We start from the raw sequence: 120,292 nt of genomic DNA, 5'->3' as shown, positions 1-120,292 counted from the left end.
CTGCACGCGAGCAAACCTCCTTACACGGACGAAAGAATTCAGCCTAAGTAACGGGCCGCACAGTCATCCTCAAACCGAATAGGCTTGCCTCATACAAGTCGTAGAGAAAAGAACCGTGATATTCAGAGACATAAACGACCCCGAGCGATGTTTTGTAAAAGAAATATTAGATTGAACATTAAACCTGCTTACTCGTGGAAATCCATAAGAGGTTTGGATGGAGTTATTGAACTCTAGAATACTCCATTTTTATTTATACTTTAAAATATATAACTATATTGATATAGAGTATATTATTATATTAAAGTATAATTTAAAGTACTTATTATTAGTTACACTTCTAAATTATATCTGAATCATGTTTCATTAATGTAATATACGATAGATACAATGATACGAACACCTAGTCAGGATCGCAGCCAATTAGCTCGTATTACTTGCCATATAATTAATAATTATACCAGTTATACAGTAAACTGCTTCGCTGTGTAGTGATACAATTAGTAATTATATATCAAATAATACTGATTGCCCAGGTCTCACCACGAGGAGGTGCTGCGAGTGGAGACCCACCCTAACCACGACCCATCCACCCTCCTTTTACGCAAAAAAGTCTAAAATTTATTTATCGTCAAATGAATACTCCTTTTGCTGTGCGTTTGTACAATGTTCGAAACAAACAGCAAAAGGAGCTTCGAGAAGACTGTCCGACGCGAAAACTAACCCGACTAGGATTCGTGAAAACCTTAAATCTAAAAATAAGTTAAATCTCAATCTAATCATAGTTCTATCTACTACCTAATCTACTACCGATTACATACATTTTATCCACTTACTTACACCACAACATTAAAGTAACCTACATAAACATAAATCACACTTACGTAAAAATCTAAACACATACTTAATCTATCTACGTAATAATCTACATGTAATAAAGGGAAAGGGAAGAGAAATTCAATTGAGGAAACAAGTTCAATCGAAGAAACCAATTCAAACGAAGAAACCAATTCAATCGAAGAAACAAATTCAGTCGGAGAAACAAATTCAGTCGAAGAAACAAATTCGGTGGAAGAAATAAATTAGAATTATGAAATATGTATAATTAATTAATCCCTGACTGGTAAGGTTCAAACATTAGTTCATAATATTAGCTTCTTCCTTTTGTTCACTTCCTTTATTTCTCAAATTCTTTTGAGTCTTAAGCATACATATTTAATATATGCTATAAAATATTCCAATATGTAACTGAAATGCATTTTCTATAAATTGTTAAATCCGGAGCAAACTCATTTACTAGATTTGGTATACAAAAGAAACAGGAATCATTAAAACGAGAACATTTTATACATGAAAAATAAACTACTAATAATGGTCAATCACAGATCAAATTACTCTTGATTAAATTTTAGCAAAAATAGAGAATCGTTTGTATCTTTTTAATCGAAACTAGGGTTACGTTGAAAACAAGAATTTTAAGTAATTGAATTTAAACTGAATTAAAACTTGAAAATTTCATTTGAAATAACTAAGATGAGAGAAAACGCGATTATAAGAAAATCACATGCTTCGTCTTTTAACTTTTAACAGTATCCGTTATTTCCTACAACAACATAGTGACTCGCAACATAGTGAACCGAAAGATATGCACATAAATCATTTTGTTAAGAATTTTTGTTACAAACAAACGACGATCGCGAATAAACTTTTGTTTCATGCAAATGAAATTCGAATATTTATAAAATTCTACATTACTTTTAAAAGATTGAAAATATCGCAGTCGAAAAGATTCTAAAAGTTATGGTTCTAAGAACGAACAATCACCAGCATTAATTCTAATAGCAATGAATTAAATTTTAAAAAATATTTCAAGCCTTCGTAGCAACATTTCGTTATAATAGTTTGTTACGCATGAAATCGCTCACAATTTCATACATGTACATATATTACATTCGTAATAAAGTTCTGTATTTTAGCAGTGATGGTAACGTTAACGCTGACAAAGGAATATGTATTGTAGCAGTATTTTCAGAAATAAACGTAGTATTAAGGGGCTTAGTAATAAAGGATGCATTAATAAGGGGCGCTGAAAAAGAAACATAGCAGTAGCCAAAAGGGCTACTAAAATTCAAACGTGTTCCACTCTATATAAATCCGATCAAAAAACCGTGAGTGGAACGGAATATTCTTGTTTCGCAACGCTAATTTACTACTAATATTTATGAAGCAGACAATTCTCAAAATCAAACGCGAAGAGTGCTTTGTTATATCTGCAATATCAATTAATCTAGCATTTAATAATAATAATAAAAAAAAGTAATTCTAAAAATACCCGAAATTTTATACGCAACACTAATAAATATAAATCTACGCACTCGTATTTAAACAATACGCAACACTAATAACGAGATCACAGTGCAACCATTTAAGAGGTTGCTGATGAACGATCACACTCTTGCACAGCTCTTGCAGCTGTACGTGTGATCCAGGAACAGTGTCCGACAAATGCAGTCGGAGGGTTTGGGCATTTTATAAACGCAACTCTACTTAATAAAACGCGATCATTCATTATCGCAACGCTAACAGGAAAAATTAGTAGAACTCGCGATGGAATAATATCGCAACGCTAATTTTTACAGTGAATTCAATGAAAATTACCATTTACTATATAAGAAAGCTACTTCAAATATTCTGATATTGAAACTTTTATAATCTAACTTTAATTGATAGAAAACGGGATAAATTCCGATACGTACAATTTTCTAAAAAGTTCTAAAGCTCATAATAAAAATTGCAAAAGACAATCGCGATATCGAAATTCGCAACTCTAAAACAAACGCGATTATCATTTTATCGCAACTCTAATTCAAACCGTAATCATTTTCTCGCCACACTAATGAAAAGCCGCGATGTTATTTCGTAACTCTAATACAACCCGTAATTAATTTATCGTAACACTAATAAGAAAAATCGCGAGTGGAGGGATGACATATAGCAGTGCAACCATTTAGGAGGTTGCCGATGAACGATCACACTTGCATAGCTCTTGCAGCTGTACGTGTGATCCAGGAACAGTGTCCGACAAATGCAGTCGGAGGGTTTGGGCATTTTGTAAACGCAACTCTACTTAATAAAACGCGATCATTTATTATCGCAACGCTAAAAGGAAAAATTAATAGAAATCGCGATGAAATAATTTCGCAACGCTAATTTTTACAGTAAATTCAATGAAAATTACCATTTACTATGTAAGAAAGCTACTGCAAATATTCTGATACTGAAACTTTTATAATCTAATTTTAATCGATAGAAAACAGGATAAATTCTTATACGTATAGTTCTATAAGAAATTCTAAAAATTCATAATAAAATTTGCAAAGGACAATCGCGATATCGAAATTCGCAACTCTAAAGCAAACGCGATTATCATTTTATCGCAACTCTAATTCAAACCGTAATCATTCTCTCGCGACACTAATAAAAAGCCGCGATGTTATTTCGCTACTCTAATACAACCCGTAATTAATTTGTCGCAACACTAATAAGAAAAATCGCGATTTGCCCAATGGGACGATGGACCGATATATACATCGGCCAAAAAAGCAAGGACTACTACTACTACTAAAAATACTAAAAGCGAGCATAGTGACAAAGTAGTAACAATAATGACTTCCCATGCTCTGGATGACCCAGAGGATGGGCAGCCATTAGTAGTTGCCCTCTTGAGTGGCAGTTTGCCGGGCCTCTTCGGCTTATAGCCTCTTCTTTCTTCGGGCGCAATGCCCGCTGAAACTTAAATCTAAGCTCGAGACTTCTAAATCGCAAACAAAAAAAAAACTTATAAAGGTGAAATAAAAATATAAACCGCGGAAGCTGATTGAAGTGCGCATGGACTGACCAACGATTACAGCGGTGATCGTTGCTCACTTGCACGTGCGTGCTCGAGCGATAAACGTTCGTTTCGAGCCTACTCGCGACCGCGACCGCGAAATTCGAAAAATCGAATGACAAAACCAGAGACGAGAGCATGCTCTACTCGTGTCAGTTTCACCGTCGATTTTTCAAATTAGATTTCCAGAAACAGGTTGGTCACGCGAAAACGCGCCTACCCGACCAGAGACTGTGCCAACCTGCCCGGCCCTACCTACTTATAATTAACAGACACATCAGAAAGTATACTACCTATCCTACCTAGCGCTATATTTAAAAAATGGCAAAACAGGCACACCAACACACTCACTCCACGGTTCTCACACAAACGCCCGGGCGCAAAGGTCCTACACTAGAGAGGACGTCCCGGGACGCCTCCGACACCCGAGCTTAACACAACATGCATACTCTAAGGTACGTACCGTTTTCCTGAAATCGACTGACGAAGGCTAGTGACCATTGCGTAAAACGTGATAAAACACGTCTAAAGAAATTATATCTTTAAAATAAATATAAGCAAACTTGGAATTATAATTGCAATTGGTAACAATATTAAGAGTGTGATTACACGTAATCGTGTAGATGATATTATCATAAATTGTGATTGTATCGAGACGTAAATTGAATCGATATATGTCTCAACATTTTTACTATGTTTTACTAAGTTTTAACGAATGAGAAAAAGCGACGCAATTCCACGGCCTAACAACACACACACATAATGTGGAAAATACGTCGTGCACGATACACTAACGCGTCGTCAGTCGCTGAGAAATTATTACATTACTTAATTCTAGATCATCGTGCCCAATGTCTTTCTCCCATTCAAGTAGCACCTGGGCACGTGAATGAGATCCTGACAATGGGCACGGAAAGGGTTAAACCTGAAAATCCTGATCTAAAAGGATGATTAATTTGTGTAATTTTTATTTAACGGACTAACGTTCTTTGATGTTATATTTTAGTACTTTGTTTCTGATTAACTCTACTTTATTAATTTAATAGTAACTAAGTAACTCTACTTTATTAATTTTATAAATCAGAGCAAAATTTTAATATTGCAAAAAAGGTAGCGTTAATTGAAAAGGATTGAGGCTCGGTCAAATGGAATTATTAACTCTAAATATATTATTAAAAAAGTAATAATCTCAGGCGATCTTTTTATCAAAGCATATATTCGAAAGTGCAGAAGCAGTGTTCAAAATTATTGCTTTGATTCAAAAATCTGCCTGTCGCGAAGTGCCTTCTTGCACGTAAAATATCACACATTCTTGTACGGAAAAAATGAATTTTAACTCGTATTTTAAATTCTAGCCAAAGTGAAATAAATGAACGTGATTTAATATTGTCACGATCGATTCCTTGCTAAAAATCAAGTATATTTATGTCATACAGGTATATTCGTGTAGATATTTGCCATTTGCAAATATTCATACGGAATATTAACATGCATATTTATAAGTAACACGAATATATTCTCGAGTGTATATGTTTAATCTAATTATTAAAAAACTAATTATTATAATCGCGCTGTGCAAGAAGACCTATCCTAAATTAATAAATTTGAAAAAAGAATGTTACTACTCACGGGTATGAAGAATACCCGCGGTCACTATGCTCGCAAAAAATTCTACGTAATACAACCAGTCACTCGTGCCGATTCGGACCTTTCGTCCTACGACATGATTGAGTGACCGGAGGAACAGAAACGCATGCGACTCACCGTTCGAGGCGGAGAAACAGAGGACGTACCATGGATGCTGCGCCATCCCAGCGAATGTCATCAAGGAGACCAACATCAGGCTGGAACCATGAAAGATAATGGAGATAATGAAAAATTAAGTTTATTAACTTTAGTAATTTTAGTAATAATAAAAGATGAAATTGATATATATATATATATAGAATTGAAATATGTATATTGCAACTCTAATATAAAGGTTTGGAACAAAACATTCAGTGATTTTTTTATGCGTATCAGACAGTTTTATTGTACTCTAATATTTGGAATTTAAGACTTTATTTCAATTAAAAAGGAAATTTACAGCTTGCTAAAATATCAATCATTTTTATTTTATAATTAACAATATTTGAAAGAAATTATAATAAATAGACCAAATTGAAATACAATATATAAAACTACTTACATTCTTGAGCTCCTGGAGAGGCTTTATCCTCTTGCGGGTGGCACTGACTCTAACCGAACGCGAATATTCAAAAAAATAAAAATATCGCGACCGCTTAAATTATGATCGGCGAACAAGGACTCTCATATCGCGTACAAATTTGATTGATAAAATTTTATTATCTTCGCGTGTGATTATTCGATCGTTTTTTAATCAAAACTATCGTGACTTTAAAATATTGAAAAGAAACTATCGCTAAGCAAACACTGACTCTAAAACCGCATTGCGCGCGGTCACAAATATTCCCTGAAAATAAAGCTGATTAATGGGGCGGGGGCGGGGGGGGGGGTGTGGAAAAGAAGCGAAACGTTGTTTCGGCAATTTTCTTTTTTTTCCTATCGAACGTTTATTTAGAAAATACTGCTATTTATTTACACTTAAAAATTATTATTAAGAAATTGGAACAAGTTTGAAAAATATTTAACTGAAAATTGTGAGATATTTCTCGATAGCGAACAAATGCTTACGAATACCGTGAATGCAATGCGTTCGTTTGCAAGAATTATACTGTTCGCAATTAGAATATATACTGTGAATTTTCGTTATTAGAATACGAAATATACATTCCACTAATACACTATAGTCGCGTGTTATAAATATTGGAAAATATTTGCTAGAATTCAAAAGTTCGCCACTACATATACTTAAAGAATACTGCAAAAACGCACGCGTAGCCTTGTTTCGATGTATCTGAATCTAACTGTTACTAAGTTGCAAGTTTATGACGTTAATTGTAGTAAATTCACATAATATAGCAAAAAAATTTGATCATACATCGGAAATGGAACAATAATTTATTTAATCGTCTTTACTTTCATCTTATGATTTCAAATAATTAAGAAATGATCTGCTGTAAAATATGAAATATATTTTTGAAATAAATGTAAATTGTATATCAAACGTTACCCATGCTCGAATAAAAAAGACTACAGAATTGTTCAAAAAGCTGTTTTACTTAAAATAAATTCGTCGGATTGATCATTAATCGTCTTTGCGATTATATGTTAATATTCCTATTACTTTTATATTATTTATGCTATCGATAAATAACTTGCATAAAAAATAACGAGAAATTAAAATAAATGTATAAAATAATTAAATGAAATCACAGTCAAATTTAAATTTTGTTATAAAAGTTTACGAAAGAAGCTAATATTAGAAGCTAATAACAATATCTTTTATAAATTGACGACTCAAGAAAAATTAAAACAAGAAGTATCAGAAAACCATTTAATTTCATTATCTTAATATTCAATGAATCGCTAAATAAATGTTTATTAACTAAATGATATTAATATCGAGATATAAACGATAGTAAGAAATATAGCAATGAATATGGCGAAAAATATAGTAAGAATAGTAATGAAGAACCGACGCAATTAACAGATTAGAATACGTTACAAATCAGACGCAACGAGAACCACGCTGTTCGTACGGCACAAGAAGGTACACAGTAAACACTTACACGCAGTTACAGATTAACGATCTACACAAAAAAACGTATACAACTACAAAAACAATCATCTTCTACGCAACGCTTACACAAAGCCTTCCACATATCAAACAACACATGCATACACGCAATTTCTACATCCCACATAATGATTACATAGATACTTATAAAAATTGTACAATAATTCGCAACCCTATCGGCAACATTCCGTATCAGAGATACATTTGTCTAACTTGAAACGAAAGAAAAAAAATGAGGCTACTATGGAAAAGAGCCCCAACAATCAGAGAATGAAAGAAAAACCGCGATTCGCCCGGAACGAACGTAATTCCGATCTCTCGAAAGAACTAACAAACCTACGTGACGTACCCCCGTGCACAGATAACCCTAAACTTCGGAGGAAGTTCAAGCATTGACCTTCGCTCGATTCCTGTCACATCGTTTGGATCTTATCACGGTCGATGGCACTTACCGATGATACCAGTGACCAGCAAATGGGCCTGCGATTTAACACACTCCAACTGAACATGTTGAACTCGGGGAGGGACCGCTGAACAATATTACAAAGGCAAGGCCCCAACAGCACAGTGGGGTCCACCCCCACGGGTTCGATCAGAATTACGGAGGACGTGAAATGCAGGTCCCTGTCCAAGTACCGAAGTACCAATCGGACAGTATTGCGGACCTGTGACTCAATCGTCAACAGATTCACAGGTATCACCAGCGTGATGACAACGCCCGCGATTCGAGGCAAACGACGAGCAGTCGTCGAGACCAAAGGTGTAATTGGGCAAGCTATGAATCCAAAGAGTTGTCCAGTGCACGTTGACCCGCACGTACCCGGGATACGCTCGAGCGAGTACGTCACGCAACAGTTTGAAAGAACTGAGAGATCGGGAATCGATAAATTGCGGGTACAATGTTTCAAGTGTGGTAAGCGAGGGGATCAAGAGAGACGAGATCTATATTTTTCGTTCCAAGATGGATAAGTATCTTTGTACGGAATGAGCTTACAAGGCACATAACATAGGTATCTATCTTACGCTTAATTAAGGCTAAAACGCACGCATCCCACGTTGTCCCATGGTGTCCCACGATGTCCCACGTTGTCCCACGATGTCCCCCGGTGCCCCCGCGGGGGGGCCTTAGTCCAGTCTAGATCACCCAAACTATTTTGGATGATCAAGACCAGACTATATTCAAGTAGTTTTTAGCTTGATATAGTTTTTCAAATAATAATACTAATATTTAAGATAGTAGTTGGTGTATTATTATTTGGAAAACGATACCAATTACCGGGACCCACCACGAGGAGGTAACTACGCTCGGGTCCCATTTACATAAACAGTTTTTAAGCATTGGTAGCAGAGATGTCAAATTATTTTATAACAAAGAAGTAGCGTGTATTGAAATTTATTAAGTAGAATGGTTGTAGTACGTGGATTTGCATAATCATACTTGAATATTGAACTTATCATCGAAGAAACGAAACCATGCAAGATACCAATTGTAGTGCGTATGGATGAATGGTGAGTTGTCGCTGCTTTCGATTAAATTGCACTTGCTTCCTTCATTCCACGAATACGGTGCTGTTTCCTTGATTTTGAGCAGACATGGAAAATTACATTCCATCCGTAGACACTCAATAGGTACACTCAGCGTTACTACTAGTTTTATATAAAATTGTGAAATGAGAAATTAAATACTTTAGAATTTAAAATTAAAAAATAATACTACATAGAAATACAATAGCACTTCAGGGACTTGAAAGATTTCATAAATCTTAAATAAAGTAAAATAAATCATTAATTTACTCACTACGAATTGATGGTATTCATTTAAATCAATAAATGTAGAGTTGCTACCAATTAATGCTACAACTGTTATAAATTAAGAGCATAATTACTTTGAATTAATCGGAGGATATGGTTATAAATTATTGGTATAATTGTTTAGAATTAATGGAGTAATTGTTTTAGATTAATGGCTTAAATTTTATAATTTAATAGCTTAAATGTTATGAATTAATAGCTTAAATGTTAAAAATTAATTGCTTAAATGTTATAATTTAATAGATTAATTGTTGTAAACTATCGGTTTAGACATTGTAAATTACTAATTCAATGTTATTGTTAACATTTTTTGTTTATTTACCTTATATTTAAGTTCTTCTTCGATGTTCACTCTCCGACAGTTCAGGCACTAAAGAACACGCGCGCGACTTCCGGGTTCCTTATATACCTTTACAAAGTATCGAAATGTCAATCAAAGGGTAACGATCTTTTGACAAAGCAAAAGACTGTTTTTCAATTATAACAAAATCAAATTGACCAATTTCTTAATTTTTATCGTAAATTGGCGCCTTCAACGATTTCATACGATATCCATTTTTATCGTTTTAATAGTTTCTACAAGCTAAGACTATATTCATGCTTCTTTGATACTAGTTTTGCGACTATCAATTAGTTTGAACGGAAAGGAAAACAAAGCTTAACGGCAGTCGATGACGTTACTGTGAAATAAGTTAAGGTATTAATTAATAAATGTTCTTGTATTAAATGTTCTTTTTTCTGGACTAACACCTACATCACTGTATGCGATATTTAAAATCCTTCTTTAATACTTAAAAGTCAGGTTCTTTTTTACTCCCTCTCAAGTTAAACGAGTAAATTTACTCGTTATAGTAGTAACACAAAATGGCTCTTTTTTCTTCAATAGCGCCTGCATCGATGTATGTGATACAGATATTAATTGCATAGTGAATTATATTCTTCGTTAGATCTATCAAAGGATTTATTAGGCTATTAGCGAGAGACTTATTGATTGCTTGAAGAATGGTTTGATTGCTATAAATTCATGTTTTAAATGTTGTCAATTAATGTTTCCATTGCTATAAATTAGTAGTTTAATTGTTATTAATTAGTCGCTTAAATGTTGTTAATTATTGTTTGGATTGTTATAAATTAATGATTTATGAGTTGTTAATTAGCGGTTTGATTGTTGTAAAATAATAGCTTAAATGTTATAAATTAATAACTTAAATGTGATAAATTAATAGCTTGTATGTTGTAAATTAATGGCTTACATGTTATAAATTAATAGTTTAAATGTTATAAATTAATGGCTTAAATTTTATAAATTAGTAGCTTAAATGTTCTAAATAAATGGCTCAAATGTTGTAAATTAATAGCTTAAATGTTATAAATTAATAGTTTAAATGTTGTTAATCAATAGTTCTAATATTATAAATTAATAGTTTATATATGTTATTAATTAATGGCTTAAATGTTCTAAATTAATGGCTAAAACGTTACAAATTAATTGCTTAAACGTTAGAAATTAATTGTTTACCTCGTAAAAGTGTTTTCCGATCTTCGCTTTTCGGGAGTTCTAACACAAATGAACTACCGCCCAAGTAGTGCATTCGTTATATGCCTTCTGTTCGATAGGTAAATAGAACTGCAACGGTAAGCAGATATCATGGAAAGTGAGTTTTCCACTGTATCACGATCAAAACTAATAATTTTTTAATTTTAATTGTGAACTGACGGTGTCAACAATTATTGACAATAACTATTTTTATACTTCCAGTACTTTTTACAAGTTAAAGTTAAATTCACACTTCTGTGGTTCTATTTTTCGATATAGAACTGTGCTAACTTATATTGAATGCCAGTTTATTATGAAAATAATGGTACTGTTACAGCCAAACAGTTTAGCCAATTTAAATAAAGAGCACAATTATTTTCAATCAATGAGAGCATATCGTTATAAGTTGCAAGCATAATTGCTAAAAATTAATCGAGTAACTGTTTCAGATTAATAATAAATTGTTTTAAATGGACAGCGTAATTGCTATAAACAATTAATTTAATTCCTATGAATTAATTGTTTAAATGTTATACAGTAATATATTACATGTTGTAAATTAAGAACTGGAATGTTATAAATTAATACCTTAAATGTCACAAAACAGTTGTTTAATTTTATTCTGGATACTTTGGTCGATTTGTAGTTGTCAATAACTAAAAGGCAAAGGCGAAAACGTAATCTTTTTACTCTTGATTCTCGTTTTATCCCTGCTTCAAGGATCAGCCATTAAATTTTCTGACATCTGTTGTCGATCACCCTGCATTTTATTTATGCCCCGTTACCAATTTTTGTATCACATGCGACGTTATCGATTCAATGTAGTATCCCCGATTGATATTGGTCTTCTGGTTATTCTATATCTCATCCTTAATTTTATCAGTGATTTCGATGTCAGTCGCTGCATCGTATTTGTGGTTCTACATTTTTCTCGAAGATGGTACTGCTTGGACTCGCGCTGTATAGACAGACCGTTATTTTATTAACTGTCGGTAAGACAGCATGGACTAGTCTGCATCTATCTAAACTGAAATATACAGATGTCTATTCAGGTTGGAATACTTCGATCAAATGTACAAAACGTCGTTTATCGCTCAAGGTTTCATCGCTTAAGTTTGATTTCAATGATATTCAATTCGCAACTCCCTATTCTTGAACATCTATTAAAATCAAAAGGAACGTTTACTCTCATTATTTTAAATTCGACGTCAGCTAACACTGCATATGTTTATCATGATAAGAAATCTGATCGTCGATATAATTCGTACGAATATAATCCTGACGGTAAAGCTGCGATTATAACACGGAAGCGAAAGGATGACGAGTGAACACTGGCTAAGACGTGACAAGAAGATCAGATAACGAATCGTGTCTCTTTTGCCTTTTCCTTTGTTTGGGAATTAAGATAAGGAAGCGAAGAGTGAAGGTGTAAGGACCGTGGAAGTTTCACTGTTTGAGTCGCAGCAGGAACAAACCAGACGCACCTCCTTTTCCTTCGTTCAACTCAAATATTATCAAATATGTACGCTTTACTTCCAGCACTTGCGACGAACGAACGAAGTTCACGCCCGTTACAGGTGTAACGTTCTTTTGTTTAACATTCCACGTGACTTTAAAATCGACAGATTTCAAATTACGCGGTTCTGCACTATCTATCGACGTTCGACATACGTACGAAGCGTTCGTAGCAGAGCGAGATCGATCCTAGCTGCTTTAAATCGCTCGAATGAAAAACCGATTTCTTTCGCTCAAATCTTCTATTTGCCGTGCACTCACGAACGTCGACGGCCGAGGAACGACACCGGGAACAGCCGTGCGGTTTTTCCGGCCACGTTGCTAGCAAATATTTACCGGAAGGTGGTGGAGGTCCTCTTTAAATTCCACCGGCAATCGGTGCCTCGGTATACCGAAAATAACTTTAACGATCTTTCGGCTTAGTCTCGAATATCCATAAAGCTGGTAATGACTGGAAACGCGATGCACGGCTGAGGGCCGGCTGCAACGAAAGAACGTACGGTCGCACGAAGCGCGATACGCGGTTCAAGCACGGGAATAGAAACGCGGATAAATTTCGGTGGCGACGGAACGGGGGAGGAAAGGATACGGTGAGGTGCAGGCAGAGAGAAAGAGAAAGAGAAAGAGAGAGAGAGAGAGAAAAAGGGAGAGGAGAAGGAGAAAGGGATAGAAGACCAGCAACTGGAAAGCCCGGATTTCGTTCCCAGGACGAGCGCTCGACCGCGCTACGCAGGATTAAGCAATCACACAGGCCGATGGTTTCTCGATAGCGATGCTAATGTCGGGTCGAAAGGGCCAAGCACGCGTTTATGGCCCTTCCGTTTGCTTAGGTAAATCGAAGACATTCGCAGCAAAAGGGCGGTCCTGTGTATCTTCTTTCAGTAATGACCGAGGCTGCAATAGAAACTACGACGGTCGAGTGTAATCTCTTTAACGGTGAAAGCTACTCCACCGAAATACTCGAGCCACGAGTCTGTCACGATGATGCTTTACCTATGTATTCGCTGGATATTGTCAGACATCGATCGTAAATACGCGCAAGTGAAACGCAGCGCCACGACGCGACACGCCGGACCGTACGATAAATATCAAACGTTCTCCTTATACGTTTTCGCGGACGCGTCCGACAGGGGCGAAACACGGCGAGGAAAGACGTTCGTAGGATCGGTAGGCCGAATGATCGATGACGACCGGCGTTTCCACGCGTGTTTGTCCATTATGTCGGTTATGCGCGGTAGGCAACGAACGATCAACGCGTATCGAGGTATTCGAATCGATCTCACGCTCTCGTCACAGGTCGTTGAGTCCGAATCATGTCGGACGATTATGAAACATTGTCACAACAGTCCGCCTCTGCAATCTACTCGAGCGATCACAGAGCGATCGATGATCTTTAATCGATCGGCCGGAGATTTCCAAGGCAAGGCAGCCCGATCGTCGTTGCGATCGAGAGAAGAGAACGAAGGTTCGGCGAATTTGGCCGTTTCCGGGAGAAGCAATTTCCGGCAGGCGATGAGGGAGGAGCGCAAGGTCGCTGGTTAAGGAGCGCGCGGAATTCGTGAGAAAGCTGAGAGGAGTCGGTAGCTATCCCACGAGTGTCAGGAGAGAAACGAAGTCGATAGACGTCGAGGAAGAGGCTGGCAGAAGAGCTTAACGAAGGATAGGGTCAAAGGGGTGGGGTTGGTAGCGATTAACTCTTACTTAAAGGCTGCCTCCGCCCTTGCGAGCCGTCACTTCAAAGATGTCGTGCAACAATGGAGCGCTTTAACGCCGCGAATACTTAAGTCATCCTAACAGCCAATCGTCGGGCACTGCCTCCCCAATTATCTCGGGACAAAACAATTAAACGCGACTCGTTGTTACCTTCTCGGATCGCCTAATGCCTACTAAAGACGAAATCACCCGTAGGAAGCTGTTAAGACTACGAACTTGCCACTCGTCGCTTCTCTCCGGCTTCTCTCTGGCGTTAGGGACAAAGGGATGTGCATCTTCATCCAATTAGGCGATAATGGAACACGAACGCGCGTTTTGCCACGGGCCCGGCACCGGGTCATTTTCGATCCTCGCCGATACCTGTCTCTACTCTTTTTCCTCTCGGTTCTCTTCTTACCAACGTCTCCCTGTCCTCCTTTCCCTCCTTCCCGATTCTTCGAGAAATCAAGGCCGCGATCTCTCGCTGTACCACGAGACTCGCTGCACCGCGTATCGTTCGCGCACGAAATTTCGTAACGCGGCGGAACGACGGCGGGAGGGAAAAAATGTGAACGCGCGGACGGAAAGCAAACGGGAGATTCGTAGGAGCCTGTGCGGAGCGTAACGCAGGTCGGTATACGCCAGGGTCGCGGAGACGAGAGAAGCGAGAGAGCGGGTCCGAGGCAAAGACGCCCGGATCGCGACAGTCCCGATAACTGTTTGCCTGCGTGAAGAGCGTTCGAGCGCGTTACAACTCAAACCTTTTAGCCGTTGTTTGCACGGTGCTTTGTATTCTATTTGTACAACCGCTTAAACAACTTCGGCTGGACGTATAAGCCCGTCTCGAGCCTCCTCGAGGGAGTTGTGCGAACCCTTGATCGACTCGAGGGTGCCACTTTCCGGACCAACCTGTTGACGCTTCGATCCTCGATTTCTCCGCTCGCTCCTCCTTCGTTCTCCAACTCCGCTCTCATCCCGTCACCTCCCGTGGAATCTGTGGATCGTTAACGATTCGTATTAACGTTATTCCGGCGAAGATAAGGCCGGCGAAGCTGGTCCGCGCGCACAGCGGCGGAAAAACGTCGGCGACGTTTCGTCGTCGATGGGCATGCGGCTGCGATCGCCTTCTTTGTTTTCACGTTCCGATTCGTTGGCTTCTAGGCTACGGTTTTTTGGGTCGTCTCGATTTCACAATCTCGAGAATGTCGCGTCGCGTTAAGCAGCGGACGACGACGCGGCTACCATCGCGTTGCCTGGATCGATGATCGGCACACGGACGTAGACGATGCCAGTGTTCTCGACTCGTAGTTTCGGTCGGGATAGAAGGGACGAAGGGAGGTTCGGGGTAAGAAGAAGGAAGAGAAGGAAGCGAGAGAAATAAAAAAGAAAAAAAAAAGAAAATAAAAAAAAGGGTGAGAGAGCGAGGGAGACGAAGACGCGGAGATTTACCTGCACGGAAGGAATGGGTTACTGCGGAGCTCGTAGACAGGTAGGTGGATAGCAAAGCGACGGTACGATCACTAAATTAAGCTGGATTAGCCTAATCTGGCCCCGCGGATCGTTAATTAACGAGGCTATTAGTCAGCGGCGGTGACTATTAATTCGAACGATAGTCGTGTCTCGGCGATACGTTATGGCAATATCGTGTATTTGTCACTATCGTCCGGCTCACAAATTGGTTACAGCGCACCTGGAATGTCGTGCTCCTTCACAGAGGGATCCTACACTCGATGTTCGCCTCTCCATCTTCGCCGTTTCTTTCTTCTACACCTCCCCCCTCGTGCTGCTCCTCCTCTCGCCGTTGTCGCTGCTGCCACTGAAATTACCTTTCCTTTTCTCTATTTTGATCTATCCTCGTCGTGCACGCGCATTCTGCCGGTGCTCGCTTTGTCGTGGTCGGCGGTCGTTTCGCTGGGACTCGTTCGGTGGGAGCGTAGGTCCGATCGCGTCCCACAAGTTAGACGTTTTGCGCGAAATGCCTGCCACCGGGTCGTTCGCATGGCGATGGGACCGAGCGTCGATCGTTATCGTCCCTCATCAACGTCGTTTCGCTATTAATTTATCGTCGTGTCGCGGCACAACCGACGAACGATACCACGATCGGACCACACTCGGGATACCTCGGCCGAACCTGCTCGATAAATTATGACCACCGACGATCGATTAATTTACCGAAATTGGATACTTTATCGTCGAATACTTTGTGAAAGCGAACGATGAGAAATCGATCGATGGTCGTCCCTGGAGATTCCGGTAGCGCGCCTCGATCCTCTATCGTCCTTCCCTCTTCGTCTTTTCCGTTTCTCTTTCTCTTTCTCTTTCTCTTCCTCTTCCTCTTCCTTTTCTCTGGCTAGATTCAAGTACGGCGATGAATGGACCCGTTAAAACTGTCACCGAAACGATACCAACGAGCCAACTAGTTCATCCGGCCATTCATGGTCAGGTAGGTGCCACGGCGGGGTGCCACGCAGCCCCCGTGGGTGTCACTGGTTCTTCGTTTAAGAAGGGCAAATTCCCCTTTGACCGAGTCTTAACTAGCGTGCATCCGGGTTGACCGACGACCAGGGAAAAGACTCTCACCACCTCTCTCACCTGGCTATGACAAATTCAACAAATATTTGTAGGCAAGCCACGGAGGTGGAGCTGCGCGTACGCGCATCCACTTCGAAAAGACGTTTCAATGGAAAATCACCGAGGATAGCTAATTTGGAATTCGTCCCTGGACCACAGAGTAGTCGCGGAGCTTGGTGGCCGCGCGTCGTTGCCTACCAAATCTCTCGAACGTTTCTATTTTCTCGCCGCCTCGCCGACTCGTTGCATCGTTCGTCTTTTCGTCCAGGCCTCGTTCGCACGATTCCGAGATTATTAACGATTTTGCACGGGTTTCGAGGAGCACGCTAGAAAACCGCCCGTGGAGCGTACCTCTTTGCGCGTTTCTTCGCGCCGAAATTACAACAGGACGCCTAATTATCGTTCGAAGGGAGGAAGGGCTGGCCGGAGCTGGGAGGAGCCGGCATTACCGCGCGTCTTTTACCTACCGCAACGGTCGTTGATTCGTCCCGGGTAAGAACGACGCGAATACCGCAACCCGACGATCACCGCTCTTGGTTCGTCGTGCGTAATAACTTTATTCTTCGAATTACTCCGCTGCCTCCCGGTCGCGCCTCTCACGCGAACGGACCGTGCCAAGTAGTCTCGATAGGCGAGAGAAAAATTTCGACCAGCAGGTTGTTCAAAAACCGTACGCGTTGGTTTCCCGCGCACGGGTGGTCGCAGGAGGACGAACGGCCGAGAGGAACTCGGGTCGTCGTACCCGTCCATGCCACGGGAACCATAGTTACACCTATTTGTTCTTTGGATTCCACGTAGCCGAGGCATTTCTGATTTTTCACGCGCCTTAACGTCTCCGTCGGCTCGCGGGTGGCCGATCACCGGATGCCCATCCGTGACCGTTTCGTCCGTTTTCGCATCCGACGCTTTCATCTCTACCTTTCGACGTCGTCGACCCGCTCGCCTAAATACCTTCCCTCGCCTTAGTTTGCCTTACGAACGGTATCGACGCGGATTGCCTCGGGCGAAAAATTCGCGTCGGTCGACGCATCGTTTCGCGATCCTTCCACGCGTCATCCGGTTTTCGTTTCGACGCGATCGAACACGCCACGTTCGTTTATTTCCATTAACGAAGATGACTCGTCAAGGTGATTCTCGCGTAAACGCTCTGGACCGTGCGAGCGGTTTGCGGAAATGACGCGCGGCCCACCGAGCCGGTGATTCACGGTGCTCGCGTCAGCCTCTTCCTCGAACCGGTGCGTCCGATGACAAAGTCGACGGGCGAACGGCGATTGCATTCGTCTCGAACCGCTCTGGATGGAAATAGATGGATGATCGGTGGCACGGCAGAGTCTCTCCGCGGTCGGAGGGCAGCTCGGAAAATGAGCGATCGAGCGATGCTGAATCCTACCGAACGGAGGCTTCGAGGGGGTCTTCGACCCTTTCGGGACTCACTGTGGGAATCGTAGATATCGATGACGGCGAAGGAACGCGTCCCGCGGAGCGCTAATGGATCGATCCTGGGTGGTTCGATCTCGGGGCGCGCTCGTGCGATCACGATCTTCGTGATTCGAGATTCGGTGAAGAGGGCTCTCTGGCGTTAGGTCGCCGAGAGGTCGCCGTGGAGGAGGAAGGAGCGCGCACGCGGGACGGTCGAATGCGCCCCGGGCCAGTTCCAGAGTTCCAGGCCCGCGCCATTCGCCGATTCGCCTCGCGTGTCGCGTGATTAACGCAACGTTATTAAAACGTATATATCCGCGTGTCCGCGGGGCCACGAGGAAACGTACGGCCGGCCATTAGCTCTAGCGAAACCGTGGTGGCTAATTAATCGGAGCAATTAAGAGGAGAAGAGGAGTGTCCCCCGTGCCCTCCGTCCGTTCCTTCTTTCGATCTTCATCCGCCTCCCTTCTTCCCCCCCTCTCACCCTGTACATCGTCCGAAGCCGAACCTCGCATGGATCCCCGCGTGGATCGTGGGCCCGCGACACGATGATCTACGCCCCGTGCGTCCACGCCGATTTATTAATGCGCGCCCACGGCATTCGTTACTTTTTTCCTCTCGGCGGAGACCTCGGGAAACGGACGACGACGGACGCCGTGCCGCTCGCAGCAACGAAGAAACAAAAATTCGATCTGGTCGCGGGTCCGTTTCTACGGGGTGGTCCCGAAACTACCGCACTCGCGAAACACGGAAAACACCGGTCGACGACCAGTTTTCGAACGGAGAGAGTAGCGGCGGCGGATTTCGACGAAAGATGGAACGCGAGAGGCACAGGGGCGCAAAACCTTTGATCGATTCCCTGTAGGACCCTGTAGGACGATTTTTATTCCATCGGTGGTGGCGTTTCCCTCGAATCGGAACGCGGCGTGCCTTTGGAGGCTGCGCGTGGAGGCTGTCGCACCGAGGCGAAACCAAGACGTCTGTTTCTCGGTGACACGAGCGCACACGTTCGTTTCCGTCCCGGAGATGGCCGACAGTGGATCGACGCGTCGTGGCACGCGCGAACAGCCGCGCACAAGAAGCGGCAATCTTTCCGGGCAGATCGGTTCGCGCCAGCCGCGGGATCCGCCTCGTAAATTTTTTTTCCATCGATCCGCGAATCGGCAGGCCCGCTGCGTTCGGCGATACGTCATTTCTTGGCAGATCGGACGATCGACCGATCGATATTAACGCGTCCCGTCACGCGAAGAATGCGTCGACGCGTCTCTATTTCTTTTTCTCCGGCCAGCTACACCCTTCTTTCTACCTTTTCTTCTTCTCTCCCTCCCTTCCGCTCAGCCAGCTTGTCTCCGCTGTTCCGTGCAGGATTCACGAGCGACGAGCTCGATCGACGGGAGCCTCGAGATTTATCGACCGGTTCCCAAGACTCGTTATTGTTCCATATCGTATCGCCCTCCTCTCCGTCTTCGGATGATCTCGCGAGCACGCGCGTCGAATGTCGATTCGAGATCGAACCAACGCCACGCCGTTATACGAATTTGCGCTCGAACCCGGTTTCGACGACGCGATCCGTGGACAGAGATCGACGACGATCGACGATTCCTTGGAATCGACTGTCGCCTGGAATGTCGACGAGTCGAACGTTCGCGCGGCGAGCGGAGAAAACGGCGCGAACGAAATCGATTTCGCGGGGTCGCACGGTCCGCACGGAACCGGGCCGACTCGCCGGCTCCAACGGGATTAATTAATATTAGTAACACTGGGGGAGGCCGTAATTAATTACCGGACCGGGGCAACCATTCGTCTTAATACGTGCGCGCTATGCGCCCCCTGGCATTCGCTCGTTTGTTCGCCCGGGCCAGATAATGATCGCGACCTAATGAAAACATTATGTTCGACGATGGACTCGAGGCGCTTCGAGTCCATTCGAATATTATTCCGAGTTACGAGCCCCTGCGAATCGTAAACGGCTCGTTCGATCTATCCGCTTCGTAACAGCTCCGTGTATTTCGATCGATATCGCGCTTTTCAATCGCGTTTTTCTCTAATCTTCTGCTTGTTTCTATTGTTGTTACCGTTATACCGGGTACATCAGATAAGAAAAAGATTCCGTTCGATAGCGGCATTGCAATTGAAAAAGTCGCGTCACGTTCTTATCCAAAATTGGAAAGAACGTTTGCGATACGAGAATAAGAGAGATCGCTTGTCCTCTTTTTTCATTTGGTCGTTTCTATCGGTATCTGGATGCTGTCTCTTTTTCCCTGCTCCCTGAACGGAGACCCTGCAGCGAAATACCGAAGCAGTAGTAAACGCGTATCGATCACGTCCGTGAGGTTATTATGCCCCAGCCGTTTGTCCAGCAATAAATACATAAATGTTTGCCCATAACAGAAGGGATAATTCGGCGTGCAAGCCCCGTGGGTGGTGGTTGGTGCTCCAGGTACCTACTCGTCGGAATTGGTCGGAGGCCAGGGTCTCAGGTAAAGCCGACTCGGCACGCGTTTTCGTTCTCGTGAAATCGGTTCGTGTGGTTCGAAGCTTGGAGTCGCACGTTCGGCGTGACGTATTTATTAAGTCGATTGTGGCACGGAGAATCGAGGGGAGGAGGATGGACGGAGGTGAGAAAAGCAAGGTCGGAAGAAACGATCGTTCGACGAAGCCGCGGAACGAGCTGCGAGCAGCAACGAGTTCAACGACGAGGGACCTTCCCTCGGGTCAGCCCTATTCTCGCCGCTGGTCAGATCTCCGTTGCGAATCTCTTCATCCGCGAACGTTTGCGAGTTTTCCTAGAACCGATAAACTAGCTTCGTTCCCGTCGTTCTTCCTTCGCTTCTGCCTACGATCTCTCGAGTGCTCGGAAACGACCAGACAGAATCGAACGGCAACGCCTCGCGACTTTCTTGTCGAGTCACGAGGCGCTGTTCCCTTTTTGCGAGGATCGTTCCGGAACATTACGGGGTAATTTCCCGGTCTCGCGACGCGTCGACGACGGAAACGATCGAGTACGGCAGGCGCGTGCTGAATGATCAGCGAGGCGAGGTCGACCTCTTGGCGAGGCTACGCGACGCACGATTCAAGAACCAGGCCGACCTTGCGACGCGGAGAACCAACGGTATGCGAGACCGTGGAGAATCGTTGGTAAGTCGAACGGCGTTCTCTTAATTAAGGGCGTCCGTAGGAATGTCCGGGAAAGCAGGTTCGTCCCGCTATTCGTTTCCAGCAATTAGCTGTAGCGAAGAAAGCTGGCTGTCACGATGGAGCAGGATAAGGCGGGGGAAAGAGGCGAGGAGGGAACACAGAGTGGGAAAAAGGGAGAGAAAGAGAGGGTGAGAATGGCAGCGCCTATCGTGCAGGCGCCACCGCGTTCACGGTTCCGCTTGGTCGGCATCGAGAAACAATAATTACCTATCGCAGGTCCTTTGATGTCCACCGACGCGTTCGCACCCCGCCCAGAAATCCCCTCATAGGTGTCCCGGGTGGTCGTAGACGGTCACGCACACACGGACTATTCGTAGCTACGAACAGGCCGTATACACGAGCCCGCGCGCCTTTCGCCGAATCCGGACCCGCTCGATTCGTGTCCAACGACGCTCGGGTTTTTGCATTCATCCCCGTCGGGGGTTTGGAATCCGAGGCAACGACTGCTCTCCGGATCCGGCGCTCTCCGGCCGCGCGTCCTTCGAATTTTTTTGCCCGCGGACGAGCCACGCTGAAAAGAGGATAGCCTTTGCTCTCGTCGGCTCGTGGCTCCTCGGACCGAATCGCCGTCGGTGTTTCCTATAAACCGATCGCTTTGGAAAGGAAAATCGTTCGCGAGACGGTAATCCAGAAAATAGGATAAAAACCGATTTGCCACTTGACAAGGGAAAACGAACAGAGCCGGGGATCATCCGAAACAAACGAATCCTTACGTTTGTCAGACCCGTCAGCCTTTTGTTACACGTCTATTCTGTTAGCTAATGAGGATGAACGTTAACCTATATTAAGATAATCCATCTTTCGAAAGGCTTTCGTCGTGGTGGATTTTCGACGAACAAGGATCTCGAGTCTTCCTACCGATGACACCTGCCGATAAAAATCGACGTCACGCGCGTACTCGTGGTAGTGCGATGCGTGAAATCGGATTAATCGGCGAAACCTTGGAAAATGCAGCGTGCAGGAAAAACCGTCAGGATCGCGAACATAGTCGACGATCGAGTCAGGGTAATTTTGTTATCGAAGAGTGTACGTATGGTTCTACAGATACCGCGCGTGGAAGCATTTAGTTGCGCGCGGCCCGAACCTCGGGACGAGCACGTACGGGAGACAAAATATGCGGGGTGGTCCGGTCGAGTTTGCGGCGGGCCACAGGCCGCAACTTCATTTACACCTATTCAGCCTCCTTCCTTCTGAACACGGCATTTAGATTTACGAGCTATCTCGCTCTCACCTCGCCTTGCCTCACCTTGCCTTACCCTTCCTCTCCTCGCCGCTCTCCGCTACCCTCGCCCTGCCGAGGTTCGTCTCGTTTCGCCGCGCCTCTTCCACCATCTTCTTCGGTTCGCCGCCCCACCTCTTCGACCCGATCGGCATCGAGTCCCGACGCGTTAGATCGCCACGCTTCCGAACTTCTCGTTCCAACGATATCGCCAAGGTGCTCGTCCGCACCCTCTTCGAATATTACCTCCCTCCGCGATGTGTCGCGCGTCTAAATCGGTACACGAATATGCCGAGAAATCGATAAGGTAATTGATTTATCGATCGGTCGGGTAAAAGGGTATCTGCTCTAAAAGCCGCGCGCCAGATCCACTCGCGCGGATTCGAATAGCTGCGCTTATTTTTACCCTGTTGCTCCGAAGCGGCGTGTGCTGTTCGCGCCGGCCACGCTGCTTATTTTCGTCGAAAAGCAGTTACACGCGCGGAACCAGCGTACAACGTTACCACCGAGTCCAGGAAAAAGGCGGCCTCGTGTAACATTGTACAACTCGTCGACATTAAGTCATTACCGTAAGCGTCGAGCCGAGCGAGCAATCGGCGCGGACAGTCTGTCACGCGAGACCGAGGCCTCGCTCTCGGCGATTCTGCTCGCTAACAGCTTATTCGCCCGTGACTCGGCCGCGATTATTTCAACGCGAGCTCGAGAAGAAACGCATCCAACTTGCCCGCGGCACCCGCCGCTTCGAGTCGCCAACGTTAGCGGCAATTACAGTCGGATCTGGCTTTCGAACGCACCGACTTTTCCTCTCGCTCGAAGATCGTTAGATACGATGAACCGAGAGAAAGAGAAAGGAAGGAATGGCGATCATTTTTTGCCGCAGATCGCGAAACGAAACAACGAGCATACTACTTGCTTGACCGAACGAACGCGGAGTACGCTACGCGCATGTGCAAGTAGATAAGGGCAAACGAGTCTGACACGTTAACGTATTAACGTTTGTTTAACAGCGTTTCCAGTCGATTCCTACACTCGCCAACATGATTTTCCCGATTGTTCTCTTCGCTCTGCTATAAATCGTCTAACGTCTATGTTACGCGATACATCTTGCCGCTGTTTGCTGTTTTCACGCCCCGTATGTTGTCTACGTATTAGGTCGTCCTATAAGTAACGCACTCGTTGCTTTTCACGTCCCGGATGAAGATAAAAAGTTACCTGTCGATGATCGATCAATGACGAAATTTTCCGTACTTTTACCGCGATTCAATAGCTTTTCCTATCAAGCTTTTGGTTCCAATCTTTTTGATACTTCGATGTATTACGAGATGTACTTTTAAACTGAACTCGTAGAAGAACCGCGTTACTCACGGCATCACCGAATACGGTATTCGTCCGTCTCCTTTTGCGTTAATTTTCCCAAATTGTGTTATTCGTTCAAATAGATACATAAATAAAGTATCTAATGGCTTGTAGACGACCGCAGAGATTGCGTTACCGATTTGACAGTCTCCCAACATGTCGTTATAATTCCTTTCAGAATGCCCGCTTGTAGGTCGCGTTTGGTTCGCATTTTCCCGGGTTCCTTATCGCAGCACCATGGATGCAAGAAGGCAAACAAAGAAACCCGGTGGTTTTATCGTGACGCGGACGAACGATCAATTTGGAGACGTCAGCGGTCAACCGCGTGTGGTGCAACGGTGAGCGAAAGAACACGGCGGGGAAGAAAGGTATCGCGAGGTTCGGGAGCGGAGAACATTCCCGCGGTATAATTGTCCGGGATTTTGCCGGCGACAAACTCGGGGTCCGCTCCATTCCCTCCGCCCGAGTTTCCAGCGCGATCCGTACAGAACGTTGAAGTGAGAGAGAGAGAGAGAGAGAGCGACTGGATACGCGTCGACAAAAACGTAATTGCGCTCTCGTCGCCGCGACGATTTACGCCGATCAATCTCCCCGTAACTCTTCGTCGGGATTGCGACCGCTGCGAGCTGACCTCGTTCCCGAATATCCGCCGCTCCGATCTTTTTACGTCGCCCGTAAATTGCTCTTTCTTGCCTCGTCTTCGCCGCGTTCCTCCGCTCCTCTTCCTCCTCCTCCTGCTCGTTCCCCTCATCCACCTTCCGTGCGACTACCGTTCCATGCGCTCCCTTCGAGAACTTTCATTTTCCAACGCGACGCGTAGCTGTTGGCGATTTCCGCTCGCGGTCGCGGGATTCGCGGTCGCGCACGGAAGAAAGGAAGCGAGAGACGCGAGAGCGATGGAAAAAGGTCCGCTACGGGCCGGCTCGCGGATCCATAGGTACGCGCGGCGCGCTTCTCTTCTCGCATTCCGTGCCGCGTTCCCACACACGCATGTGTGCACCTCTACCTTTCGATTCGTACATTCTCGCGACGTCGAACAGAGGGAGACGGAAGCGGGCCGTGAACGGAGACGAACCAGCTGCGTCGGCTAAAGGGGAACGGGGACCGAGAGAGCCTCTCGACGGATGAATGAAAAAAGAGGAGAAAGGAGAGACGCTCCGGAGAACGGAGACGGGGAGGACGAGGAGAGTGAGAGAGCGTCGCGGCGTTCGTACTCGGCTGCAGCCGGGAAGGGAGAGAGAGGCGAACGGGGAATGAGTAGCAGCACGATAGTGGGAGGGGGGAGAGAAGCAAAGAGAGAGAGGGTGATATCTGGGAAGGTTTTCGGAGAGTGGGAGAGCTTCGACAAAAGTTCCTTGCGCGATGACCACGAGGAACGTAGTGGGGAACTCGACAGGCGTGGCCTTGATAAGGACCGCCCGCCATTTCCCCTTGAAAGCCACGTGCTAGACTACGTGGAGCAGAGAGAAGAGACGTCTACCAGAAGCTGCCAACTTCATCTCCTCCACGGGTTTCACTCGCGATCGAACAACCCTCGTGGAAAAACGTTCGCCGATCTCGTTTTATGACCGACGTTCATGTCGTAAACCAACGTTCGAGTTCTTCTTTGCTGTATATTCTATTGAAGATCGACGTCCAGCAAACGATCGCCGAGGAGGAGGACGCTTCGCCCAAGAGTGACTCGAGCGACGAAAATACAAGGGAGAAAGAGACGCAACGCGAAATCGAGGAAACGAGGAAGTGGAGAAGCAGAAACGAAGAAAGAGAGGATCGGAGAATCGGAAGATCGAGCGGAAGAAGAAGGGCCGGGGTCGAACGAAGAAAGGCGGGGCGAGATTCGATCGGCGTTGGGGGGTCCGGCTATCGAGCGGTCGAGGGGAAACGGACGCCGCTGCCGGCGTCGCGCCGAACGACGGAGTAGAGAAGAAAACGGAACGGAAGAGAAGCGAAGAGCGGAGAAGAGAAGACGGACGACGAGAAAAGGGAAGAGAAGGGTAAGGAAGAGACGAGAAGAGAAGAGAAGCGAGTAGAAGAAGAAAGGAAGGAGGAAGAGAAGGAAGCACGGTGCGTGGAGGAAGAGAGAAGGAAGGAGTCGGCTAGGGGGGAGAAGAAACGAGACGCGTAGAGGAGCCTTGGGGTGGAGAGGGGAGAAGGTTCCGTTCTCTCTCTGAAGAGAGATCGGCTCTTCCGCGGAGGAGCGCGTGCAGTCGCTAGCCGAGGCCTATACTTGTCCGTCGAAGGGTATTGGTTCTCCAAGTCGGTACCGTACCCCCCGAGACCGGGCAAAAGAGAAGGAAACGACGAGTCTCCCCTTGGCGCGTTCTCTCGCGGGTCGACGCTCGTTCGCTCGCTGCTCGCTGCTCGCTTGCACGTAACGCGTTTCGTTCGTTGGTCCTTCGGTTGGTTCGGCGATTCGTTGGTTCGATCGGCCGATCGGTCGATCGATCGCGCGCGCACTCGTCACGCGGCAACTCGCCCTCCCGATACGTGATAACACCGAACAAGGACGATCGTCGTTGCTTCGTTTCGCTGCACGACGCGAGACCGGACGACAAGACACGAGACGGAAACGCGACGAGACGCGCAGCAAGACGAAGGAAAAGAAAAGAGGAACGATCGAGTATACGCGACAACGACACCGACGACGACGAAGGATCGAGACGAACGATTTGAGGGTTACCGGCCTGCTTACAGGTTTTAGCCTGTTCCGACGGAAAACGTCGATGAGGGTTGCCAGGTATCTTTCGGCCTTTCCGAGCTTCTCCCACCACCTCTGATTCGGCGAGAACTCGGTAAGGGTGACACCCACCCCTCGAAAAAAAGCCCTTCGGGGGGTGAGTTTCCAGCACTCGACGTCATCTGGCCCGCTCTACCGTCTACAGTTGCCCAACGAACGGTCGCTCGTTGGTGTCACAGTCCTTGCGATCGAGCTGCTGCCATTGACAGCTGACCGCTTGTTGCCTACGCTTCGTGTATTCGATCGGGATACCGGCCGCTGTGGACGACTCTCTCTCCTTTCTTCCGGAACACGGAATTTTCCGAATTATCGTTCTGGACGATGGTTTGAAAGTTCGTCCAACGATCATCGACCACGTGCATCTCCGTCTTCATCGAGTGTGTCCACGACGAACGCTTACTATGTGCGCGACGCCGTTTCCGAATATTATCGTGTGATGTTCGCAATACGGTGAGTGAGCATTGGTGCATGGTGTTTCGCCGTTCGACGAAGCTCGACCAGAATCGCGATAGGATCTGCGCGCCGCGATTGCATTTGATCGCGAAGAAGAAGAAGAAGAAGAAGGAGAAGAAGATGAGGCTTTGGATGATCATCGGCGCTCTGGCGGTGGCGACACACGCCTCCATCGCCGAAATTACCAGGAACAAAAACCGTGGCAGAGGATCGATGTGGTGGTGAGTAAGGAAAAACTTTGGATATTAGCTGCGTAGAAAGCGGAGAAGGACGACGTGTCGCCACGCGCATGACAGGATCGACGCGACGGATCGACATCGACCGCGCCTCTGTCGCGCGATGGTAAAAAGTCAAAAGGGAAAATGGATTTTCGCGTATTGGCCGATGTAACCTTTGGAGGTTAATTAGGCGGGCCGGCAAGAGCCGTGTTAACACCTGTCTCGCGTCTTTTATCGAGCTAACGGTGGCAGCGACACTCGCGCGCCTTCTTATTAATTCATTAATCATAAGTCTCGGCTCGTTCGTTTCAATCCGCCAATGATTTCTCATAGGTTGAAGCGCGCGCACGACGCAGGAACAAGAAAACGCTGGATGGATATTAGATAATGGCTAACTTCATTAGCCGGGTAATAAATAACGTTGGCGGTGCACGACTGAGCGAGCGTGCGTGCGTGCGTGGTTGCTCGCTCGCAACCGAAAGAGATAGCCGCGGAAGTATCCGCATAACGATAAAGTGTCGGCGATAAATCAGCCGAGCTCGATTGCTTTTCCAGTCGCGTTGATTTAGCACACCGCCACGCACGTCCGCCACGACGCGCAAGTAATTATTACCTACGAATTAATTAATCTAATACGACGGTAAATTCGCGTGGACGCGTACGACAACCTGCTTCGAATTTCGCAGTCGAGCGTAATTTATCGCCGGGGACTTGTCGGCGAAAGGCGGATTGACTTTTCGGTCGAATTTACATCTACGAGGTCTCGTCGCCGTTTCTTCCATAGATATCGTTGGCAGATCGGTAATATATTTGCCGGTAACAGGGTATTACTTATCGCGTTAGCGCACGTTCCCGCTAGCTAGACGAAACGCGTGACAACGATTCTGGGTGGTCCCGTTCGGCCGTTCGACCGCGAGCAGTCGACACGGAGATACGCTCGATCACTTGAAAAATCAGACGATTCGCGGGAGTGGAGCAGCCGCGGGCGACGTTAAGTCGGTCGACGGGACGGAGTGAAAAAGACGTCGCATCGTCGAATGAGAGTCATGACGTCTCAACCTGGTTCGCGACATCGTTCCAGATGCGATCGCGATCCCATCGGTCGATATACGTGGTTCGACTCTCGAAAGAAACGAGCGTTTTCGAGTTGAGAATTCTTACAGACGAAGGGAGAATTAATTCAGCGATAATCGCGCGAATTTAATATAGCCTTTTGTCACTGGGAGCGCGTGGCACCGGATCGTTATTAGCCTTCGCCGGTCGATAAATTATTTTCGTGGTGGTGGCGTGTCCGCTGGCAGAAAACACGTGGACAGGCTAGATGGAGAGAAGCGAGGGGGAGAAAGGGCAGAAACCGGGCAGGATCGTTGAGAGTCGTCCCTGAGCTTTCTGCCCGACGTAAATTACAAGCAATAGATATATCCTAACCGGTCCGGAGCGCGGCTTATTTATGGACATCGCTTATCGAATGCATCGTATAAACGTTCCAGTGAGCAAGCGCGCGCTCAAACCGGCGGATTCGTCGCCGCGTTCGTGGCCAACGGATCGAGCACGGTAAGAATTTCGCGCATCGACGAAAGGAGATTACGGTTGCGGGAACGAAAGCAATGGAAAAAGACGCGAATGCCGACCACGATGACGCCACGCGCTCGGTATCCAGTCTCTCGAGTAATTATCGCGCGTGCTTCGTCCGAGATTCCACCGGATTTCGCTCGACTCTCCGCACCCTGGAGCGAACGCGAGCCGCTGCTTGGACAGAAGAGCGAAAAATCGGTCGAGCAGAAGAGCCGGATCGCGTCGAGTGGCCGTCACCACCGGCGTAGCCAGTTCCGGGGTGTTCCGCGTGCTCGCTGCTTTTACGAGCGGTGTATCGCGATACCGTTTATTTACACTCGCTGGCACGCTGTCAACGAGAGATCTCGGTCGTAGCCAGATGGGTTTTCGCGGTATGGTATCGCGCGGTCTAGCTACTCTAGACTGGCTGGTAGGCTGTCTCTGCTAGGCGTCAAGTAACTCGTTGACAACGGACCGTCGACGGAAACTCGAACACAACGATTAGCTGTTTATTGTGCGCGGCGACGACAGATCCGATCCCTACCGGCGCGAGCTATTTTTCGAATCGGCGCGATGCTCGGTCGCGTAAAACGCGCTCCATTCTCAACTAGGAAAAATAACCAAGCGTGGCTGCGTCTCGCGCGTAGCGAAACGGCAGCCTCGTAAACGAGCCTCGTCTCCGCCAGTGAAGATCGTTGCCGGCGATTTCGAAAAGGTCCCGATCCCGCCGCGTGCGCGCACGCCAGACGTTTCTCTAAAGTTTGCACGTTCTTCCCACGAAGGGACGCGGGCAGACCGCTCTCGAGCGTTTTTCTGCGCGACGCTCGATCGATCGAGACGCGAATTCTTTCGCAGCCAGAACTCGCGCGGCAGCTTGATTTATATATACGCGGCTACCGTTGACCGAAACTGTTGAACCAGTTTCGTCTTTCGAACTAATCCTTCTCCGTGCTCCTTCCCCCCTTCCTCCACCCTGTTCTCTTCTTTACGTTGCTTCCCTTTCCGTCTCTCTCCTCCTCTCTCTTCCTCCCGCTCTCCAGCCGCTCTCGATATACCGTTTTTACGCGTAAACCAAATTAGCGTCGAGCGAACGCACGAGAAATATCAATGACGCGCGATCTCGACCGTGAATCGCGGAACGGGCTATTTCGCACGGTTCGCTGTACGCGAGAACCAAAGTATGTCGTGGTAAAACACCGCGTCCCGCGGTTTCACCGTCATCGTCCGCTGTCAAAACTCTTCGTTAACGCGATCTCTGTTTGAAAGGGTGTCTTTCGCGCGGCGCCTGTCGGCTTCCTAGGCCAGGCTCCGTCCCTCGATCTCGCTCGATTCTTCTCCGATCCACTATCCCGAACAGGATTAGGTCGAAAGACTCGAGAGGACAGTCTGACACGTCTCTCTCTCTTTCTCTCTCTCTCTCTCTCTCTTTATCGAACGACAAACTAAACGAAGCGATTCGTTCGCTTTTCTTCCCAGGGGAATCGCCAAGGCAGGAGAGCCCAATAATTTTTTGCCAATGTCCCCGGCCTCTCTTCACATGGATCCCACAGTGTACGCGACCTTGAGGAGAAAGCAGCGCAGACTGGCCAGGGAAAACCCAGGAGTTCTAATGGCCGTGGCTAGGGGTGCGAACCAAGCGATCGCCGAGTGCCAACATCAGTTTCGCAATCGTCGATGGAACTGTTCGACCAAGAATTTTCTTCGTGGGAAAAATCTCTTCGGCAAGATCGTCGACAGAGGTAAGCACATTTCCTTTCTCTTTGCCGCTACTTTTTCTCTCTCGACCAATCACCGGTTTCGTTAATTACCATTCGAAAATTATCAGCGGCGCGAGTCTCGCTAATTGGCATCAAAAGATATACGTACCTTCGCTCTTAACGATATTCGCGACCGATCACGAAATTAGCAAACATTTTTACGAGGCTCGAGTCCTTTCTTCTTTCTCTTTCCCCTCGTCTCTCTCTCTCTCTCTCTCTCTCTCTCTCTCTCTCACTCTTCCTCCCTCCCTCTCTCGAGCCGTGGCTACCACTCGGACTAGATTCGAGAAGAATCGAGATTCGCGATAAAACGGCCGCGTCCATATATACATGTATAACGGACCATAAGGTGGACTCGTTCCACGTTCCAAAAAACAGCCCATTGTCCGTGGTCGTCTCCGACAACCGGTATTCCCGATAGAGATTTACAGAAGACAAGGTTTCGAGGAAAGAGACCGAGAAAAAGACGAGCTAGTGGAGGGAAACGGAGAGAGGTTTCTGAAATCGCGGTCGATGAATCTGTGATTTCGTGGCGTCGATTCGCGATCAGCTTATCGCCGCCGCGAGCGACCGCGCGTCGGTCGAAGTCATCGGATCCGATAATCGCGCCGCATCATCGATAGACGGGACGATCGCCGAATAACCTATACAAAGTGGTCGAGTTTCAACGCGGTAATATCGTTAGTCGATCGATTCGTGAAGCACCGTAAAACGCTAACCCTTCAGCCGTGTAATTAAGGTACAAGCGTAATTAGATTACGGTTCGTTAGTTAGTACGCGATTAATTTCATCGTAGCGTAAATCGGTCACGGATACGAGCGGTCGAGTAGCGCGTTTTTTCTATCTCGAATGGAAACGCACGTGTTTCGTCCGGGCGACGGATCAAAGGGTTTTGCCAATCGGCCTGGCAAAACCGCGGACATCGGCTATTTGAAATTCGGCGACGGGAACAGGGGTGGCCAGGACGGCTGGACCGGAAGATTATTCCAAGACGACAGGGTGTCCGCTCGGAGGGTTGTAGCGGAAACCGGTGTGATGGGATAGGGTGAGGATCAGGATCGCGGAGAGGAACGAGGGGATCGAAAGGGGCGTGCCCTTGGTCCGAAGGCTCCGGGCACGTGCCCTCACCGACCAGATGTATGTTTTGCAACCTGATAATGGACCTTCTCGTACCAGTTCTGGCTCCCCTGCGGCTCTTTTAGATCTCGTCGAGGCGATTGTAAGCCGAGCTTTTTCGCTCGGCCCGCTCCCGCCCTATTACGTTCGGTGTCCCCATATGGCCACTTATCGCGCTGGTAAAACCGAAAAAGAAGCACGGGATACAAAATAGCGGAGAGGAAATGGATCGGAGCACCGTAACCCTTGCGCGACGCCACGCATCGACGCGCTCCAATACGTCCCGTGTCTCTGTCGCCTAATCGGAATACGGTCCAACGGGAATCAAATTTCCCAACGTTTTTGCGACAATCGAGTTATCCATCGATTCCTGGATGCGGCAAAAAACAGAGCCTCAGTCTTTCACCCTTTACTTCGACTCGATCAGGGAGCACCAGTTTCTCTTTCCGATCGCGATCCGGTCTCTGTCCTTTTTACCCGAGATTAGATCTGCTCGGGGCAAAGTTCGCGTTTGCGCCCGCGAGGGGAAACACAGCTTTTTCAAGAGTAGATCGTTATCTTTGATCCGTAATGCTCGTGCGTACTCGTCGTATTTAGAGATCGAAGAGGGGATCTAGCGCAGACTGGTCGCCGCGCGACGACCTAAACCGTCGTTTCCGGATTATGCAGGGGGTCGAACGATTACACACGACGCGTGTGCTTTTCTTCTCGTTTTTCATCCGATCTCTCGTTCCTCTTTCTTCTCTTTTAATTCCTCTCGACCATGAACGAGATCCGTTCGATTCGGTAACGTCCGTTCCTCGAGACTCGAACGGCAGAAATATCCCGCGCGTGTCCAACCCGAAAGAACGCCGCGATACTTTTGGAGGCGTTTGTACTCGATATTATAGCTGGTAGTGAATAGGTTCGCGGCCTGTAATCATTTCGCCGCCAAGAGCCACCTACCGCATCGGTGTCTACCCTCGGTTTCGTCGGTGCTCCTTCTCCGGCCACGGTTCTTCTCTCTCGTTTCCCCTGCGGCGCGCATCGTTCCGAGGTGTCGGCCTCGCGTGGATTCCGAGCCGAGCTCCGTGCTCGTCTAATTGCTCGGTAAACTGCGAATCTCGCGAGGCCTCCGTGCTGGCCTCGCGTTTTCCCTCGATTTCACGGATCTCGCATCGAATTCCGCTCGGGCAGAGAGCAACGCGGAACGAAAACGATCAGAGCGCACGAGCGCGCTCATGAACGACGATGCATCCGGTGCACTTGGCGAACTCGGAGATCGAGATCGAAAGAGACGGAGAGAGAGGATGGTGAGGATCGGGAGGCCATTTACAGGGGAAATTCGCGATCGATATCGGAACGGCGTGGCGCGCGAGCGTCGCGTCTTATACGGAGACCCGTCATCGGGTTTTTACGACGGCGTTACGCCGCCATAAATCGCGGCCTATGATGGGCTACATGTGTCGACGGCACGCCACGATTTCTTGCGAAAACGTGAGCCGCGAGCCAATGGGCCCGTTGCCCCTCATCGGTCCTCCGTGATTTTTACATCTTGTTTGCTTCCACGCTTCTCGGTACGAGTTCCCGCGGCAGTTCGCGGCCTATATGGCGATCGCATTTTCGCACCCCTCTCCACCCCCCTCTGTGTCCCCTTCGTCCCCTATCCTCCAGCACTTTTGCATTCAAGCGATGCGAGCTTGTCGATGCAGTTTTTCGAAGATCGACGTTGCTCGTCTCGACCAATCACGCGTTCTTCGCCTCTCCTTCTCTCTCTCTCTCTCTCTCTCTCTCCATCTACTCATCTATCTACCCATTTATCTATCCATCTATCTATCTATCTATCTATCTATCTATCTATCTATCTATCTATCTATCTATCTATCTATCTATCTATCTATCTATCTCGATCGTCGTCCGACTTCCTGCGGATCTTCACGGCGGTAGCAATAATTTCCGGCGATTTTATCTTTCTGGAATTTCAGCACGGCCGTGGACAACCGTCGTAAAGCCACGTCGCTATGTCACTCGGCTCGATCTCGCGTCGACGCCTTTTTAGTCTCAAGTCGAGAATCTCGGTCCTTCGAATCCTTTCTTGCGCTCGCTTTTTGCAAAACCGCGATCGCGAAACTCGACTCGTCGCCGTGGATTTTCCTCCGGACGGACAGGTACGGAACGACCAGATGCGCAAACGAGCCAAAACTTTCCAGCAATGCGTCCGACTGTTTGCTCTACGGCAAACGAGCCGTTCCTCCACCTTGTTCGTTCTATTTGTACGGGCCGATAAAGCGAACGTCAAACCGTTTATCGCCCGTCGAATGACGAAACCGTGGTCGCACGCTACTCGTCCACGACGACAAACAATGGATCCCTAGGGATTATTCAGAGTCGTGCTTTTCTCTTTTTGCTTCGCCGCGTTTCCCTTCGTCCTTTTCGTTTTTTCTCGAACCGTGTTCTCTTTCGATAACGATTTTTCGCCTGAAAAGCCGTTCTCGCGACTCGTCTCGTAACCTTTTATCTCGACCATCGACTATTTGACGATCATAAAATCGCGAAGAAAAAACGGTTACGATAAACGCTCCGAGTATCCCGATGATTTCATCGTCGACAACGCGGCTCGTTCGTACGCGTTCATAACGGAGCGTTTTCGCGAGAAAAACTCCCACCAGCCGTGTAATCCTTTCGTTATGGCAGTCGGAGATGATGAGGAATAATATCCGTAACCGATGAAATTTCGGGGAGACAGGTCGAAGATCCGGCGCGGTAACGCGGTGGAACGGCGTAAATCTTGCGTTGCCTCGCCGTCGGCTGTTCCCCGTGTGTTACCTCGAGCCTGGAAAGGACCATCGCTCCCGTCGACCACCGTTTTCGCCCCCGGTCTTCGCTTCGGATTCGGGGATTAGGAAAAATCGTTCCTTTCTTTCCACCTCTCTTCCTTACCTCGTTCTATTCTTCCCCTATTTCGGCGTGAAGGCTGCTTTCCTGGTTCGCATGGACCGCGTGAACGCGAACGTTGCCTACTGCCGAGTGACAGCCCGGCGCGGAAAACACTCGTGACGAATTCGGATCTAGCTCTAAAATTTGATGCGCTCGATTATGTTTCCAATACCGGTTTCTTTTCTTCCACTCCGGAACCGTTTAACGTCTTACTTTGTTCGACCACAGATGCTTCGACCTGACCATCCTTGAGCGTATGCACTTTACCTCGTTCACGTATCGATACAGCTCGTTCGAGTATCGCGCGATAACTCGGTGTTATCCGCGCGGCCAAAAAAGTGGCAATTGGCGAAACGACTCCTCGGATCGGAGGCAGCTCGCGGTGCCTCGGTCGGCTGGCCGCAAAGGTGCCGGCAGGCACCTGCGCCGTATGCAGATAAGGTCGAGGTGCCTCTCGGGTCAGCCCACTCAGGGTTAAGGTCGCGTTCCCTTTCTTTTTCTCTCTTCCTCCTCGTCCCGTTCTCGCTCCAGCCGCTCATCTCCGTCCCTGTCTCTCGTTGGAGGAGCGAGTGGCGCGTTCTTTTCCCTCGACCACGTCGTCGTGGGTTCCTTCCACACCTGTGCGGAGTGAATCTCGCGCGCGCAGGTAGTCCACGCGAACGGGCAAGGATTGAGACGTTGCCTGACGTCACCGCTCGCCTCCCACGTTCGCCGTCCGCCGTCGCAAAAGTTTCGTCCGCTTGATCGGCAGCGCGATTTCTCCCTCCAACGGCGCGCTTCCGGCTCGATCGGTGGACGCGCAGCAGAACAGCGGAGAAAACGAATGGGAGGAATCGATTCGACGGACATTAACGGTGTCGCGTCGTTACAGGTTGTCGAGAGACCGCCTTCATCTACGCCATCACGAGCGCGGCCGTGACTCACAGCATCGCGAGAGCGTGCAGCGAGGGCAGCATCCAGTCGTGCTCCTGCGACTATACCCACCAATCGCGGCCACCATCCGGCACGCGGGATTGGGAATGGGGTGGCTGTTCGGACAACATCGGCTACGGGTTCAAGTTCTCCCGCGAATTCGTCGACACGGGGGAGCGTGGCCGAAATCTTCGCGAGAAGATGAATCTGCACAACAACGAGGCCGGCAGAGCGGTAAGTCTTTCTCCCGTTCTCCTCTCGTCCGACCAACCAATTTGCTTCCAGACTAGAGAAAAGAATGTCGTTTCGTTTGTCGCAGCACGTGTCCTCGGAGATGCGGCAGGAGTGCAAGTGCCACGGCATGTCGGGCTCCTGCACCGTCAAGACCTGCTGGATGAGGCTACCGAATTTTCGCGTGGTCGGGGATAATCTGAAGGATCGGTTCGACGGCGCGTCCAGAGTTATGGTGAGCAACTCGGATCGGGTGCGTGGCAACGGGAACGCGATCGTGAGCAATTCGGCGAGTAATTCTGTGCACGGTCATCGGGAGGGTCTGGGTCGTCGACACCGGTACAACTTTCAGCTGAAGCCTTACAACCCGGAGCACAAGCCACCTGGTCCGAAGGATCTCGTTTACCTGGAGCCCTCGCCGCCGTTCTGCGAGAAGAACCCGAAACTTGGCATTCTCGGCACTCACGGTAGACAGTGCAACGACACGAGTATCGGTGTCGACGGCTGCGACCTGATGTGCTGCGGCAGAGGCTACAAGACGCAAGAGGTGACGGTCGTCGAGAGATGCGCCTGCACGTTCCATTGGTGCTGCGAGGTCAAGTGTCAGCTCTGCAGAATCAAGAAGACGATACACACGTGCCTCTAGGCCTTTCTTTCTCTCCTCTATACTCGGTCCCTTTTCTCCCGAAGAGACTACCTCCTTCCTGGCGAAGGACGTTTCCGTAGTCTCACGTGGATCGCTGGATCATCGACGTTGTCGAAGAGGTGGCACGGATGATCCTGCCGCGAACAACTCTGCGTTCAGTTTCACGCGTTCAGGTTGACCGAGCCGCGCGACGGAGCCTGCAGTACGAGCGGGTTGCTGCCCCTTGTCTCCCAGTATTACGCGAAACGATCTAAGCCGTATATTTATTACGACGTTACACGGACGCGTACTAAAGACTGAGACGGCGAAAAGAATTGTTATCGGATCGCGATCGTAATCTTAGCACGTTAGACGTAATAATCGGCGAATTGTCGTTGCATTGTACATACGATAATCCCTCTTGTTCCCCGTTTCGCTTCGAATCGCTTCGCCACGCGGCATCTTCTTAATTTTAGGGAGAACGCGGGACCGCGAGATTCGTTACACTCGTTATTTATTCCGATCCTTCGGATCGCGTACTTGTATATATGCATAGATCATAGGTATATAAATACACAAATTTATATGCAGATGTATAAATATATATATATATTTTTTTTTTGAAGATCGCGTTCGTCCAAGTGTCGCGCGAGAAGTCTGTTGTAAATAGTCGACACCGTTGAGACGAAGCCCACGCTCCGCGAGGTGCGAATAAATTATTTTTATACGTCTCTTCCTGTTAACTCCTTACTTTTGGATTCGCGCGGCGCTGTCACGTAGAATTAGAAAAATCATTAGCCCGGTGTTAGACGACTTGACCTCTATCTCCGAGCAAAGAAACGGTTTTTTACGATACTTGTAACGCACAGTAGACTTTTTTACTTGAATCTTTGTAATTTATAAAAATGGACGTATAAGAAGAGGAAATAAAGACGACTACGAAAGAGTTGAAAGATGTTTCCAGGCGTTATTTTTGTTACGCTGCTGACTTTTCAAGACGCGTCGTCATCGACGTTCCATCCACCGACGGCGGCGTCTCCGCGGAAACGCTCGTCGTTCGATGGCGTTGCACCGCCGTGCGCACCTATCCTCGCGAAATATAGCCAACTGGTTCTCCGGCTGGACGACTTCATAACTCCTCACCGGGCGAATATCGTGGGAGGCCCGTGCCTCCGAGAGGACTGGTTCGACACTCTCCCGCTTCCCTTCCTCACGAACGACCGTTTCCCATCGCGTTCCTTCCTCCTACGTCTCTACCTTGTTTCGTTTCTCCTTGGCCGCGCGCTGCACGCGATGATAACGAACGAAGGAATCCCGCAGGAATCTCCGTACGGGATAAAAGGATTCTGACCGCATACGAACAGGCATCCGCGCTAATGGTTCCGACACTCCCGCCGCCCCTGCCTCCTCCTGGTCCCTTTCTCTCCGCGACCCGTATCCAGCCTCCTTCGTCGTCTTCGCCGCTCCCGTCCCCGTTCTTTCCTAACGATCGGTATTTCCACTTGTAAGCGCATTCCGAGAGAGTCCGCGCGTCGATCGAGCACGATCGAGAGCTTCGGCGAACGTACGTCGGTCCTCGATCGGCCGATCGATTCGCAAGGACCGCGTGACCCGGCCGTTTCCTCTCGCGAACCGAGTCGCGCGCAACGGTCCGCGATCGTGCGGCAGCGCGCACGATGGAATTAGGTGGCACCAGGAAGGGTAGGTTCGCCGCGATACTGAAACAAATTCTTGCCGCGCGAGGGGCTCCCACCATCCCGGCAGACAAGAATCTCGAGCAGCCGGGCCACTTCTCACGGCGGTGCCTTTGATCTCGACCGGCCACCCCCTCGTCTCCATCACGGTCACTCGAGCACCGGCAGCGCGACCGTCTGCCTCGCCAGCCAGCCTTTTTACCCGTTGCTGTGTTGATGCTACTCTCTGTCCCCTGCCCCTCGTTACGCTCCCCGTCCAACCTCGTCGTCGTCGACGAAACGGCTCCAAGAAGCCCGAAAACCACCGAGATATACCGGACGCGATGGTGGATTCATTCGGTTTTACTATTATTACGCATACCGTCACGCGTGCGGCTCGTTCCGGAATCTTCCAGGGATCCTGTTGAACTAAATCTCCCAAGGATCTCTGCGCGACTCTGCCCGCTCGTCGGCAAATGCTCGAGAACCGCGCGTCGATCTCGTTCTCGCGGAACTTTTGGTCGCGTTACGCGTTATCCGGCCGAACTTCGATTTGCTTGGATCGAACGAATCGTCGGAGTGGATCGAAGTCGAAAGGAGGAAGCTACCACGATCGGCGGTATATACCGTTTAACGTTGGGATTCGAGGCTCCGAGAAAAGATGCCGAACGAGCGGATGAACGAGACTTCACGGTGTCTCACGGTTTCGCGGGAAGATTCGTCTTCAGCGGGAGAGGCTCATTATGCCGGACGAATACGAAATTCGGTCCACGAGGTTGACAATCGAGGGCCCTCGAGAGACACGGGCTCGCGTCACACCGTGTACAGGACCCCATCAGGGATGCCACGCGCGTGTGATCGGCGACGACGCGCCGCGTGCCGTTTCGCCCGCCTTCCTGCACCGATTTTATCATTCTGCCCGGCTTCTCGTAACCCTTCGGGTTTCCTTTCTCCCTTCTCACCATTTTTCTCTATCTCTTCGTTCACCGTAATTTTTTCTTTCCAAGTTTATCTGGTGAGACGGCTGGCGATGGGTCGTTCGTTAATAAAATTACAACGAGAAAAGATCGGTAATTTCGAGCGGCGGAAGAGGAGAAACAAACAGAACGATCCGAGTAAAAAGAGGCCGGCTGAGAGGTTTAAAGTAAACGATTACGAGGACGAAGGTGGAGGAAGGAAACGACGAGAGTGGAGGAATAAAAAGAAGACGGTGGAAGGAGAAAGAGGAGAAGACGAAGAAGTCCGGCGTGCTTCCTGTTGCCCTAATCTTCCACTCCGGCGAGATCTCGTCCTCGGGAGGAATTATTTCCGATAAAAAACGGGCGAGTAAATCAACTAATTTATCGTTTTTGCGATTGGGAAGAAGGTGGGTCGTGAACGCGTTTGCCGGAGCGTAGGCTGCCGGAATGGCAGGAATCCCTTTTGGCGGGCCCTGTGGATCTGGTCGTCCTTTCCGAGGGCCATTCGTGGGAAAGAATATCGGCTGACGTTCGGGACCACACGGTCGAATTATCGGTGTTTTGGCGTGTTATAGGACTCGGCCGATACTCTCTCCACCTCTTTTCGTTCCTGTTCCCGTTCGGCCGAATTGGCTCGCGCGAGCGCGCGTCCGCTCGCATACGCCCCTGCCCCCGCGGCCACCGCTGCTCCCTTTGCCGTCTTTGGCCGTCTTCCGCGGAACGAGCAAAGGGAATCTCCTTCGGAATCCACGTCCCTGCCTACTGTGGGAACGAAAGCACGAGATCGCGATTCCCCGTACACCGTGTTCAGACGCGTTCATCGACAACCAGATTCCTATCCTATCTAGCTTTATCTCTCCCTCCGTTCTCCTACCTCTCCCTGTTGCTCGCTACGAGATTCAAGAAGTTGCTCGGTATCGAGCTGGAATTCGCGGGACGCGTACGTTTCGGCCTCCTAGTATCTAGCCTGCTTCGTTCTTTTCCACCGGCATTCCCGTTTCGCACGAAGATCGAGCGACCGTTGTTCGGCGACCGTGCGAGTGCAAAGAATCGCGTAAGAGTACCGTGACGAATTGACGCGAGCGGTACCATTCCCCGTGGTTGGAGAGGCTCGCGTGGATCACGCGCGGTGTATCGCGAGCGGGACGATTAATCGGCGGAGTCGGTCGAGCTACGGCGAGAAAGATCGAGAAGAAAATCGAGCGCCGAGAACGGAAAGCGGGATCGGTAATGAACCTGGATGAAGAAAGAGGTCCTTTCACGGGAGAAGCGACTGGCCGGGATCGAGAGACGTTATTATTAATGTCGAGCAAAAACGCCGAAATACATCATCCGGTCAGCGACGGCCACCTAAGTAGTCGACCGACACCGGAGGCACGAGGGGCGCAGGAGGAGGGTTGGCGGGAGGGGGAGGGGGAAAGAGGAGGAGAAGGAGAGAAGGTTCGGAGGCAGAGCGAACCGATACACCGACACCGGGTCCACTCGGTAATTAATGGTTTTACGATATTGGAAATATCTTGGGAGCAGTCGAGCAGAATCCGTTCAGGCGTCAAAACGAAAGGTCGGTCTCCGCCCCTTCGGTCGCGGTGGCCCCCGATCCGCTCCCGATTCCACGATACACACGTTTTTACGATCGATCCGCCACGACCGAGCGGATATACCCGCGGCTAACGCGAACAGAGAGGGCGGGGGGAGGGAGGACAACGAGCCGGAGATCGGGTTTATTTAGCTAAAGCGATTCGACGTCGAGATCATCGGGAGCGAAGACGAAGCGAGGGAAAAAGTCGAGAGCACTCGGGTGTGTACGCGCAAACAGGGGACCACCTGGTCATCCGAGGACTCGACTCATTCTTCTGTCCAACGTCCGACGAACGAGAAGAAGGGAAGGTAGCAGCAGCAGCAACAGCAGCGGTAACAGAAGAAGGAGAGGTGAACGAAGACAGAGAAGAGGAAGGAGATGAAGAAGAAGAAGAAGAGGAAGAGGGATTCCTGGTAAATTAGTATACACCGCTGAGATCGGTGACTACGGGTTATCGTGCCTCTTTGTCCTCGTTCCAGAAAACGTACAAACGTATTCGCGAGCGGAATCGCTATCCACGAGCGTCGCTTCGCGTGAAATTAACCTACGGGAGAAAGCGGGATCGATCTAAGGGTGGAAAAAGGCGAAAGGACTCGGGAAAAGATCCGAGCTACGAGGGCGAACCGAATCGAGCGAACGAAGGAGAGAGAAGGAACGGGTGAGAGGGAGAAAGGGGAAAGGTGGTCGAAGGACCCCGTTGGACCCACCGCGGCGTTCCGCGAGCCTCGTAATTACACTGTAAGCCTGCCGCGAAGGAGAGGCGTCAAAATCGTCCTCTCCTCTCCTCTTCTCGCGCCTCTCTCGACCGTTCTCTTCCTCTCGATTTCGTTGCTCGCGCGAGAGATCCACCGACCCACCGGCCATTATCGAAATTGATATTTTATCGATGGCCCGCGCCACGTATTCCACCGGCCCCTTATTGAGTTATTTCCCGGTAATTACGAATCGGCGACGATAATTCGAGGTTAATCGACGGAACGTTGCCGTCGGCCCTCGATCTCCGACCTCCGCCGCACCACGATCGACTCGCGCGTCCCACGTCCGCCGCTCGCTTCTCGCCTCTCGCCTCTCGCCTCTCGCACCGTTCGACGCGGAGAGCGGCCTGCGCGGGGCGATAAAATTTTTTCCCAACTGGCGACGATAAAAATTAGGCTACTCGTCGGCGGCCCGGATAATTTAAAGGTAATAGCCGAAATTAAAACGGGCGAACAGATAGCTGCGCGTCGCTCAACCAACGTAGAGAGAAAGAGAAAGCGAGCTGGTCAGTCGAGAGGCAACGAGTTTGGCGTTTCGAAAAGACGCGCGAGGTCGGAACGGAGGCGAGGAAAAAATCCCCTGCGGTCGCAAAACAAAATGTCACGTAATTATCGCGGTAGGTGTTCCATCGGGTAGGAGGGACGAAGAGAGAGCAACCTCTCTGACCGCTCTGTTCGCCCTCATGATCGGTAGGTAAGCTTTCAGGCAGCGCGCAACGGGCAAAAAGTGCAGCGAAAACCACCGTTGGGATCGTAAAACGGACCGTTTATGAGATGGGACCGACGCGTTCGGAGGAGGGACCGTTTTCACTGGTCGTAGCGTAATAAACGTTCTCTAGTCTTCCGAGCTAGACCCATCGAGCCAAGCGCACCTGCGCACTAACCTACCACCGTTCTCCTTTTCTCCGTTATTCCGTGTTTTTCGATAAATCGGAAGCAACGTTCGGTTCTCGCTGGCGCAACGCGATAGAACAACGATGCACGGTTTCGGTGCTCGCGATGATTCAACCGCGTCGCGGCTCGTCCCCTCGACTAACTGCTCGCATCCATATCCTCCCGATCGTGGGTGGACGCGCGACATGAGCCAAAAGCCACGAGGACAAGCACGAGACACGCCGCTCCGTTCTGCTCGCATTTTCATAACCGAACCGGCGACTTCAGACCGAGAAAAATGGTGCGCTATCAACGAGCCGACCACTCTGTTTCTTCTCGTATCTTGCTTTTCCGAATTTGCAACGCGCGGCGATAATTCCGTCGAATCGGAGATCGGTCGATCGCGAGAACGAAAGAGAAACGAGACCGAAATCGTAAGCGCGGCAGGGCATCGGCAACGGTGAAGCAGCGAACGATGGAGGAGGTCCGCGGACGACGGGAGATCGTTGAATTACGTTGGAGTTGGATCGTCGATCGATGGCCGATCGTGCGGATATACGAAGTCGAAACGTCGATCTCAGATCGACCGTTCGCGATAAAGGAACGATTCTCGCTCCCACCCACGGGACAACGGTGGGTCCGTTCACGAAAACGGCTTCATTAGGGGATCAGCCATCCCTCGTATCCCGCTGTCCGAAAACTCCCAGACGTCGCCTCTCGTTACCTCGTCGATCCGCGTCCCCTTCGTCAGCCGGCCGATCGGCGCGTCTCGCGAGTCGCGATTCGATCTTTCGACTGCTACGCTCCGAGGTGAAAACGGGAGGCAATCGTCTCGTCGTCGGCTGATAGTTTTACCGCTTGTCTTCCGACGTTCACTGGTTTACGTAACGGAAGAGAACGGAAGACAACGGAGGAGAAAGCCATCGATCGCGGTATTATCTCCGTTTCAACTGATTCCTCTTCGATCGCGATCTTCTTCTACTCTCGCCAGCGCGAACCTAGACGCGAGATCGGTCTTTTTTTTCCGATGTACCTACGTTCTGGAAAGGCAGACCCAAGCAAATAATCTCCGTTCATTTCCGAGTTTGCTTTTCCTCGGATAAAAGCGATTATCGCGTAAGCAGATAAGCGAAAGAAAAGAAGGAGCGGAGAGAAGGGGGAAATAGGATGGTTGTAAGGCAGGAGGCTACACGATAGCGGGGCGCAAGCCCGCGATGACTCTTTATCTCGTACTCTCATCGTTCCATCGTCGCCCCTTCTTAATTCACAGCCGGCCACGGTCATAATTCGCGTTTTACCTCGCGGTGTTTATGTACTTTTAATAATGCCTGATATCTCGTCGAGGCGCTGCTCGGTTCCTCGGGACCCTCTACCACCCCATCTCGTCCCCTTGTCCCGCGAGCCATGACTCTCGCAGTCCCAAGCTCCCCGCTGTGCGCCCATGCGTGCACCAGCTTGCCAGAGAAACTTTCGACCGTTTCTCGAGCTTCCTCGCTCGCAACGTCTTACTACGCTTATTGCATTTACGGCGCGTTTTCTCTGTTTTTTCCACGGCGACTCGTTGCAGTTTCTCTCGGATCGAGGACTATTCGTCTTGTAGACGAGAGGACAACTCCGGGTGTTTCGTGAAGAATTCTATCCGATTTGATCGTCGGTAACGTTCGAGTTTATTTTCCTGTCTGATAGAATAGAACTGAAACGTTTCGCGCGATATCGACTGGTACGTAAAATGGTAGTCGAATTCGACGAAAGCATGACGAAAGTTCGACCGCCTACGGAGATTGGAGGAAGCGCAATACTTGCCCGGTCATGGGCCGTTCCTTCCTTTTTCGTCGTCCCAACCTCCCGGTCGGTCTCTCTCGGTTTCTGCGGCGCGTTCGCCGTCACCGCAACCCTCCGGCACATGTTAACAGCACTTTAAAGTTTTATTAATAAGGATAAATCAGAGGCGCCCCGCGGATGAAGTTGTCGGTGCCACGGTCCAGCACGTATAATCTGGCATCGGAAACACAGAGCGGAGCTCGGACAGGGAGGAGAGAGCCGAGGGCCGAGAGGGCTCGGCAACACGTCGCTTTACGACCATTGCCCACAATGTCGTGTGTTCGCAACGCGACCTCACAGAGATATTTATCGTCCCGCTGCCGCTCTGTCTCTGCCCCTGCACGGCACAGCTCGTTCCTCGTTCCGCCTCTCCTCTTCGCGACCTGCTTGTGATTTTCACTGGTTTCGCCGAATCTCGGGCGCGAGACTCCGCTTCGCGGCCTCGTTCGTCGTCCTAGAAGAGATTTCCCAAGTCGTCGGAAAGATTTTATGGAAAACCAAACGACGAAATTGGATCGCGAGCGACGCACGCTCGATCGTTGCATGGGTGGTCAGCGAAGAGAAGGGTAAAGTAAAATTATCGAGAGAAGGGGACGAATGACGAAACGATACAGGTGATTTTCTTACGGGTTTGGAACGAGCTTAGGCCTGGTAGCTGTGGCACCCGCGATAACACCGCACCGATAAAGCGAAATTCCTCCTGGTCGGAGAAAAATTCTTTCGAATAAATTCTCGGATATTATGCGACCGATAATTACGACACGGCTCTCGACTCGAGTCAAGGGAAAATTACGCGTTCCTCGCGACCGTAATTTCCTTCCCTCCTCCTATCGCCGAAACGCTGTTCGGCTTAACCGATTTTCCGCGATTCGCTTAAATCTCGAGCGCGGATCGAATCGCAACCGCGCTTCGATCTCGCGCGATAAGGATCGAGGAACGGAGAACGCCCGCGGCCCGTCGCCGCCCGAGAACCGCGATTTTCCGCTTTCGTTTTAACTTCGAAACGGCAGAGAGACGACGTCGAACGAGCGCTATTGCTCTGGTCGAGGCATCGGCAGGGAACACGGCCGAAGTTCGTTCCTCGGAGGAACGCGGAAGACGGCGTACAGCGAACGCTAACCGCTTCTAAATGTTTCTCGAATCGATGCGAATTAGCGCTCGAGCGCAACTCGTGACCGCGCTTCCGAGGTCTGGTGAAAATCGAACAATACGAGCAACGAAATTAAACGAACGTCGTACCGCGAGAACGACGAGAAGAAGGAGGTGAAGAACGATGAAAGCTTATCCGGAGCGCATTCCGAGCGAAAATTGCTAGCTTCTCCCGACCATCTTAGCGCTTGCCCTTTCAGTGGAAAAAAAAGAGAAACGCGTGGCTAATTACGCAAGACCAGTGTGTCAGGGGGAGAGAAAGAGAGAGAGAAAGAGCAAAGGGATGCAGAGAACGAACGGAGAGGGGGTCGAAGAAATTCCAAGAAGCTGGAAGAACCGTAAAGATTTCAACGACCTCTTCCACCTACCTCGTGGCACGGTCCTTCGTCCTTCGAGAGATGGCTGGAGAAGAGAGCGCGCGAGGTAGACGAGAAATATCTTTTGAAAGAATATCTCGAAGGAGGAGGAAGAAGAGAGTCGTCGCGGCCGGTGGCCCGCGTTCGGTAGAAACGGTAAACGGTGCACCGGCTTAAAGCCCGTGGAATTATCCTCCTGTAAACACCTACCTAATTAAGATTGGAACATTTTAACGTCCTGCTCGCGGACCCCAATAAACCGCCTAACGTACAGCCAGTTTGTTAGGCGCTTATGGGATCGTTTAATTAATATTGGCGTCGGACCAGCGCGGCCGGCTCGAACGACCGACCACCTCCGGCGCCTCGATGTCTTGCCCCTGTACACTTGCAACTTGCACCGTCTAACGCGTACGAGGACCTGCTTCCACAATTTCCTCCCTCCACGGCTCTCCCCGTTTCTCTACTGCTTCTTCGTCTTTACCGATTCGTTCGGCCGCTTCTTCCCCCGAGTGCCAACGTTTCTCCAGACTCGGTGGAAAAAGCTCGACGAACACGTGTCGCGAACCATCTTCGACTTGTGACTTTCGACGAACCATCCGATTACGACCAGAGCCTTATCGTCGTAGCTTTCTTCGCCGCGGTTCCAAGGCGACGAGACGAACGGAGAAACGCGCGAACTGGCAGGACCACGACGAGAAGCGGGAAGCGAGAAGCACGACGAAGAGAAGAGAAGAGAAGAGAAGAAAAAGAAGAGGAGAAGGAGCGACGGCGCGTTGCCGGCGCGCGGCACTCGGTTCTCCCTCTCTGGAAGGCGAGCAGGACGATTAATCACGGTCGCGTTTTGCGGTTTTGTCGCGCGTCACGACCCACGTGCGTTCCGCGGACCCCATTGTTCCGCGTCTAATCGTTCCAAGAACGTTGCCGAACGATCGTTCTTCGTGGGAGAGTTCAGCTCGTTCGTTCGTTCGCTCGCGCGCCAGTGTCCATTCAGTCGTTACGTCCCGTCATTTTTCCTTCCGCTTTACGAGCCTTCGTAACGAGCAACCGCCGCATTACCGCTCGTTCACCGACGTCTTCCACGTATCAAAAATCGAGCAACGTTCAACCATCGTTAGAGGCTCGCGCGCGAGGCGACGAGAAAAATAAATAAACGCGTGAACGCGGTAATCGGTAAATCGAGCATCGCGTCCGGCCGTGCGGGTATATCCTCCGCGATGCCGATGTTTTCATTAGGCCGTAATAACCGGGCCGGATCGGCGGATGTCGAGCGAAATTGAATTACCACCGGAAGATCTCTCGGCCGTGAGCAACGGGAGAAACTAAAATGGCGCGTTGCAGAGCGAGCAGCGGGTCTGTGGCACGAGGTGCGCGCGCGGTTACTCCGGGACCAATTTCGAGGGGCCATTTTTCCCTCAAAGGGGAACGTCGACGGCAGCCGAAAATTACCCTGGTTAGACCACCCAGTCGGCTCAAAGCAGACCAATCTCCTGGCCATGGGCTAATCGAGTCGAGTCGGCCCGGTCGTTCGGCCTGGTGGGGCTAATTGCAGCTCACCACCTTCCTACCCTTCGGAGGTCGACCTCTCTATTAAGAGACCTTTACGCGGCCTCTTCTCGCGCGCGCACGCACGTATCTCACTGTTCCTCTCTGCCGCGTCACGTATTAAATTGAAGGGTGTAAGCGCGATCCTAAATTTTTTACTTAACCCCTGCCAACGAGTTTTCTCGGTCTCGAGGACCCTCGATTCTCGTTCACCGGCTCGCCCTTGTTCACCCTTTCCTTGTTTATCCTTCGCCCCCCCCCCCCGTTCAAGTTCATCGACGCTCTTCGCTCTTCCACGCCGACGATCCCGCCAATTTCTTCCTTTTTTCTTCCCACGAAGGAACGATCAAATTCGTACGGACGTGTAAATTTCATAATTTAAAAGTCGTATCCATTGTCGTCGTTGCGGGTCTAGAGGCGCGGATCGAGGGAACGAACCGAGCGTCGCGCTATACAATAGCAAACGCGTTAATCATCGCGTCCGACGAACGAACACAGCCCCATCGACGGACGAGACGGACGGACGAGCGCTTGTCAAGGGAAAAAAGATTTCTATTCACGGAGTTTATGGCTTCCGCTATCGCCGAAACGTGGCGAGCGTGTCGCGATACGGCGCGAGCCTCCTTTCCGACTTTATGGTTATGCGAAATTCCTCTCTCCAGTCGGCTCGTAAAACTATTTTATAGGAGATGTAGACACCGGTTGTTTATTGCTTGCACGACCTCTCCCGTGTACAAGGTCGAATTACAGCTAAAAGCCTATGTTCTACACGACGCGATAATATACGAGGCCTCCTAACGTCTCCGTGTTTCGTCGATTTCCTCTCGGTCTGGGGCCCCCGGCATTCACCACTCTTCACGAGCACGCGTTCCAACCGTTTTACACCGCGGCCCGTTTTCTCTCTCGGTTTTATATGCAATGCGAAATACTCGACTTACCTTGGAGCTTGGAAAAGCTTCGCCCTCTAGTCGCTCGATCTAGTCGATGTCTCGGCGATCTCTACGAGCGGCAGCGATCGATGTGCCGGTCGATCGTCGATCGACGCGATTGCGGTGCCATGTTTCGAAAGTAACGAACGAAAATTCGGCCGGGGATACACGTTTTTATTCGCATTTCACGCTGCACAGTATAAACTTTCGTCCATTCAGTCTTATGTACAGTAAATGCGGAGAACGCAAGCGCAAGGGGGCAAAAAGGGGGAATGGAAGAGGTTGAAAGGCGGCGTGTCGACAAAAGTCGAACGAAAGCGAGAAAAGCGACGATCGTTTCGCGCGCCGCGAGCAAGCAAAGCGCGAAACGCTCGAAACGAACAGCTGGAGATACTTGGAAAGCTTCGAACGATGGGACGCGAACGATCGAGCGCGCGACTTATTTACGACTGATTGTTCGCGACTCGACCCTCGCGTCCAAACTGTTCGACAGCGCGTCGCGTATATTACAAACGTTTATTCTAACGGTGGACAGGCGACTCGTTAGCGACAAGTGTTGACCGTTTTCTTAACCAGGCAGGTGTTGCAAGTGACCTCGCAGCACCAGCGGAACCTGCATTCGCAACTGATCTTCTCCTTGACGACTCTGGTGTCGTAGCCTCTACCGCAGCAGAGCAGCTCGCATCCGTCGACTCCTTGACTGGTGGAGTTGCATCGTCGTCCCTGTGTACCCAGGGAGCCCGTTTTTCTGTTCGGCTTGCAGAAGTCCGGCGAGTCCTCGCTGTATATCAGATCGAATCTGTCCGGCGGCTTGATGGTCGGCCCCTCGGTGATGAAGCTGTGGCCGTCGTTGCTCGGTATCACCTTCGCCGCGCCGTCAAACGACTCTTTCAGCCTGTTGCCAACGTCGCGGAACGCCGGCATTTTCCGCCAACAGGTTCGAACCGTGCATGATCCCGAAAGTCCGTGACACTTGCATTCCGTGCTCATAAAGTCCCTGATGGCCTGCGGCAGAGACGAGACAAAAACAAAGCAGTCGCGATATACCGTGAAAGTTCGGGGAACGGGAGAACGCGCGTTGCCTACCAGACGACCGGCGTTGTTGTTGTGCAGCTTCACCAGCGTTTTGATGTCGCTGCGTTTTCGGTAAGGGGCGTCCATAAAGTCCCGCGACTTCTTAAATCCAAACTTTACGTTGTCGCCGCATCCGCCCCACTCCCAGTCACCCTCGGTCGGCAGGCTCTTCTCCATTTCAGCGGTACGGGTCAATTTACCGAGCCGATTACCTGCGCAATTCGCGATGTTCGCGAGATCCGAGCCTCAGGGTTCCGTAGGAAGAAATCTAAACTCGTTGCTTACCTTTCGCCGTCATCTTGTCGCAGGAACATTCGACGAGGTGTCCCATGGTGCAAGCTCTGGTGACCGCGTAGGTTACTCCGGCCGCGGTGATGGCGTTCACAAAACCCGTCTCTCTGGTATCTGCGAACATCGGCACGAGTTACGAATCGATTAGCGGCCATTTCTTCTTTACGACCCTGAAAAGCTTCGAGATTTCCGAGCCTCGCGTTCCCAGATTAGACAGACTGCCGAACGGAAGAAATCGGATTACGACGAACGAGATAATTTGCAAAGGGAGGATAAGTCCATTAATCGAGTATCCGCTGAATGGACGAAAACGAATTTAACGTTCGGTAGAGGGGAACGACGAGCATAGACTTCGTTTCGCGTCTGAAAACCGTGCGGACGTCGGAATCCTGGAGGAAAGAAAGGGCGCGCCCTCCAAGCGGAAGGATTTCGGCAGCAACGGAGTTGGTTGCGACAGACTCGACGTTTCCAAGTGGACAGACAGACGGTCGTCGAGGGATTGTGGCAGCGGCGCGAGAACAGCGAGCCAAGCAGGAGAGAACGAGTACGTCGGATTTCGGTGGCGTGTGTATTCAGTTTCACCTGTCACGTCTCCACTCCATCATTAGGCGGACAATGCACGCCGGAGGTTCCACCCCTTTTCAAAACGGCAGATTACCACCGCCTCCGTCCAATGGCTCCCTGTCACCCATTGTCTATCACCTGTCCGAGCATCCGGGTTTTGCAAATCCTCTCCAAACCCTTCCTTTATTTCCGCGTGTTCACGAGCCTGCTGCCTCCCTGTGTTCCCACTCCTTCCGTTTCTCTCCCGCCTTTAGATGTTTCCAATCTACGATCCCGCAGGCAATCCGATCGCTGGTTTCCCGCGCGATCAAAGTTTGCGCGAGCGGAACCGCGATAGAATCTCGCGAGTCCGCGTTGGCCCATTAGCGGATTAACTTATAATCGGAAGGCGGAATGCGGGTCCAATTACCGATTCCTTTGGAGGCGCGGGCGCGCGATCGGACTCGCAGCTGTGCGTCGAGTTGTTGCGCGGCCAGCGCAGCGGAATCGGTGCCCTCCGTCAAAGTATCGAGAGCGCGTATCTGTCGGCAATCGGTGGAAGCCGGAGCAGCGATCGAATCGAAGCCGAGCGGCCGTTCGAAGCGTTTCCGCGCCGCGAGGCAATTATCCTTTTCGAACGTTTAAGCGAAAACCAGTCGCGAATACTAATGCCGCGCGGCGCGGCTGCGTGGATCGAGCCTCGAAATCTCGGACGACATCGGGAAGGAAACGCGCGAGAGAGGAAACGGCGCGCCGCAGCGAAGGAAACGGGGCTGCGGGGCTGGCCAGAAGGAGAAGCGGAGAGCCGACCAGGGTAGCGAGGGCAAGAAAAGGGAGAGACGGTGGCGGCGTGGCTCGGCTCTGGTCCGCGCCAGCCTGGGAAGGGGTTATACGCGTTAAGCTCGGTTCTCCGTGGTTCCCATGGATTCCAGCCGGGTATCTTCGGCGCGGATCGACACGCGGACGGACGAACGAACGAACGGACGGACGGACGGACGGACGAACGGAACGAGAAGACGCAGCCGAGAGGCAGCCTGCCACCGCCCGCGTATCTTCCGATGCATCGCCTCACCTTTCAGTGCGTATTTAAACGATACGATAGTTTTATACGAGCGATCTGATATCGAGGTTCGAGAGCGAAAGGCCCTGGCTCGTTCCTGCCTCCGAGCTTGTATTCCCTGACCGTGTTCCGCATCTCCGCTGCTTGCCTTTTGCCTCATACCCGTTGCTCGCGTCGTTCGCTCGATCGCGATCCTTCGATGCTCCCTTCTCTTCGCTACTCCTCCTTCCTTCTCCTTTCTTCTCGCGATCCTTTGACGCGATGGAACCGTCGAATCTTTCTTCCACTTCCGGACGCCCTCGATCGCCAATGATTCGCATAGAACCTACGAGTTATCGATTACCTACGTCGACGCATCGATGTACGTTGGACGATGGAGCGAGCGACGTTCGTGGCGAAGAAAAGGTAAAAGAGCGTGGCACAGAGGGCCGGGAATGTTCGAGGCGGAGAAGAGCGGCAGGTAATATAAATCACTTGGAATCAATTAGACACGAGGGATCGCGAGCCGATGATCTTGCAGTGCTGCCAGGTGCACGGAGCGCCCATCTTCTCGGGTCGCCCCGACGGCTCAGCCAATTATCAGCATTCCGGGGCATTATCCTCGGAGCGAGACTTACGCCGTGTTTAATTGCGACTGGCCTTCTTCTTCTTCTTCTTCTTCTTCTGCTTCTTCTTTGTCGTCGTCTTCGTCTTCTTTCTTCGACTTCATCCCTCTTCTTGTCCGTAGTCGCCTCCTCTTTCAACTCGTCGGCCTTCTCTTACTCTTGCGTCACTTCTGATTTTCGCGTTTACTCGCGAAGCATTTCGCTCCACCGAGAACACCGTCCCATCGAACTTTCGAACGTCGTTAGTCCTCGTTGAACGTCAAAGAAAACGCAGAGAAAAGGAGCGAGGTATTCGTGGAATCTCGTTGCTGCGTTGCTCGGTGTCGTTCGTCATCGTCTCCGATCGGTCGTAATCCGTTTGCTCGTCGATTATATAAGGTGACGAGGATTCATCGCGCGGTATTTATACGCAACCGAGGCTGCCGTCGTTGCCCCTTTTTGCTACACGGCTCGCTTAACGGGACACGCGTAACTCTTGTCTACGGGTCAGCATGAAATGCAACCGACCGACGAATCGACGTGTTCGCCTTAAACGGACGACGCGTCGATCGTACGACGCTCGGTGAAACGTCTTCGCGAATGTTGAACGTGGCCGAAGGACGCTGGTGGAAAGGTGTGCATCGAAGGTACCGATTCTAAGGAAAGATTCGTTCCAGCGATCGAAACGAAAGATCAGGGTGGATGATTTAACGGAACCGGCGGTCGCGACGAAAGTCGAGGCCGTAAGGCGAATCGCGTACTCGGTCATACGTGTCTGTGGCGAGTCGCGCGGCGATTAATCGGTTCGATGGATTATGCAAGTGTGTAATTTGCAACGGTGCGCCGTGTGCGCTGCCATTGTAGGAATTATGTCGCGGACACGGACGATCGACGCGACCAGATACCATCGATCGGACTCGGCGAGTGATTTGTTTCGCTGGGTCGCGATTTATCGCGGTGGATGCGCCGATTCCTGCGCAATAGATCGGTCTGTCGCTCGCGAAATCGCTCGGCTCGGCTATGTAAATCTGCTCTCTGGATCGGCTCCGCTGTTTTCAATCGAATCGCTCTCGAAACCGGATATCGCGTTACCCCCGCGTTTCATCGAGTACGCTCTAATTGCGGATGATCCTGCGATTACGAGTAGCGTGCGCGCGCCGATCGGCCGAAAGGAGAACGAAGACGGAGAGACGAGAGAGAAGATAAATCGCGGGAAGCGCTCGTAAATAAAGAGAAGAATATCGAATGAGAAAAGAGGCACGGCTTACGGCGTTTAGTTAACCCCCGTGTATAGCAGCATCCTACGAGAGAAACCTTTCCAATAAATACAGCGAGAACGGACGCATGAATGCCAGCAAAAATCGCCCAATGACCAATTGCGGCAACGGCCACTCGCCTTTTCCCGAGATTCCGTGGAATTTTTGAGCCGCGCACCGTATCACCGCTGGATTCTCTTCTCTCGCAGGAATTTCTCTCTTCTTCCGTCTCGCTCTTTCCCCGCTCGACACCCGTCGTTCCGCGCACTCGTACTTTGCCAGCCGAAGGAACCTCTCGGCTCGCAGATACCGCGGTAATTACGGCGAATCGTCTATCCGTCCCTTCCGTTTCTTTCCTCTCTTTCTTTCTTCCTTTCGTCCTCTCGGTCGTCCCGAGACGGTCGACACAGGCGCGGATCTAGACCGTGCGACGATTCCAACGTCGCGGAATTCGCGTGGAAAAGCGGCTCGTGTTTCGAGGAGCCGGACAGAATCGCGAAGCAGCTCGAGAAAGTCCCGAATGGCGACGGCCCTGTAGTACACGGTTCGACAGAGAGAACTCAAAGTTCTCGTTTTCTCTGCCGGCTCTTCTTCCTCCGGTGTTCCCTTCGCCAACGTAAAATCGACCAAGCATTCAAATGTCACCGGCGAACGGCCAAAGTCTAACAGAATAACAGATCTGTCCCAGTGTTCCGATCTCCTTTTCCTTCCCGATCTCGCGTCTCCCTCTTTCGCTTCCTTTCACCCTTTCTCCGGCTACCGATCCGAGTTAAAGCCACGGTAGCCGAGATACAATAAACGTACGGGACATTAAACTGTTTGCTATTGTCAAACCTTTGTGGGAGATACCGGCTTCGCGTCTTCTTGTGTCTCCTCCGCTTTTTCGAGTACAGTCCATTGGAAAAGTACATCGATTCGTTATTAATCTCGCGAATCGATCGCATCAGGAGCGAAACTCTCCTACTGCCGTTTCGTTCGATCAACGACTCACCGAATAACGTGCGTATATCTGAATCTGCTATTTCGAACGGAAAGGTACGCGCGGATCGGCACGCGGGTGGCAAACTGGCGAACAACGGAGAAAAGAATGGACGATGACGGAGGGAAAAGAGCACTGTTCCGGTGTGGTCAGTAGACACCCAGAGGCGTCGCTTTAGTTACGGGCAATTTCCTTCCTTGCAATGGGTACTCGGTCGCGCTGCGAGCGAGAAAAATTAAGTTTTCCCTTTTCACTTGGAAGACACGCTTCCCCCATAATTGGCGCTCATGAATCGTGCATTGTCGTTTCCTGTGGCGAGGTTGCCAACTACGCAGCTACCACCTCGCCGTTGCAAAGTCATGGATAAATCGTAAAAATGGCCTCGCTCCGACCCACCGCAGGCCCTCCTTTCTTTCCATCGTGTCAATTACGTTCCGCGCGATTCGCCGAACAATAAGGACCGACGACTAAATTCGACCGTCCGTTGGAATACTTCGCCTACAGGCCGATACGGCAGACGTTGTCGAATAAAAATGTCAGCTTCCTCGAAACGTTCGCGCGAAAGTGTCTACACGAACGAGGCGAAAGAATCGAGAAAAGCTAACGTTAATAAACGAACGACGTGTGTGGCAATGGCTACGCACGGAGAAGTACGCGAACGAAACACGCTGGTAGATTCACGAATGTCCGAAACGGTAAAGGTGAGAGGCGCGAAAGGAGGGATGCGGTCTGCGTCCTCTGCGAACCGCATTAGTTAGCACCGAGTTCGCGAGGCGACAAAACACTTAGCGCCATGGCGCTAAATCGCTTTTAGCTGGCTCATTATCGTCCCGTGCTGTTTCGTTCCGTTCCTTCTTGTCTCGTCGTCGTGTCTTCGCTCTTTTCTCGGAGAAAGGAGCTAGAACCGTGGCCGTGTTGTTCGCGAAACGATTCGACGCGTTCCGGCGTGTTTAGGCCGCAGTCGAACGACGCGAGAAAAGCAACAGCGACACACCTGGGGACCACCTTGGTCGACGAGCCGTCTTATTAAGCGGAAACCACCTTCTTTATTTCGTATCGTTGATACGTACGAGCGTCCGTACGTTGATCGAGATATTCGACGACGGCTTATTTGCGAACAGGTTGTCCGCGTAATCGTTTGCTCGTTATCGTGTCGGTGAATCGACGAGCACGAGTTCACCTTCGCCAACGACGACAAAAATCTCCGTATTCTTGCCGAACTAAAATAGAACACGGTAATTATCGTGGACGAAACGTTGCGAAAAGAAGGACCGAGCGGACGGAATAATCGCGCGACGTGGCTCGAGTTTATTAACGCGCCAAGGTGAGCATCCTCGTTAGAGCCGAGGAACATCGACGAAAAGAATGTTTCCGAGGCAATCGAATATACGGGCGACCGTGTATGTATTATATATCGCGTCGTGCACAGCGGCGGAGCAACAGAACGTTCGCGATACTTTAGCGAAATTTTTCAATAGTCCAACTTTCTGAATATCGACGCGGATCCACGATGCGACCATTTATTCGAATCTGAATGGTTCGCGCGTGCTGGAAAATACCTCGAATTTTCGATTCGAGGGTTCGAATGAGAATCGGTCGTTCGCTCGTTTCGAAGGGGCTTTGAAATCTCGACGGTCGAATAAAATCGTCCCTGCTGCCGGCTCCGCCTCTCGATCGAGGAGAAGAAAGAGCAATTTGTTGATTCGAGGAGGCCGCTTTTAGAGAGCCGTTTCCTTCGTAGCCGAGTAATACGCTACGGAATCCCGGGTGAACGAAGAAAACCACTCTCTTAATTTGGTCGAGACAGGGGCACATGGTATCGAGACGAGGATCCGGGGATCCGTAGCCGCGCTGAATCCTTGCCTTCGGATACCGAACGAACGCGTCGTGGCAGCACAATAAATTCCTTCCTCCTTTCCTTTCCCCTGGTAGCTCTTTCCACGGGTTTTTGACGCCCGTGTTCTTCTTATCGCGACACGCGGCACCCCTCAATTAAGAGGTGCTGCTCGTCCACGAATGTTCTACCAGTCCAACCTCGGATCTCTTCTGGACTCGGACCACACAGCAGGAGCTACCTGCGAGGCTAACCTATCGGCCAGATCGCGCCCATAAAAATTAAACGTCGCCAGATAAATAAACGTCAATCGAGAATTAAGATAGGCGCCGCCAGTAGCGTGCCTTCCTCCTCGCTTTTTCTCTATGCGCTCGCCCGTTAGGAATTTTCCCTCGCTTCGATCCACCTCGTCGCCAGGATCCACGGATAACCGACCATTCGATGCGCTCCCACGAATTTCTCTCTTCTTTTTTCCCTCCGCTATCGACGCCTCCTGTTCACCCAGTCTCCATCTCGACCTCCCATCACGATCCTTCATCGCTCGCGATTACGATTTCCTTCCCCGAATGCGGCGTTGATCGAGCGAAAAAAGCCGAACGACAGACACCGTCGTTTTTCGACTAATCTCGTTCAATTTGGGAGACATATTTTTTTAAGAGAAAAAGGAAAAAAAGAGAAAAAAAGAAAGACACGTACGTCAACGTAACTCGCGAATATTCCGAATTTAATGTGCAATCAAACATTCAAGAATGTCTGCATTCGCGCGAACAGGAACACGGTCGTTTCATCCCCGAACGTTAAAAGCATCATCGTATGGTTGAACGCGTCGAGGGTGGGCTGAAAAGTCGTATATTTCTCACCGCAGACTTCCCAGGGCGAGCTGTCTTCACCCGGGGTCGCAGATAAATGACGACGTCGAGGATTGTCACCCGAAACGACCGGTTAACACATGGCCGCCCCTGTCATCGATCCGCATCGTCCAATAATGCACCCGGCAGCCAGGGTTTATGTACCTGTCGCTCGACCTTTCCCATCCGACACGACGTCCCGTTTCGGTGGCGGTGCGTTAGGAAGTCGGTCGAAAACGTCAAGGGAAAAACGGGAGCGGCTACCGACCGGCTTGTAAACCCGTGTCAAGCAACGGGTGTGCCACCCGTAATTACAATGTTTCGCGAATGAGCACGACGATTACACGAATTTCGCGCAAAAAGTCTGCTGCGATGAAAGCTCGTTAATTGTTTACGGCGTAGCCGGCCACCGCGAGTTTACGGTTCCTCGACATAGCATAATGTAATCGGACTTTGTCGTGTTTACGACGCGGTATCGTTTTTATGGGGTGAGGCAAGCTCGTAAGTGCCAGCTGAACCGCAAATTAGATCCTTTTCGGTGGATCCTTTCGCTGCTTCCCTCGATCGTCGTCGTCGTCGTCGTCGTCGTCGTCGACCACGGTAGTTCTCCGATATTAACGTGACTCGACGCGTCGCCGTGTGCGGTATCGAAACTCGATTTAGCGAATTCCATCTCGTGGCAAGAACATCGCGCGCAGCAAATATCGTCCGGGAGAGTTAATTAACCCGTTGGCCGGTCGGTTTCGCGTCGAGCTAACCGAGAGCAGCAAATCGAGTATAAAACGGTATATCGTATCTGCTGGGAATCTTGGAGGGAGCGAACACCGATTGTCAGGCATCGCCGACAGTGTCGGATATAATTCGATCATCGATCCTCCGGTCTGGAATCTACGCGTCCGATATTCGTACCCGTGGGTTGCTCGATCCGCCGACGAATCGCATCCAGTCCACCACGAGATCGATCGTATCGATCGTGCAATCTTTCGATCGTAGAGAAGCAAAGAGAAAAGTAGAGAAAGAGAAGAAGGACGAGAGATTAAGTAGAGGGAAGAGAGTGAGTGAGAGAGCGAGAGAGAGAAACGGGCAGAGGATCCGAAATGGTCCTCGAGGACGGCCTCGCTGGCAATGAAGCCTTTAATTAAGGAAACATATTGCCACTAATATCCGACGAACAGTGTCAATCTGTCAGGCTACCAAAAGGTACCGATCTGATAGCGCAACCTAGAGAGCAGTTCGGCCTATTGGACACGCTGTCTTCGATTTAGTTGTCGTGCTCGATCACCGGGAATTAATACATCGGACGGGTAACTAAGCGAGCCACGCGGACAGGTTCGCTCTCCTTTCGTCTCTTCTCGAATGCGCACGCTAACTCAACGTGAGAATTTTTCTTCGGACACGAGCCCGTCCCTGCTTCCACGACGTTCAATTTGTTCCATTTACCTCGGCAACCGTTTACGCGCCGTATCTTCATCGTTATCGAAACGCTGTCGGAATTCTAGGACGCTATCCCGAACGAATTCTTTCTCTTGCCAACTACGCAGCTCCATTACCTGCGCGTACGACGTAAGCAGAAGCTTCACGAGGCTAGGCGTTCGGCGTGAAATCCACAGAGACGAGAACGAAAAAGCTCTCGCAAAGCGAAAGCCTCGTACGCGATTCGGAGCGGAAGGGTCGCCGGAGAACGAAGCGTCGACGTCGTCACGAATTTCGAGACGCAACACGAACGTTTACCGTGACACAACTGAGACTAGCGCGCAAATAATTTCTGTGATTAATGGAACCGGCTGTTACGTAATCGTGCCGACAAAAACCGCTTGTCCAGACCGCTTTCCCTCGCTCGTGATAGCCTCATCGAGGTTAATTTGAAAGTAATGGCTCGTGTTCGACGATAACTCGAGTAATACCAGATCGAGCATCGACAGGATTCGTCTCGAATGAAGCGGTTACCGTTGAAGGAGCAACCTTCTCCTTCGAGGGATGTTGTTTAGTCACCGGCGCGGCGTTTAATCGTAACGAATGGAGCCGCGGGCCTGAAAGGAAGCGTGTAATCTGCCTGGAGCGCGTGTATCGTTCTTCTTCCATGCGAATTCGCATACGGAGAACGAGGATCGACGTCAAACGAAGGTTACTTACCGCGCAACAAAATTTTTCTGAGCGACCTCCTCATGGTGGTGCAGTTCCACCTGCGATTTCGAAATTGATATTGGCACTCTTTGGTTCCGACTTGGACGCCTCTCGCAATTTCCTTCAACAGGGAGGGTTCCTTGCGACAGATGTCCGCCATTTTGCCCTTCAGTCTCCTAGTCTTCTTGCAGATGAGCATCGGATCCATCACCACCTGATTTCCAACGGTCCTGCGGAGAAACGAAAGATCGATCGGTAAGCAAAGTTTTCGCTTCTCGACGCCGGAATCGTACGTGTCCGTCTGCGAGGACAAGCGGATCGCATTGTAAGGATACGACGGAACATGGAGCCGGAAAGGTAAACTCACCGAAGTGGTTGCTATAATTAAATCTCCGTACTCATTGCGGCGAGTTACCACCGACGGGACACGGTCTACGGGGACACGAGCGAAGAAGAAACCAGAAACGAAGAGGACGAACGAGCGAAAGCAAGAAGAAGAACGAACCGAGGAGTATCGCAGACAGTGGGAACCGCGACTTCCCTCCTTCGGGACCAGAAAGAAGAGGAGCAAGAACGGGAGACGACGAACGGCGGACTAAGACTAAAGAGTTTGATATAAAAAATTGAGGAAACAAGACGCTGAAGAGAGGGGGGGGGGAGAAAGGGAAAGAAGAACGAGAAACGAAGAGAAACGGACGCGAGAGTGGAGCGAAGGGTAGAAAGGAGAAGAGAGGAGAGGAGAGGAGAGGAGAGGACAGTCCGAGCGACCTTCGTTACGAAACGTTAATTAAGATCATTAGTTCTGCGTCGGTAGGATGCCGGGGCGCGTACACGACGGCCTCTCGGGAATGCAACGACCTTAATGGCAATAATTCCGTTAAGGACGGTTGCTCGCGCCCGTGTACGTTGCTGGTGCGCGGCCATGGATGCTCCTGCTTTTCGTTCCGCACGAACCAGAAGAAAAAGAAGGAGTTCCAAGGTAATATGGGCGGACAGTCGTGCACCGGTGACATCGTCATTTGGGCGAGGATTCCAACCTCGGACGACGACTATAACAGCAAGGACAAGAACGTTGGTTGCGCGGACAAGAATTCTCGAGAAACTCGCGAACTCGGAGAGATCGAAACGCGCTTCGAGAGGGGAGGGATATCGAGAGAGAGCCGGTCGCGATCCGTGATCCGCGTTCCCCGAGAAAAAAAGCTAAACGTTGCTCTCGTTCTCGAGCAAAATATGGCGCATGTTACGTCTCGCGGGACGATCGGACCCGCTGCCAGGGAACAACGCGCAAGAACTTCATTCGCCTCCACGATATTCTTACTCGATGCTCGTTCTCGATACTCCATAACGGAACGCGGCTCCGCCACCTTCCCCTCGCGACATCGGCCCGGTACCGGATATACTCCAGGGAAAACCGACCACCGAGGCGTACCATTCCAACGATCCACCGAGGAATATTCCACCAGCTTGGCCGATTTCCGAATAAATCCCATAACCCTGTTTGCGTCGTGTCCTTATCAAGAAGAACGCGAGTTAACAGCTTTTCCGGGAATCGTTTCGCGCGCGTTAGTTCCCGACAATCGCGAGCCGCGAGCAATGCGACGAATTCTCGCGCGATTCGTTGGTCCGCGCGTCGAATAATAGGCGGCCGGCATAGATATAAACGACCGATTTTCCAAGAAAACGAAAGTTATGACGCGATGACGCGCGTTCGTCAAACGTCTTATCGTTGTGCTGACAAACGAGGAACCAACTCTTACGCGTGCCTCTAAAAATAACCAACGCCTCCACTCGAATTACATATTTCTTGCTTCGAAACGAACGCACAGGCATCGTCGAAGAGCATCGCAAACACTGCTCATCGATGTTCGACAAACGCGCAATTTTCCTCGTAACTCTCGGCGTTTCCACGGAGGAAAAACATATTGGTCCTGGGTTTGAAAATTTTCCGCGACGTGCGATGTCGCGACTCGTCGCGGCCAGGTGGAGGAGAGAGGAGAGAGACGGAACCCCGCTGCGTGACACTGTCCTGACATTTACAGTTCAAAGGATCGCGGCCAAAGAATATTTGCGCTGGTTCGTTAACGACTGCGCAGCTAACCTCCCAAGTTAAATAAACGTCGGGATCGTGGTCTGTCGATACATCTCTTCCCTGTTGCGCGAATAACGTTACGACGTTATTAATGCAAACACATCGCGTCGTTTGACGATCGCGTATCGGTTCGTTTCGAGGTGCCGGCTATTAATATCGCGTATGCTCGCGGTCAGCTTAGAGGAATTGGCGTGGTCAAGAACCGAGCGGCGGGCATTTCCGCGTAACTTATTTTTGCTGACTGGTTGCTCGAACAGAGGACGAGCTGCGAGAGAGCGATATTCGAGGTGACACGGTGAAAAAAAGAGTAGAGAGAGAGAGAGAGAGAGAGAGAGCAAAGATAAGGAAGAATCTGTCGCGAACGGAGGGAATCGAGGTAGAAAGGGTTAGGGATCCGGACTAAAACGAAGAAGGGGTTGTCCTCGTGTACGCGGAGGCAAGAAAAGAACCGGAGGATGGACACGTCGTCGCGAACGAAAAGCGTGGAGAGGCCGGTTAGGGCGGTCGACTTATTTATTGCCTCATTAGACGCACTCACTTTGCTCGAAGGCAGCTCCACGCTGTCTGCTCGGATAGACAGTGACGAGAGAGCAACGTTGCTCTGGCCTCACTCTCGACTCGTCGGTGTTTGTACGCGGCCGAATCGAGAGAGTCGGAAAGGGAGAGAACCACTCTCGATAGAGAGTACCAGAAAAAGAGAACGGACCCGTCCTCCGGCTGCCGAAAGGAGTTCGAGAAGAAGAAGGAACGGAACGACGGAGCAGGAGGAGGAGAACCAGCAGAAGAAGAACGGTCGCTGGGTCCACCGGTGAATTCTTCGAATATCTCTCACCGTCCGAACGAGACCCTCGAGGATAGGAAGAAAACACGACGGAAGTTGGGAACCTCGCCTCCAAGGACATCGAGAGTAGGGTAATCCGATCGACCGCGAGATCCATTGCTTCTTCCTTTTCGTTCGTTTGTTTTCCCATCGCGCAACCACCGGAGGAATCTGTCCGTTCAGGGACACGACAGAGACACGGTGATACACCAAGAGACGAGGCAAGCAGAAGCAGAAGAAAAATAAATAAAAAGCACGCCAAGCGGAAGTAGAAAGTCACAACGCACGGCTCGTGTCGACTAAATACGCGCACTTAATCTAAATCATCCTCTTGTTGCTCGACTACGCTGGGGGAGGCACGGGGCACGACGCGATGTAACTACGGAATACGAAGGGGACAAGATCGAGCAAAGAGACCACGGCCGCTCCGTCCTCCCGGATAGACCGTAAGTGGATGCCGCGCACTGCATCGTTCCGCGCTTCGATTTCCAGTCGATTTTAGTTGCATCGATCGCACGCAACTAAAAATAGAAGTATAGACGCGGGAGAAAGAACGCGGAAGAAAAGGAATATCCGGAGGAAACGAATAGGCATACGTAGAGATACGTCGATTGAACTGATCCGAAGAATGCCCGAACAAATTGGTGGCAAGGGTTAGCGCGCAACCGAGTCTAGGTTGCGTTTCGAGCATCGTTTCTCAAGAACCTCGTGGAATTCGTGGCGCGACTCTCTGTCTCTCGATCGACCAAAGAGGAGAAAGGAAACCGTGGAGATTGCAACGCCTCTATTTCCGCGTCTCTATAATCGTAGACTCGAGCAATGGCGTACTCGCGCTTAACGAATTATTCGAAGCACGCGGCTTAATGAAAACCGATCGAATCGGCAGAAGCTAATAAAATTAGAGTAAGCTTGGATAACGCGGGGGTCTTAAAATTCCATACATAGCGGCTACGTCGTGCACACGCCGTCGAAACAATTTCAAATTCTTCTGCCGGAACGTCTAGCGTCGGGAAACGCTGCTACGCCCCCGTCCTAACATTCCACGAAAATCGATTCCGTGCTTTTGCTTGTACGGGACACGCGTGCCTACACGTTAATTACCTCGACCGGCTTGTCCCTATAACTTTTATCGTCTGCGACGTAACGTCCGAGGAGCAGTGCTTTAAACTAATCGCTCGTTACGTCGTCTGAACGCGCGTTCGCCATTAGCCGAGCTAAACGAAATGCCTTGTGTCGCCACGATCGAATAAATCTTCGACGATTCGAGCGATTTTGCGTCTCAGCGCGCGCTCGAGCGAAAAGGAAGGGACACGTTCGCGCGATTGTAATATGTACGCGTACCGTAATTAATTCCTGGACCGCGGAGGAAAAGGACGCGCGAAGATTGCCGTTGATGCCCGCCAGAGGAAAATGATTCGCGCTTCCTCGGCGAGTTTACGAGAGACGACGTCGTAAACCGTCGGACAGTGGCGTAATTGCGGATCGGCCAAACGTTGGATTCCGTAATTAAGGCTATTGTCAGCTGTGCGGTAACAATTTCCAAACGCGTTCGCGATCGACGGCGGCAGAACGAGACGCAAACTTTGTTCGTATTTATGCAGAGACTGGAATTAATAGCCGAACCAGTCTATTGCCAGACCGGACAAACAGCGCGGCATTCGTTTTGCGCGCAAATTTTGCAGGCCCGCGGAGAATCTCGGTAATGTTGTACGTTAGGAGATAAATTAGGGTCGGACAAAATTATTTCTGTCCTACATGTTGGGGGATCGAGGTGTCGCGGTCGAGGAAGTTGAGAACTAAATTTATCGTTACGCCGACGTACCATAAATCGAAACTGAACAAACGATGCACGGTTGCATCCAAGTATCCAGTGATCTCTCTTCTGAATTGGAACGCTATCGAAACGCGGTCTCGCGGCGAAGATATCGCGTATAATTGTAAACGGAAGAGAGACCAAAGTGCCGCGGCGAAAAGAGAACGAATTTTCCGTGTTTACGTTGGCACCGCGTGCATCCCTTCTCAAACGAAAGGTTGAGCTTTTACGGCCGCAAATAGACAAACCGGCGCAAGAGGGTACTAATCCTCGGCGAAACTCGGAGGAGCGTTCGCGACGAAAATAAGCATTACGAGCGAAGGCTGACCGAAATACGGCCGGTATCGGGAGCAAACATCCACTGCGAACCGCGGTTTACAGCACAGCCGCGTAGTTGCAGCGCACAGCAAAAAGGAAGGAGGCGATGGAATCGGTAACGCAATTCGGCAGGTTGCCGGGGCTTGTGCAAGATCGAGCAGGCGGGAACATTTCTCGCGAATCGCTTGCCCATAGACCGATAAAAGCGGAACGGGTGACCTCGCGTCACACGATCCGCGTGCTCTTATGATTATGATTATACCAGCGCGGGGAAGAAAGAGAGAGGCCAGGTAAGATAGAGTGCATCGGGTGGGAGTATCGGGTTGTCCAACCAGCGAGAAGGTAGCTGCGGACTGCCCACCGCGGCTCATTGGCCAACTTTGCGACCCGACCGAACGCTATCGTATTATCGGCAAGTGCTCGTTACGATACCGGCGTCGATCACCAATTTCCACCGACGACTTCTCCGTCTGTACTCGTCCGCTCGGGAACGCAACTTCCACGTCGAGCAAAGAAAGTAGAGACGCGACACGCACTAATCCCGGAGAAACAATTAAAGCCGATTACGCACCATCACCGAATCGTTTCGTTTGCTTTAGGTTGCGACGATCAATTAACGATCACCGCGTGTATCCCGCCGTGCCGGCTAGAAAATTAACGAGCGAACCGGGTTAGCGGTACGTGGACCAATTAAACGCAACAGTGTTGAACGCTGAGCGCGATACCGGCAATTCGTTTCGAGAACGCTCCGGAAGGAGAACGGAGCGCGAGCACGAGCGCGGACGAGAACGGGACGCGGAAGAATGCGTCCGAATCTACGGCACGCACGGTTCTTCTTCTCGGATGCTCTCGATTTTTCTACTTCGAGAGACGGGTCGCGCGGTCTGGCCAGAGACGAAGAGGGATCGCGCGCAGGACGCGGCAAAGAAGGAGGCGAGAGGGGAGCAGGCGAAACGGGGCTGCTGCCGACTTACAAATTATACGCGCTCACCGAGATTTACGGGTGACGCTTCGAGCGAGACCATTGTCCATCCTCGCTCGTTTCTTTACCTCTTTACTCTTCTACTCGGTCGTCTTTGTCCACCACGGTTGGATCCTGCGGGTCCGGGTCCAACTCCGCCGCGTGTCTCCGCGCTGCCGTGAAACGCATCGAGGAACAGAGAGGGACAGTGCTGGAGAACCACGGGAGAGACCAGGGGAACGAACCGAGGATAGTATTCCTCGCGACAAAATCGGGGAATCTCGATCGAGAACGAGAATCCGGTTCCGATCGAGTAATCGGACCTCGATTCGCAGGAACGGCAGAACGAAACGCGTAGATCGACAAACTTCCTCGCGAGCTTGACTCGTGCAACGCGAAATGCCAACGGCGCGGCGTCGCGACCGAGAAAAAAGAGAACGTTGGAAACCTCTGACTCCGCAAAGACATTCCTCGGACCTACTTAAATACCTGTTAAATACCTGTCGTCGAAACAAACCACGAACCTTCTAATGTATTTATCAAACACTCCGTCGTGCAGACGTCGCGGACAGGTAAGGGAGCAAGGTGCGACGGTACAGTGTCGAGACTGTGCGCAGAAATCCCCTTTAAATCGTTGACAAATATTTACTCGACCTTAGGAGAGACCACCACCTTTCGCCACCTTCACGGGAAACTACGCTTTCGAATTTTAACGCGAACAAGCCTAATCTGTCGAACCGCTTATCGAAGAATTGCCGCTCGGCGAAAAGGATAAATTCGAGAAAGTTCTCAGCTGGTGGAGAGACGGTGTCGCGACCCGGAAAGTCGAGAAACCCGGCAGGTCCGAGTCACGCGTCGCGTCGTACGTAACGCGAGCTTAGGCGAAGACGCGAGAAACGGTTCGCTGGACGACTTGTCTCCGGATGCTGGTACCTCGCGATGGTGCAGCAGCGATAACGCTCTATCATCGTACAAACATTTACATAATAAACTCGAGTAAACATCGTGCACTCGAGCTACCGAATAATTTACCGTTGTTCGCGATACCTCGCGAGTACGTACGTAACGTGGTTACGAAGATCGCGTCACGCGCCACTTACGAATTCGCCAAGTTTCACGACGATCCCTTCCCGCTCGGTCTACGAGGACGCGCAGTGCGTCTCCAGTGGATTTCGAGTTACGAGACGGACAAATCTACGCACGACTGTCAGTCCGCGAGTCGTGCCTCGAGGAAGCCGAGATTTCCCGGTAACGGTAACGAGCAATTTAAGCGAATCGAAATGAAACCGTAAATCTCGGGACAGGTCTTACTTACCAGAGCGCAAGTAACTACCAAAGGTGGATTTATGGCATCATTAATCATTCCGCGAGCGCGTAACGTGCCGCGTAATTGATAACCCAGATGACGTACTTCGGAACTGGAGCACTCGTTAGTTCGTCACGTTTGGAAAGTACTGACGTTAACCGCTCTTGAAGAACAACTATTTTTCACATAATTACCGACATAAAAGTGCAACGCTTTTGATTACAATGACGGCCATCTCTCTCTCTCTCTCTCTCTCTCTCCCCCTCTCTCTCCCTCTCTGTTTTTCTCGTTGCTCCTCGCTAGAGTATGATTGCTCAAGACGCGCGACCATGAATCCGCTCGAGACGAAAAATGACACTTCGAGTATGCGAAGGATATCGCGTTTCCGTTAATCGTTAGATTTCTGCGTTAAGGGGAAAAACGGAGGAAGAATCGGTTAATGAAACGAGTACGTACCAGAAAGAGCCGGCGATGGGGGTAACGAGAAGGAGGCAGATCGCCACGAAAACGAGGCGCATCTCCATCCCCTCCGCCCCTCGTTGTAACTTCGACAATTGCCGATTTCTTCCCTCGTCTGCCGCCCGTAGTCCGCTGGATACCGGAAGACGAACGACGTTCTCGACTCGAGAAAGACGAAGGAAAATCGAAATCGCGCCGGTATGGAAATCGATCGTGTCTATGGCACGGCGTAGCGCCACCAGGTTCCTGACCTACGAAACCGGCGAAAAATTGCTCGACTTTACGCGTGACGTATCGGTAGCTCGTAACGGGTTGGATCACACGTGCTCCTTTGAAAAATACTCGACGATCCTTTTCCTCGATCTCGAAGGAGAAATTCTTTATCGAGCACCCGATCTCCTCGACCGTCCACTCTCGACTACTTTCTCGTATCTGGTCTTCGCTTCTGCCAACACTTCACCGAAGCACGATCGTTTTCTTCTTCTTCTTCTTCGGCGTCGTTACAGCCCTCTTCTTCCTCTTCCTCCTCCGTCCGTTCGTCCGCTTCTTTCTTCTCCAGCTTCGAGTATAACGATCAAAGCGAAAGAGCCTCTTTGAAACACTCGAACGGATACAAATATTGACCACGCGAAATCCTCATGATATCTTTCCGGGCCACTGGGAAACCATGAAAAAACAATCAAATTTTCCCGTTTGCTTTGACTCGCCGAACGTAATCTTTTGGAATCGCAAATGGTCCTTATCACGATGGAGAAATTCCCGGAAGAGCAAATCCTTCGCTTCCGGTCTGTTGAACTAGATATCCCCCACCCCTTCCCGTCACTCTGTTTCTTGCTTTTCTTTCGTTTACTTCCTCTCGATCCCGCCGCTGCTCCTACTCCTCCTCCTCCTCCTCCTCCTCCTTCTCCTATCTTTTCCGATCCTTTTCCTCTCGTTCGCTCCCTTTTGCCCGAGATCCGCTCCTCCTCGAAGCTCTTTTCCCTCTTTCTTCTCGACTCGACGAAAACACCAAAGACGAGACGCGGTCAGAATCTAGGAAGGTGCTATTTCCTTCCGGCGGGGACAAAAACGCGTCGCGTTCCTGCCAGAACTACGTCACCACGAACTTTGAGTGTTGCCTTACCCCCACCAGAAATGTACTAAGGAGTAGAGAAGACAGCCCCACCATTCACCTTCATCTGCTTCTTTCTCTTCGTCTTCTTCTTCTTTTAGTTTTGCTTCTTCTACCGCTTCCTTTTCTCCTCCACCACCGTTTTCTCTTTCAGCTTGCCTCGAGACACCACCATTACCACCTTCACTACACCACCAACGTCGACGTCACCATCGCCGCGGTATCCTCGTCGATAGTTTCGTGATCGCGAATGCGCCACCGAGGGGACATCCCTCTGAAAGAGATCGTGCAAACGAGAAAACCCAACGAATTTTGTATTTTCGAAACAATGCGAGCACCGCGTATGCTCGATAGGAAAAGATTAGATCGCAAGACAGTGGGAAAAGCGGAGGGGGAAGCGAGGGAGTCGGGGAAGAGGGTACCGGAGGGTAGGAAGAAGGTCGAAAAGCTCACGTGGTGTAGCACGATCGTGCGGAGGTGGAAAGTGGTCGATGGTAGGGGAGAGGAGAAGAGAATCGTTCGTCCGTGATCGGAGACGAAGCTCCTGGTCGGAGCGAACCGTACGAGACTGTTGCGGACTAGGCAGGTGAGCGCCGCTCGGCGGCAACGAGACGCAACCGAGCCCCTCTTTTCCTCTTTTAACTCTCCTACGAACCTCTCGGCTCCTCTGTGCTTCGCAACCTGCCGCTTCGGCATCCACGGAGGGAGGACCAACTTCCAAGCACAACGCTGCCTTTTGACCCTTCCATTTCGAACGTTCCCGATACGGTTTCGCGAAGATATAACCAAGAACAAAGACTCCGAGCTTACCCTATGCTCGCGTTCCAGCTTTCTACGTAAAGCTTCCTCCTCGTTGCACGATCCTCGTAACGAGCAGCACGATCCGCACGGCCGAGCAAATCCTCCCGAAATCCATTCTCATCGTTCAACCTGTCTCCTCCTTCGCGGACTGACCTACAACAAAGACAGAGACCCAAAGGAATATCGCTGGATTAGTTGGTTTTCTCAAAGGCGGACATCGATTACAATAGCATCTTCGCGATTTTCGTTTTTCCAAGTTTGGGAAAAAATCCGATCAACGGATCGTTCGAAACAGCCCGGCACCAGCTCGTTCTCGGTCGGTCTCCGCTTAATCGTATACTTCCACTTTCAGCGCCACGTCCTTTTCTTTCCTTTAGAGCTCTGCCAGTGGCTGTCTTCTTTCCTCCTGTTGCACGCTGGTCTCTCCTCTCTCATCGGTCATGTCTCGGTGGTACACAGCGAAGACGCATCGAACAGAGCTATCGAAGGCTTAATCTGTCGCCGTGCGACACCGTTTTATCGTCTCATTTCGAACATTCATCGATGCCGATTCTGTTTCGACGTCTTTAAATCGCGTCCAGATTTTTCAGGCGTTAAGTCAAGAGTAATCGACGTCTAGTGGCAAACTGCTGGCCTGCACCAGAGCTCTGTTACACGGGAACGTTCTACCGACGGAAAACTTCATATTTTCCCGAGTAGCTTGAGCGAATATTTCGAAACTGTCGCTTTCGCGTGGCATCGATAGAACTTCTGTATCTTAGATACTAGCCGTACTTTCGTTCCTCCCCTTGCTCTCTTTCCTTTCTCCATCCACTAGTAGCGAGCGCGGAGAACGGTTGACCCAATTGATGGATCGCTCTCTGCGTATCTCCAGCGACGGGTCAACTACTTCGTTGACCGAGCGAATGCGCGAGCGATCGGTCTCGATGTCACGACCATTCTCCGTTAGTTCGCAGAAGCGATGAGAACCGTTTCGTACTCGGTCGAAGGAAAGCCGTTCTCCATGACATAAACCCAAGTGTCGCTCGCGCATAGGTAACTGTAATTATGGAAACCGTAGAAACGTTCGTCATCCCCGATTTTAACGGCGAAGCGGGCGCGTAAAACGACGGGCCAACGAGGAAGTACGGGCGATAACGGCGACAATAGAAAAACGAAAGGCAGAAAAACGGTAAAAGGAGTAGAGAAAGTAAAAGCATCGTGGTAAGTGTGCCGGTAAGAGGAATCGTTTGGCGTTGTTGTATCATGACCACCGAATTCTACCCGAGGAACGAGTAGTTTTGAACGGCATCGGGAGGAGAGCAGGCAGACGGAGCGGTACGAGTGAAAGAACGAACGATTCGATAGAAGAGGAAAGGAAGAGATTACGACGGAAGAGTAGGAACTGGCGAGGTAGAGCAGGAGAAAGAGAAAGAGCGAGCGCGGGGTCAGCGGGGGTCCGTATTACAGCTCATTTAGCAGCGGGGTCCTGTGCCCCTTCGGCGGCCAGAGAGATCCTCTCGGATCAGGCTCGCGTTCGACCTACGGCAAAGATGAGTCCGTTTCATTCCCATAGACCGTCTGCGAGACCTCCTGGCACCTAGATCCTTCTCTCTATCGACTATTGCTTAACTCTACGCTGTCACGTTCCTGTCGTCACCGTTGTAAGCACGGAATCGTGACGAAATTTCCGCCAAGTTCGTGGATAAATCAACGATCGTCGGCCGTTTATCTCGGAGACGAGGTATCAAATAATATCTGGTTGAAGGAAGAATATAAAGGACAGGAGTAAAGACGGGAGAGAAAGAGAGACGGGAGAAATGGAAAGGCCGGAGAAGAGGAGGGAAGAGGAGAACATTACCGAGTTGTGACCAACACAGACACGGAATAGCTAGTAATTTATGGGTGAGACTAATTACCGGGGAATGCCGCTCCTCCGACTCTTCTTTGCTCCTAAGACCGCGTCTCTACCAGACCAGTTTTCAGAGACGAGTGGAGCTTCTCTTAGCCCACCTTCGTCTTCGTTCATCGTCGTTCGTTCTTTCCTTTTTCGCCTTTTTCTCCTTTTTCGACTTTTTCGCCTCCCTTTTCCATCCTCTGACCCGCGCCTGCGTTTAAACGTTAATTTGCGCCGACGCGTCGTCGTAAGAAGACGTCGATTCGACCGACTTTATCGTAATCGATCTTGCTAGCGATTACTTCGCGGAGAGGGTCCTCGCGCGTTCCTTGTAAATTGTTCTTTCGACGATAACGTCCGAGCGGGACCAACGAAACAAGAAAAGAAAAGACGGAGAAAGAGAAGAGAAGAGTATTTTCGAAAAAGAAGAAAAATATCGGGCGAGGGTGTTCCGCGGGATAATGGAGAAGGAAAGAAACAGGCGTGTTCCCACGAGCCATCAGCAGGGAGAAGGGTGTCGGAACAATACCGAGTCCCGTCCTCGGACGTCGTTTCGACATTAGCCTGACCTAACAATTTGGAGCAAGCTCACTGCCCCTGCTACCACGATTCCTCTTCGTTAAATGCCATTATACGTTTCACTTGGACACCCGGTCGTCGCATGAGTCGTGAATTCCTGAGAACCTGCTCGAACCTGGATGGGCAGCAGCGTGCCGGTGGCGGCCACCGGTGCCGCTCGAAACGATAGAGGCGGGCCATAGCGCGCAGCCACGAACAGATTCTTCTATTATGACGAGAACGAATCGAGAGAAAAAAGGACCGCCGCGGTAACCTACGCGCGTGACGAACTCGCTTTGATAGAGCCGTACACGTTGCTCTCTCGATGCGTTCGATTCTTTTCTCGTCCATCCTCGATACGTTCGTGTCGACGATCGACAGTATAAGCATCGCGATCGCGTGCAAATAGAAAAAAAGAAAAGAAAAAAAAAAATAGAAAAGAAAGACATTCCAACGTCTCGAAATCCAGCGAGTATCCTCGAGTTTGAAATCGATTCTAACGAATCGCAAGAAGAAGAAGAAGAAGGAGAAGAAGAAGAAGAAGAAGAAGAAGAAGAGAAGACGAGATAAAGGGAAGAAGGAGAGAAGGAAGGAAGAGCACGGGAGGACCCGCAAACAGTTTTTGTCGCAAACCTCGCAAGGCCGCGTCGCAGACGGTCAAGCGGGACCTCGTGACCGAGTAGTGGACCCGAAAGCCGCGGTTGGGACCGATGACACGGCATCGGTCCCACGACAAAGAAACACCGAGACGAGCTGGATCCGGCTGTTTTTCTGCCTCCTGACGTTTCGCCAATTTATTGCGCCTCTCCCTGTCATCCACGTTCCGACGTATCCTCGAAGAATTTCGCGTTGGTCGATCGGCGCCGGGACGAACCGTTCTCCTTTCGGTGATTTCGTGCGATGCATCGAGCCGCGGTTCGAATAAATCAACGGGGAAATCCCGTGGAAGGATACGGGACGCGATGGGAAGTGGCGTGATTCCACCGGCTTTACGCGAATCGATTCCCAGTCGGAACGATTAGACGCCGATAATTATGGCGAGGGTACGTGACAAACGGTATCGGGGCTCGAAGTTCGTAATTTCCGATATCGGAGCATTATCGAAAGGTCCGGGGCAACTGTCCGCGCGCGCCTATATAGCTTCGAGGTAGGAGATATCGAAACTAATAATTATTCGATTCGCGTTTCATTCCTAATTACCGAAGGCCACCGTGTCGAACGGTTTCGAAAGAACACGTCGGGGCTGCGTCGTTAATACGAAACAGATATCGATCGGCAGCCAGTTCGTACAGGTAATAAGCGCACCGTTGCCGAGATGGAAACCGATTCGAACGATCTCGAATGGGCGTTTACAGCTCGGCGTTTTGCGATCGAAGTGGGTAAACAGATGCCCGAGCAAACGCGCCGTAGCAATTACACGGCACTTACAGACCCGCGTATAGAACTGGCCTCGAGATACTCGAGTAGTTTCTCTCTTCCCTCCTCTTTCTCTCCTCTCTCTCTCTCTTTTCGTCTCTCTAAGTCCCCCACTTTTTGTCGTCCCTCTCTTCGCGGCCGCGTATACCTTCGCGTCCCCCTGTTCTTCCTCACCCCTCGATCTTCTCTCCTTAATCCTTTCTTTTCCTCTCCCTCTGCCATCTCTCCCATCGCCCCTTTCCCCACCTCTAACCCCCTGGTTCCCCCGAGTTTCCACAATGGTAATTACGAGGCAGTCGGCTCGTAAATTTCACGTAGGCTAAACGTACGCACGGGCAGCCGCGAACGCCGCGTGGCCACTTTCTATTTCCCATAGGATCTCTGTCGTGCACGCGGACCGCAGCCATAGAGGAATCGATACGTTCCGATCGAGAACGGCCGGATTCGGCGACGGAGAAGGGAACTCGATCCGACTGACCCGCGCAGGTTAAACGACTCCGCGAGCCCCGTGTTCTCCACTTGTCCCCTGGTTTACCTCTGCTCGTTTCTCTTTTCCCGCTATCGTCGTCGGTACCTCGATTCCGATCTGCTCGAGCTTTCCTCTCGTTCTCGCAACCAACGTCCGCGATAGTACACGATCGATCGCGATCACGACGTCTATCCGCGCGCAATTTTTCGCACGGCGGATCGTCCACGAGCTCGCGACCGATGTTAACTCTAGGATCGAAAGGATCTGACGGCCGCGCGATACGTTGTCCCGGTGCGGGGCACGCGGACGGATAGGCAAACTGAACGTGTTGCGCCGAGCAAAGGCCAGGGGGCGATTGTATTTCGTGGAATCGGCGTGGAGAACCCACGCGAAGGTCGTCGGTTCGACACGAGACATCGACGAAAGAGGGAAGCGATCGTGCTTGTAAATCGCGAGTTTATAGGCCACGGCCTAACAACGAACGTTCCTTATGAAACGCTCGTGTTCCCTGCGATCCGTTGCGTTGTATCTCTCGAATGCCTGTCCGATTTATTGCGTTAAGAACGAGTCTCGGCCGGCGATGAACAGCACGCGGAAGCACGCATCCACAAGAAAAATAAACGAGGAAAGAGAAAGGAACGGAACTGGAGAACCAGAGAACTAGAAACGGAGTATCGCGTCCTTCTGAGAGCAGCAGCCTCGAGATCCACTAAATGTTCGAAACGTGTCTCGAGCGCATCAAAAGCGGACCTGGCCGCAGGCCGGCGTTATAATTTCAGGCAGTTTCAGGGAGGTCCTGGGCCCGAGGGCCAAGCGAGACCAGTTCAATGAAGTCATCAGCTAGTCGGAGCTGGGGTGCTCTGTTATTATACCGTGGTACCGCGCCACCATCCTCGTTTCTTTCTTCCACCCAACCAGTCCTGCCTGAATATCCTTGCCTTATCCGCGGATTTCTCTCCAAGCTGCTCCTCGTACCGAACGAATACTTTTGCCGGGACGAACCGGAGGATCGAAAGGAGGAATGGAAAGAGAGAGATAAAAAGAAGAACATTCGGGCGGCCGATGAAAAATCGAACGTTTCGAATTTTCGGTGGAAAGGAAACGACGACGATAACGTAAACGATAAAGATCCATCGTCGGGTCCAAACGCCGACCAAGTATGCGGAAGTGGCGATTAGAGGACCGTAAAACGATTGAAACCCAAGGGATACGCGAGTAAATAGAAGCAGGTTTCACGACAGGTTTGGAAGCAACGTTAAAACAGAGATAAGCTTCGAAGGGTATATAGGGAAACGAATACTAATCTGATGGCTGGCAATAAGACTGGCGAGGGTTTCCTTTACAATCGGCCCGAGGGCCAATTAGATCTAAAGTTCTTAATCCGTTTATCGGCCGCGCCACGATGCACGAGTCCCTTTCATCGGAACGGATAAAAGAGCTTTCCAGCTTCGGTCTCGGAAGTTGGAATCCGATCCGTGAGGAATGCGCCTGTGTGTACGTACCCTCGGGAATACATTAAGCGTTAATAGACTCGTCTTCGAAACGGAGACTAAATCGTGACGCAACGAGAGGCGCTCGCGCGCGCCTGCTTACGCTGAACAAGGTGCGTTGCGAGAAACGCGAAAGATGCAACGATTAAATGCCGGGGCGAATACGGCGACACCGTATGGTTAATGAAAAAAAAACGCGAGAAGGGGAAAGAAGGAAAGGAGGAGAATGAGGAGGAGGTGAAGGAAGAGGAGGCAAAAGAAAAGAAGGAAGACAAGGGAGATCTCTTACTCGTGGGTAAAGATGGCTTGGCTGTTGATAGAGGGTATAAAGGGAGAGCAGAGGAGGGAAGTAGAGGGGACCTGTTGGACCACGGAGGCCTCAGGCATGGCATTCGTGTGGATATTAGAGCGATTGTCGTGCCTGATTCGGTACGGTCTTGAAATAAGGCCCCCGCGGGCTGACAGCGGCGAGGGCTCCTCGTACAAAACCGGCTAACGGTGCCCACCCTCCGACTGTTCTGCACGAGAGGCCCCACCGTCGACTTCTCTCCAACGCCTTCGAATACCCTAATCTTCCTTCCTCTCGAGCTTCACCAGCCACTCCCGCTTCTCTCTTTTCTTTCCTCGTTCCATCTTTCCATCTATTTTCGGGTTGCCTTGCGTTCCGTCGCGGGACACGCACACTTCGCTCTCGACTCGCCCTCCTAATTCGCGGGAGCAACCGTGTGCTCGCGTTCTCTCGATTCCTTCCAAGTCGAGTGAGCGGTCTGCGAGGCAGAACGATATTCGTCGCCAAGCTCCAGCGAATCGAAGGGAAGGACAAGGATGGAAGAGGCAGCAGCTCCTTCCGCGATTCAAAGTCCTCCCCCGGAGGTCCGGCGGTTGTTTCGTCCTCGTCTCTCCCTCTGACCGTGGTCCGTATCATCCTCGGGGCCGACGTACCGGTCGGCATCGTGTGAAGTCCGGCCGAGCCATTATATCCCCCTTGGCCGCCTTCGAGGTGTATATACCGTCCAGGCATCTTCGGTCACTGCGAGATGCAAGGAGGGAAAAGGGGTACGAGACTGCGGCAGTACCAGCCGGTGGGAGGGAGGAGACGCGATTCGCCTCTCTTTCACCGTCGTCCGCCTTCCCGGCCTTCCTCGCTTCTTCCTCTTTTCCTTCGACGATGCTGAAACACAGAAAGAAACGGCCGAAAGGGAGAGAAAGGGAAGAAGGAGAGAAAAAGCGACGTGGATCGGGATGGAAAGGGATGCAGGGTGATGGACGGGGGCCGGAGGGGAAAGTGCGTGCTGGATCACGGAGTCGAGAGGTGTCGGAACCCGCATTAAGGGGGCGGAACGCCTCGAAGGGGCCCCGAATTATGACGTCACGGACCGCACACGTCGCGATCAGGTGAACCGAATACAAAAATGAATTGTTCGGTACGGAGCGCCGGAATACTGTCTCCCTGTGTCGTCACTAGCCAAATTTCTAACGTGCACTCGCTTCTGGAATTGCCGCTGGTCCACGCGTCGAACGTCGAACGTCGAGGCATCGGGAATCCGCACGCGGAAGAAAGGACGGTCTCTCGCTCGTTGACGAAAGACCACGTCCGAGAATAAGTAGTCGTCAAATTGGTCGGATTCATTCTCACGGGCACAGACATTAAAAGTGAAACGTGCGCTCAGCAGGTCGTGCCATTCTAGCGGACAGAAGAATCATTCGGTCGATTATAAGATAATGCTGGTTCAGCGGATGGAAAAAAAAAGAGTGATCGAGCAAGCGAGGAAGCGAAACAGAGAGAGAGAGAGAGACAGAGAGAGAGAGGATAGAGGGCGGAGAAAAGAAGAGACGGGGAGAGAAAGCTCCACCTTTAGAAACGATCGTTAGATGTTCCGAGGAAGCCGCAACGCTGGTGAAAGAGAAAATAGGCGATACAAGGAGAGGATCCAGGGGAATAACAGAGAGAAACCGGGAGAAAAATAGAAAGGATCCGTGGGGATCGGCTTCATTCATGAAATCCTTTATCTCGCTGGATTTCGACGAAAATTGGTTCCCACAGGACGGGAGACAATGAGAAACATCTTTTACGACTGCATATCCGTAGGTGGTCAACTCATTGTGAGCTTTAAGGTTGCATTACACGCAGCGTTCGAGCGATCTCGCGCGAGAACAGCTTCGTCATAGGTGCTTGCTTTCGTCTCTTTGTTTTTTCTCTTCGAATCTATGATTCGGCTGTTTTGCGACCTCTAGCCGAGAGAAGATTGAGTTATCGAATTCCTCCGTAATCTTTCAGGGAAGAACGTTCCCCCTGAAGGGACGCCCATTCTGCACCTATTAGTCAGCTTTCCGCAGTCACGACGTCATTACCCGCGATAAGTAGAAACTTGGAAACGTACTTTCTTGCTCATCTAGAAGGTGGTAGCGTGGGAAAGGGTCAAACGTCGTGGCCGCAACGAATCGCAAATTGGTCCGATTCGCGGGCAATCGATTTTCCCGCAACATACCCGATGCATGGCGAAATAGAAAATCTGCACACAGCACCGTTCAATTATCGTGACATCGTGGCGTGCGTCGTACGCGTACGGAACAAACGAACGAAACTCGCTTTGATTTAGGTACTCGGCAGCGCTTAACGCGCGCCGTCTCCGTTCCTTCTTTTCCTTTCGCCGTCTCGGGCACCGACAAACGCCATGCCAGTTTGTAAAACTAATCCGTACGTTCGATATCATTCCGTATAGCAGGTATCGTTCGTCATTCGTCGACTTAGGTACGAGATATCGCGCATTAAATCCTCCTGTCCCGGCAGCTGCTGCGAGAGCCAGCGATAAATATAGTTACGAGCTAAAATCGCTCATTAATTATGTACACAAATTCATATATCCGAATCTGCCACCCGTATAAGCGTAACGAAGTCGACTTGGGCGGTGGTGAAAACGTCGCTGGACAGCGAAAGCCAAAGCAAAGTAGAAGAACAAGAGGAAGAGAGACGGAGCAACGACTACCCGCACAAATGAGTATTTATGAGCCCGCCACGGCTCTATATTATGCCTCATTTTGCCGGAGGATCGATTAGCTCTAATCGAGATGTACAAACAAAACGTTAATAAACGTTGCTCGTTTCTCGTCCCTCTTGACTTCTTTCGCGAAAGCCTGTACCAGGCAACAGACGGCGAAAAGAGAGAGAAGGGGAGCTAGAAAGAAATTAACCGGCTCTCGGATCGAGCGTGTGCTCGCGCGTACGTATAGGTATTCCCCGTGTGTGCTCACTGGCCGTCGCAAGCACGTGACACGTGTTTCTCGCACGTGCTGCACGCACGTGTACGTGTACGTGAGTTCGAGAGCGCCTCACGATTAAGTATCGATTAGTCTGCGCGCGAACGTTCGAACGACGCGACTTCCGACCAACCCTTTCATCTAGAATAAACCGCCGCGTGACGAGAAGGCAACAACGTTTTGCAGAGGCGCGATCGAATCCGCGCCACAATTTTCGATAGCTAATGCGCGTAACTCTGACGCGAGGTTCGATAATGGACGGCGAAAGTATACGAAGGAATGCGTTTAACGAGACGCGACGAGAAGAACAGAAAAGAAACGACAACGTTCGCGAAGAAATCGCGCGTGCAGACCGATTCGCGTAAAACCCACGTTATATCGTTGTAATCGATGCAAGTGCAACGAATGGATCGCGATAAATCCTGGAACGAATCCCCTGGGACTCAACGGGTGGTTGGAAGGACGATCGAGAAATCGTGAATCTCGATCGACAGCGAACGGCCTGCGAAGAAACGCGTAAGTCTGGTTGTCCACGTAGATCGGCGGGTGGTCTCGCGTCCGATTCGCTGAAATCGCGAAACAGGAACAACGACTCGTGCTGTTTACGACTCGCGGAGATGAACACGCGTCTCGCGATAAGCAGCCAGCGATCGGCTGTTACAACGTTACGCGTCACTCGGCGAACCGCCGTGGCGTTTCAACGTTGATACTTTGAATAACGGATTAACCGGCAACAGAAATCTGTCGGCGATGAAATCACGGTAGGGCGAGACGACGGACCTACCGCGCGCCACTTTGATACTCCTCTCGATCTTTCGTGGCACTGGCTACGATCCGATCGACTCTCACCGATCGCATCGAACGGCGCTCGGATAATAGAGCCGCATCATCGTATTTAATAATCGTACAATGGTCGACGCGAGCCGATAAGATCGCGATCGTTTCGGTAGACGGGTGAAGGCTCGATAAGCCGTTCGGCCCGTAATAACGCAATTAACACTTCTTTGTTCGATCAATTTTCATCAGCTTGTCTTCGCGGCTGGTCGCGAATCGAAAAAGGTTCACGCAGAGAAAGGGATACCCCCGTCTTCCGACGCGGGTCTCGCGTACCGTGTTCGCGTTCGCGTTCACCTTCCCTTACCCAGTCACTGACGTTCGCCTTTCCCGATCTTCCACGATAGCGGCATAAAAACGCGCATCACCGCGATCTCCGGCCAAACGCTGCATCGTCGCGTCGTCCAGCCAAATATAAAGTATCTATATTATATTAACTAATATATTTCTCTTTGTAATTCTCGGACACTACGAAGTGGTCGATACACCGGCTCGAAGCCGGGGCTCGGGTTGATTACGATCGTTTACGACCGGTAAATCATTCGCCGACTCTCTTTACTTTTTTCTCTTTATTCGCGAAACGTCACGATAGCCCTAATCGTTGAAACCGGTAGTAAAACGATCGTTACTAGTCGCGACAAAGAAACCGCCACCTTCCAGAACAAACGAGCCAATAAACTCGTTTTATCGGTCCCCCTTCCTTCCGTTTTACTCGACGTTCCTTTGAAACCTCTTGCGTACCCCTTCGTTGCGTATTTAACATACCAACTAAATGCAGACAACGCTACAGATACTAAGAGAAACAACGGGATTCAAGGGGAAGAAGTGGGGCGGAGGGAGAGTAGGGTTAAAGGAAAGGAACGCGTTTCTTCGACGATCTCGGTGTGGGTGTCGAGATCCTAATCGGATCTGGCTGCGAGTAGAACATCGACGATTAGGCTTCCTCCTGCTCGATCTTGGGACACGCTTGTATCAACGATTCTCATCGTTCTAATTCAAATTATACACGTATCCCTTTGCCCGTCGCCCTCCTAATTGAAACTTCGATAAAACGACCAGGAAATAATATGATATAATCGACGAAAGAGTAATCTGTAGTCACGAAGCGGTAATCGAAAGACAAGAATCGCCGACTGACTGAATAGGTAGAGAAGGAAGGAAACTGTCCGATCTATAGGATCGAGCCGGAGCTATATACATGTATAGATACATACATACGTAGATATATATGCATGGCAAGATAGCTCCGCATCTACAGGGAGTGTGAGATCCGACAGCTTCGGAGGTGGCAATGAGCCTGGGTCCCGCCTGCCGCCACACCCACGCGCATATATCTTATTTTCCCTCTTTATTTATTCGAATTGCCGTTGGTCGAGGGCCACTCTTCGAATCCCCATGGCTCCTTTGCCATAATAGGCGAGCATGGTGGCCCATCGCCTCTCTGGCCTTCCCTCGATCACTCCGGCTACCATTCCTCATCTGTGGATGCTCCTTATTTTCAGCTACGCCATTTCCTATCCCTCCGACTACCTCCGCTGAAATGCTGGAACCTCGTCCGAGCCACCGCCTTTCTTCGCATACGCTCTCGTTTATCGGCCACTTTGAAAATTCCTTCGCGTTCGTCGATAATCAAGGATCGCTTTGTGCGAAAAACATCCATCCAATGGAACGTAGCTCGTTACGCGCGTCCAGCCCGAGCTACAAACGACGAGAACAATGGGAAACTCGGAAGCGATCTCTTCTCGTCCAGATCCTCTTATCCTCTTAAGTCATTACGCTGGATCGACGTGTATCGGCCTCCGGACGTACCCGGCCACAACGAAGTATTCTGTTCTGTATCGAAAGCGGCATTGTCCGCGAGACGAACCGGTGCAAAAGAAGCAACACCGGGCAACGTTTTGCGAAAGGTTGGAAAACCGAAGCCGATAGTTGCCGTATTTTCTAGTTGCTGCTTGGGTAAAACTTCTTTGAAGTGTCGGGACATTTTACAGATGCGTGCGTCTGGATACGCACGAGAGCACAGGGAACAAACGAGTTCTTTTCGAGTTTTTCAGCGAGATGCGAGCAAGCACAGACTCGTACTGGCGAATAATAAACAGTTGGAACGCCTATGATCCTCGAAAGCAGATTATCCGGGAGCTACTTTTAGCCGGCAAATCGATCATGCCCGAACGCACTTCAACAAGTGGCTTTTAACAGAAACGATAGCCGATCATCCGCGTTCGGTATCTCTTGGTCGATCGTGCGATCGAGCGTTACCATTTTGAAACGGATATCTTTTTGACCGGCGCTGCTGCTCATCCTGCAATAGCTTCGAAATCGCGCCAGCGAAAAATACCGAGAAGATCCTTTCTTCGGGGGCTGGACGATCCTCCCGTCTCTCTTCGACACGCATCGTTTCCGAAGAAAGAAGAACGTCTCTCGATCGACAGCCGTTCAACGACGCGTTTCGTACTCGAATGAATGGGCTGCCCTTTCACGTCGGCCGTTTTACGCGCCTTCGTCCGAGATCGTGATCGCGAAACCCATTCCTACCGGTTCTCGAGTCCACGATCCACTCCGGCGAATGGAGTAGCGCGGGAATCTGGGTCAAACGAGGAGTCGCGATCGAACGAAATCGCTGGTTCCCGGGACGGTGGACGCGTCGCGCCGCTTCGCTCTTCCCGGGAACACCTCTTCGATTCTTTTCCGGTCGGTTCCCCGCATCACTGCGGACGTACCTTTTCATCGTACGGGGTTCCTCCACGATACGCTCCGTACCGAAATAATCGCAAGGAACAAGGCAACGAGCTCGTTAAAAGGATGGGGGCGTGACGACAACGTGCACGCACCTTTCTCTCTTCTTTCTTCTATGGAACGTGGGTGTTGCGCTCACTTGACGCACCGTTCTACGACATAATACTTAATGACGGGGCCGGTCGAGCATCCAGTAAATTCGTCCTCGGATGCGTTCGTCAAAGCGCACAATGTTCGTCCTTAAACGCAATAGGAAGTAGGGCGTTCAGACGAGTTCGACTTTCCTTCTACCGTGTTCCTTTTCGACCTGCCTTCTCTCTCTTTCTCTCTCTTCCTCTCTCTCTCTCTCTGTCCCTCCCCGTTCTTATTCTTCTTCCCTTTTTAATATCGCTTCCATAAATGTATCGCGTTACCTTTACAAACCTACGCTCGAATCATTGTCGTGGTTGTTCGACAAACACGCATTCTTTCGGCCGAGAAAAATAGCTGGTTAATTATATCATAGTTATTGTAAAGCAGGCTGCGAAGGGTACAATGCAACCCCCGAGAAGCTTTCGGCGTTCACCCGGCAGGAATGCATATTATTAAAACATTCCGGACAGTTCTCTGTCTCGGCTCCCACAGCTTCCACCGTTTCCATGGTGAGCGGATCGCTGGAATTGCTAGGCTTCTCTCGCGCCGACACGGCGTATCTTTTAATCGGGACCGGCTACGCTCTCGTTTCGAACCGATCCATAGCGAACAATGAACGCGCCGTTTATAGTTGGCGCGATCGTCGGCTCGTGATGGCAAAACGATAAGTCGCGCGGCTTTCTCCGCGCTTCTCGTTAGGGATTTCTCGCTCGGTTAACCGATCGACGTCTCAATCAATCGAGAATCGAAAAAGACCTGGGCCTCGTCTCGTCTCGTGGAAACGAGTCGTGACACGCCGTGCGGGAATCGATCGATTATCACGCTCGAAACGTGATCGTTTTTCTGGCACGAAAAGCGAAGCGAAACGCGTCTCTGACGAATCAGCCGGACCGCGTTTGTAAAATCGGTCGAAAGGGGCGGGGGGGGGGGAAACTAATTACAACAGAGAGGAGGTCGACCAGTTGAACTAGACGCGCGAGACTGTTGAGAAAGAAAGCGAGATAAGTACGTGATACCCTTCGCGGTGACAGATAATTCGTTTATCGGGATTTTCATACCTCCAAGGGGTTGACACGAGCGAGAGCGTGACACGCGAACGACGCTCGACCAGACGTCGGTAGTTTTCTTTCCGTCAACGTTACGCTCGAATCGCAGTACCCAACGTACGTGAAATCAAATACGACGGAACTCATAAATAGACGCGTTCTTGCGCAAAGCGGAGCAACGAGAGAACCGAGTTAAATAGAGGGGAAAAAACAGAAGAAAAAGAAAGGGCAAGGAAGAACGCGAGGCAGAGAGAGAGAGAGAGAGAAAGTGAGAGAGGGTTTGTACCCCTTTTTGAACGCCGGCCAATTAGGCTTCCGAGCAGCAGTGCACCAGGGCGCATTGCACGGCGATAGGATGATCGAGTGGTTCGATGGTATCGCTGCTCGCGTGCCAAGATCATGGTCAGGACACTCGATAGTCCGATAAGTAATGCACCCAGATAGGATGACAGAGGGTACACGTTGAAAAGGAGAGGGAGAACGATTCAAGAAGAAAGAGAGAAGCCAGCGAAAGCGGAGGAACGGAGAAGGAGGAGAAACTCCTCTGGAAGCACGAACGATCTTATCGCAGTGAGGTACCTGGCTCGGCAATGAGCGTCCACTACCAAACGAATGGAACGTGGTCGTTGGCTCTTGCGTGCAAGAATAAAAAAAATCGGATCGCGCATCGGCCCGCGTGCCCCGACAAACACTTTTTAACGATATCGCTCGCGGAGAAGCGCGCCACTGCCTCGACTACGAAATTCATTTACTCGGAGAACGTCGAGTTGCCCTCGAGCGAACGAGGCATTCGAGACGGACTTTCCTTTTCCCTCGACTACGATTCCGATTCCCCCAAGATCGAACGAGACGTCCGATCTCCGCCGTGGTTTTTAACTCGCTACGACTAAAGATTATCGTGGCGCGCGGAATCGCGCGAGTTTCGTTGAATCACCGTTATCTTCTTGGGCGGACGAATGACGAGCGAACAAACGACAGAGTACCGTACGAGATAAAACAGGAAAACCGATACGATAGTGAGAGAGGTTCACGCTCGCCAGACGTTTCTCGTTTCTCGTTCGATCGCGAAGCGGCGCGTTCCCGTTTATCGCGGAGGAACATGAATTCTAATTAGACAGAGGTAAATCGCGGCACGAGCATCGTCAAACGAGTTCCATGCGTTTCGATCCGCGTTTCTGGCGATCCTCTGGAGACCCCGACCGAGTACGCTTTGATTCAGGATGTCGTTTGATCTTCGACCACGTGGCACGTTGGGGTAACTATGCCGGAGCAACGTGAACGGGGTCGTTGCGACTAATTGCCAGCTCAGCGACCACGTCCGTGAAATCTGCTCTTCGACTGACACGATCGAACCGAAGGAACGATAGAGGAAAAAGGACAAAGGACTGGTCAAAGGTGGAACGAAGGGGAACGGAAACGTGGATCCAAGGGGGAGTCGAGAGTTCCCTCGCTTCATCCCTTGTAATCGCGAAACCGAGACGGATGTTCGTTCGTCGATCGTTCTATCGAAAGCTTGGCTAATTGGCTGCGAACGATTGCCTGCGAACGAAGAAGAGACGCGATGGCCAGCCGAGCCGGTAAAAGTAGGTGAAACGTAGGAGTCCGCGAGTCGTTAATTTCCTTTCATTTGGATACGGGGTGCACGGACGATGCACGAGCGGATTTCGCTTCCGTCGAGGAAGTAACTAGAAGTGTTTTAGCGACGAAGAAACGGCGCAACCCCTGCGCGCGATTCAGCGGAATGTGCGCGCGCGTAACAGAATTGCACGGAAACGAGCGAAGAACGGGAGGGAAACAAACGGCAGGGTTGAGTAGGCGGAAAGCGGAGTCGGGGAACGAGATAAACCTCAATTATGCCGATTGAGCATCCTCCAAGGGATGCCAGGTAGGGGAAGTTCGCTCCTCCTACTTTTCCTGCCACGTGATCAAGGGCAACCTCCCTTTCTTCTTTCCTTCCTTCCTTCCTTCCGTCCTGTCTTCCGCTCTTTCTCCTTCTTCTTCCTTCCTCTTGGCAAAGGAGGAACAGAAGCGTGACGTTCGGTCGTTGGAGCGCGCGTAATTCCCAACGAACAGTTCGCAGATGAATCGTCGCAGCGGACACGGTTGTGAATCATCATCGCGAAGGAACGACTTTAACGATCGATTTCGCGAGCCAACAACGTTTCAGGGACGTGGCGGCGGTGCGAGAAAGAGAGGAAGTGGCAAGGTGTAAAACAATCGGATCGTCGACGCGAAATACCTGTTGGTCCGCGAAGAGGCGTTTTCAGGCAATCGTTCGAGAAAGAGGGAAAGAGGGCAAGAGAGAGGGCAGTGGGAGGAAGAGGAACGAAGAGAGAAGAGAGACGTAAAGAGAATCGGAGGGAAAAAGATGGTCGAAAGTGGGAGGAAAGAGAGGGAGATGCAGAAGCAGCCTACGGGCTCTCCTCCGTTTGACCATCTCATTCTATTTCTTTCTCGGGTTCTCCGTCCATCTCTGGTTCGTTCTGCGCTCCGTCTCGGTTCGTCTCTGTCGATGTCGGTCCCTCGGTCTCGCGCGTCTTTCCATCTCCGTTGGTAGTTTCACTTGCGATCGTGCGTCCTCGTCTCTCGGTTTGAATCTCAGGGTGGTGGCCGACGGTAGTGGTGGTCGTGTCTAGATGGTGGTGGTTATGGTGGGGGGGTAGTTGGTTTCTTCGTGCCTACCGCTCCCTATCTCTCCTTTCTCTCCCTATGGGAGGGCGAGGAGGGCCCCCGTAGCCGCGCACTGCGCACCGAGTTCATCATAGACAGACCGATCTCCCTGACAGCTCCTCGTCGGGCTTGAACGGAGGTGGAATCATCAGATTCTGTCCATCTCTTCTTTGGCTCGCAGTAGCGTGTCGGGATAACGAACGCAGGAACACAGGGACAACGAAAGTGCGTGGTCCTGCGTGGTCTCTTTCTCGCGGATCTTCGGCCATCGCGCTCGCTATCGCGGTCCGGTCTCGGTTTATCGAGCAGCCCTTCTCCCTCTCTTCGATCTCCAAGGTTTCACCCTTCGTTACTCCTTTCCATCGACGCTCTTCTTCCCTTCCTCTCCTTCTTCGCCGTGTTCGCGCGGACCCCACGTTTCTTTTTTTCCATCTCCTTTTTATCGCATACCGCGTCCTTCCGCTCTTTCCACCCCTTCTCGTTTCTCTTTTTCTCGGCTCCTCTCGACCTCGCCACTCTTTTTCGCGTTAATCCGCGCGCCGGTGACCGTTTCTCCGATTCCAAGCGACACCGTCGTCCAAGCAACGTTCCTTCGCCTCGGAACATACCAACGCGACGGCCGATCGTTGGACGACACGCGCGCGCTCGGTATCCTGCCCGGTATCGTGCTCGGTGCCGTGGTCGTCGTCGTCGTCGTCGTCGTCGTCGTCGTTGTCATCGTTGTCATCATCGTCGTCGTTGCCGTCGCCGCCGCCGCATAACGCGACCACGGGAAGTTTGCTATTCGACTGTTTACACGGACGAAACGATAGCCACGGTGGTACGCGCGCGAGTAAGAGAAAGAAAGAACGAACCAGACCAACGGTGGAAGAGGAAGGCAAGCCAAAGGAGGGGGATGTGTGCGTGGGAGGAGAAAGAGATCCCGGAGGGCGACTTTTCTTTTATTTGAGCTTGACACTTCGCCGTGAACGCGCGCACACACCGGAAGTACCGAACCGCCGTCGGTCTTCTTCTTTTTCTTTGGCACGTTTGCGCGTCCGGTCCACGCCTCGATAACGCCGAGCCCGAATCGAGAGATCAGACACAACGTCTCGAAGAAACGCGGATCCGCATAACAGAACTAGTACTCGACATTGTGGAGGGTGCGAGCACCACTGACAGGATGCCACGATACGTGAGAGCGAGCGCGGCGGACAAGGGTGTCGCGACGGGCGTGTTCGTCGTCGGCCGAGGATAAACGGTTCTTCGTCGTTCCTCCTTCGGATCCGGAAGTGTCCTCACGTTTCGTGGGATGTGAAATATCCACGGGACTAGATCGATCGCGGAAAAGGGAGTTACGCTAACATGTTTAATCTCGACGACGTATCGGTGTTACGTTCGCGACGATCGCAGCAGCAGTGTCAGTGAAGTACGAGAACGAGAACTCGCCGAAGTAACTCGAAAGACGAAACAGACAAGGTATTTTCGTGTTTCGATCGATACCAACAGTATTTTTTCTCCAAAGACAAGAAAGAAGAAGCAACGACGTTCGTAGACCAAAGGTGATCGACTATCGTACCTCGAGAATCGGCGAAAACTACTTCCGGTAGCGGAGAAACCAAGGAACGGGAAAGAGAGGAGAAGGAAAAGAAAGGACGAAGAGAACGGGGTGAAAATCTACGGTGGTCGGTCGACGAACCGTTCGATCGTCATCGAGGATATTGTCCCGGGGTAGTTTTCGGAGCGACCCCTCGAAGCGGCGAAGCTGGAAGCTCTCGAATCGTACGGAACGTCAAAGCAGAAGCGCCGGTGCCCGGGGCGAGGAGGAGTCCTCGACGCGTGCCAGGCTGCTGATCACAGGCACCGCGCCAGAGACGGGAGACGAAGAGTAGGAGAGGGATTCGAAAAAAAAAAACCGTACAGAAACAGAGGAAAAGAAAGAAAGAGAGACGGCATCGTCGTCTCTCGAGCGAGGGGTTCTTCCGTTCGGGTGCTAGGGGTGTGCAGCCTTGGACGAGGGGTCGCACTCGACTCTTTTAAAGTGGGCAAACCGCGCAAAGAATAAGAGACGTCCTCGGGGCGATGACAGGATGCCTCCTTCTCGATCAGGACGCGTCTACGAAGGACCACCGTCTAGGATCGCCGTTAGAATCGGACCCACCATTGCCCTGTTGCTGATTCTCTTCGAGAATCGTCGGTAAGTGAAGCCTGCGCCGAAATTCGTCCCCTTTATCTTATCCTGCTTGATTTGTTATTATAATCATCGTACCGCGTGTTCGACTCGCGAACAAGATCATTTCCGTTCGATATCTTGTATCGTCCCGTCGAGGTTTCAGCTTCGATCGAGAATATTTATTTATTTTAGACCGGGCCACGGTCATCGTATACCGCATACCGCAGCAAGATAAATTGGACGTTGAACACAGATGCGAATCTGTCTTTGATCTCGCGAAACTCATCCGTTGCCCTTGCCTCTCCTACGCGATACACGATAGAGTCATCGCTGTGAATCGTATTTACTTTGAGAACAAAAGAGGTGTGAAACGACAAAAGTAAGTGCTGCGAGATGTCGAAGAGAAGTAAAAAAAAGAACGGAGGGATAAAGGAGACGATAATTCGAGACGGTCGCGTACGATCGGTCGGTAAGAATCGACAAACCCGGTGGCAACGCGACTCCGATTTCATCCTCCTGTTCGTTCTCTTCGCTCTTCTTCTCTTTCCATCTCTTACAGAAAAAATCTGTCAATAGAGACGCTTCGTCTCGACGGCGGTCGCATCGATGGTTCGGAGCAGAGTACAATGACGGAGTGCAAATAGGCCCTTTCAAGCAGCTCCGTGCCACGAACAACGAACGATCCCGCTGCGATCTTCATTATACCTCTTCGATACTGGCTGGCACTGTGTCGAACGCCTTGCACGCTCTAATCGAATCTTTCTTTGGCCAAAGGGGCGCTCGGTGGTCGGTTCGTTTCGCGTGACCAACATCCTTTAAACGAACAGCGAAGGAAATCGGCCATTTTCCGGAACGCGGAGTTAAACGCAGAGGATAGTTCCAGGAATCGCGATAAATTCCTTCGCCGGTTACTTCCAAGAATACGATTCGCTCTTGTCCTCGGTACACGAAACGACAAACATTCTCCACTATCTGTGACAATGTTGTGTCTTTGAGATAGAAGTGCCTACAGGCGTAGGTACGGCGCGGTCCGACCACTACGAAGCGTCCGGCGTACTCTCCTTCGTGCCCACGCGGCTTCTCGTAAATAATTACAAACAGCATCCGGGAACAAGGCCGTACGTGCACCGACACGCTGCTCGCATGCACGCGCGTAGATATAGGTACGCGTGCGCTTCGACGTATTTACGGAACGGCATTGAATTACGGCATCGCGAATAATTCCCGTGATGTAATGCCCGATAAACCAGTTTGCGCGACACGGCCGCTTAACACTCAATCGCTGTTACACCAATTTCCCTCGACACCGTATAGAATACGTCTCCACCTCGTCCCTTTCGTCCATTCAGTCTGCATCCTCTCGACGCACTTTCGCCGTCTTTCGCCGATGTCGCTTCGACGCGGCTTCCGAACCGGCGATCGACCGAAAACATCGGGACGCGATACGACCAACCGGTGGAAGCGACCCATTCGCTTCGCGCGAAAATAAGACAAGCAAAGCGATTCGATATCTACCGCAGGAATTCTCGCGAGTCACTCGTAACGAGTTCTCTCTCCGCGGGTATACCTCCATTAAACGCGAAATTCCGTTCCGTGATTCTCTCTCCATGCCCCTCTCGCTCTTTCTCTCGTCCGTTTCCTTGCAAACAAGTTAAATAAAACACGTGCATCACCGACGCCATCTTGGATTCTTCGGCGACCCCTTGGATCATTGCAAAAATGCAGGACGCGCTCTCGCGTCTTCGACCTTTGATTTGCTCGACGATTTCCCACGAGTTCGGAGAACACGATCCAAAGATATGAACCGAGGGAGATCAGCCTCTCTCTCTCCCTTATTACATATTTCCTCGATACGTACGCGCCTACCATACGTACGATACGTACGCTGCGAGCCGAAAGATAAAAGTCCAAGGTCCTATTTGTTTTCCCGTGCGACGACACGGGCGAAAAAGAGGAAGGGTAAAAATGAGAAACAACAAAGGCGTAATGGAGAGGAAAGGTAACGGGAGGAATCCCTGGACTCGGTCAGACTGGCACAGGTACGCGATGTCTTTGGTAATTTGTTTCGAGAAGTAAAGATCATTAATCTGCTTTCGGTAGATCATCAATAGCGCGAAAGATAACAGCGATGCAACGGTGTATCGGTAATGGGAGCCCTCAATAACCTCTGCGACCCTAAAATCTCGGTCTTCCTCCACCGTCCTTTCCCACACTACGTAGAAACCGAGCTGCCAGGACCTTCTCCTCGCCACCGACAACACACCACCACCACAGCCACCATCCTCTGGATACGTTCTTCCTTTTTCTTTTGTCCACCGAGATCCCTTTATACCTCTCTTTTCTCTCTTTTCTCTCTTTTCCACGTTCGCGCGGGTGCTATACACAGCTTTTACTTTAGGAGAAGCTCGTCGACTAATTTGTACCCGCAGATAACCGACCCACCGAGAATCTTGCACCCGTCCGTGACATCCTTCCAGACTCCGAAAGTCGCCGAAAATCCCTCCGCAAAAAAATTGACCACATCGACCGGTCACCAACGAATAAACCGACTACACGACGTACAGCTAAATCTCTTCTTCCGTCGCTGCAACGGGACGCGTTACCGTCCTCGTTCCTCGTTCCTCGTCGAACCAACATTCGACGAAACGTCGCGCCATTCTCCATCGACTTTGTGCGTTCCAAAGTACTCGCGATACTTTCCATTTGGTCGCATTTCACGTGGAAATTAATTAACATCGGGTATTTGGTAACGCCAAACACCGCTAGATAGAAGCTAACGGTTAAGATAAGGCTTTAAGAGCTCTTCTTCCGAGATACGAACGGCGTTATCGCGACGATGCGAAAGGACACAGAACGAATGGGGGCTGGAAAAAGGGTAGCAACCGAAACGACCGATACGAGGTAGGGATACGAACCATGAAAAAGACGAGCAGATATTCGGCTGGTTCTTTGAGAGCTATCTGCATCTTTGACCCCGGCCTCGTAAAATTGTCTAATGGAAAGCAGACGACGAGTGCTAGATGCACGCGAGTACGTATTAAAGCGCGAGCGCGGTGCAACGAACTCGGTCCGAAAGGATATCGGCGCAAAGCGGTTGTAGAATAATTTTACGTTTGGGCTACTTAAAGGCAGAGTTCGATTAATCAACGATGAATCCAAAAGCAGCCGCGTTCACGATCGGCAATTCGATAACAGAGGTGAACACGTGGTAACACAGTTGCAGAGAGCGAAACGAGGGATCGAAAGAAGATTGCGGCGTGCCATAAGTACGAGGAATGCCTTCGGCTAAATTCCCTGGAAGCAGAATCACTCAAAGGATCGTGCGCGACCGCATTCACGAAAAACCGACCATCTCCGCGCGAATTCGAATTTAATTGGTAAATTTACGTTTGATTTGCAGCGCAACCTGCTTAATGAGCAACTCCGTAGACGATTGGGTGAGCGGCGATGCCGTCGTCTGCAACGGTATACCAGGAGTGACGAAGGAGCAACGCGAGCTATGCAACAGAAATCCGGACGTGACGGTGGCTGCGATCAAAGGGCTGCAAATGGCGATAGACGAGTGTCAGCATCAGTTCATGTGGCACAGGTGGAACTGTTCGACCCTGACGCCTAGAATCCGAACACAGCAGAGCAGCGTACTCTTTCAGAGAGGTAAGAGAGAAGCGGGATCGCGAGCGCGCGCGTGATACACAACGACGAAACGTCGCACGACCTAAAAAAGTTTAAATGGCCGCGAACATAGGTGAAGCACGGTCTCTCTTACACGGAGCGGATCGAGCCTCGGAAACCGGGGAAAAGGTGAAATCTTTTACGACGTCGTTGACGTCGACGAACCGGCGTAGGCGAGAGACGGACATGCTTCCTTAAATCAGAATACGGTGTGTGTGCCTTGGTTGCGACCAGCTCCGAGAACCTGTCCCAAATCCACAAGCGGGAGCGGGAGAGGAGACCGGCCGAGACGAGAAGAAAAGAGATTGCCCCTCGACTGTCCTATTCCAGTGTGACATATAAATTCGTCGTGGCGCGTACGTGCGTCGAAAGAGGAAACATATATCGTGTCGGACGAGTGCGCGAGAGCGCGACATCGAGCGCACCTGACCTGAAAGCTTAAGATCGTCCACAGCCACGATCTCGGTGCCCGCCACGTCTGTCTTCTCGTTATCTGTCTCCGTGGATCGGTACACCTTTTTTTGCTCACCGGTCAACAAAAGGTGTCGATTCCACAACTTTTTCCGGAGTTATTTCAAACGACGCGACGACTCGAGACGCGTGTCGACTCGCGCTCGCTCTCCAAATTTCAAAGTTTCGACGAAAGAAAGTGGACGCGAAGCAAGTGCTCTTCCGATCGTTGGTCGACTTGCGGGCCAATTTTCGAGGAAAGACCGAAGGAGGTCGATCGTCGTTCGAGTTCGACTTCGAAGTCAGAGGGCAGCAGCTTCCGAGAAACGGCCCGTACTTCGCCATTACCAACGGTTCCAGCTTTTTAAGAAACGACATCGGTGGCCAGGTGAGGGTCCGCGGTCGTTCGAGAAATCCACCGTGTCAAATTCGTGCTGGCTACGTATCTCGAAGAGAACGCGCGTCGTTAAATCTCTCGGACACGGTCCTCTCGTTGCTTCTTCTTTCATCGTCTCGACTCCAGCTCGCCCCGTTGCCTCTCTCTTCGCCTCCTCTCTCTCTCGTCCTGTCCTTCGGCACGTCTCACTTTTGCCACGTATTCGTTAAACCCCGGCAAAACGACTTAATGTATTATGAAATGTACACGAAACGGTCCTCTTCTTTCTCCTCTTCTTCCGTCCCAGAGGCCTTCTTCTGAGCCAGAGGCCCACACAAGGCGCGCTACGCACCGTTCGCTTGCTCGCCAGAAACAGCAACGTTATTTACAATCCGAAATACGGCAGGATCGTCTCGAAACGAGGTCTAAATTTGATCAATCTCTTCGACGAAATTTCGTTTCTTCGACCGAGACATTTAACAAATTTTTACGATTCGGCTGGCTATAGCGAAAATGTAAAGTTCTCGCCTGCCCCGAGCCTATAATCGAGCATAAAAAGCTACGGATCGTTGATATTAAGGTCAAAAGGATACGAGTCGAGAGTTGGTAACCGAAGGGTTAAGACAAGCGTTAAAGTTGAAACGACGCGACGAAGAAGAAGGCACACGCTCCCGTAAACATTACCGAGTGCGCGTACCAGCTACGCTATCTATTGAGTTATCTAAACAGTGATTTGGGCTTGACACAGGGTAGCAGGGTAAGGCCTGTGCGCCATCCGTCACCGCGTGCCTGCGTCAAGAGCCGAAGAGTAAAGAGGCAGCGTGGCCCTCTGTTGTGCACCTCAGCCTCGTTCTCTTCTTCCTTCCACCTCGGCTTCTCCACTGTCCGACACAAGAGACGTACAACTCCCCGTGGAGGATTTATTACGAGTCCCCTGTGCTCCTCTTACCACCGAACAGCACAAGCAGAAGCAACAGCAACGGCAGTTACAGTAGCTGCAGCCCTCCAACAGTTATCTGCATTATAAAACAGTTGCTGCCAATAGCCGTATAAAGCGCAAGCTTTCAGCCACCCCTCCCACCGTGAGTCCATATAAAGAGCTGTTTTCGTTCTCTTTCGACTGGAAAGCCGGTCCTCGCCGGACGAAGAAGGTTATCATCCTTCGAAACGGAGAACGTGATATCCGCCGCTGCGGCAGAATTCGACCGGGGGCCCCTCGATCGTTCTTCGTCGTCAACGTTTCTATCGGAACAACGATCTGGAAAAAAGTCTGCTCGTCGCGTCGTATGCTCGATACTTTGCCTCGGTGTCGACTCTTTAACGTCGCCAGGTTTCGTACGGTCGACGAAGGGCGACGTAATCGAGCACCGGCTGTCCGATCTCGTTCACCGAAACGGATCCGTCCTGTCGGTCGATCGGTCCGTCCACGAATCCGTCGTTCGAAGACGATGCCGCGCCGCGCCGCGCCGCAACATCTTTCGAGGTAAAAGGAGACATTCGGAGAACGTCGAACGAAATCACGACGCAAAGTTTCTCCACTCGTACGATGGTCCCGATGAAACGATCGCTCGTGGACGCGACGCGATCCGATACGACGCGATGCAGGCGAAATTAGAGAGAACCGTTGAAAATCGCGTGGAACTGGACGCGCAGTTTGTTGGCCGGGCCTTGACGCGAGTCGCGTTCGGAACCTGGTCTCGAAACGGAACGGACAAAAGGGCAGCTTGTCGAAGGGGGACGACGTAACGACAGCGCAGTGGCTCATCGGGTGTCGAGAACGAATACCACAAATCCTTTCGAATGTGCCTTTAGCGCGTCTCCCCGGTATCTCGTTCTCATGAATACTGCAAATACCGCCCGGTATTCGCGGATTGGAGTAGCTCTTTCTGGGCCTAAGAGGTGGGGTAGAGTAATGTGTGGGCATTGTCGAACAGTCGAGGAGAAAGGGACAGTTTCGACCGCGTATTCCATACCCACCGGCAGTCGTGTGTCGTATCGTTTGTAAGTTGACAGCCACCATTGCGGTTTGACGATCGGCCATCCGTCAATCCGACTCCAGCGACGCTTCGGAGACGAGAGGCCTTGGAGGCAGCGAAGAAAAAGTGCGTTTAACGTCGCATTACTTATCGAACTGGCCCAACCTAAACCTTTTATTCGTCGATGGACGAATTTCCAAATTCTACCAGCAAGCATCGATCGAAATCCATCTTCGGGATCCTTTCCTCTCTGGTCGAGTTTCGACTTTGCTCGATTTCGTTCGATCTCGTCGATGATCCAGCATGTGCGCCAAGCACTAGAAGCTAAAGCAAACGATCGAAGATCGTTCGACTTTGCAGCGAGATCGAACGATAGCCGAAAGACGAACGTAAAATTGGCGTAAAACATCGAGAGATGGAGCGGAGGTCGAGGTGATCGCAGTCAGAGTTTGGCATTGCGTCTTCGGGAACCCCAGCGTGAGATCGTTTATACATGCAGTCAATGAATGCCCGCCGGCCGCCGCTGCTGATGGCCACGCTTTGTTTTGACGGACGGCTGAATAATCTACCTCTGAACTTCGTCTGATGGCTGTCTGTCGGCCGATCCGTCCAACGATCCGTCGAACTCGCTACCGAAGCTCCTTCTACGGAAGCTCGGCTCCACGGTGTCCCGCTGGTTCGCGTTCTCATTGCTCACGGTAGAAGCGACGAACGTGATCGCCGCTGTCGCGTTGCGTATATTACTCTCGTCCGTAGACCGGCGTCACCGTGGACAAGCGGCAATTTGCTAACCGGTCCGCGTGTCTCTCGATCGCGTTCCTCTTCGTTTCCATCGTACACGAAAACCACCGTTCGATATCGAAGGAACGTACGCATTAGGAGAAGGATGATCGATAGTGACTTTAAGCTTCGAGCGATCATTTCTAATCACGTTGACCTGATCTTAATTGACAACCGTGATCGCGTCGATACATTACCGACGCGCAAAAGGGAGCATCGAATGAAAAAAGATTGTTGGTTGCAGGTTACAGGGAAACCGCGTTCGCGTTTGCAATTTCCGCAGCTGGGGTGGCGCACAGCGTGGCCCGCGCGTGCAGCATGGGACGGTTGCTCTCCTGCGGATGCGACCCGTCGAGCTACAAGGGTAAGCCGCCTGCCAAGGCCAGGGGCACCCAATGGAAGTGGGGCGGCTGCTCTCACAACCTCGACTACGGCATGGAGTTCTCGAGACAGTTCCTAGATACGCGCGAGAGGGCCGGGGATATACAGTCGATGGTCAATCTCCACAACAATCAAGCTGGCCGCTTGGTAAGCCGTTTGATTAATCTTCCCTTTCATTCTCCCTCTCTGTCCTCTGTCATTCGTCTTCCTTCTGCCGGAGTCTTGCTCTCTCGCGATAAATATTTCATTCCGTGACAATATACTTCTTCTCCCGGTATTTTTGTTCGTTCCATCAGGTTCCGCTGATTCTTCGCGTTTTAACGGTGATTCTTGCCTGCTGGTGCTAGAGCAACGCGAAAAGAAAGAAAACGAAGCGGGAAAGGAACGAGAGAGGGAAAAAGAAAGCGATGAATAGGGGTGGAGAGGAGGGGTAGGAGTACAGCCCAGTCCGTTCCTCTCCACTATGCACCTCTCCACGCTCGGTCTCGCCTCGACGTTATTAAGACGAAGCCCGGGGCTGGACCACCCAGTCGTAGACTCATTAACTGTTTTGTACGCGACACCTCTTTGTTTAAAAGAAATTGCCCCCCTTTCTCTTCAGCCGCTGTTCATGCGACTCTTGGCCATTCCTCGCGCACTCGCTACACCGAACCGCGTTCCGTAACCGTTCGTCGACAGACGCGACGTACCTTTTTTCCTTCGGTTCTCGTGATCGTCGTTTAATTCGTCGAGCTTTGCCTCCTCCCTTTCCCCTATTATTCGATCACGACACGGCAATCGGTCAAATTTCAGGCGGTGGCGAGCAATATGCAAGTGCGCTGTAAATGCCACGGTATGTCTGGTTCCTGCGAGCTCAAGACCTGCTGGAAAGTGGCGCCGGACTTCCGAATAGTCGGCAAAACGCTCAAGGATCGCTTTCGAAACGCCGTATTAGTCGCGCAGAGCAACGACTTAGGAAGCGTGACCTCTTTGACCAGAGTGAGAGGATCGCGAAGGAGGAGGCCGGATCGCCAGAGGCAGAGGAAACATCGCGGAGGATCGGGCGGCGGCGGCGGAAATGGAGCAGGACGTAAAAGAAGACCGCGAGATCTAGCCAAGCAGCTATTTTACTACCAAAAGTCTCCAAACTTTTGCGAGAGAGATCCAAGCGCGGACATCCCAGGCACCGCAGGTCGGACCTGCAACAAGACCAGTTCCGGTGGAGACGGATGCAGCAGCCTGTGTTGCGGCAGAGGTTACAACGTCGTGAGACAACGACGCGTCGAAAAATGCAGATGCAAGTTTCACTGGTGTTGCTTCGTGCAATGTCAGAACTGTACCGTCGAGGAATGGATCACGGTTTGCAAGTGAACGAACGTTGGCATTTACCTTGCTCTATCGATGATCGAAACTTGGACCGGATCAAACTACCAACGGATTTAATTCCGGATTCAATGTTATCGCAACTTTGATTGTCGTCTCGTCGTTAAAAATCTCTCTGTTTCTTTGTAGCAGACACCGAAGAGAACGGATTTACGAGTTGATTCGCTTTTGAGACGCGATTTCAAGTCAAACGTAAAAACGCGACTCGCGATCCAGAACGGCCGCGATACGAAGATCAGCCGTAACAGACCAATTCGACACCGATTCGGTGACTGTACTTTATTCACGCTTAGTATACTATCGAGACGAGTCGCTTTAACGCCAAGAATTACGTCGGAGTGTTCGTGGTAAAGACAACGGAATAATTGTTCTTAATCGCGCGAAAAATGTAATTTAATCGGTAGATTAAGCGGGCCAATAATTTATTTATAACGTTGCCTCTATTTAATTAGTAGATAATTTGAATATCCACAGCAACTGTAACACCTCCGTCACAGTATTATTAGAAGAAGCAATGTGCGTGTGTAAGATTTGGAATGGATGCGATTGTATACAATTTAATAATGCGCGTACAATAAAGAGTTCCTTTGACCGATAATCGGCCTATTTGTTCCTTTCTTGCGAACGCAACTCGACAGCGAGAAAATCCCACCGATTACCCACCAGTCCTTACACAGAAATCGTTCGAAAACGTAACGTAACCCTTTCGGACTGATTTACAGATGACCGAAGCCTTTTCGATACTTTTATTCTTTGCTCCGATAGATTCGTTCGACCTTCTTTTCCATCGATCGAACGAACGATAAATTGTCCCGTGTTAAAACCTTGGAAAAATCTGTGCCAATCCCACTTACATGCCAAGCGAAAAGACCGTTTCAACGACGTTGCGAAACATCACAGACGTACGCTCTCTCGATATCGTCTATCTCTCGACTTTCGTTTTCGATTCGTCCCGAATCGCGTGTGATCGCATCGGTAGCTTTGGCTTTTTCGTTTTCAGCCACGAGATTCAAAGGGAGCCACTCTCCTCGCCTTTACGCCGACATCGGCCGCGAATTATCTTTCGCGGTCGCGAATATCGAGCACCCACTCGAACTGAATCGCACAAAGCTGGAATTCAGCAATGGCAAATTAGGTTCTCGAGTCTATACCCAATGACAGTGACTAGGATTCCGATTAGATTAGCACCGAAATCGGACGAGGCTTTTCGTAATCGTATTTCACGCGGGTCGCTGCTCTCCTCAACATCGATAGCCGATAATCCAAAGCACTCGTCGTTATAAGTTTAAACAACCTCTCGATCGATCGATAACTTCCATTGCGACGCGATCAGACGATGGGAACAGACGGTGGAACGTGATTTTCTCGATAATTACGTGAACAAAAAGAAATCTCGAGAAACAGTTTGATCGAGATTAGCGTTTGGTTTGCACTCGCGACGAAACCCACGCGAGAGCCTTGCAAGGAGATGCGTCACGTCGCGTTGCATCGCGCCATGGCATGACACGTACTCGCATTAACCGCGGCTCCCTTTGACAACTACGTCAGCTAGGACGACCCTGAAGAAGCCACGATAAAGCGCATTAATTTATCGCGCGACCCTCGGCAGATCTTTTTCAAGGCGCATCGATTCAACCAACGAGATTAGAAGCGGGAGAACGACGCGACATTTTTTGCCAGTAGATACCTGTACCTTGACAATTATTCTCGTGCCCTTGCACTTTGTAATTCGCGGCACGTTTCCTACTGCCGAGTGCGAAACAACAACGATTGTCTACGCGAATCTTCGTAAACAGCGATCGTTCTAGGACGTTCCTCCCTTTTTTATCTTATTCGATCTATTGCTCCCTGATATTGGCGAAAGGGAGAACGAAACTTTCGACGAGACTCGTGGATAATGTGAAAACAACGGTAAAATCGGTAAAAACGGTAAAAAATATGCACTTGATTAACAAAAGAAAAAACTATGAATACTTCCTCGAAAGGAAGCAACAAGGGAGAAAAAGAGAGAGAGAAAGAGTGAGTCGGAGCTGGACGACGATCTCGCATACGAAATCAATGAGCTAACAGGCTTGCGAGTTAGCAGTTAGTTAATTAAGTCGGCGTTATTGGATCATGGAAGCCAAGCACCCCTCCCCAGTAGCACCCCCTCGACGCAATCGTGACTACCACCCTGCACGAGCGTCGTAGAGCTCGGCTCTTACTCCGGCATACGAGCATTGCGAACATTGCGAGGGTGGACGCCGCAGGGCCTGCACAACCTGCCAGACGTTTTAATTAGAGGTGAGTTTCATCGCGAGCCAACGCTAAGAGCATCCCTCCCCTGTTACTTGTCCCTTACGAGTAAGTGTTTTGCACCTTCCGTGAAAACCCTTCGTTTCGTCCGTTGCTAGATCTTTACACAGGCAAACTCCTCTCTAGCGTGTCGACTCTCCGAAATCCGGTGGAAAGAATCAGCGACGAGCCGCCGAGAAAATTCGTGCGATCGAATAAGCCGCGTAAACAGCCAGCCAGTGATCTCGTTCTCGTCAGATTCGCCCTTCCGATCGGTCGCCAAAAAATTCCCGCTTGTTAGTTTAATTACGCGACGACTCTTTCCACGCCTCGTGGGTCTAATCACCTCGTGGATCAACGTGATCTCGATTCGAAAAGCGATCGTTCGACGAACGAGTGAAGTTTCATCATATATTCCGATTACGTGCACTTATTCCGAGTCCGATCGAAATCAGAAGGAGTCGTATTATCGCCAACGACCTCGAGATGACACGAGATCGCGAACTTCGCTGCCGAGACGCCGTTATCGTTTTCGGATCGCGAATAATGCCGCAATTAACAAGTTTCGCTCGAAGGTCGGAACAGAGAGAGAGAGAGAGACAGACAGACAGAGTTGGTGAAAAGGAAAGGAAGGGTAGAAAAGAGAAAAGACTGGAAGAAGCACGTCCATGAGAAGGAAGAAGAGGAGGAAGAAGAAGAAGAAGAGGAAGAAAAGGAGAGGAATAGTGGAAAGAGGAAAGAAGGTGTATATGCGATGTGCTTTACGTTCCACGGTGCGCGTCTCGAAGGTGCCGGAACATGTGTTTCAGGATGTTTTGCCACGAGAAAAAGAGAGAAATCCGTAAATACAAAGAGAACGGGAGAAGACGGAAGGTAGCTGAGCTGCGAGCCCCGCGGAGAACGTTCGTCTCGTAGCGGTGCAGCTACCGTGGAGGTAAATCCAGGCAGGTGTCGTTTCGAACCAACTTCGGCCGAGCAAGAATGACGAAGACGGACACGCGGTAGTTGGACCGACGTATCGGTATTTCTAACGAGAACGAGAAGGAAGATGAAAAAAAGAAAGGACAAGAGGTACATTGTGGTAAGACAAGATCGAAAGAAAGAGACGAGGGAATCGTAAGCGCGAGCCGCGAGCTCGAGGAGAATATAGCGGAAAGTTAAATGTTGCATGAGCTTCGAGGAAGAAGAACAGCGGCGAGATTCTCGGTATCGATTAACCCCCTGACGGAAATAACGTACGACCGACAACGAACGAGTGATTTTTCGAGCCTGGCTCGATCGCGAGAATAGCGACACCTCCGCCTCGGAATCCCAAAGAGGAGAACGCGTTATCTGCCGAAAGGATCGATCTTCGAGAATCTGTAAAAGGTAGCGGAGAGAAAGAGAGGGAAGCAGAGAGAAGCAGTGGGAAGCAGAGGGAAACAAGGAGAGAACGGAGTGCAAGAAGCGGAAGACTCGTGCCTCATGGGGAAAACACCGCGTCTCGTCTGCCACCGAGATCCGCGTACCTCGACGATCCGTCTGCCTCGTCGATCGGCGAGCTTCGATATCGTCGCGCGTACCGATACGCGACGACGTCGGTACACCAGTTTTTCCGCAAAGAACGAGAGGCGGCGTGATAGCCGATGAAACGGGAATCGATCGCCGAATCAAGAGAACGACGATTTGCGTTTACTAGTTTTTCCGATTAACGAGGTGAGACGCGTCGTGTTTAAAGGTACGATGATTCTGCGGAGAAACAGAAAAGTGAGAGAACAAGCCACTTGTCACCAGTTTACCGTACTTTCCGGCGAAAGGAGTGTCGAACCCTTTTCAACCGGTCCGAACCGGTCGGCTGCCGATCGTTTTCGGCTTCTACGCCTCTTTTTCTTCCTCTTCTTCTTCTTCTTCCACCGCCACTACTGGCGTTGCTGCTTCTTCCCATGGATTCGCGGTGCTAACATTCCGGCGCTATAGCAGGAGACCTTCCTCGGCCAACGGATATCGACTTTCCCACACGGTTCTTTTCGGGGAGTTTGCGTTCGAAACTTCGAACCCGCCCAACTTTCGTTTCGCTTCGCTTAGTCTTATCGGCGGCGAAGGGAGATGGGCGCGGGAGTAGAAGAAATAGGTCGGCCGACGATAGAAGCGACGAAGGTAACGAAAGCGATCGAGTTGACCGAGGAGACCGAGATGACGGGCGAAGGAGATGGTCGTCGATCGAGAACGGCCGATTTTCGATTCGATCGGAGAATCGTGCAGGTCCGCGAAACTTTCCCACAACGATCGTTTCGTCGCCCCCACGCTCGTTCCCTTTTAAAGAGCGCGAGCCCTACACAGGTTCGCCTCGGAAGAAGAAAAGAGAGAGGACGTGACTCGCGGACCAGCGCGAGAACGAAGACGAAGAGAAAGAACCGATGGACCGAGTGGCACGGAAAGCTTTTTCTGAAATCACAGGACCCGTCCTTACCTCGCTACCCTTCTTCCTTTCTTCTCGTTCGTCTTCTCGCGACGCGCAGTCGGGCATCAATAATTTAACGCCCTGTCGTACCGATAAACCTGCACCGCTCGACGACCAACAACGAGGAAAAGGAAGAAGCAGAAGGGGAAGGAGCGAAGGTGCGCGGCGCTCGTTCGCGAGAGACCACTGAGAAAACTGAGAGGAAGCGAAGGAGCAGCGTCGTATCGCATACGAGCAGAACAGAACAGAACCATCGTGTGGACATCGTGGATCAACCCGAGTTTCTTACGTCCGTTCGTTCACATATAGTCAGTGACGCGTCGCCCTCTCGTTCCATACCTCTCTCATCTTCTTTCTCTCCCTTACCCTTTCTCCCTTTCCCTTTCCCTTTCCCTCTTCGATTACAAGCGGCAAGAAGCGGCAAGAAGCAGCATTACACGAGACACGCCGCGCCGACAAATCGACGGATTATGCTGGACGAGCGCCGACCCACCGGGAATAAATGAATTGGCTAACGACGCGAATCCTCTCGTTACTCACCCCCCCCCACACTATCCCACACCTCACTCTCTCTCTCTTTCTCTCTCTCTCCCCTCTCCTCTACTATTCTCTCACTCTTCTCTTCCATTTTCGCTTTTCCTTCGCGTTTTCTCGCGGATCAGCGTCTCGAGATTCTTCGAGATTCGATTTCGCGGAATCGTCGTCGCTGGTCGGACCGAGAGAAAGCCCACGCCTCCGACCGAACAAATCGCGGAAACTTAAACGCATTAGTACAGAATGAGTAACCTGCATTCACCAAAGGCAAGCTGTCGCCAAACGCGACTTATTACCTTGGCGACTCCGCTAATGAATTCGACGAGGGAATTACGTAACTTGGACTAATGATCCAATAACGAAGAGATTCCAGCTGGCAGTTTCGTGCCAACGAAGCTTATCAACTGCCCACACGCAATAATGGCTATACATAGAGAAAAGCAAAGGTCCATGGAGTCGACCAAAGTAGAACCGCATCGATCGTGTCTTTGGTAAGGCAACTAAGCGAGCCAACCGTAACCCTTACGCAATCCGTAGGATCCGATAAATGGGATGTACATTGCCGTACAGCAGTTTCCGCAGCCCTACAAGTATCAGATGAGGTCCGGACGGCGAAAAAAACGACCTAACTGACGTGTGACAATTAATTCGACGTTTCGTATAAAAAAATTCTACCGCGTTATCGGGAAGCAACGATGTCAAAGTATCGACAGCGTCTGAAAAATCGTGAAACGTCGTCGTACGATCTATGATCGTAGCTGGAAGAGTGAAAGCCACAGAAAACCCGCAAGTTCTACCGTATACTGGCTCGCCCCGACTACATCGCGTTTACCCGGCGAACGACGAATCGGTACAACTGTAACACGGCTCGTTGGTTATCGCAAGATATTCAGAACTCGAAAACAGAATGTTCTATATTCGGCGTTACACGGTAGATAGGAGATGGAGGAGAAACGCGATGATTTCCGATCCAGAACCGAACGCGATATCTTTCGAATTCCTGACGCAGCTTTAGCCTTCCCTCGTAGAAGCATTCAGGAAGCAAGCTACTAATTAGCGATTACCACTCGTTCACGCGGCACTCGAGAAAGAATATAATTAGCACTCACCTTTGTGCCGATGCGCCATGAAACCCTCGACCGGCCGAACCTGGCCTCTCGTAAAAAATCCGTAGAGCGTTCTCTTCGAAGAGTCATTCTCGACCATCTCGTCGTTCGAACAGATGGAAAGAGGCACCGGTCCCGCTTTCCCGTGAGTGTGAAGAGGTACGCGACGATCTCTTCCTATGCCGCTGCATCGACGCGAGCACTCTATCCTGGAAACGAGAACAAAATTAATGAACTTTTTGTCGTGCGGTTTCCATGGAATGCACCGAGCAGAGGTTTTTCCTCTATGCAACTCGATCGGAACCGTTTAAATTTTATTTCTTCCGTTCTTTTTCCTCTTGTTTGCCATCCACGATAGAATCATTTCCGATTCTTCTTGATACGTTTCGATCGCGCAATCGTTCGTTCCACCGCTCAAAGCCACAACTTTTTCTCCTTCTGTTTTCATCTCGCGTTTAACACAATATCGAACGAGCAATCGTTTTGTTTTTCCGATGTTTCAGACAGCGACGAGAAACGACCGAAAATGAGCGAGTACGGATACGACAGGAGAGGCGGCAGGGAACAGCACAGACGAGGGGGAGGCAGAGGTGAGCACGAAGACGATCTCGACGATCGAGGAAGAAACACCCTGCAGCGTTTCGATAGCATACAGGATCCCGGAAAACGTTATCTGCTCAGAGAGTGCATAGGTTCTGGCGTGTGCGGCGATGTTTACGAAGCGATCGATCAACAAGCCGGTACAGTTTCGGCAATCGGTTTTTACAACTGTCAGTTTCGCGATACGTTTACTTCGGCACGCGTCGTATTCTTACAGGAAACAAGAGAGTCGCCGTGAAGGTGCAGAAACTCACTCCTGAGTCACAATCCCTGATCATCGAGGAATACAAGATTCTTCGTGACTTTGCGTCTCATCCTAATCTGCCAGACTTTTATGGGATTTATCGGAGAAGATCTGGCAAGAAGACGGAGTACGATCAAATATGGTTCGTCATGGAGGTAAGGTTTGCCCGAGGGTTCGTCTCGAAGTTACGGCATTATCGCATACGACGTAAGTGTTATTTGCCTGAAATGTTTATATCGCGTTTGAACATCGATCCCAAGATATACCCCGTAACGCCACTCCTCTAACATCGTAATTCTTCGGAGAAAAAAAGAAAAGTTTGGAGACCGCGAACAGACACGGCATGAGAGGAGCGAGGGTGGGGTTCGGGTGGACGAGGCCGAAGGGGTGGGTGAGGAGAAAGAAGGAAAGAAATAAAGAAAAAAGACGGATGGCAACGGCGATGGAAGAGTTGCTGTACGTACCCATGCCAGGACCCGGAGGCAATTTCAAGCATTTGAGACGGTCGAATACACGGATAATTTACGACACGCGCGGCCATTAAACAATCATTAAACTCGTTCGTGTACGCAGGTGAGCCCTGGCACGTCGCGGCCCTAATTTACGGGTGGACCTCCTCGGTGCGCCCGAAATATTATTACTTATCTCAAGCAAAACGTCGATATTCGATTTAACGTATACGCGTGCACGTTCAACCTTTCTGCTGCTCTCTAAATATCAACGACGTTCCGTTTTTCTTCCTTTGACGCGCCAGCATTCGACACGATATCGCTGCGTTTTATAATTTAAAATTTACCAATGTCTTTCTATTTGAAAACGAATTTCACGATAGAACGATAAGTTGCTCGTTATCGAGGATTATACAGTCACGAGATAGCGTACGGCCGAAGATGGAGAACACGGGTAAAGAAACAGGTGTACAATAGGTGGCTTGGCACGGGCAACAAAGAAAATAACGACGGTTTTGCAAGTCAATCGATCCCGGTAAAAAGCCCGGTAAACGTTCGCGAAGGCAAGACCAGACCGGGAGAGCGGCAGGCAAGGAACAAGCTGGAAAAGAGGAACGACACGCAACGACAATGTAGCTAAGATTTATCGCCGATGGTATTTCATATCGTATCACAGGCAGGTTTTACGGTTGCCAGTAGACCAAGTTTTCGTGCAGCGCTCGATGCGCTTTCGCCCGAAAGAATGCATCGCGTGCTTGTTCAGTCCGCTTAAAGCTCGTACTGTACGACTAAGAGCTTCCCAATCCAGATTCACAGACACGAAACCGAATGATGACGAATTTGCCAGAATGCGAATAAAATTCTTGATTTCAGATCCCTAATGAAACTGCGCTAATCTCGCGTTAAAAATAGAAACAGGAACCGTTAACGTCGAATCTTAGATATCGAGATCGCAGGCAATTACGCGAAATCACTAGGAAAATTAAGCTTCTCCTCGAATACTCTTTCGATTTAAATTGCTTCCTCAATTTCGCGGCTAAAGCCAAGCTATCAACGCGACGTACGAAGTGGCGACTCAAATCGAAGATTGCTTTCTTAAGCCGTGATTACGATATAATTTTAAGAATCGGCACATCAGAGTGTGGCTCTCTCTTATGTATCTTAATATACGCAAACAGCATCCTCCTATAGTCCACGAGTTTTACCTTCTATTGTCTGTTTAATATTCTTTGTACGATTTGTAGCTCTGCGAGGGTGGCACTGTGATGGATCTCGTGCACGGTCTTCTAGCTATGGACAAGAAAATGCGCGAAGAACACATAGCCTTTATCTTGAAGGAGGTGATCCAGGTAAATTTCGCAAAGCTGAGAGAGCCGATAGAGCTGATAAAGCTGATGAAGCTTGACGAAGCGCTGGAAATACTGCAATTTCTTCGTATTAGATATTATTTCGCGATAATCCCTGCGGGCTTTTCATCCGTCGCTTTAATTTGGAACGAACAGCATTTTCGTAATGGTACGAAACCGAAAGCAACGGAGAGCAGGATACTCAAAGCAGGTTACCCGAAAGTCGTTACGTATTACGATTCAACTGTAGTAGTATCCTTTGGCATATATCAAGTATACCCAGTGTCATTGCGACCAGGCAGGCATAGGCGTCGCAAGTAGAAGAATCATTTTTAATGTTGCTCAAGTCGAATGGAAGAAGGTAAAGAAAAGGAAGAGGAGAAGGAGAAGAAAGAATAAAAATGATGTCGGAAAGCGGACAAAGGAAGAGGGAACGAGGTAGTTGGTTCCGTAACGCGATCCGAATGTCTTGCGTGGCGTCGACGAAAGGAGCTGGTCTCGCGCGACGGGGTAACTCGCGACGGCATTCACCGAGTACGTATTCGCTTTTACGTACGCGCAAAACCAGGGAGCACGAGAAAGATCGCGAAAGACGCGCGTCAATGGACCGCATTCTACGGCGTATAAATTACAAATAAGACAGGCGAGATAGCTCGCTAATTAACCTGCTCGCAAATGAAAGGCTGCCCGCTCGTTCGCCCTTCTCCGCGCTGTTCGCACAGCGATCTCTCCGGTTGCATCCAGCGGAGATCAAGAGCGCAAAGACTTCCGTCCCATTCTCCTCTGACGCCGGTACTCGCGTTTCTCTGTCCCAGGAGAAGGCTCGCGCGCGCGCGTTATAGTCAAGGACAGAGTTGGTGATCTCGCGCGCGGCTAAGGATGCATAGGACCTTACACTCGCGGCAGAAACGTAAGAACGAAAAGGATCAACCAAGGAATAACCGAGAATCGCGACACGAGCGAATTGCGAACGTTTCCCGCCTCGAGGTCTATAATTTTACTAGGGAAAGGATTCGCTCGGTCACAATGGGATAATGTTCCATAATTCCGTTCTCTTTCCTTCTGGAATATAATTTACCTTAATATCGTACGAGACGTTTCTCCGACTCGGTATCCTCTCCGGGCGTCGCGACCCGCGAAACAACTACGGAAATCGAACGAACACCATTTAGAAAAAAAAAAAAAAAATGCTGGACACCGGAATGAACAGGTGTCATTTACGCGTCAAACGCTGCAACCTGATCGGCGCCGAGGGTAAAACGCGCGTTTCCGTTTCGAATCGTGCGTCGTTTCCTTTCCGTTCGGTATACCCGAGACGTGCTCGTGACATGGTTCGCGGCTCGGTATCCCTGCAAAAACATCGGGACCGCGTAAAATCGATGGGTTCTGCTAATTATCTTCGCCGTGAGAACTTCATGAACCTGATTCCTCAAACCTCAACGAATTCGCGCGCGAATACTTCCTACCTTGGATGCTATTTCTCTATATGCTGGTGCTACGCTTACGAACCCATCGACCAATCGACTTCTCATACACGCTGCCAAGAAAAGATAGGATCGATGAAACTGTCAAGTAGCATGAAAGGCTAAGCATTCGATGCGCATTACCGTCGCGGCGTCGTCAGTTCGCCGTGTTACGCGTTCGATCGTCTCTAATTTCTCGTACGTTACGCGACAGAAGATATTTTACCTCTTGTCCGTGTATCGTCTTCGACCCGATTGATTTCCGATCGAACGAAATTATCGGACATCGATGCGTTTTCCGCTTGGAGCGACCATATTTACAGAAGCGTTTTTCAACCTATAACGCACACGTGCGGGATTTCCTACGTGCTTCGTTCTTCTCTTTCTTTGTCTCTCTTTGCTCGTCTTACCATCCTTTCTCGTAAAGTGCACGCAACCCCTTCTTCTTCTCTTCGGACGTCGCCTTCTTGTTCGAGTTGGTACGTGTTCCATGGACCCAGTAGCGATTCGTCCACGGTCTCTCGTGCGGTAAATCAGGCCACGTTGACGTTTAATGCCGGCAAATTACACGCGAAATAAATGCCCGCGAAGGTCGAGAAGGTACCGATGTCTACTCCGCCGACGAAATCGCGCTGCGGAGTATCGAAAGAAGAAGGAAGTCCAAACCAGAGATATTCGATCGCGCTTCGTCGACTCGTCCTCCTTTAAATCTTAAAGAGTCACCCTGTTTCTCAGGCGATGGTTTATCTCAACGAGCACAACGTGATGCACCGTGATATTCGCGGCAGTAATATTTTACTGACCAAAGAAGGAGAAGTGAAGTTGGTCGATTTTGGGCTATCGAAGATGTTCCAAGGTGAAATGGGAAAGAGATATACGTGTATAGGATCGCCGAGTTGGATGGCACCTGAAGTGGCTATGAGCAAAGGCAACAACTCCGAAGGATATGGTAGCAGAGCCGATGTTTGGGCGGTCGGAATTACAGCGATCGAGTTGGCTGACGGAAAGCCACCGTTTCAAGATATGCACCCCACCAGAGCGTTGTTCCAAATAGTTCGAAATCCACCGCCGAATCTATACAGACCGTCCAACTGGTCGCAAAATTTTAACGACTTTATCGCCGAGTACGTTCTCCAAATACGCACGAATACTACACTTTTACGTCACTGACGTTCGCTTTATTCCAATGTCGTTGCAGATGTCTCGAGAAAAATCCCGAGAACAGACCGTTCATGGCGGAAATAGCCGAACACCCTTTTCTAGCGGATTCATCCGCGAACGATTTTCTGGTAAGGCGGTAAAAAGATTTTCCTGGAACAGCGCGAGTCCGAGTAGAGAAGGTGATAACGAGAACGATGTTTCTAGCTAGCGAAAGAGATCAAGATATTAATGACGGACGTCTGTGCGAAAGGCAAACACATGAGAAGACCGGAAGTAATAGTTCGTAAGGGTTTCCTGAAGGTAACGTTTCGAGCAAACGTGACGCGGTATTGTCACTAGATATACTTTTCTTCTATCTCTCCTCCAGACTCATCAAACAGACCCTCTAGAACCTATGTTCATGGAAGATCTAGCCGCTCTCGAGACGCTCACGGAAGATACGATTTTGGACGAACTACACGAGAGATTGCGGCAAGGTTACTACCACAGCTTTATTGGCGATATCCTTTTGATTTTAAATCCGAACGAGCAACAGGACATTTACGGGTCCGATGTAAGGATCGCGCACCGATCTAACCCGTTAAACGAAATCGTACTAATTTTCGACTCTTCCCTTGATTACAGTATCACACAAAATACCAATTCAAGTCGCGATCGGATAACGCGCCACACATATACTCTGTAGCCGACAGCGCCTATCAAGATGTGCTGCACAACGAAGAGGCTCAACATATTTTACTAGCCGGCGAGAGCAATTCGGGGAAAACGACCAACCTGATGCACCTTGTTCGACATCTCATGTATCTAGGAAAGGTAAGCGATTATCGGCTGAATCGCGTAAATCGAACAAGCTGTTTTTCGACCTGATCGTCGTACGTCTGATTCCAGAGCTTGCAAGACATCGGGGCGAGATTAATACGAGCTATTAAAGTGATTCACGCTTTCAGCAACGCTGCCACGCCTCTAAATCCTAATTCGACCAGGTGCGTGCTGGAATTGGAGACAACATACGGAAGTTCTGGCAAAGCCTCCGGCGTCATATTTTGGTTATATCAGTTAGAGAAGTGGCGAGTTTCTACCCGCGACAGGTTAATATCGTGATCTGCTATTTAGGCTAGCGCGCATTAGGTTGTTCCATTACTGGATTCTGTGCAACTAAAACTAGCAATTTACTCGTATGTTAGATTTCGAGATTGCGTTGCAACTTTAGCGGTAGATCTAATCGTACGTTTATCGATTGGTCACGGTAGTCGCGAGATATATCTTCTCGACAGGAATCAATCGAATTTTCACGTGCTGTACTACTTTTACGACGGCCTCGACGCCATAAGCAAGTTGAAACAGTATCATCTACCACCGGGAAGAAGGATGCGATACCTCAGAATAAGCGAGAAGGGAACGGAGAGGAAACGATCGTTCAAAGTTCGAAACGATCCACGCGGCAACGTGGCTAAGTTCGAAGAACTCAAGGAAAATCTGACCATCTTAGAAATGGAAGAGTATTGCGAAACTATCTGGAAGATATTAGCAGCGATTTTAAATCTGGGAGAAATTCGTTTCGTCGAAGGTAACAACGGAGAAGCTGACATGGACAACAACGACGCGGCCAACAGAGGTATGAAATATCAATATTTTATCCGTAAAAGTTTATGTCTAAATGACTTTTCGTATTTCAGTCGCCCAACTTCTTAACCTAGACGAGAAGAAATTTAATTGGGCGTTGCTTAATTATTGCGTAATCGTAAAGGGAAGTGCCGTACGTAGAAGGCACAGTTGCGAGGAAGCGAAAGAAGCGAGGGACGTATTAGCTAACACGATCTATCAGCGATTGGTCGACTGGATAACGAATACTATCAATTTCAAGTTTACGGTTACTCGTGCTCTATTGTGAGTTTCAAAACGAAATCGATTAAGAAAATGGAATTATCTAAAATATATGCGTATCTTCCAGCGGTGACAAATATGCGATTAACATAATGGACATGTTTGGATTCGAGTGCTTCGCGGCCAACCGACTCGAGCAGTTAGTGGTAAACACCATGAACGAACAAATGCAGTGTTATTACAACCAAAGGATATTCGCTTGGGAAATGGTAAGGTTTCGTGAAAAATTCTACGCGAATTTCTAGGCGGATAAGATTTTTGTAACGATCTTGGTCCATAGCAAGAACAAGAAGAAGAAGATATACCGATGCAACGTTTGCACTTTTACGACAACAAAGACGCGATAGATCAATTAATGAGCAGAGATAGAGGTTTATTCAGTATAATCGATAATGCATCGAAAAATATGCTCGATTATCAATATATCATAAACAAAATCCAGCAACGATCGGGCAATGTTTATATAAAACCGGTGAGTTCTCACGAATTTACGGTCGCTCATTACACAGGGAAATTGCTTTACGACGCTAGCGAGATTGCCGAGAAGAATCGCGACTTTCTTCCTCCGGAAATAATCGAAACGTTCAGGCAATCGTCCATCGAAACGGTGAAAGAAATGTTCACGAACAAACTGACGAAAGCTGGGAATTTGACCGTTGTCGTTGACCATCCGAAAATTGCGGAAAAGAAGACGAGCAAAGGCAAATGGGGCGCGCTCATGCAGGAAACGTCGAAACCAAGGGTGAGATTGTTTAATATAATTTCAATGTCTGGTATTTCGTAAAAATAAAATTAATGTAGAGAAATGTAAAACGAAAAGCGGAAAAGTAAAAGAAAGTGATACGCTATAATCGACGGTCTACCGAAGAAATGGAAAGAATCGAAATGTAAAAATTGTGATCACCTCGCGATTATTATTTTATAAACAGAAGTATAACACCGCATCCCGAGGGCAATACTCCCAGACACGGAAATTGAGAACGTGCGCGGCTACCTTTAAATCCACCAGCCTCGAAATCCTTAAGAACCTTTCGGCAGGTGGCGGAAGTAGTGGTATCCATTTCATCAGGTGCATAAGATCCGATCTCGAAGGGGCGCCTCGTGGTTTTTATCGAGACGTTGTCAGACAACAGATCAGAGCGTTGGCTGTCCTTGACACTGCCAGAGCCAGGCAACGTGGTTACCCACATAGAATATCTTTCCCAGAATTTCTTCGAAGGTAATCCCTCGAATATCCTCGTACACCACCTTTGTCACATAAAAATAATCCTTTCGGATTAGGTACCAATTCCTGGCTTTCGATTTCGACGAAAATGTCGAAATTACAAAAGACAACTGTCGATTGTTACTAATCAGATTAAAAATGGAAGGCTGGATAATTGGGAAAACCAAAGTGTTTCTAAAGTATTACAACGAAGAATACCTTTCGAGGTTGTACGAGACTCAGGTAAAAAAGATAGTAAAAGTTCAATGCATGATGAGGGCTTTTTTGGCACGCAAAAACATGGCATCGAAGATCACGAAGAGCGTAAAGAAAGAAGTTGGTAGGTAAACTGTTTGTTAGGAGAAACAAGATCGAATGCGAGCCGATTTTCCATTCCGCCGCGTTTTTTCGCTTTTCGAGAGGCCCGTACTTCTTCCATCCCTGTCGAGAAATTTAACGAGTATTTTTTCAGTGAAGAAAGCGTCTATAAACAAGGACGAATTGGTGGACATGTCGGAAGATCAGGCAGCGTTGATGATTCAAAAAGGTAGGGAGCGGGTGAAGAAAAAGAAGCGAGCGAGAAAAGAGATTTGATTTTTGACGAGCCTAATAGTTGCTATTTTCATTCGTGTATTCGATTAATTCGCTCACGACGTTTCTCGAGAATTGTATGATCAAGCGATTTCTTATATGAAAAATAGCATACAGGGGGCACGTAGTGAGGAAGGAGACAGCACCTCTTCTGGGGAAGGGGAAAATGGATCAGGAAACTATGGACATGATGAAATTCTACAGCAGCAAGTGGAGGTCGAAGAGCGTGTTCCAAGTCCTCCTACGTTACCGTGCAGCCCGCTATCAAGACCTCGTGCAGTTCTCGCAACAAGTGAGTGATTTCCATTTCCAATATGAGAACAGGGTGGATAGCTTTCCGAGTGGTTTCATTGTAAATTTTTTTCACAAACAGGTGCATCTGTTCAATCAAGCGATAGTAGCATCTCTCACGACGACGAATGAACAAATATCCATAGATCGAGTAGATACAAACGTTTCCACGTCCGCGTATTTAGGCCAGTTGAAACCACCCCAAGTGCACAAGTTACCTTTCAACTTTCATCAAGAGTTACCTTTTCCCGATATGAAGAGGGGAATGGGAGGTGTTGGGTGAGTCGATTTTACGCTCATATCCTACCGATATTGTGTGTCGACCCTCACCATTAGACTTCATTCACCATTAATCGCATCGTATGTAGCTGACGCATAATTTTCAATGTTTTGTTCGCGTTCTATTAAGAATCAATCGCAAAGAAATTTACGCAAAAGGCAAGAGCTGAAATGTGTTAACACGTTTTTCATGTTTCTTGCTTGTTTTTGTCCCACGTGTTCCGCGTTGCACTTTATGTACGCACGCTGTTTTGCCATTATTTTTCGTTCTCCGTTGTGCCGTCTCTATCTCGAGGTAAGAGTCGTTTAAGAACTCTTCGGAGACTTGTGGCGTCAACTGAGAAATACGTTCTCGCAGATCCGCGTCGTCATCGGCGTCTGACGATGAGCACGAAGCCTGGGACGCGCCATTACGGAGACAAACAGTGCCGTGGGCCAACAGGAACAGTCGTACCAGAGGTGCCTATCACATTTTGTTTCGCTCAGGCGAGATGCATCGATACCGATACTCGCTTCTACACTTTTATCAACGCGAAAACGAAACTCTTTTTCATATCTTTTTCGTACATTTCAAATATCATTCTTCTTTCTTTCTGCCCGATCCGAGTTCGTCGAATACGCATACAGGGTGCGAATAGTAATCTACTCCTTAAATTCAAACAAACGATAACGATTCCGATTCCGCGTCACTCTGTGTATGTAGCTCGGCCGACTCAGCGCGTTTTCATCAAATTCCCTTTCTCTTTCAGTCGTAATTACGATCAGTTCAGCCGATTAATCGCATAATTAGTAACTAATTTCGAATCGTCGATAGCGATCAATTGTCACGCAAGATTATTTCGTTTAAGAGATTCGTGTTGGGCGTCGAAAAAGAGTACAAAAGAACACGAAAAAGATCTCGATTACCTGAGGCGAGTGACGACTCTTTTTCTTGGAGAGAACTCACTCCCCATCGGATTGCTCTGCATTTTTCAGACGTCGAGGTTCAAACAACGAACTCGCCACAGCGAGTGGCGCATTCGGGCACCGAGGGACAGAGTCTGATCGACACTCCGTTTTCCAGAGACCCGAACATCTCGGTCCGATGTCCACCCGAAGAATCGTCCCAGAACAGAATGGGTAACTCTGGATTTCAACATCATTCGAGCAATCGTAGTCCTGTACCTCCTGCTAACGCTCATAATCCTCGCTCAGTAAGTTTCCCTATCGACTTATTTATCGTCGTCGTATTTCCTGGCCATCTCTCTTTTCAGAATTACGATAGTACCGGATCGATACGCTCTAGAAAACACGCACCGCCTCCACCTGTTCCGTTCAATCAATCGCAACCACCCTTGACGCGCAGCGCCGACAATTATAGCTCGGATATTCGAAGTAAAAGCAACGTAGATACCGGTAGCCACGATTGGGAATACGAGGATAAAACTAACAGGAGTAGCGGCAATGCCAATCGGTTCGTTCACGCTAAGTTAAGTCCAACTATTGTTATCAGACGATCTTGAGGAAAATTTCTTTTCGTTTTCGTTTTAGCATCAATCCGATTCAAGAACTACAGATGATCGGCCGTAAAAGTAACACTGACGGTAACGAAGACAGCGATGAACCACCGTTCAACTTCCAGGTGAGACAAGGAGAAAAAAATTACACAGATGCGTACGTAAGTGTTTCATCTAATCGTCGACGTTGGTCCGAACAGGCGATGTTGAGAAAAACGAGCCATCATCGAGCGTCGATGAAGCGTACACCCGTTTACGACAGCTACTCTCATTCTCCGTCACCACTGCCAGGTTCAGGATATCGTGGGAATCGCGAAAACGAGTCACACGTTGTATACAGAAGCGGAGGTAGTCGCAGAGATTCTCCCGAATGGAGTCCCAACGAAATGGTCAGAATGTCTGAAAAATATGCGAAGGAGGGAGCCTGGGGAGAAGATCGGACGGGTACCGGGGGTCGAAGCAACGTGGTCTCGGAAAGTGTCACCGAAGAAATTGCACCGGGAATCGTTATCGAAGGTTACGTGGCCGAATTGTAAAATTCGAGCCAACGACGAAAACTCCTTATGTATCGAACCACGGTAAAAACTGGACTAGTTGGAATTGCTAATACCGCGAGAAAAAAAGAGAAGCCTGCAAGGTACCTGTAGCTGTCCCGATGGAAACAAATGCACGACTCGTATGATTTGAAAGAACGATACCCAATCCACTAACGTTGCTGACTCGGAGAGAAATTTTTTTATCCACAAATATGTACATACGTATATTTTTTTAATACTTTCCTTCTTTTGTCTTTTAAATGGAAACAAGTTACCGCAACGATTCGACGATAAACTTCTTTTGTAACTTTCATTCGCGCCTCGAGCGACCATCGCCACTTTTCTCCAATGTACGATAGTTTTCATCGAATGGTTCGTTTTTCTATCTGCCTGTCTTCTCCAACAGTTAGCAATGCTCCTTACCAATGTGCGATATATGACCTTTTATTTTTTTATTGGCCTCGGACAAATACACACACACACACACACGCAAACACACACTCTTGTTCAACCGTTAATGGGTGTTTGCATTATTACAAAACGAAAGAAATAATAGTAATAATAACAGGATATCATTTTCAAAAAAAGTTACAACAATGTACGAGAATATCATACAATGAACAGCATGCCAAAGGTACTTAAGGGTTTATGTTTAAATTCGCTTTCATACGCTTCATTGCACGCAATGATACTCATTCGCGAAAGAATCGAATTATTATCAACAAAGTGCACGACCCTGCACGACCGGTTCTATTGCATAGCACGAAACTCCTGTCACTTTTACGAACTACATATATAGTATTTATAAAAATGTCAACTGACTGATGCACGAATGTTACCAAGATTTTAAAAAATAAAGAATTAAAAAAGAACACAACGATTTGATTTTTTAAACCATACGCTCGTGTCTCGTTTCCTTAAAGCGAACGCAATACAGCAGCTCAGAACAGCGGAAGAAATACTTTATCATACGTTAAATATTTATTTATTTTTTTTACAAAAATTTAATTGATACAACAATAAAAATATCTCACGCTCGACAGCGTGATACTGGCCATTGATAATGACTATAAAAGCGATATATACAACGAAAATATACGTATATAAAAAAGACGTTTAGGCATCTGTGGAAAATTTGGTTCATTGACGTATTTTCTACGAACGAGAATAACTTAAACAATATTCTATCGCGTAATCCTGTACAGCGTAACTATCCTTCCAAAACCGTCCGTCGATAGCAAAGTTTCGACTACGAGTAAACGATTTCGAGTATAAACGGTCCGGGCATGTCGATATATCACGATCCAATCTTCCGAATCAATCTTTGTCCGACTGGGAATTCTCGGGATTGCTATTCTGTTGGGAATTTTGTTTAATTATGTTAACTAAAGTATCTAACCTGGTGGGGCGCGCAATTTGTAAAACCATATGCGCTTCCTCTAAAATTAGGAGCCCATTATGTGCGTCGCTCGCAGACAGATTATGCGCTAATATTACGTGACGTCTCCAAGCCGCATGCGTAGGAAGAACCTAAAAATCATTGCATTTACCTCATACCTTATCGGATATTATAGTCGCTATCTACATACGCACCTGTAAACACCATTTGCAGTTTAAAGAGGGCGAAATGGTGTGCACGGCTTTGATATGCCTTCGACGAAAACCCCAACTCGTGTACGCTCTATCACAGAACGGACACGGGAATGGTGGATACGCTGTGACGCCATTGACGGTCTCTTCGGGGAATTCTGAATTGCCAGCGGTTCCGGGGCAAGTTGGAAATACGGAATGTAGAACTCTTGCGTCTCGTTCCACGAGAATGTTTGATGTAGATTCCTGTTGATCGGGCATCGATTCCGAATACAAATGATTCGGCAAGTGAAGTTCGTCCGAGTGTCGATAAGTATTCCAAGGTGGAGTTCGATCAGGGTGAATGGGAAATCTCGCGCGCGTTTCTGGCTCGAACGAAGGAGTGGAAGTCTCTCGTGCGTCGGCGATTACGGTTACATTCGGCTTCGATGATCCTGCAAGTAATTCCAGTCCGCGACTTCAAATTTTCTTCACTCAGTTCGAGATATTTGTCTGTCTTCGTCAGTCAACGGAACCAATTGAAAGGAATTCGAACAAGGATCTTGTCGGTTCATCTAGGATCTCTCTTTTCTCTTTCTTTAGGAAATAAGGATAATCTTCGAATGGATTAAGGATGCGATGAATTGACTCATAGTTTGTCCAACGTTCGTTCTTCTTATAATTAGTTCGTTCTTCTTCAAGTATTTGCGAATGTACGTTTAAACGAGCAAGTTATCCAGGAATGACACCAAGTAGAAAATCTAATAGTCCGTACATATAATATATGTATGTACAGAGGAAAAGAGGAGTATCGGGAAATGACGAGACAATTAAAAATGTAAAATAGGTTTATTTGCAACCAGTCGTTTTTGTGTATGTGTGTATTTCGTCTACAATCGCATAGATTTAAATAACAGTCAACTCGAAGCATTTCGTACCTTCTCAAGATCAAACGAGAAAAAAACAGAAAGATAACAAATAAATGGGAAAACCAGATTTATGTGTTCGTTTGATTCAAAATAAACGATAGAATAAGATTGTGTGCTATCGATAGCTGCGAATCGTTTGCGTGAAGTTTCGTCACGGCATATTAAACGCCTTAAACATCGTAAAAGCATATCTTATATTACTACTTCCATCGTAATAGTTTCGACGTATTCGTCTTTTTTAAAGTCGTTGATAATGCGAAGCGCAATTATGCACGCACGCGTATATAGTGTGTACGAAGGTAAACGTAAGCACCTTCACCTATGTATCCATCTATGCGCGTACAGTAACAAATGTGATCTTAGTTGTCGCGTCTTTGAGCGTAAAAAACTCTGCGGGGTCCTTACGACACGACGCGATTACTATTAATATCGTGTTATGTAGATCGTCTACGGCGAGAGTGCACATCTGCGTGAACATTGTAAATGGAGAATTGGAAGGAATGTTGCGTTGCACAACGTACTAGATACAAAGTACAAAGAAAAAGAGAATCAAAAAATGGAACGATCGACTTCCTCAGCCGTGAAACAAGTCTGCGGAGCACGCGTTGCGTGATCGTTATCAGAACGAAAGACAATGGTAAAAAATAGAATTAATTTAAAATTACTCGATCATTCGCCCCGTGAAAACAAACGTGAAGCATATATATAAATAGTTGGACCATGCCTAGAATGCTTCCCGTTCCTCTACTCTTTCTTTGAACACATTCTACTTTTTCGTGTCAATTTTGCTCGCTCCACCTACTCGCATCCTTCTTTAAAAAGAAAGGATATGGAAACGTTCGAGGCGATCTAAGATGATCCTAGATGATCTTAGACAATCGAAACGACGAATCAGTGAAAGAAACACTTCATTCTAGCCAGTGAAAACGTTTCCGTTTTACCCCTGACCTGAAACGCCCTAGTCATTGAGTGTAAACCGAACGCCTTTGGAATAGATACCTCTTCAAACCCCTATTGCTAGTATCGATTTTAGTTACGCAATTTTTCCAAGTTTCCTCCCATTCCACGCTATTAGGTGCAATACCACTAAAGTGCAGCAAAACTTCTCTTATCAAATGTATTTTGTTACTATCGAACTGCTGTTTTCCCATCTTGCCGTTTACGTTACAGAGAATCCTCTCCTCCGGGGTAAAAAGGATCTTCATAAGGTCACAGGCCAAATGATCCATCGGTCGAGAGGATGCCCACGTTGAGATTATCTCCGGACTCGGCAGAAGATCGGCGTAAGGTAGTTGCTGATACGCGTATAGCAGTGGCTTCACGTCCGAGAATCCAGTTAGGCCGGATAACCCAGATAAACCGGAAATGTCTTCAGCAGGGCTGTTCCCAGACCCTGCCACACACATCAGAGCACAGCCTGCTTTAGACACGGATCCCCCTGACGCGTGAATTGCAGCGTACCGAACAATCAAGCAAATTCGACCAGGTTCGTTAATGTCGCGTTAAACGATCGATCGCGTATCATTCCATTTGTCTTCTCCGTCACGCATGCACAGATAGTTTTACGCGTAAACGTAGAACAAGATCTAGATGACGTTTTTGAGTACTAGAAGCCAGGACTTTTCGTAATAAACTACGTAAATATACTAATAAACGAGACCATTCAATTATTTCTTTCTCCTTTCTTTCGTTTAGTCACCTGTTGAACTAGATAACTTGACGTTATCTACGCCTTGACCTCTAGTTTCTCCGATCGTACAATTTTTATTTACGCATATATGTATTTATTTACTATCTACACACGTTCCCATTTCCACTGTGAGTTTGCTTGTAACATCGAACGAAATAAAAAGAAATGAAAGAAATACGTGTCACACCAATGTGGATAATAAAGCAGAAGTGACGATCAAAGCTAACTCAACGATTTGAAAAAGCATCGAAAACGAGTATGCACCTAATTTGAATGAGATACTCGAACATACACAATATGAAATTTTTATCAAACAAATTATAAATTCTATCATACAGCCTAACATACATTTTCCAATATTAACCATAATGAATCGATTTATGAACTGATTTTTACCAACACGTACGCATTGAAATGTATACATTGCCCTATTCTTCTCTAATTTATAAAATTTGTACACATATCATACAGTTTACCATGAAATATGAGATTGAATGCAATTATAAAATACATAGACATATATAATATCAAAATATACACAAATTGTGCAAGATAAATATAATATATTCTTAAAATAACATGCATATGATTATGTCTTCTACTATTGTCTATAAAGCGATATCGTAATTTCACCTATGTATACTACTAACCTTGACTCCCAGCAAGTTGCCCTGTGTCTAACCTTTCTGTTGGATCCTTGTCCGTTGCAGATTGTTTTTGAGAATCTTCTAGCACAGTTTCTAATGGTTCTATCTGAAATACAATCCATTCAACTTTATTTCATATATTCGATTAATCACCACTGCTTAAAAAATATTATTAATATAATATACAACTAACCTTCATTTCTAAACGATGATATATTGGATTTTGCATACTTTTCTGCAATAAATAATCTCCCTCTTTGCCACTCTGTTCACTGGTAGTAGATTCATCCGTGCTCTCTACTTGCGACGCTTTAGGTGTCAGTGCTGATTCTAATATAGAATTCTGATGTTTGTTTAATTTTTGTTTCTTTTTTGGAGTTTCTTCCTTGGCTGTAGCTGCTCCTTCTTCCACCGCTTGTTCCAATTCCACTAATCTTTTATAAGATTCCTTAGCAAATATATCCCCTCCCGAAAGACCACGAATTTGCAGTGTCTCTGCAGCTTTTAAAAGCGCTGGCAAATTCTTTTGCTCGATATTTACTTCTCCTTTATATATAAATATAAGTAAGGCTTCTAGTTCGCTAAAGTGCACATCTTGAAGTATTATGACTGGATGTTGACAAGGGTTTGTCTGTAATGCAAAAAAGATGAAAAAAGTAATATTTATTAAACTATAATTTTATTAAAACTATACTTTATTATTATTAAACTATAACACGATCATTGGTAGAATTCATGTGACAGTTAACCAAGACAAGTTCGAGATAAAATTCGTATTGTTCAAGATACGATAACCTCAAACGCTGTGCATTATCGTTTAAAGAATTTTTTCGTTATATCTTACTGATTAAATAGATTAACAAAGAATTTTACTCGACGATAAAACGACTGCCAAAACGTTAACGAAATCATAAATGTGAAGTAAAGAATATAGAAAACTAACCTGGAAAACTTTTTTAAAGAATGGACTACTTGCTGAGAGAATCACTTTGTGAGCAGTAAGACACTGTCCATCACTTGCCAATGTCACATCTACTAAACCTTCCTCTTCCCAGAGACTTTCGAAACTCGTTGCTATGTTGTTTAAAAAACTGTTCCATTTTAGACATATTTGATTTGACATCTCGCGAACAGAAAGTGTCAATTCTATCAAAATGTTATCACCGCGTCCTGAACTGTTCGATATCTCTGCACGTCAATGATTATTACTATTCAACGACAGGAGCAACGTTGACGACGGTAATAAGAATAACAACGACAACGACGACGTTGACGACAACGACCGCGATGTAACAGCAGTGGTGCCAGGCACGCACAAACATCCTTGGCACTGGGTTGGGAGAATACAGTCAATATGGCCGCTATGCTCTATTGAATTGAGCGCGAGCTTAGAAACCTTCTTCGAAACGCTGTACATTTCCTATTATTTATTTGTATGTAAAATGGCCAATATTCTGTGTATAAAAAAAATAAATTTTAGGCACAATCTTTTTACAAATAATTTAGTACATATAGCAAAAAAATGTTTATTGAATTGAAAATTTCATTAGAAGATAAACGTAACAATCAATCATATTTGAAAAATGATACA

The 120,292-nt window shown here is 49.4% G+C and overlaps 5 protein-coding genes across 15 annotated transcripts; 3 read left to right on the top strand and 2 right to left on the bottom strand.

Moving 5' to 3' along the window:
• Nucleotides 1–25,968: 25,968 nt before the first annotated feature.
• On the top strand, nucleotides 25,969–37,014 carry LOC132910809 (protein Wnt-1). The gene is made up of 4 exons (XM_060966842.1): nucleotides 25,969–27,319; nucleotides 30,347–30,609; nucleotides 35,531–35,805; nucleotides 35,891–37,014. The coding sequence occupies exons 1-4, from the start codon at nucleotides 27,114–27,116 to the stop codon at nucleotides 36,446–36,448; spliced, it is 1,302 nt and encodes a 433-aa protein (XP_060822825.1). The 5' UTR covers nucleotides 25,969–27,113; the 3' UTR covers nucleotides 36,449–37,014.
• Nucleotides 37,015–48,220: 11,206 nt separating this feature from the next.
• LOC132910594 (protein Wnt-6-like) lies at nucleotides 48,221–102,510 on the bottom strand. Of its 4 annotated transcripts, none has more exons than XM_060966376.1 (7): nucleotides 102,326–102,510; nucleotides 68,344–68,487; nucleotides 66,420–67,807; nucleotides 58,666–58,886; nucleotides 49,423–49,542; nucleotides 49,150–49,349; nucleotides 48,221–49,068 (listed from the first exon to the last, which is right to left on the bottom strand). In XM_060966376.1, exons 3-7 carry the CDS (start codon nucleotides 66,485–66,487, stop codon nucleotides 48,607–48,609), a joined length of 1,071 nt encoding a protein of 356 aa, XP_060822359.1. In that variant the 5' UTR covers nucleotides 66,488–67,807; nucleotides 68,344–68,487; nucleotides 102,326–102,510; the 3' UTR covers nucleotides 48,221–48,606. The 4 variants fall into 4 exon arrangements, with proteins under 4 accessions (XP_060822359.1, XP_060822361.1, XP_060822358.1 ...); XM_060966378.1 differs by having other exon boundaries at nucleotides 66,420–66,673; XM_060966375.1 differs by lacking the exons at nucleotides 66,420–67,807; nucleotides 102,326–102,510 and adding an exon at nucleotides 68,560–70,593.
• Nucleotides 83,891–96,907, top strand: LOC132910262 (protein Wnt-10a). Its single transcript, XM_060965804.1, has 4 exons — nucleotides 83,891–86,995; nucleotides 90,372–90,625; nucleotides 94,470–94,753; nucleotides 95,399–96,907. The coding sequence occupies exons 1-4, from the start codon at nucleotides 86,889–86,891 to the stop codon at nucleotides 95,954–95,956; spliced, it is 1,203 nt and encodes a 400-aa protein (XP_060821787.1). The 5' UTR covers nucleotides 83,891–86,888; the 3' UTR covers nucleotides 95,957–96,907.
• On the top strand, nucleotides 98,119–114,743 carry LOC132910592 (neither inactivation nor afterpotential protein C). 7 transcript variants are annotated; one of them, XM_060966367.1, is made up of 24 exons: nucleotides 98,119–98,251; nucleotides 102,826–103,062; nucleotides 103,140–103,321; nucleotides 104,860–104,964; nucleotides 107,160–107,548; nucleotides 107,623–107,713; nucleotides 107,790–107,885; nucleotides 107,953–108,138; nucleotides 108,210–108,398; nucleotides 108,474–108,673; nucleotides 108,860–109,200; nucleotides 109,262–109,472; nucleotides 109,537–109,678; nucleotides 109,750–110,211; nucleotides 110,399–110,688; nucleotides 110,751–111,013; nucleotides 111,146–111,220; nucleotides 111,375–111,556; nucleotides 111,638–111,834; nucleotides 112,193–112,293; nucleotides 112,810–113,027; nucleotides 113,088–113,287; nucleotides 113,365–113,455; nucleotides 113,531–114,743. In XM_060966367.1, the coding sequence occupies exons 2-24, from the start codon at nucleotides 102,849–102,851 to the stop codon at nucleotides 113,864–113,866; spliced, it is 4,761 nt and encodes a 1,586-aa protein (XP_060822350.1). In that variant the 5' UTR covers nucleotides 98,119–98,251; nucleotides 102,826–102,848; the 3' UTR covers nucleotides 113,867–114,743. The 7 variants fall into 7 exon arrangements, 5 of the variants coding, with proteins under 5 accessions (XP_060822350.1, XP_060822353.1, XP_060822354.1 ...); XM_060966368.1 differs by lacking the exon at nucleotides 98,119–98,251 and adding an exon at nucleotides 101,689–101,707; XR_009658793.1 differs by lacking the exon at nucleotides 113,531–114,743 and having other exon boundaries at nucleotides 112,898–113,027.
• Nucleotides 114,744–114,825: 82 nt separating this feature from the next.
• Nucleotides 114,826–120,057, bottom strand: LOC132910593 (protein tramtrack, beta isoform-like). 2 transcript variants are annotated; one of them, XM_060966373.1, is made up of 5 exons: nucleotides 119,645–120,057; nucleotides 118,895–119,332; nucleotides 118,705–118,807; nucleotides 115,460–115,890; nucleotides 114,826–115,396 (listed from the first exon to the last, which is right to left on the bottom strand). In XM_060966373.1, the coding sequence occupies exons 1-5, from the start codon at nucleotides 119,822–119,824 to the stop codon at nucleotides 115,184–115,186; spliced, it is 1,365 nt and encodes a 454-aa protein (XP_060822356.1). In that variant the 5' UTR covers nucleotides 119,825–120,057; the 3' UTR covers nucleotides 114,826–115,183. The 2 variants fall into 2 exon arrangements, with proteins under 2 accessions (XP_060822356.1, XP_060822357.1); XM_060966374.1 differs by lacking the exons at nucleotides 114,826–115,396; nucleotides 115,460–115,890 and adding an exon at nucleotides 116,266–117,757.
• Nucleotides 120,058–120,292: the final 235 nt, after the last annotated feature.

The sequence above is a fragment of the Bombus pascuorum genome, chromosome 9 (assembly GCF_905332965.1).
Source record: "Bombus pascuorum chromosome 9, iyBomPasc1.1, whole genome shotgun sequence".
Lineage (NCBI taxonomy): Eukaryota > Metazoa > Arthropoda > Insecta > Hymenoptera > Apidae > Bombus > Bombus pascuorum.
This window is presented reverse-complemented; position numbering and strand designations above follow the sequence as displayed.

Bases quoted from the DNA above. Each gene is read 5' to 3' on its own strand.
- LOC132910592 (XM_060966367.1), top strand. From the start codon at position 102,849: ATGAGCGAGTACGGATACGACAGGAGAGGCGGCAGGGAACAGCACAGA. The intron at 104,965-107,159 runs GTAAATTTCGCA...CCTGTTTCTCAG, and splicing joins TCTTGAAGGAGGTGATCCAG to GCGATGGTTTATCTCAACGA. The intron at 108,399-108,473 runs GTAAGCGATTAT...GTCTGATTCCAG, and splicing joins ATCTCATGTATCTAGGAAAG to AGCTTGCAAGACATCGGGGC.
- LOC132910809 (XM_060966842.1), top strand. From the start codon at position 27,114: ATGGTGTTTCGCCGTTCGACGAAGCTCGACCAGAATCGCGATAGGATC. The intron at 27,320-30,346 runs GTGAGTAAGGAA...TTTTCTTCCCAG, and splicing joins GGCAGAGGATCGATGTGGTG to GGGAATCGCCAAGGCAGGAG. The intron at 35,806-35,890 runs GTAAGTCTTTCT...CGTTTGTCGCAG, and splicing joins ACAACGAGGCCGGCAGAGCG to CACGTGTCCTCGGAGATGCG.
- LOC132910262 (XM_060965804.1), top strand. From the start codon at position 86,889: ATGCCTCCTTCTCGATCAGGACGCGTCTACGAAGGACCACCGTCTAGG. The intron at 86,996-90,371 runs GTAAGTGAAGCC...TTTGATTTGCAG, and splicing joins ATTCTCTTCGAGAATCGTCG to CGCAACCTGCTTAATGAGCA. The intron at 90,626-94,469 runs GTAAGAGAGAAG...TGTTGGTTGCAG, and splicing joins CAGCGTACTCTTTCAGAGAG to GTTACAGGGAAACCGCGTTC.
- LOC132910593 (XM_060966373.1), bottom strand. From the start codon at position 119,824: ATGTCAAATCAAATATGTCTAAAATGGAACAGTTTTTTAAACAACATA. The intron at 115,891-118,704 runs GTTAGTAGTATA...AATTACTTGCAG, and splicing joins GCAACTTGCTGGGAGTCAAG to GATCATCGAAGCCGAATGTA. The intron at 115,397-115,459 runs GTGCGTATGTAG...AATGATTTTTAG, and splicing joins ACTGCAAATGGTGTTTACAG to GTTCTTCCTACGCATGCGGC.
- LOC132910594 (XM_060966375.1), bottom strand. The intron at 58,887-68,343 runs GTAAGCTCGGAG...GTTTCTCCGCAG, and splicing joins AGCTGGAACGCGAGCATAGG to GACCGTTGGAAATCAGGTGG. The intron at 49,069-49,149 runs GTAGGCAACGCG...TCTCTGCCGCAG, and splicing joins ACAACAACGCCGGTCGTCTG to GCCATCAGGGACTTTATGAG.